This window comes from Adiantum capillus-veneris, chromosome 5, assembly GCF_014529385.1.
Source record: "Adiantum capillus-veneris isolate H3 chromosome 5, ASM1452938v2, whole genome shotgun sequence".
Lineage (NCBI taxonomy): Eukaryota > Viridiplantae > Streptophyta > Polypodiopsida > Polypodiales > Pteridaceae > Adiantum > Adiantum capillus-veneris.
This window is the reverse complement of record NC_140935.1, coordinates 73396341-73540519: the sequence shown is the minus strand read 5'-3', so window position 1 is coordinate 73540519 and position 144179 is coordinate 73396341. Positions and strand designations below refer to the sequence as shown.

At 41.9% G+C, this 144179-nt stretch overlaps 3 protein-coding genes across 13 annotated transcripts; all 3 read left to right on the top strand.

Moving 5' to 3' along the window:
- The first annotated feature begins 50746 nt into the window (after positions 1 to 50746).
- On the top strand, positions 50747 to 107780 carry LOC147457523 (uncharacterized). 11 transcript variants are annotated; one of them, XM_086512382.1, is made up of 14 exons: positions 50747 to 50861; positions 51164 to 51440; positions 51870 to 51997; positions 52918 to 53056; positions 53143 to 53255; positions 53341 to 53424; positions 53517 to 53565; positions 53647 to 53738; positions 65691 to 66356; positions 66443 to 66684; positions 66771 to 66877; positions 66959 to 67141; positions 67216 to 67311; positions 106311 to 106641. In XM_086512382.1, exons 3-14 carry the CDS (start codon positions 51897 to 51899, stop codon positions 106383 to 106385), a joined length of 1947 nt encoding a protein of 648 aa, XP_086368508.1. In that variant the 5' UTR covers positions 50747 to 50861; positions 51164 to 51440; positions 51870 to 51896; the 3' UTR covers positions 106386 to 106641. The 11 variants fall into 11 exon arrangements, with proteins under 11 accessions (XP_086368508.1, XP_086368511.1, XP_086368513.1 ...); XM_086512380.1 differs by having other exon boundaries at positions 50778 to 51007; XM_086512381.1 differs by having other exon boundaries at positions 50778 to 51011.
- LOC147457525 (uncharacterized) lies at positions 70236 to 78265 on the top strand. Its single transcript, XM_086512391.1, has one exon. The coding sequence runs from the start codon at positions 76510 to 76512 to the stop codon at positions 77689 to 77691; it is 1182 nt and encodes a 393-aa protein (XP_086368517.1). The 5' UTR covers positions 70236 to 76509; the 3' UTR covers positions 77692 to 78265.
- Positions 78369 to 87581, top strand: LOC147457524 (uncharacterized). The gene has a single exon (XM_086512392.1). It carries the CDS (start codon positions 78425 to 78427, stop codon positions 78830 to 78832), a length of 408 nt encoding a protein of 135 aa, XP_086368518.1. The 5' UTR covers positions 78369 to 78424; the 3' UTR covers positions 78833 to 87581.
- Positions 107781 to 144179: the final 36399 nt, after the last annotated feature.

Sequence of the window (144179 nt, the reverse complement as noted above, 5' to 3'; positions counted from 1 at the left end):
TCATACAATGACTAAAACTAGCACGATGCATGGTGGAGCTATCTAGGTAATTATGAAACACATGTAGGATATGCATGTAGGTTTTAGTAGCGATACACACATTTGGTGTCGCTAGAGTCGATATGGGTGCACGCGTGTATTTTAAGAGAGCCAATAGACATAGGTTGAGAGTTGATCTTTCCCTATCGTGTTGTATATACTAGTAGCTAGCCAGTAGGTCCACTTATCCTCACACTCACCTTTAAGTAGAAGGTTGTTGTGATAAAGATTGTATGCCTTTCCTAGGCTAGACAAAAACTAAGTGTTTGTGCAACCACTCTAGTGTACATCCCTTATTCTTTATAAACAAAGAAATAAGGAGCTCTCTCTCCCACAATTAGGATAAAAGGCTACTCCACCCACACATTGTGTGTCTCTCCTTCTCTATCTCCTTCCTCACCGCATAGCACATACATGCTCCCCACTCACATGCACTCTTCAAATGTAGTGCAAGCTGTGTAGTGTCGGCTAGCATGTTAGCTTATGTGCCCATATTTGTGCTACCTAAGGTGCTACTTTAAATGCTAAGTGAAGGTCAAAAAATATCAAATTGTTTTGCAATTTTTGGTTGTTCATCTTCCTTATGCTTGTTAAGTATAGAGCATGATTTACCCTTGTAATTTTCTGTGGTAAAAGCGCACATTTGTAAGGCCCCCATTATGAGGAGAAGCCATCGTGCGTGAAGGAAAATCACTCACCGGAAACCAAAATTTTCGCGGACAAGAATCGGGGGCAACTTTAGGGGCCTCCGCCCCTGAGACTTTTTTTCCCTCGCCGGAATATTCCTTTTCGCCGGAATATTATGGCCGGACGGTTGGCCGGTGGCCGATAGTCAATGGCCGGTGGCCGATGGTCGGAAGTCAATGGCCGGTGGCCGGTGGCCGAATTCAAAAGCGGACTTGTCTTCTCAAGGGCGGCCACACATGGGTGGATTGGAGGGTCCGATTTGGACTTATTCGCACAAGGGCGGCTACACATGGCTACCTCTCATAAGAGAGGGCAGCCCTTTTGGCCTATAAAAGGAGGCCATTTCTACACACATTTCATAGTGTGTGAAGTTGATGCAACAAGGTGAGTGTGAGGTGGTGAGAGTGAAGAAAGGCGGGAGCTCCATTAAGGGTATAATCCCTTTGTAAACTACTTCTTGTTTTGAAGTACTAAAGCCATTGAGTGGCTGCTTTCTCGTGGACGTAGCCCACATTGGGTGAACCACGTATATCGTGTGTACTTTCTCTGTCTCTCTCTCTCTCTCTCTACTCTATAATCTCTTGTGTGTGAAATCTATCTCTCTCCATTAAGTAATCTACTCAATTATCTATTTAGCTACGTCTTATTTCTTAACAATGCTTTCTAATGCCAGTGTTTGCCTCGACTAGCCTTCTCTACATGTAGTTGTGCTATGGTAGCCTTCAATTTTTAACATATTTGTAAGAAATTTGAGCTTTTGTCATGTTCTTCAATTGTATTACATATTTTAAAGAACTTTTTAAGCTTGAAATCATCTCTTTTGGAGTTGTGGTTTGGAAGATGGGGTCTATTTCTTGTATTGTACATGATATGGCAACCTACAGGCAATTTGGTGTAGAGAAAGTTATGGAGGCCTACATGTTTTATAAAGTATATATACTTTGAAATTTTAGTCTTAAGGTGAAAATTGATGAAAGGAAAGTCTCTATTTCTTGAGTGCATTGGTTGGTGTGTGCCATAATTCTATACCAAAACAAGTGTTTCCTAGCTTCCATGGTTGTCTTTTGGGTGGGGGCGTTTGCCAATAGATTCCTAGAGAGCCTTTAGTATTTGGTTTTGTGGGTTTTTGAAAGTTAATTTGGTGTCTTCTTCTTATCTTGATGTGTTGAGGACTTTTGGGGAGACAATTCTATAGAAGTTCCTTAGCTTTTGTTTGTCCAATAGTGATTTGATGCCCACCTTCAAGAAGTTGCTTCAAGTTAGCTATAATTTTTATAATTTAAGAGATATGCATTTTAATGTCCTAGATTTTCATGATAAAACCAATAAAAGTGAAAGATAAATTATTGAGCAAATGGAGTTTGTTTGTCTTCTTGCTAACAAGCAAGATCCAGTCTTAGTCCTATGTATTTTTTCTTCTATTTGAAGGGAGATTATAGAGTATGGCTGAAAGACTATGAGAAGGAGATACAATCAGCCCAACCTCCTCAATTTATGAGTCATGATATGGTAAGACATACTTTTCTTACACACTTTCAATAGGTTCAAGATCTACGAGAGGTATGGGAGTCTATGCAAAGCTTGGTACAAGGTCAAGGCCAAAGTGTAAAGGACGTTGTGAAGACATTGTGGAAAAAGTGGTGTATACTTTTGAGCTTGAAATTTAGAGGTGAATCTCATTAGGTTAAGTGTCATTTATGCATCTAGAAGGTTCATACACTACCTTCATCTTAAAGCTTTCATATTTCTCACTAGCTATACTCTTCTACCTCAATTGGTGAGTAGCCTTACTTTATCAAAGAGTCTCATGAAGTGGATTCTTGAGCTACAAGAGTTCTAATTCTCTTTTCTTGTTGAAGGTGGATATACTAAATCATAAAGGAATCCCCCTCATCTTCAAAAAGGATGTCGTGGAAAAGCAACACATGGAAGATCTTAACATAGGCAATGCCTCCATATTGTTTTGATGGTTCATAAAGAAAAATTTATGTGAAGCTTTAGGAGGCATTGTGATTTATGATCCTCAAGGCACTTTGGTAGCCAAAAGGAGTTTTAATCTTATAGCACCAAAGCAACAATGAAGATGAGGATGCTACTTTGGAGAAAGGAATATACCTTTGTCTTGATCTTGGAATTCATCACATGAGGGTAAGAGGAGACAAAGAAGAACGGCTTTCTTAGGGCTCCCGATCTCTCAAAAAAAGGGGAAGAGGAGAAGAACAAGAAGGGCTTCGCACGGGTCCTTGCACTCTCAACAAAGGGGAAGAGGGGGAGAAGAAGACGATTTTATCACAATCTCAATGAGTTTTGTTATTTTTGAAAATAGGGTTTCATAAATTTTGGATTGTGCGGGCTTAATAGGGTTGGATTAGAGCGACTTAAGGATAGGATTTGAAGCTAGTTACCCAATTATTATTGGTTTTTCATTGGGATTGGCAATCAAATCCAAAACCAAATGATATCGAGTTTATGGCCGCTTTGTATTGTTTGGGTGTGTGAAATTGCTTATTGACTTCCCTCTTCATCTATCTCTTTGTAATCTGTATTAAATTACAATTAGCAGTCTATTATCTACATCTATAGTGTTTCCTCTTTGGGTTGCGAGACAAGGATGCATTAGATTTTAGAAAAAATTATAAAAATTAGCACGATCTATTTATTCAAAGAGATACAAAGGTTGAGATTTTGCTAGCTTAATGTAGATGATTGATGCTTTGTCACTAACAAGGAGGTAAAAAAGTCAAAGAAAAAATAATTATGAAGTAGTGGGGGAAGCGCTTGCCCAAAAATATGTTGCAAAGAGTGTTTTTTATGGGAATGATGTAGAAGATTATCTCATATGTTATAGATTTGAGCTGAACCTCAAAAGTGTATTCGGTGATTATATGATCATTGGATTTGAGCAAATGGTAAGTTTAGACCTGATGAGCACATGCAAGGGCTTTTTAAAGCATATGTGGACTATTGGGAAACTTTTGAAGAATGCGTCTTACATGTAAGTGCCCGTTATCTCAATTTGTAAATAGAGCAATCTCTTTTTATAATGGGGGTGCTTTAGAAGAACCAGGTAATTCATTACTTGAGCAAATAATAAGTTATGAAAGTGCTCAAACCAAATGGATACAAAGTGATAGCCTCAGGGGCTCATATATAGTAGAATACACTCCAAACCCTAAACATGAATCCTAGCCTCAAAACTTGAACAAAATTTGGAGGATTCTACAAATATCCAGGGCAATGCAAGAAAATAGGTGTTCAAAGCATGGCACTCAACAAGAGGCATGAGATTTAAACAAGTTTCCAAGTCTCAAAAGCTATCTAAACATGAGCACCTTCACATCTTTAGCTCATTGTGAGGTTGAATAGGGCTTGATACTTGGATGGCCATCATAATCTCAAAGGGGAAAAAAAAAAAGGAACACATTGCATGGCTAATGCACAAAAATGCCATGACATTTGGTAGCTCTCACCAAATTGTGAGAACAACACCTTCAACTCTTATGCTCGGGATTCCAAGCACAAAAATCCTAAATTTTAGTCACTAAACTCTAGTGTGCTTAGTAACATACACTTCAAATTGCAAAACTAAACCTTAACCTCAAAATTAGAACCTCAAAGTGAAAAATCTGGACAACTCCCTTAAATTTTGGATTTCCATCCAAAATCTCCTGATTTCTAAAGTCAATGCTTTTACTATGGTGAACTTTTTTTAGTATCCCCTTGAGATTTCAATGGCCAAGTTGTGGTGATTGGAAAGCCTTTGTTTATCTGCATAAATATGGGGCCTAGACAAGGTGTTCATGAGTTTTTTTTGAAGGGATTTTCAGCATCTTGGCTCACTTTAGAGACTTCCAAGGGCCAACAAAGAGTGGCATCTTGCTTAGAGAAATTTATAAAGGACTTTATATGTCTACATCAAAGGATTCCATTGTAAAGGGTAGAACTTGCTTGTTTGAGGGCATATTTTTCCTTGGTGACGCATTGAACATACTTGGGTATGCATTGATGCATGATTTAATGACTGAAGTTTTTGGTGAGGAATCCTTTCATGCATCAAAAGTTTGCAAATTGCCTTGAAATGATTAAATTTAGCTATTTTATACACTTTTGGGCATGTTATGTATGAGACATTAGAGTTTGTAATCAAAATAGGTCATGTTGCTCAAGGCATGCAACAAAGAGAATGTATTGCTTAGTGCACAATGAAAGATAAGATAGCCCTAGAGTGATTGGCATATATACAATGCACGGGGGGGGGGGGGGGGGGGGGGGGGGGACCTCCTAGCGAGGGAAAAAATGCCCCGACAATCCTAAGTGTGTTCACACACATCACTACCACATATGTATGGTAACAATCCCCCCTGGGTGTGACTTCGTGAACGAGAGCTCACACATAGAGTATAGGGAAATGCCATGCCATGAGGACATGATTAGTCCACAAAGGGAAGTAAGCCCAAAGATTTGCAAAATTCTTTAAACTTCTCATGAGATGTAATGCAAAATATATGTAAGGTTTTCTTGTGTTGGCACATAAGCCAAGTTGATCTAGTGATAATGCACCTGTTTTTTTGTTTTCCTGTGTTGAGAGTCTCTCCCTGACATAGTGATAATGCACCTCAATGTGCTTTGTGCGAGCAAGAAAACTGCATTCCTTGCAACTGCCAATGTTCTCCATTTGTTAGCGTAGATGATGTTCGCAGTGTCTCTCCTGCACCCAAATTCACCCTAAGGCATTTGAGCCATTTGTACTCAATCGTAGCTATGAAGACTGCCATGTACTCAGTCTCACAACCAAAAGTGGCCACAATAGGTTGCTTCTTGCTCAACCATGATATGCATGAACTACCGAGCAAGAAACAAAAACCACTCATGGACACTCGTGTGTCACAACAACTAGCCCAATCTGAGTCCAAAAAAGCATGTAAATCTGGCAAAAATGATCCCCCGTGGGATAAAACAACCCAAGATATAAAGTGCCACTCAAGTAGCGAAAGATTCGCTTAACAATCTGTCAATGCTTAGACCCCAGGCTATGCATAAATTTGATGGCCTATGAGACTACAAACATTGTATTGCATACATAATAAGACATTCAACAACAATTTGGTAAAGAATGGCATCGGTAGGATCACCAACATCATAAAGACTCAACTTCAAACTTGTTTCCATGGGAGTGGCAATAGGCTTGAAGTCCTCAAGTATAAAGTTACATAGCAATGTCTCTATGTACGTGTTTGACACAAGGCAATACCACCATCACACTGCTTAAATTGTATGACAAATCTTTCTTCTTGAAAGTAGCATTCAAATCATCCTTAAATTCAGCAATATGTTTCTCATTCGAACCAGTGATCAACATATCATCCACATATAGAACAACAATGAGAAGTACATCACCCTCACGCTTTACATAAAAAGTGATTTGTGTTGGTGGACTGTTATGAAAGCCTCGTTTGACCAAATGAGTGTCAGCTTTCTCATACCAAGCACGAGGAGACTGCTTCAACCCATACAAAACTTTCTTACATTTGCACAATTTATCCTCTTGTCCTTTCTTGAAAAAACTACGAGGCTGCGTTACATAAACTTCCTCAAATATGTCACCATTCAAGAAAGCAATAACAATGTTTGATTGATGTACATCCCATCCAAAATAAGCTGACAATGCATGGTAGTCATACATACAACAAGTGGGAGAAAAAGTCTCTTCATAATCTATGCCTTTCTAGTGTGCATGACGTTTTGCAACAAGTTGAGCCTTATAGCGATCAATCTCATCATCCGGCTGTTTCAACTTGTAAACCCACTTTGTACCGATGGCCTTTTGGCCAGGAGGCAAATCACATAAAGTCCATGTTTTGTTTTGTAGATAAGTGCATCATATTTTGATTGCATAGCAACCATCCAATTTTTTGAATTCTATGCTTCATCAAAAGACAAAGGTTCCTCAATATCACATAAGCTAGAAACACCAAATCATAATAATTTGATGCATAAGATGCATGGTGAGAACCTGAATGAGTACAACTAGACAAAGGTGCATTCAATTCACTATCACACAAAGTATGCACCATCCATTTTGGCATACCTCTAGCCTGCTCATTCTTAGCCCTTTCCACATCAAGTACATCATGTATATTTGCATCAGTAATAGGTAGATCCATAGCATTTTTTGAAACCCCCATAGGCCTTGTTGGAATCTACATTCATGTTTTCACCACTGAAAAGAGCAAAAAACTATCATAAAGCCTACACCTGATGTGAAAACTGCCCAAAAAGAGGAGAAATCAAGCGGGGCTAACACATGCTATATAGCACAACCCAAAGAAGACTGTAAGGGACCTCTTATGCTAAAAAAATGGCATTGACAAAAATTCTGCACAAAGTGACAAAATTGCATGTGTAATACTGCATGTAGTGGAAATGGATCGGAAATGAGCCCGAATGGAAAATTTAAGCAGACTAAGCTCTTTGAGCTTGCCCAAAGTAGTTGTCAACATGTTGATGCTCACAAAAGCTCCTTGAAATTGGACAAAGTGAGCAAGAGTGTGCTGGTGATGTTGGCGACTATGCCTGTAGAGATGCAACCTACTCTGATACCAATTGTTGGAAATAGGGTTGTGGGGAAAAACACACAACTTGGAGAAAATGAAGAAACTCAAGGCACGCAACAGAGAGTATGTATTTCCTAGTGCACAATGAAAGATAAGATAGCCCTAGAGTGATGGGCATATATACAATGCATGGGGGAAAAAACCTTTTAGTGAGGGAAAAAATGCCCCGGCGATCCTAAGTGTGTTCACACACATCACTACCACATATGTATGGTAATAGCCATGAAAAGTGCATTGATGAGTACTCAGTTAGCTGCTTGAGATGTATGAAATAGTGTCTAGGACACTTCGACTACAAGTCACAAAGGGAAAGCTAGAATTTGATGATCTCTACCCTTCTCTCATTGAGGAGGAATCTGTGTTAACTCAAGGCAAAATTCAAATTTCAGAGATAGGTGGGGAAGCACTTGCTGCTTTGCATTTCACAAAGAGGACCAAGAATTGTTGTTACAAATGTGGAAAGAGTGGTCATTTGGCCAAGGATTGCATCTCCAAAGGCAAGATAGATATTCTACAAAGGACAAAGGTAAAATCAAGCATCAAGAACAAAGCAATGATAGTGCCTCAAGGAAGGACAGCAACAAGGTTGTTTGTATGGTGGTGACTACACAAGCACAGACTCCCACCTTCTAGTCACATGGAGACCAGTGCCACCACCAGCTTCAACCAGAGAGAGGCTTGTGAGTGGCAAAGAGGGGCAAGAAGTGCTCTGTATAATTAATTTGGACCCTTGTGTTGGAGTTCAAGTTATCGGTGTTTGAAATCGTAGGTCGGAGTTCAAGGCACATGCTTCTGGTAGGGAATCAATCAAGTGTATCTAAAACACTATAGATGAGTGCACCAATTTATTGTTGTTGGTCAAATCATGGACAAGATGTGTTCCACAATTCATTATCTTGGAGTATTATATTTTGGACGTGATGTGTTCACAGTTCACAAATGGGAATTCTTGGACGTAGTGTGATCTACATTTCAAATTTTCTAAAAAGGAAACCGATGCTCAAGATGGCATTCTTCTAAGGTACAAAGTGGAGGGTAGAAAAATCGAGGAGTATCCAGTAGTCCAAGGCCTTCTACTGGGATGTCTATGGTAGCTTCTTCATCTACTTGGTCTCACTATTGATGTCCACTATGAGTTGCAAAGAGGGTGTTAGAGTTCTGTAATCTCAAGTGAACTGCCCAATGTGATCACGTTATTTATTTTGGCTTGTAGGTATTTATTTTACTTAATTCTCAAAGTCTGGGTAGGGCAATTTAGTGAGGTTGCTATATATGCAATCCCTTGCCTCCACTGTATTACACACTCAGTTATTCATTGCCAAGGTTGATTAGTTCAAGAGACTCTCTCTCTCTCTCTCTCTCTCTCTCTCTCTCTCTCTCTCGCGCGCGCGGTCTGTACGCTTTTGCATCATCGACTTTGACAAAAAGTACATAAGCTTGAAGCTCAATTAAAAAGGCATATGCAAAGGAGAACTTTGTTTTATTGAGTTATATTAGTTGATTTTTCAAAGGGAGTGCAAGGTCAAAGACAACAAAAGATAGAGATGCAAGACGTAAGAAACTTGTGTTGTTTAGCAAAGCTTTCCTAGCAAATATTCCAAGGAAGTACAAGGGAAAAGTCTTGGAGAGATGACTCTATTACTTTGTGGTTGACACTCATGAAAATTTATTAATTTATTATAATAAAGCCACATTTTTTACTCTTTTTCTAGATCATAGTAGACAAGGTATTTTGCATGTCTAGTTGTAAAGTTACAAACTACAAAGATTTTTCATGGATATGCAAGAATCAATTAGCACCAATGACAAGAAAGAGAATTCTCACATGTCTCCATTACTAACAAGAATCTTCAAGAGCAGAGGTTTCAAGAAGGAGAAGGGTTGGTAATATTTTTACAAGCACTACAAAGGATACTTCTTAAGTCCAAGTGGGAGATCTTCTTCTTCTCAAAGTGACACTAAAACTACCGCCACAAGGAAGGGCTAGTGCTCCATCTTTTGACTTCAAAATCAATCAACTCTTGTTCCTCAAAATGAAAAAGAAGACACCTCCAAGAAAAAATCATCCTCCCTAGAAACCCAAAAGTAATGAGTATAGCATGGTCACTCCTCTCATCCAACCCGTGTCTATGTAGCCTTTCCCTAGAAAGAGTTGTTGTGCATGCCATGCGATTTGTGGGCCTTGTCTTTGGAACCTTGTCCCTCATCTCCTAGCCAATTACTTGTATATGTAGCCAAAGTCATTGAACTCGTGGCCATAGGAACATTTTCCTTACATTACACCCCTCTTAAGGACAATTTTTTTCCTACAAAACAAAAGGGGAAACCAGTGCAATAATGTCTTTCTAAGTGGCACCCTCATTAGGGTTGTCTTTCCAATTGGTGTCTATCTCAAATAGGAGGTTCAATAAAGTCAATAGGAATGTCTTGATCAGAAGTATTTTCATCATGATGTAGCATTTCCTCAACCTACTTACATCAAATATAGGGTAAAATCAAGAGTATGTTAGAAGTTCTAGCATGTAAGCTACCAATCCAAGTCCTTTAGAGATGCAAAACAATCCACAAAATTGAGGTGACGTCTTAAGAATGGGAGCAATCTTCAAATGGTTATGCACCTCATCGCCTTTCACGAAGGTGATTTTCTTGGTGTTTTTTGTTAGCAAAACTTTTTTTATTGATCTTATGCTTATCAAACATTTTGAAGATTAATCTTTGACTTCTCCATGGCATCCTGTAGAGATTGTTGACATGTTGAATGTTGAAGCTTTTTTATTGCCAAACCCACTGTAACAAGTGACCTAGGTTGAAAACCGTACCTAAGAATAAATATACTAAGCTATGTAGTCACACGCTTTGCATGTTTATAAGGAAATTCTCGAAAGGAAAGATAACCCTTCCAATTAGATTGCTTCTTGCTTACATATGTGTGTAGAATATACTCTAGTACTCACTTAGCCATTTCTATCTAACAATCAATCTGTGAAAAAATATGTATACTTAGATTGAGTTGCATGCCCAACCTCTTGAAAATAGTCCATCATAAGTGATTACAATTGTGATCACTCACAATATTACTTGGAAGATCATAAACATGGTCAGCAAATAGCCATGCTAACTTTGGTGTCTTCACCATTGACTTAGTGGGAGTAAACTTGCATAGTTTAGTGAATCAATCCACAATCATTAACACCAAGTCATGACCTCATATGGAAGATGGTAGACTATAATGGAATCCATAGAAATAATTACCCACATCTCACTTTGAAAATCTAATATAGGTAAGTGTCCTCCTACCTTTGCACTTGGCTTTTGTAACTTTAATTTTGACAATGCAAGAGGTAGCCTTGAACATTGTAGTGTAGGCCTTGTGTCTAGGTGCCCTACACTCAAACTACCATGATATTCATAAAAAAATTGACATTGATTGTCCAAGCCTATTGTTGGTACACACTCTCCCCCTTCTTGAGCAAATATTCATCTTAGATGGAAACATATTTCTAGTTTTTCAATTCATCGCTAGATATAAGAGAATTGATTGTGGAGGAACTATTAACACTACTTGCATTGGAGTGAGAAGGATCCCGCATTTGAAACTGGCTCCTCTTCGAGGAGTATGCCTTGCCATGCTCACACTTATCTTGAAATAAATCATTAACCTTAAAGTAAAGACAAGAAAGTGCTCTTAATTTTTGTGAATAAAAGGAAATTGCCGTGGGCCATTTAACACCTTCCTTTGGCCCCATGCCTATTCACTTGGGGCATATTGTATCCACAAGTACATTCTAAGTCTAATTGGGACATAGAATCTCCACCTTGCTCGCATGGTACAATGGCCACAGGGCCATTTGACACCCCTTGTGATAAAAGCATGCATAAGAAGTGGAATGGCCCTAGGGATGATATAAAAAAACTAACTCTTACATGGTATAAATGCCCCTAGTGCCATACTACATTCTCTTTTGCATAGCCTAGCACCATTCTAGAAGAGAGCCATAAAGTCTAATTACTCAACCAAGCTAGTGGAATCGTTCTAGTACACGTTGGTGCAGCCAAAGTTGGTTGAAGCTAGCAGGTAGTCTATGCCAGGCAAAGGCAGTAGTCGAGTGCAGTGTAGAAGGCTAGGGCAGGTGCCAAGGCCCTTATTAGCCAAAGGGTAGCGGGAATGTATGCGTAAAGCTCTTTTTTAGGCCAAAAGTGCTGCGGAATGGTTCAAATGGGATGGAAAATCGAGGTGTCCAAAATGCCAAGTTAGTATCCTAGAATGTAGTGCTCAGTGTGCTCTAGAAGCCGGTCCAGACGGCTCGTCAAACAGAACCCCGATGCTCAAGATATTGCAGTTTAAAGGAAGAGTGTGTAGCAGATCCCCGACACACAGGGCAGCTGGGGACAGGTGGCACGGGCTGATGTCAGTATATACATGTGTACTGCTCGAGTGATGGAGCATGCCTGTCTTCTCGGATTGCGAATCGGACCTCTGGATAGTAAGATATGGTCAGTTGAATTTTTTTCGGGGGCCGAGTCTGAGCTCATTTGACTGCACTGGAAAATGTGCCATCTGGCATTGTTTTGGCCTCACCAAGGTTCTTGGTGGAAGCGTGCATCATGTGAAGTCAGCACGAATGACGGTGCGTCAATCGGATACTCGATCGGTCAGATACAGCGAGATGAAGTTGGGAGCATTTGGCAGTGAAAGGTTTGCAGATGATTTACTTGTTTTTTTGGCGGCCTTGCTGAGCGGGCCTAGGGAAGTCAAGAGACAACTAGGATTGCATGGATCCAAGCCAGCAATACGAGCTTTCGGTCAGGTCTTACGGCTCGAGTATCAGGCTTGGGAGCAGTAAGTTATACTCATTTGAAAGAGGTTTTTTTTTAAAAAAAAGAATTTTCAAAGCTTAGAGATTCAGAGGAGTTCACAGGGGCAAGCCTTGTAGGGCTACCACGTGGCGGACGGGTTTGCCCCACATGCGCTGCCCGCGAGTTGTTACCATATACATGTGGTAGTGATGTGTGTGAACACACTAGGACCGCCGGGGCATTTTTTCCCTCTTTAGGAGGTTTTTTCCCCCGTGCATTGTATATACGCCCATCACTCTAGGGCTAACTATCTTTCCATTGCACACTAAGTAACACACTCTCTATTGTGTGCCTTGAGCTTCCTTCGTCTTCTCCAAGTTGTGTGTGTTTCTCTGCAACCCTAATTCCAACAATTGGTATCAGAGCAGGTCACGTCCTCTCGGGCTTAGTCGCCAGCTGCTCCAGCACACGCCTGCTCACTTTCTCCGATTTCAGTGAGCTTTGGCGAGCGTTCGCAGGTCGACAAATATTTTGGGGGTGTTCAAAGAGCTTTTGGTCTGCTCAGAATTTTGATTTGGGCTCATTTCGGCCTCCGTTTCCACTACGGGCAGTACTGCACAGGCTATTTCGTCATTTTGTGCAGATTTTCTGTGAGTGCCGTTTTCTGCATAACAGGTGCCTTATAGTCTTCTACGGTTAGTGCTATATAGCACAAGTTGTTCCCGCTCCATTTCTCCTATTTTCGGGCAGTTTTCACATCAGGTGCAGCATTTACCATGGCTGACAACAACAACACAGATGTGTTCAAGATGTTTGCTGCTGAGGACAGGTTGGATGGGGACAACTACCCTATGTGGGCTTATATGATGCAACATGTTCTTGTGTCAAAAGGTGTCTGGAACATTGTGCAGGGCATTGATGTACGTCCTGGTTCTGAAGATATAGGCGATGTTGAGGATGTCGCAGGTCTTGCTGCAAGGATTGCAGCTGTTAGAGTTGTTTTGCCTACGGCAGTTGGGATGTTAAGGATGCACAGGCTCATGCATTGATTGCGTTGTCTGTGAAGCGCACCATTATTCCTCACATCCGTTCAGCAAAATCTGCAAAACAGGCTTGGGATATTCTAGCAGGTCTTTATGCAAGCCGCAATGAGGCTAAAATTGCTTTGCTGCGTAAAGAGCTAGAGTCGAAGATTATGCATGAGGAAGATGATATGGACACTTTCCTTGCTAGTGTCAAGGATATCAATGAGCAACTCATTTCTGCAGGTGAAGTCATTTCGGACAGTTCCCTTGTGCAGACTGTTCTTGATGCCTTACCAGATTCCTACCAGACTTTTGCTAGTACTTGGAGACTCATGACCCAAGGAAATCCTGAAGTTGTCAAGTTTGATGCATTATGCACATTGCTGTTGCAAGAGTCACTTTCTAGAAAAAACAGGACTAGGCAGCGTGCAGTTGAACAGGCTTTTATTGCTTCTCAAAGAAAGGGTGGTAACAGTAACGCAGCCACTTCTTATGGTTCTGCTGCGAGTGGCAAAAATTCTGTTCCTAATGCTTCTGCTGGCAGCACTTCGTCTGGCAATTCTGGTGATAAGGGCAAAAAGAGGATGCGTTGCCATTATTGTAAAGCCAATGATCACTTGAGGCCAAAGAGGCTAAGAAGAAAGAGGGTGGTTCCACTGCAAATGCTGGTTCCACTACAAATGCAGCCATTGTTGAGTCTTCTGTGAAAGGAGATTGTGATGCTGATGTTGATGCAGAATGGGCTTTTAGCGCAGAGTGCACTAACAATCCTGCTGTCCATGATGCATGCTTGTCAGTTGCTGCAGATTCACATGTGTGGTATTTCGACAGTGGTGCTACAAAGCACATTACGTCACATCGTGAATTGTTTACCTCTCTCGAGTCTGTCCCTCATGGGAATTCAGTCACTTGTGCCAACAACGCCACTTATCCAGTTCAGGGAGTTGGAAAGATTGTGCTCAATGCTGCTAATGGCAGTTCCTTCACACTTGTTGATGCACTTTATGTACCTGGGAACAAGAAGAATCTCTTGTCTGTATCCGCACTTGCTAGACTTGGACTTGTAGTCAAATTTGTGGATGACAGATGTACAGTTCATGATCTCAGTTTTGGTGATGAAATTGTTTCATCTGGGCTTTTGTGCCGTGGGCTGTATAAGCTCACTTTGTATGACAAGTGTGGACAAAATTTTGCAAATGCTGTTGCAGATTCAAGGGCTATTTCAGATGCAAAACTTTGGCATGCACGTTTTGGTCATCTGAATTTTGCCAGTTTGCTGCGTTTGCAGAAATCTGATATGGTTGCTTCTTTGCCGCCTCTTGAAGCACCTGTCAAACATGTTTGTGAAGGCTGTATTCTGGGTAAAATGCAGCGTTCTAAGTTTCCAAAGGATGGTTCAGTTAGGGCCACATGAAGGTTGCAGCTTGTGCATAGTGATGTTTGTGGGCCCATGCAAACTCCGTCCTTGGGCAATTACCTGTACTTCGTGACTTTCACTGATGATTACTCCAGGCATGCATGGGTATTTCCGCTTAAAGCGAAGTCCGAAGTTTTTATGTGCTTCAAACAATTTTTGGCTATGGCTGAAAATGTCTCAAAATGTACTATGGGCACGCTCCGTTCCGATCGAGGGGGGGAGTATATGTCTTATGAATTTAATGCATTTCTGGCTAGTCGTGGGATAAAACACCAATGTACAGTGCCTTATACACCTCAACAAAATGGTGTTGCTGAGAGGAAAAACAGGTCACTAACGGAAATGGCACGATGTATGGTCAAAAGTCAAGCTTTGCCGCATTCTTTTTGGCTTGAGGCCATCATGTGTGCCACTCATGTACTTAACAGGTGTCCTACGAAAGCTTTGCAGTCTATTACTCCATATGAAGCATAGCATGATAGAAAACCTTCTATTAAGCACATGCGTGTTTTTGGCTGTTTGGCATATGCTTTGGTGCCACAACTGCAGCGCAGAAAATTGGATGATAAGGCTGTCAAATGTATTTTTGTTGGTTATAGTGCTGAAAGCAAAGGTTACAGGTTGTATCATCCGCAAACAAAACGTATTCTGGTTTCACGGGATGTAGTGTTTGTGGAAGACTCTGTTCAGCCCTTGCTGTCATGTACTAGAGACAGTAATGTGAGCTCACAGAACATTTATGACACTTTGTTGCCTCTTTTCAGTGGTGGAAATACGAATGTAAGTTCCAATGAGGCAAATGTACAGCCTATGGGGGTTTCTGAAAATGTCTTAGAACAGCCTATTACTGATGCAGATGTACATGATGTACTTGATGAGGAAAGGGCTGAAAATGAGCAGGCTAGAGGTATGCCAAAATGGCTGGTGCACACTTTGCGTGACAGTAAATTGGATGCACCTTTATCTAGTCGTACTCGTTCAGGCTCTCGCCATGCATCTTATGCATCAGATTGTTATGCTTTGGTTGTGTCTAGTTTACATGATGTTGAGGAGCCTCTGTCTTTTGATGAAGCACAGAATTCAGAAAATTGGATTGCTGCCATGAAATCAGAATATGATGCACTTATAGAGAATGACACATGGACTTTATGTGACTTGCCTCCTGGCAAAAAGGCCATTGGTACAAAGTGGGTTTACAAGTTGAAATGCAAGCCGGATGGTGAGATCGATCGCCATAAGGCTCGACTTGTTGCAAAGGGTTATGCACAACAAAAAGGCATAGATTATGAAGAGACTTTTGCTCCCACTTGTCGTATGACTACTGTGCATTTTCTATGTGCATTGGAAGCTCATTTTGGTTGGGATGTACATCAATCAGACATTGTTACTGCTTTCTTGAATGGTGACATATTTGAGGAAGTTTATGTAACGCAGCCTCGCAGTTTTGTCATAAAAGGACAAGAGGACAAAGTGTGCAAATGTAAGAAGGCTTTGTATGGGTTGAAGCAATCTCCTCGTGCTTGGTATGAGAAAGCTGACACTCATTTGGTTAAACGAGGCTTTCGTAACAGTCCAACGGAAAGCACATTGTATGTAAAGTGTGAGGATGATGTATTTCTCATTGTGGTTCTTTATGTTGATGATTTGCTGATCACTGGAGCAAATGAGAGACATATTGCTGAATTTAAGGCTGATTTGAATGCTACTTTCAAGATGAAAGATTTGGGGCTGTTGCATCATTACTTGGGTATACAGTTTAAGCAGTGTGATGGTGGTATTGCCTTGTGTCAGAAAAGTTACATAGAGACATTGCTATGTAAGTTTGGACTTGTGGATTGCAAACCTATTGCCACTCCCATGGAAACAGGTTTGAAGTTGAGTCTACATGATGCTCGCGATCCTGCTGATGTCACTCTTTACCAAACTGCTATTGGCTGCCTCATTTATGTATGCAACACGAGGCCAGATATTCAGTTTGCAGTCTCGGAGGTCAGCAGATTTATGCATAGCCCAGGGTCTAAGCATTGGCAGGCTGTCAAGAGGATTTTCCGCTACCTTAGTGGCACTTTACATCTTGGCTTGTTTTATCCCAAGGGGGGATCATTGCCGCCAGACTTACATGCTTTTTCGGACTCAGATTGGGCTGGTTGTTTTGACACGCGAGTGTCCACAAGTGGTTTTTGTTTCATGCTTGGCAGTTCATGTATATCATGGTTGAGCAAGAAGCAACCTACTGTGGCCACTTCGAGTTGTGAGGCTGAGTACAGGGCAATCTTCACAGCTACGGTTGAGTGTGTATGGCTCAGACGCCTTATGGATGACTTGGGTGTTGGACAGGACACTGCCAACACTATCTACACTGACAGTCAGAGCGCATTGGCAGTTGTGAGGAACCCAGTTTTTCATGCTCGCACAAAGCACATTGAGGTGCATTACCACTATGTCAGGGAGAGGCTCTCAGCAGGAGAGATCAGCTTGGCTTATGTGCCAACACAGGACAACCTTGCAGATCTTTTCACAAAGGCATTGTCTCGTGAGAAGCTTGAAGCTTTCCGCAAAGCTTTGGGCTTACTCCCCTTTGTGGACTGATCCTGTCCTCAGGGCATGGCACTTCCCTTTACTCATGTGCCAGCTCTCGTTCACCGCATCACTCCAGGGGGGATTTGTTACCATATACATGTGGTAGTGATGTGTGTGAAAACACTAGGACCGCCGGGGCATTTTTTCCCTCTTTAGGAGGTTTTTTCCCCCGTGCATTGTATATACGCCCATCACTCTAGGGCTAACTATCTTTCCATTGCACACTAAGTAACACACTCTCTATTGTGTGCCTTGAGCTTCCTTCGTCTTCTCCAAGCTGTGTGTGTTTCTTTGCAACCCTAATTCCAACACTAGTAGGAACGCGAGGTATAAGGCCTGGAAAGGGGCGCCATTGTGGGTATCCAAGAGGAGCGAGAGCTCTTTGGGGTTTGGCTATGGCGCATGGACGGTGGCCCATAGACGCTGCACACGGCGGAAATGGGCCAGTTTCGGCCGAACGGGGCGGCGGCATGGTGGCGCACACCCGCAGGTGAGGATGTAGAGAGCTCGATGATGATGTGGCGCCTGACTGAGGGTGGTCCCGCGGCCCTTGGGGCCCCAAAATTTTGAAGGAGGGGGGAGGGGCAATAGCGACATGGCTATTGCCTCCCCCCCTCATGTAGGAGGAAGATCCCACAATGGTGGCCAAATGGGAGCATAAGGTGAAGGCAAAGCCGAGCAAGGCCAAATACCCCAAGCCAAGGGCTATCCAAGCAAAACAAAAAGCAAGGCCAAGTATGCCAAGGCCAAAAGGGAGCAAGAGGAGTCGGATAAAGAGAGGGTCAAAGATGGGTCAATGGTGCAGTGCCAAGTAGTCCACCCAAAGGAGTAAAATTGAAGGTGGGGAAAATAAAAATATAAAAAGGTTAGGGGGCAATAGCGACATCGCTAATGCCCCCCCCCCCCCCCCATCAAGTGCAAAGAGTGAAGAAGAGAGAGATAGAGCAAGGCGGTGCCCCCTTTCCAAAAAATGACAATTCAAGGTGCCCGGTGGACCAATTAAATTGTAAATTCTCAAATTAAAGGCCCACCCTATAAAAGTCAAAAATGGATCAAATTGGGGGGCTTTTTTTGGCCTTTGGGAGTGCCATTTGAAGCCTGCAAAGTGGAGTTCTCTAGCAAGCTAGCCCCTTTGTAACTTTTGCTTTAAAATGGCCATGGTGACGGCAGTGCAAGCCCGTGTATATGTTTTTTGAAGTGCAATCGAGCCACAGTTGCCTCCCGCGCTGTTGTTTCTCCTTCCCCCCTTCTCTTTCTCCTGCTTTCATAATCATGTATTCCACAACCCTTTCCATGCCCATAACCTCAATTGGAAGAGATCCAGATTCAAGAAGTAGGAGCATATATGGTGTTTGTGTCTTAACTTGGAGAAAGTTTGTAAGAAAACGCTTTTGGACATTCTCAAACTCTTTCCGAGTAGACTTTGAGATGCTCCCATCCCACACTTCAACTCCATAAAGAAGAACCGGTGTCACCAATGCATCAAAAAGATACTTCTTGAGAACCCAACACTTGATGTTTCCTGCATTACACATGTTCTCAAATGCATAGTATGCTCTCTTTCTCACTTTCAAACGACGCATATCACATTCATGCCACTTGTGATTGGTCGGAACCTCAAGGCCAAGGTACTTAAAGCTCTCACAAACTTCAAGTGTCTCATTGTTGTACACAATGCATGGCTTCTCGTTATGGTTGGTTTTCACAAGCATAACCTTTGTTTTGGACTCATTCACAATATCGATGCATAGACCAAAGAGAGTTGGTGACAATGAACATCCTTGTTCAACCCCAATAGTGCTTACAAAAATTTCTGAAATCTCTCTTCCCATGCTCAATTGACAAATCACCTTCTCATAAATTCGAAAAACCGCAAGCATAAACTCACTTGGCACTTAGAGTTCTTCCATCCTTCTCCACAAATTTTTACATGGAATCATATCAAACGCTTTCTTAAAGTCCACAAAACAACAATACAATTGCTTGCCTTTCAATCGACTTTCCTCCATGAGAACACGAAGAGTGACAAGATGATCAATGGTGCTATGGCATCGATGAAAACTAGTTGTCCCTTTGCACGCTTGTCATTCTCTTCAGCCAAATCACTCATTTCATCTTTATTATGCACCCAAACAACTTTTCCGTAAGAGACCCAATCATTATAATCCGGTAGTTGTTTACATTCTTTACATCCCCTCCTTTATGCAAAGGTTTAACCCAATTAGTACTCCAATCATAAGGTATACCATGTTGAAGTGCAAGGTTGAACATATCACACATCCACTCATGGGTAAAATCTCCCTTCCATTTGATCATTTCCGGCTTGATACCTTAAAGATCTCCCGCTTTGCGAGTGGCCAACTTTTCAAGCCCACCGCCTACATCCTCAATAGTAAAAAAAGAGGGCATACATGGGAGTGAACCATAAAGTGGCATTTTTTCAGCAATTGCTTGCTCATATTATTGCCTACAATGTGTGTACATATCCACAAGACTCAAGTCACCAAAATTTTCAACCCACTTGCCCCTCAAGTTTCTCCAAAATCTTCCACATGCATGTGCCTTTTCTTGGACTTGAAAAAGTTTTTGCTTCACTTCCCATCTTCTTCTCTTCTTTTGAATCAATGCCTTGTATGTATGCAAATGACTTTGATAGTTGTCTTTGTCCATAGTTGCATCAAGCTTTATCAAGGACTTTCGAGCATCTTGACATTCTTTATCACAAACAACCTTTTGCGTGATCTATCTTTGTTGATACCATGGAGATGCTTTATGGCAAAGCATTCTTCGGCACAAGAACAAATAACTTTCTTGAAAGCTTCCCATTTAGTTTCCAATGGTGCATCACATTGAAGCTTTATCATCCATAATTTTTGCTCAACCATTTCAATGTACATTTAGTGCCCGTTTGAAACCCATACATAGTGATAATTTCTCTTTCCTTTGGCTGAGATTATCACGCTTAGTTGCTTCTCCACATGAAAGGTCAATACATAAGGTGCGATGGTCGGATTCCGGGGTCCATTGGCCAAACATAAAACTCTTTATGCGCTACATGATGGCTTCGGAGAGTAGCATATATTCAATCACAAAGTTTGAAATAAGCAATGTCCTCTTCTAGATAAAAAAATGGCTGACCTCTATCCATGCAAGCATAAAAGGGGGAATCATGATAAGGAATGTAGCAACCGGCTACAAAAATGGGTGCTCTTTTTGGTGTCATAATTTTCAACCAAATATAACGTTTGTACTAGTCATCTTTCACAAGTGATACAAATCTTCCAATCCTTTCTTAACCATACATGCTACCCCTCCTTGTCCTCTTTGTTGAGATTCTTTGACCACATCAATGAATGTACATTGTGTAGGAGATGCAACTAGAGTGGATGGTAGCGAGGTGTAGCCATGGTTGTAAGGGAGACGTGCATGGGCTCTTAAGCCAAAGACACCAAGTAACATGCCCAATTGTAAATAAAGTGTAGTGTGAAACTCACAATAAAAAAAAACGAGCTTCTGTAGCAGAGTCGAGCAGTGAATAACAAATAGCGCGATGTCATCTTGATTCTGAGGAGCTTGTAGAGGCCGATTTGGCAGGGATTGTAGTGTAGAGATTTCACCAGCAGGTCCAGGCGAACAACTTCATGATAATTTTGCTCGGCTTGCTACAGGTTCACGAGCCAGCTTCCTTCTGCAGGTAGCGATTCCCGCGCATCGAGTCGAACCAAGGCCGACACCTAGCTCTGATACCAGTTGATGGGGAAAGCTATGGAGGATGCAGCCTTTGGGGAGCCATAGCATGCAGGTGCAACAGGACGAGAGAGAGAGAGAGAGAGAGAGAGAGAGAGAGAGAGAGAGAGAGAGAGAGAGAGAGAGATTCGATACTGCAAGCCAGAAATCAAAACACGCTATATTTTGATTCAAAAAAAAGAGCCTTACATATTGCTGTAGCCATGCAAACTGGAATTTAACTGCATGCTTTAAAGGGATAATTCCCACAGGCTTGAAAACCCAACACATTGTAATCCTCCAACCCATTAATCCTTTGTGCATCATGCTCCCAAGTATCAACAAGAAGTACAACATCGGCTTTGCTTGTTAGTTCATCAATACCAACCCCTGCATTCCATGGGTATCCATTACAATTCCAAAAGCATATTTTCAATTGTAACTCGGTCTCATAGGTCACGCATCCCTATTTGCTCGAGGGACTTGCCTCCTCCTTGGTCACATTTTCTTCATGAGAGATCTCCTTGTTTTTATTATTCTTTTCCTCATATGGCTTGTGACGCATATTTTGTTGCTTAATAGTGCAATCTTCACATACAAAACATTTTGTATCCCTCAAATAGATCCAACTATTATCAAGGATAATCTTTTGCTTGGTCTCATCCGTCATGGTGCATACAATTGGCCGTTCTCTCGAGCGAGGAGCTCCTTGCTTCCCCACTCTATGAGCTCCATAGACCATAACTCCGGACATGCCAAAGTGGGTTTTGAATAAATCTTCGATAATAATGGCAAGAGAAGGAGGTGTCTCTAACTTCTCTTTAGGAATTCCATGAATAACAATGTTCTTGGAATGTCACTCCCGTTCCTTCAACTCCTCCACGTCCACATTCTCAACATTCTTTGTTTGAACCATAGCTTGCATGAGTGAGGAATTAGAAACCACATTGCTACCACATACATCAGCCCAAGACTTGTTTGTGCATACATTTTTCATGTCGCTTACATCCCAGCTCATGGTTTCAAATTTCTCCTCTTTCAATACATGGTCATGCTCTACTTTGCTTATCCGCTCTTTCAAAGCATTCAAATCCACTGGTTTCCGATGTCATTGGTTGGGTGGTTGTGTTGCTATCTCCACACTTAGGAGATTTTTTGATCATTTTCCACAATGGTTGTGGACCTTGTTGAAGAAGAAGAACCCTTGCGAGTGCCAGAAGACATTGTATGTAAAATAAGAGATGAGAGTCAATATTCCTTAACCTGTTTACTTTGGAAACGTTGCTACAGAAACAACTTCCATAACTTTGAAAATTTTTGTATTGACATCAATGCATAAAGATCGGATGATCAAAAGAGTGAAATGTTGTCTACTAGGTCAAAAAACGGTTGCGTTTTTTGTTGGAGAGAGAGAGAGAGAGAGAGAGAGAGAGAGAGAGAGAGAGAGAGAGAGAGAGAGAGAGAGAGGTATAGTTGTATCATTGCCAATTGTTTGAATGGCGCGTGGGGAAGTCTTGAAGAAACTCAAAGATAAGCCACCATGCCATACAACCTCATCCTGAAAGTTACTTTATATACATAGGCTAAAGTAGCACATGATAATCCACAACATCTATTTCAAGTGGACATATCTATTTAGTCATTCACACTAAAAGATATATATGTCTAATGTGCAAGCCAAATCTTAGTTTCTATGGGGTCCTGCAAGAGAAAAGGAAAAAGTGACAGCATGTCCTTCCTTTAGCAAAGCCAAAGAGAGAGCACCCTTACCTGCATCCACAGTAAGAAAACGATCAATATATTAGTTTCCAAACAGCATTACAGGTAACTGGGGTGACTCTAGCTGTCATCCATGTCACCCTAACCTATACTAAAAGAGGAGAATGTTGTAAAGGGTGGAAGAATGTAACAAGGATAAATCTATTAATCCTTTTGCGACAGGTTAATCTTGTAAGGTTTCCTAGATAACTGCATTCATCCCAGCTAAACCATGCATCTAACATGGTACTTATACTAATAGTTACCATGCATAGACCATGCATGCCATTTCCTAAGTTTAGTTACTACTCCATACCTTAGAGAAGAAGTTAAGAATAAACTAATTGTTTTGGTACCTTAGATAGTCTAGTCACTTTGTTCAACACCATGGCAGAGTGGTTTGAAACTTCAAACTTCAAACTTCCACGTTCAGTGCTGGTATATCCTACTTACCCACTCACTTAGAGAAGAAGGAGGTGTAAAGTTAATGATTTACATATTAAGAAATTGCTATTAGAAAACACTAAAATGGGAACTAAGTGAGCTCAAAATAATTAGCTCACCTTTTAGTACTACTTCTCTTGCTCAGAGTATCTTACTCTGTTCTGCATCAAAGGTGCCCTAGATCAAGCCTGTGCACCATGCTACTAAGGTGGATTGCTTTTATGGCCTCACAAATTTTGAAGCATTTGTCATCAATTTCAACTATAGTAAAGATGTTATAATTGTGCCGTCATGCCTATCTTAAGTGCCCAAGTCACCATGCCTACAAAAGAATTATACCTTCAAGTCAATCCAGGGTATAGGCCCTTGGGTTTATTACATCCCAAGTCCCCAACTCAAAAGACATTAAGGCCTAGTTCATTCCATGTTTAGGGTATAGCCTTAGCCTAACCTAGTAGGTTTCCTTTGTGATCTAGTTAGGTTATGAGTTAATTAGGTCTCATCCAGGTAGTCCCAACAAGGTAGTGGTATTTAGCCCACTAACTTAATCAAATATTCAAGTTAGCCTAACTAGCAAAAATAACTTGACAAACAATTAGTTCTAAATTCAATTTTTTGGCCATGTGTCCATACCATAGTGTATTTCTTCAAGAAAAACTAGATTTAAGCATTTATAGGCATGGAGTGTCTATCTTAGTGAATGTGTAGAGAGAGAGAGAGAGAGAGAGAGAGAGAGAGAGAAACTCGAATAGAGAGAGAGAGGTATAGTTGCATCATTGCCAATTATCCGAATTGCACGTGGGGATGTCTTAAAGAAACATAAAAATGCACCATCATGCCATACAGCCACATCCTAAAATTTTATGAAAGTTATGAAAAAGAGAGAGAGAAATGGAGAGGTAGTAGTTATGAGAGTCTTCATTGTGATGGTCTGGAGAGAAAGAGAGAGAGAGAGAGAGACAGAGAGAGAGAGAGAGAGAGGGAGGGAGAGAGGTATAGTTGCATCACTGCCAATTGATTGAATGGCGCATGGGGAAGTCTCAAAGACACTCAAAAATATGCCATCATGCCATACAAACACATCGTGAGAGTTATGAAAGTTATATGAGAGAGAGAGAGAGGTATAGTTGCATCATTGCCAATTGATTGAATGGCGCACAAGGAAGTCCGACTTTATGAGAAGCCGGCCCTATTCCCACCAAGGCCTTTGAAGCTGGCCCCCAAAGTCGATGCATCCCGGTTCATAAGAGCTTGGACCTAATTTCAAATTCTAATTTCACTAAACAACCAAACAGGACAACTAACTTACAAATCTTTTGCGACATTGACATTATCATTCCAAGAGAACTTGGAAGTAGTAGCTTGTGTTCTGACGATTACCCAAGAACAATACCAGTGTCGAGCTCATTGTACAAATTGAATACCACTAATGCTGATGCCCGGTGCTGATGATGTTGAAAAGCTCTCGAAGCGGATAGAAACTATCAAAAGGACTCACAAAGAATCCTACTAGATTTAACACCCAAGTAAATTAATTTAAATTTATTATAGTTTCTTGAATTTTCTTGAAATATGTTTTTAAACAAGTTTTATCAGATGAACTTTGTTTTATTAACTCTTCGTGGAGTTTCCTCTATTTGTAAGTTGCAGAGATGGCACCGAGAAGACAGTGGAAGAATCCACTAAGCACATGTCTGTATTTGAAGCCATTTGGATTGGTTGACCACCAACAGTCAAAATATGTATCTTAATTAAAAGTTTATGTTGACCACCAACAGTCAAAATATGTATCTTAATTAAAAGTTTATGTTGACTTTCTTTCTTTTTCATCAATACCAAGACAAGGACACTTGATGGTCGTGAGTCTAATCACATTCCATGTAGAGTCTATGTCTGTGAATATAATTCGTAAGTTTCTCTCCTTTCTGTTTGTTTACAACAAAAAATTATTGATGGTAATATTCATTTATGGAAAATTTCTGTAACATTTGTAGTTAAGCATTGATGAATCCATGTTACATGTTTTTCAATCTTCATGCCACTTTTAGTTCTAATGCTGACAGATCACCAAGGCCATCACTCTTTATTACAAATTCTCTCAAGAAATTGTGACAGATAAGTATCCAATTTATAATGGTTTGCATTTCTTATGAAAAGGCTAAATACCAAGTTGTTTACTTGCTAGTAAAATACCATCATTATTTTATTTACTACTAGTATACTAACTCCATTTCTACATAGAAACGCATCTGTATCATGAAATACACCACTTTCTCAATGATAATATTTCAATACTTCATTGAAAAATTCAATTCAACAGAGTTGATAGGTATTGTATCTTTCACTTACTTCCATTGCAACATTGGGCTTACTAGGCTATGAAGTACTAAATTTTTGGTGAAGTTTTCTTTTCAGATATTCCCATTTGTGGACACTCTTTGTGCCCCTTCTATGGTTTTGATGCAAGATATGCTAGACATTAGAACTATTAAGATTTTCTCCATTCTCCGCTATCTTAGCTCATGCTTGGATAGTCACTATGTTTTGGGTCATGGTGTAATTCCCCAGTATATTTAAACATAATACCTAACCTTGTAATGACTCTTAATCCTTAATTTTTCTTCTCCCAGGCACATTCACAATGCATTCCACATTAGTCTTTTAAGATCTTTCAGAGGACCCCTACCTACACATCACATTTATGAAGACCCACCTTCACTTGTAGCACAAGAAAGGAAACTCGTCCCTGAAAAAATAGTTGATCACGAGACCACCATTACACGCACTAGTTATAACCGTTACCTTTTGACTTTCAAGGGCCACCCTAGAGAGTATTCCAAATGGATGCCTAAAAAGTTTTATCGCAACTTCCCCGACCTTCTCCACAGTTTCCATCACTCACGGTCCATTTGATTTCTCTATTGAGCAACTAAGGATAGTTGCTATCCATGGTGGGAGGGATGTTACGAGATTGGGCACCCTCCTGTTGTAGTGGTTAGCTGGAGTAATGGTTAATTATGTGTTGTCTATTTATTTTTCTAATTGAGATGATGATGATGATTTTGTAGAGTGGAATGCGGGGAGCTGATGAAGAGGCGCTGGCAATTACTCTTGGCCATTTTATACTCGCACAGTATTTTAGAATCTCATTTCAATAAGCCACTATGGCTCTGTAAATAATTGTAGTGGGAACTCCCCTTATGGGTCATGCAAGAACTAATGAGCTTCACTCATTTACAAAAGTGAAGTGGTTGTAAAAGAGGGGCCTCAATTTTTGGCACCTTAAAACTCACAAATAATATATTAAATACCAACTCCACAAGAGAGGTGTTGTGGAGTTTGGGGCTAGATTTAGGCCTTTCTCTTGCAGATTCTCTTCTCTACTCTCTTATGCTATGCTCTATTTACTGTGTACTCTTTAATCAAGTCTCTATCCCTTACAATTCTCTTACACACTCTTACAATCTTGTCTAAGTCAATTCCATGTTCTGTGTGTGTGTGTGTGTGTGTGTGTGTGTGTGTGTGTGTGTGTGTGTGTGTGTGTGTGATAGTTTAGGTGTGTGTGTGTGTGTGTGCTTGGAAATTGGGAAAAGAGGTGGGCAGGTTGATAGTGATGTTTGTGAGCATGTGTTGAATAAGTTAAGAAACCAATCTCCCCCTCTTCTTTTCAACAAACACCCTCGAAGCAGGACACATCTTCGGCCTTCAAAATGAAGTCAAAAAACATCGCAAGGAGAATGATGAGCTAAAGCAAAGACTCGCTGCCATCCGAGGCCCGGCTTGCTGCAATGGAAAACTGCAAGAAAGAAGAGATGGAAGAGATGGAGGTCAAGCTCAATAAAACAAAAGCGGAAGTGGAGACCATCCTCACAAAGGAGGTCAAATCTCAAGTGCAAGAGGTAATCTTTCGCAAAGTCAAAGACTTGTGGCATCCACGCTACGCGAACAACAACGACAACAACAAGAGGACATCGCCCTTGTCCAAGCAATAACCCACTTGGTACAATAGGATCAAGCAACAATCACCTCTCTTACACATGAGCATCACACCAACCACACAATCTTTACATTCAAGACCAAGGCGGATCAAATCAAACTCCTTCAGCAATCAAGGCTTCTCAAGGATACTAAAATTTGGTTTGCAGAAGATCTCACACCTACCCAACTCAAACAAAAGAAGGCAGAACTCCAGAAGATGCGAGAAGCATGCACATCAAGGAAATGGGCAGTCTATCAAGGAGGTAAATCCATTATTCAGGAGTTTTGAACTCCCAAGCCGGCTCCCTCCTCACCTTCCTCTTTTTAGTTTTGTTCATTTTAGCTTTTCTTTCTTTTTGACACCTCTTTGGACCCTCAGTCCTTAATTGATGTATCTCATGATCCTCTCATTTAGAAGAACCTCTTTGTAATGTTTTGATTTCGGTCCCATGGGTCATGTCTGACTTCCGCAAGCGATAATTCAATCTATCAATCTCTCTACACACATTCACTGAGATAGACACTCCATGCCTATAAATGCTTGAATCTAGGTTTTCTTGAAGAAATACACTATGGTATGGGCACATGGCCCAAAAATTGAACTTAGAACTAATTATTTGTCAAGTTAATTCTTCTAGTTAGGCTAACTTGAATATTTGATTAAAAGTTAGTGGGCTAACTACCACTACATGTCTAAGACTACCTAGATGATACCTAATTAACTCACAGCCTAACTAGATCACAAAGAAAACCTAACTAGGTTAGGCTAAGGCTATACCCTAGACATGGAATGAACTAGGCCTTAATGTCTTTTGACTTGGGGACTTGGGATGTAATAAACCCAAGGGCCTACACCTTGGGCCGACTTGAAGGTAGAATCCTTTTGCATGTGTGGTGACATGGGCAGTTAAGATAGGTCTGACAACGCATTTATAACATCTTTACTATACTTGAAATCGATGACAAACGCCTCAAAATTTGTGACGCCATAGAAGAAGTCCACCTTAGTAGCATGGTGCACAGGCTAGATCTAAAGCACCTTTGATGCAGAACAGAGTAAGATAATCTGAGCAAGAGAAGTAGTACTTAAAGGTGAGCTCATTATTTTGAGCTCACTTCGTTTCCATTTCAGTATTTCCTAATAGCAACTGCTTAATATGTGAGCACAGCAAGGGCTTCCTTTGTGTTAGAGCCTTGCTGATAAAGATATCAAGTAAGAGTAAATCATTAAATCTACATCGGGTAAGTAGGATATACCAGCACTAAACTTGGAAGCATGGAGTTTCAAACCACTCTGCCATGGCGTTGAACAAAGCGACTTGGCCATCTGAGGTACCAAAACAATTAGTTTATGCTTAACTTCTTCTCTAAGGTATGGAGGAGTGACTAAACTCAGGAAATGGGCATGCATGGTCTATGCATGGTAACTATTAGTACAAGGGTACCATGTTAGATGCATGGTTTAGCTAGGATGAATGTAGTTATCAAGGAAATTTGATGAGATTAACTTGTCTCAGAAGTATTAATAGATTTATCCTTGCTAGATTCTTCCACCCTTTACAACATTCTCCTCTTTTAGTATCGGTTAGGGTAACACGGATGACAACTAGAATCACCCCAATTACCTATAATGTTGTTTGGAAACTAAAATATTGATTGTTTTCTTACTATGGATGCAGGTAAGGGTGCTCTCTCTCTAGCTTTGCTAAAGGAAGGACATGCTATCACTTTTCCCTTTTCTCTAACAGGACCCCAGAGAAACTAAGATATGCATGCACATTAAATAGATATATCTTTTAGTGTGAATGACTAAATAGATATGTCTACTTGAAATAGATGTTGTGGAATATCATGTGCTACTTTAGCCTATGTATGTAAAGTAACTTTCAAGATGTGGATGATGGCGTATTCTTTAGTGTCTTTGAGACTTCCTGCGCGCCATTCAGACAATTGGCAATGATAATGATGGAACTATACTTCTCTCTCTATATATATTATATATATATATATATATACCATCACAATGAAGACTTTCATAACTTCTACCCTCTCCATTTCCTTTCTCTCTCTCTCTCTCTCTCCCTCTCCCCTTCATAACCTTTATAAACTTTTTGGATGTGGTTGTATGGTGCGGTGGCGTATTCTTGAGTTTTTGTAAGACTTCCCTGCTCGACATTCAGACAATTGGCAATGATGCAACTATACTTCTCTCTCTCTCTCTCTCTCTCTCTCTCTCTCTCTCTCACACACACACACACACACACACACACACACACACACACTTTTTCCTTTTCTCTAGTAGGACCCCAAAGAAACTAAGATCTAGCATGCACATTAATGTGAATGATTAAATAGATATGTCTACTTGAAATGGATGCTGTGGTCTATGGTTCTCGAATTTTTTATGAAGTGTCTTGTTCTATTTTAACCTATGTATATAAGAAAATCTCTCTCCTACGTACATGGGTCAACAATGGCCCATAGTGCACTTGAACACCAGAACCTGGGCTACAATACTTCTTCCATATATATCTAGTTTATTTAGATATCCTTGGATGGGGGGATGTCGCACAACCATTATGACTCTATTTAGGGTGGTTTAAGGATGGCCTCCCTTCCAAATTTGCTTACCCTATTTAGTTGCTAGCTTTAGATGGCTTTGGTATTTGTTGGACTTGACCTTTCAACCCAGCCTCTCTCACTTGCCTCCCTTCTTGTGATGAAAATGATCTCTAAACCCGAGGTAATACTCCTCTTGAATGATAACTAAAAAATTTCTTGAAAATACCTCACATGACTCTATCTTCAAAAATGGTTTTAACTCTATCTTGGGAAGTGATAGTATGTTGCAGGACATCATTATTGGATGGAAGCATGATCCACTACTGTAAAAATTTGTCTACTCTACTAAGTTCCTCACTTCTGAGTTTACCCCTAAATGTAAGTGCTCTGAATTTAGGCAATTTTGTAAAGACTTTCATCATCTTGGATGGCATGTATGCACTAACAATTTGAATATTGTCTCTGACAAGGAGGTGAAAGAATTGCTAAGTTGTGGGTTGAACCATATCCCACCCAACCGCTGATTCAACACTTGGCTCATGCCGCACTACTTGATTGCTTGGTCGACATAGCCAATGTCCTAACATTGGACAGTCTAACCCTTAACAGATTGTTTGATGGTTTGTTTTCACACTCTCATACGTGTATTGGAAGAACTCCATCAGCTTGTTTGAGTAATGAGACTTCATGGTTCTCACCCTATGTTCACAAATGATTTTTAACTTGAAACAAAATTGGTTTATTCTTAGATTAGACAAAGCACCACACATCCCTACTATCATTTGCAAATAGCTTGCAAAAACTACTGCTCTGGGACAACTTGATGGACAAGAATTTTTTGTGACAGACATGACTGCCAATGAGGTAATTGAAATTCTTCAAGGAGCACAATAACACTTTGGACTAGAGGCATTCAGCTCTTGAACCTCTAACAACTTGGTGTAGGGGTGGGTCACCACTTGGTGGTGGCCTCCCCTAACCAAGTGGTTGACCCTCCCTAGGACATGGTGGGTCTCTCTCTCTCTCTCTCTCTCTCTCTCTCTCTCTCTCTCTCTCTCTCTCTCTCTCTCTCTCTCTCTCTCTCTCTCTCTCTCTCTCTCTCTCATAAATTTCATAAACTTTTAGGATGTGGTTGTATGGCATGATGGCATATTTTTCAGTGTCTTTGAGACTTCCCCACGCGCCATTCAAAAAATTGGCAATGATGCAACTATACTTCTCTCTCTCTCTCTCTCTCTCTCTCTCTCTCTCTCTCTCTCTCTCTCTCTCTCTCTCTTTCTTTCATAAATTTTTAGGATGTGTTTGTATGGTACAATGGCACACTTCTAAGTTTCTTTAAGACTTCCCCGTACACCATGCGAACAATTGGAAATAATGAAACTATACCTCTCTCTCTCTCTCTCTCTCTCTCTCTCTCTCTCTCTCTCTCTCTCTCTCTCTCTCTCTCTCTCGATTCACTGAGATAGACACTCCATGCTTTTACATGCTTGAATGTGGTTTTTCTTGAAGAAATACAGTATGGTATGGGCACATGGCCAATAAATTGAACTTAGAACTAATTGTTTGTCGAGTTAGTTATGCTAGTTTGGCTAACTTGAATATTTGATTAAGTTAGTGGGCAAACTACCACTACCTGGCTGAGATTACCTTGATGAGACCTATTTAACTCGCAGTCAAACTAGATCACAAAGGAAACCTAACTAGGTTAGGCTAAGGCTATAGCCTAAACATGGAATGAACTAGGCCTTAATGTCTTTTGACTTGGGGACTTGGGATGTAATAAACCCAATGGCCTATACCTTGGACCGACTTGATGGTAGAATCCTTTTGCAAGCGTGGTGACATGGGCAGTTAAGAAAGGCCCGGCAGCACAGTTATAACATCTTTATTATATTTAAATCGATGACAAACGCCTCAAAATTTGTGAGGCCATAAAAGAAGTCCACCTTATTAGCATGGTGCACAGGCTAGTTCTAGGGCACTTTTGATGCAGAACAGAGTAAGATACTCTGAACAAGAGAAGCAGTACTTAAAGGTGAGCTCATTATTTTGAGCTCACTTAGTTTCCATTTCAGTATTTCCTAATAACAAATTCTTAATATGTGAGGATAGCAAGGGTTCCTTTGTGTTAGAGCCTTGCTGATTAAGATATCAAGTAAGAGTAAATCATTAACTTTACACCTCCTTCTTCTTTGAACGAGTGGGTAAGTAGGATATACCAGCACTGAACTTGGAAGTTTGAAGTTTCAAACCACTTTGCCATGGCGTTGAACAAAGTGACTGGACCATCTGAGGTACCAAAACAATTAGTTTATGCTTAACATCTCTCTAAGGTATGGAGTAGTGACTAAACTCAGGAAATGGGCATGCATGGTCTATGCATGGTAACTATTAGTACAAGGGTACCATGTTAGATGCATGGTCTAGCTGGGATGAATGTAGTTATCAAGGAAATATGGTGAGACTAACATATTTCAGAAGGAGTAATAGATTTATCCTTGTTAGATTCTTCCACCTTTTACAACATTCTCCTCTTTTTGTATAGGTTAGGTGACACGGGTGACAACTAGAGTCACCCAAGTTATCTGTAATGCTGTTTGGAAACTAATGTATTGATTGTTTTCTTACTGTGGATGTAGGTAAGGGTGCTCTCTTCAAGGGAGCAAAAATATTCCTTCCACATGAGAAAGCCAAAGATAGACATTGTGCAACCAACTAAGTAGCGGTAATACAAATAATATAATCCATGGATTGCTAAAGAAATTGTTTTTTTTAGCATGCCAGTCATGAGAGTCTGCTAAAACTTTGCAAAGAGTTTTGGAGTCAAAAGCTTTGATAAGAGAACTGACTATGTTAATGACACGCTTAGTGTGGCTTGGTGTCGCAATCCATCTAGAAGGATGCATTATGTACTCTCAAAGAAAGATAATGAAATATGTTGTAGAGCTAGGTACGGAATGGATGGAATCTCAAAGAGCTCATGTTATCGCTATAAAGAGATCTTTGAAAATGGTGTGTGTAGATGCATGCATGGTAACATGGGTCTTATCAGGAAAGGCCAGGATCACACAAAATGGGAAGAGTCCTTCTACAAAGGTTTGTGGAGACTTGCTCAGGGAAAATGCCACATAAGAGTAGAACAACGGTGGATAGGACTAGAGAGACTTTGCTTGTAATACCCAATACGTACAAGCAAATTGATATCCTAGATGAGGTAAATGCATCACTCAAGGCACATAACTATCAGCCAATGTCTTCAAGCACCTTCAATAGAATTTGAAATTTAGAGTTCAAGCATGTGACTTTGTCAAAGAGAAATTAATTCTCAAAATGTAGCATTTGTAGTAGAATCAAGGCCCAAATATGCTCTACAATGGACCAAGAGGATCGTGAACACTTGATGGAGGAACGCAGACAACACATGCTACAACAAAAAAGTTGCACGAATGTATACTATACATGGAAAAGTACTCACAATTGCAACCCCCAAGATACATATGTGTCATCCATGATAAGATGGACCAATAGAAGGCAAACGATACCAAGACTTTGAGTCAAGTCAAGGAGTATGATTCTACATACCAACTCCAAGTCTCCATGATAGGAATGATAAAACATGGGCATGGGCAAGGGCATTATGGCCATTTCTCCTTGAATGGTTTGTGGCCCTCACATCCTAATTTTACAAGTGGTTCTCTTGCACTATGTTTTCATGACTTGGAAAGGATAAAGAGACATATATTGGAAGGATATTATCATTGAGCTACAGAGACCAATGAACAAGTGTGTGGGAAAGTATGTAGGATTATGGCCAACGATAGAAGGAACTCATCGTATGCAACATATAGAATATTAGGTGGTGGATGAGTTTGAGGAGTATGAGGAATTTGACAATCATTGTTGTGGTTGTCTAAGACAAAGGCCAAAGGATGTATTCAAGCCACACATTGATGTGAAGAAAGGTAACATCGTGCCTGTTAGGCATGGGGAGCATGAATATCCAATATGGTTGGGAGCAAAATTAGAAGTGGGCATGGATAGATCATCTTCTAACTATAAGAAGATTTTGATCCAATATTGGACATCAAAACATAGAAAAGAAACCCCACCATCATGGAGCTCTATGAAAATTGTTGGGAGAAGCCTTGGTGTTGCAACTTGGTAGAACAAAGTGTTGGGAGTTTGGAGACACCATGGTTTGGTCATAGGTTCCAATTGGGAATAAGATACCTGAGAAGATTAAGATCCCCCAAATTATAGTAGAGAAAGCACAAAAAAGCTTACTAGCATGCATTGAAAACTATTTCTAAATGCTATTGGACATATTTTAAGGTTCTTAACACCTTCTATGTGTTTTCAAATACAATATATATATATATATATATATATATATATATATATATATATATATATATATATATATATATATATACACACACACAATGGTTTCCAAGAAAGAAGTCTTATTATGAAAAGGGTGTTTCTTAACACCACCGTCTCTTATGAGATGATATCATACCAACATTCTCAATTGGCTAGGTCTCAAACTTGATAAAATTTTCCCAAATTTAGAGGGAAATTAAGAAGATAGATTAGCAAATTTGATCCCAAAATATTGCAATTTTACCAAATCTCCTAGAATGGTGTTCCAACCCTTTACTAGTGATTCATGCCTAAAGCTACAAATGTAGCAAGGGCAATGTCCACTAATTTAGGGCAAGCCTCTTACTGATTTCATTGATGTCTAATGGTTTAGGCTTAGCTCTCAAGCCCCTTACTAGCGAGCTCCTTCATCACTTTTCTAATCACCTAGGCTTGCTAGTTGCATTGCTCTCACAAGTTGGAGCTTATCAAGAGCCCAACATGCCATATTACAACACCGCATTGTGGGATTTTACATTCACACTTCTTACACTCAATTAACCGTTCACTTTGATGGTTGTTGTTGGCATATGTGTAGTGTGGGACTATTAAGGACACCAAGCTAGAATTATTGACCAAGAAAATGAAACAATAGAAAATGGATCCAGTAATTGAATGAAATATAGCAGATACAAAGCACACTAAATTGATAAAGGAGTTGGAAGAATGGGCCAAACCTAAACTAGTCCAATCAGCTAAGGGTACCAAAGGAACCAAAGCACCAAAGAAAAACAACAAGCTCGTAGGGGACAAAATGGAAGCTTTTATGTGGAATTTGGAGGGCTTCCAAAAGATCAAAGTTGTTCCTTAGGAGGTTATCTGCTTAATTTTAAGAGGCTTTGAGTAGATTCTTTATCATCTTGGAGATATGGCATGAACAATGCACCTATATGCCTATCATATACGTAAGATGACAAGATTTTGGATACATAATTATCATCCACCCATTCATTCTTGATCATGATTCATGCATCAACACTTTTCTGAATATATTGATACAAATGCATATCTTTTAATCATTTTGGAAGCCTTGAGTCATGGGATGGGTGTAGGCACCCAATTTGATGCCTTACTCTGCATTCTTCGTGAGGAATTCTCTTAATTCGCCATTTTAGTTCTCATAAACACCTCGTGTAAGGTTATGAATTTTTAATTGAGCAATAATATATATAAATTATCATATCATGGGCATAATTCAATCTCTAATGGTCATACACACACAATTTTTTGAGCAACTTGAATCGTTCTTTCAACCTAAACTACAGCGTAATTTACAATCAACGCATCCAATCCTTTCTATTTTTGCATGCCTCAAATTTTAAAGAGTTTGGAGGGGAACAAACATCTAAGAGCGTGCTTATGTTGGTCTAAGCACTCCCACAATGAAGAAGATGATAAAAGAGCTCGGAAGAAGGCAATTGCACATGCCTATGTACCTTTGCACACATGAGCTCTGATAAAGAGAAGCCAATCACCATGAGCACCAAGAGCTGAGGGAGAGAGGTGATGATGAAGGGGAGATCCTAGAGCTGCACCAATCTCTCTCTCTCTCTCTCTCTCTCTCTCTCTCTCTCTCTCTTCCCCCCCCCCCCCCCCCCCCCACCCCCCCAGCTAAAGGTAGCAATCCCTCTTCTTCTCGTTGAGTGTGAATGAGAGGCACATCATGTGTGTGTGTGTGTGTGTGTGTGTGTGTGTGTGTGTGTGTGTGTGTGTGTGTGTGTGTGTGAGAGAGAGAGAGAGAGAGAGAGAGAGAGAGAGAGAGAAAGAGAGAGCACATGAGGTCCATTGTGAGAAAGAGTTATGGGAGTAGCTTCACTTTTTAGGGAGGGATTTAAATTCCTCCTCATATTCCACCTCTTTTAGTTCCTTCACCCAGACTCTGCCTAGGCTTCCTCATGCCTTTCTTAATTCCGCATATCCTCATTCATATGGTAGCCATTGCATGTTCTCAATTTTGCATGCACAATTCTTGATGATCTCTCCTACCGCTCATCTTGTTGTTCTCGTCAACTACCACTATTGTGCCTTAATAGAACTCCTTGAGAATGAGTGCTACTTGGCACTGATGCTCCTCGCCGTAAAACTTCAAAGGTCGTGATCTTATTTTCCTTGAACAAAACTTTAAACTAACATGCTTGCATTAAAAAAATTAACATCTAGACCCCATATAGGATACCATAATATAAAGGAACTTACATCCTCCCACACTTGAAGAAATCAAGGTGCCGTCACCTCAACACAAACTGAGGAAAATTATCATTTGAAACACCATAATATCAAGGAACTTACATCCTCCCACACTTGAAGGAATCAAGGTGTCATAAAAATTAATATCTTTCCAACCCAAATGATTCTCTCATATTAAACTGATCACTTAATGTGGGAGAATACACGGGAACAAGGGTTAAGATATAGACATGTGCTTATAGATCTATCTCAACACGGGGCCAATGGTTAAGGGGCCCAAATGAGAGATGGTCTATCAAAGAGCAAGGCTAACCAATGGAGCATAAGACCTTAGGGTTAGCTTCATTGAAGACCTCCAATAATGTGTGTGAAAGTCCTTTGACCTTAAGCAAGCTAGGGCTGAGCTTGAGGTGGGAACCCGGCCTAAGCTCGAGGTGCTTGTCCTGCTTGAGGTGCTTGTCGTGCTTGAGGTGCTTGACATGCTTGAGGTGCTTGATTAAGATGCTTGAGGTGCTTGACTTGCTATATGATTAAGGTGCTTGAGGTGCCTTGAGATGCTTGCCTGAGATGCTTGTGGGAACACCCCCTAGTTCAAGTGCTTTGTCATGCTTGATGACTAAGGGGCTTGCTCATCCAAAGTCAAAAAGATCCCTACAAGGAGGGGGACAAGCCTACAAGGGGGGGGATGAGAGAGAACACACACACACACACACACACACAAGGGAAACCCCAGCTTGAAGAGGCAGCAAGGACACTTGTCAAGTTCCTCCTCATGTTGCCCTCATGGTGTGCCTGAAGCCTATTGGTTGGCCACCCAAGGGGTCCAATGATAATTTAGGATATTTAATTAATTTATTTTGCATTTATCAAGTCCTCTCTCTCAAAGGGGAAAGGGGGACACTTGTCCCAAGGCTACCCCTGTTGCTTGTAATGGCTCCTACTTGTGATTGGCTAGGCCTGGAGGGGTCCAATGAGCTTCAAGCATGAGCTAGAAGGGGGGGTCGACCCAAGCAAGCTAGGGGGGTGCTTAGGGGGTATACTCACCCACACACACTCACAAACACTCTCATTGTGTACTATGCAAAGTGCAAGAACTCCCTCTCCTTCTCCAAGCAAGTAGAGGTTGAGAGCCTACACCAACACTCTTGGCTATGGAATGCAAATCCAACCAAGAGCCATGCTTCAATGCTTAAGCTTGCCATCTCCTTCTTCTTCATTACTATGCTATTATGTATGCTAGCACAAGAGTTATGATAAGTGAGGAACTAGCTCTTTCTCGTATGAAATGTTTCTTCTTCCTCTTCCCTACCCTCATTCCCTGCTAGCTCTCTCCACCTTCGAAGGTGTTTGAGGTCTTGGGACTGAGGCTTGGTATAGTTAAAGCTTTCTTCAAGTTTAGGTTATGCTATGATGGTGATGCATGAAGCTTTCCATCTTCATTGCTTCACCTAGGTCACAAGGAACACAAAGAATGTATTGTAACAAGTCTCTCTTTATGGGAGAAATCTTAATACAAATGCCTATTGGAGGGGGGACCGGCTCCACATAAATCCGGTCCTCAACTGTTGTCATGTTCTCTAAATTCTCTCTCTTGCAAAAGTATTGTCCATGCCAAGTTAACTAATTGCTATGATTATGTTGCTATCTTCAATTATGTCAACCCGCTATGCTCACAAAATCATTTCTTGAAAGTAATCTCATTAAATTCCGCTACTTTCTACATGCAGTAAGCATGCAACATACCTTCTACGAGTTGATTTTTTTGCTCATTTTGCCCATCCATTTGAGGGTGATAGGTTGTATTGAATGTTAATTCTATATCAATAGATGAGAATGAGGCTTTCCAGAAGTTTTAAGTAATTTTGCATCATGATTGGAATTGATCCTCTGATGTAAACCTCTTTGGATGTGTAGGTAGTTTTCATAAAAAAAGTATTCCATTTTGTAAGCATATCCACAACAGCAAAGATAGAATCATATCCTAAAGATGATGGTAAGTAACTTGTGAGAAAAATCATGGATACCCATTCACGGTTCTAAGGGCATTAACGTGAATATGACCAATGTGAGAGCATGAATCTGATCACAACCTCTGATTGGAGGAAAGTACAGGGGAACTACAATATGTGTTACCATATACATGTGGTAGTGATGTGTATGAACACATTTAGGACCGCTGGGGCATTTTTTTTCCTCTTTAGGAGGTTTTTTACCCCATGCATTGTATATACGCCCATCATTCTAGGGCTATCTATCTTTCCATTTCACACTAAGTAATATACTCTCTCTTGTGTGCCTTGAGCTTCCTTCGTCTTCTCCAAGCTGTGTGTTTTCTTGCAACCCTAATTCCAACAATTGGTATCATAGCAAGTTGCGTCCTCTCGGGCTTAGTCGCCAGCAGCTCAGCACACACCTACTCACTTTCTTCGATTTTAGTGAACTTTGGCGAGCGCTCACAGGTTGACAAGTTTTTTAAGAGAACTCTTGAAGCTTAGTCTGCTCAGATTTTTGATTTGGGCTCATTTCGGCCTCCATTTTCACTACAGGTAGTACTACGTAGGCTATTTTGTCATTTTGTGCAAAATTTTGTAAGTGCCGTTTTTTGCATAACATTTCCCTTGCAGTCTTCTACGGTTTGTGCTATATAGCATGTGTTGTTCCCCGCTTTGTTTCTCCTCGTTTTGGGCAATTTTCACATCAGGTGCATCATTTACCATGGCTGACAACAACATAGATGTGTTCAAGATGTTTGTTGTTGAGGACAAATTAGATGGGGGCGATTATCCTATGTGGGCTTATATGATGCAACATGTTCTTGTGTCAAAGGGCGTCTCGAATATTGTGCAGGGCATTGATGCACATCTTGGTTTTGAGGATGTAGGCGATGTTGAGGATGTTGCAGGTCTTGCAGCTGTTAGAGTTGTTTTGCCTACAGCTGAGCAAGCTCATTGGGATGTAAAAGATGTGCAGGCTCATGCATTGATTGCGTTGTCTGTGAAGCGCACTATTACTCCTCACATTCGTTCAACAAAATCTACAAAACAGGCTTGCGATATTCTCGTTGGTCTTTATGCAAGCCACAATGAGGCAAAAATTGCTTTGCTACATAAAGAGCTGGAATCGAAGATTATGCATGAGGAAGATGATATGGAAACTTTCCTTGCTGATGTCAAGGATATCAATGAGAAACTTATTTCTGCAGGTCAAGTCATTTCAAACAATTCCCTTGTGCAGACTGTTCTTGATGCCTTGCCAGACTCTTATCATACTTTTGCTAGTACTTGGAGACTCATGACCCAAGGAAATCCTAAAGTTGTCAAGTTTGATGCATTGTGCACATTGCTCTTGCAAGAGGCACTTTCCAAAAAAAATAGGACTAGATAGCGTGCAGTCGAACAAGCTTTTATTGTTGCTCAAAGAAAGGGTGGTAATAGCAATGAAGCCACTTCTTATGGTTCTTCTGCGAGTGGAAAATCACATGTTCATAATGCTTTTGCTGGCAGCAATTCGTCTGGAAATTGTGGTGATAAGGGAAAAAGAAGATGCATTGCCATTATTGTAAAGCTAATGATCACTTGATCAAGCAGTGTCCTAAGTTGAAGGCCAAAGAGGCTAAGAAGAAAGAGGGTGGTTCCACTGCAAATGCTGGTTCCACTACGAATGCAGCTATTGTTGAGACTTCTTGAAAGGAGACTGTGATGCTTATGTTGATGCAGAATGGGCTTTTAGTCTAGAGTGTACCTATAATCGTGATGTCCATGATGCATGCATGTCAGTTGTAGTAGATTCACATGTGTGGTATTTTGACAGTGGTGCTACAAAGCTCATTACCTCACATCATGATTTGATCACCTCTCTTGAGTCTGTTCCGCATGGGAATTCAGTTACTTGTGCCAACAATGCCTCTTATCCAGTTCAGGGAGTTGGAAAGATTGTGCTTACTGCTACAAATGGTATTTTTTTCACACTTGTTGAAGCACTTTATGTACCTGGGATCAAGAAAAATCTTTTGTTTGTATCTGTACTTGCTAGACTTGGTTTTGTAGTCAAGTTTGTGGATGAAAGATGTACAATACATGATCTCAGTTCCAGTGATGAAATTGTTGCATCTTGCATTTTATGTTGTGGGCTGTATAAGCTCACTTTGTATGACAAGTGTGGGCAGAATTTTACAAATGCAGTTTTGGATTCAAAGGCTATTTCATATGCAAAACTTTAGCATGCACGTTTTGGTCATCTGAATTTTGCTAGTTTGCTGAGTTTGCAGAAATCTGATATGGTTGCTTCTTTGCCGCCTCTTGAAGCACCTGTCAAACACGTTTGTGAAGGTTGTATTTTGGGTAAGATACAATGTACTTAAGTTTCCAAGGGATGGCTCAGTTAGGGCCACATGCAAGTTGCAGCTTGTGCATAGTGATGTTTGTGGGCCCATGCAAACTTCGTCCTTGGGCAATTACCTTTACTTCGTGACTTTCATTGATGATTACTCTAGGCATGCATGGGTATTTTCACTTAGAGAGAAGTCCAAAGTTTTTATGTGCTTCAAACAATTTCTAGCTATTGCTGAAAATGTCTCAAAATGTATTATGGGCACCCTCTATTTAGATCGAGGGGGGGAGTATATGTCTCATGAATTTAATGCATTTCTCACTAGTCGTGGGATAAAACACCAATGTACAGTGCCTTATACGCCTCAACAAAATAGTGTTGTTGAGAGGAAAAACATGTAGGACAAGGGCAAGGCCAGGGAGTCACGGATTGGGCCAGGGGCAAGGCTAGGCAGTGTGGACAGGGGATCCGTCTAGCGCAAGAGGCTAGGAGCCTGCCTTTATATTGGGAGGTTGGGAGGAGGATCCTAAGGTCTAGTCACCTAAGTTCTTACACTGGTATCAAGAGCCAATTACTTTTTTGGGGGACACAAAGGTGTGGAGATATTTTTGCATGTGCATGGAGGCGTGAAGCCGTGAGGCTCTCTCTTGCCAAGGGGGGAGGACGCCGAAGCTCCAGAGCGTGTGCAAAGCCTCTTGAGGCTGGGAGGGACGTGTAGTCCACCTCACGCAAAGGACGCGCAGTCAGGCTTGGATTGTGCACGCTGGATGGGCCAGCAAAATCCGTCACAGGCACCAACACTCTCGGGCCACAGAGCGCACACTCTTTCTCTTTCTCCCTCTTGCTCGCAGTCGGGGGCCCGCTGTTGCCATCACCACTGCTTGGAAAAATTCGCCTTCCAAGATTTTCGTTGGGTTCTCACGGATAAGCTCTCATTTTCTGTGGGTATCGGCAACTCGACCTTTTCCTCCATGGACTCGTTTTTCCTTAAGTCTTTGGCTTGGGCTCTAGTTATCGCATTGATTTGGATCATGGGATCGATTTTTGATCCGCTGCTTGCACCTGGTATCACCCCCACAATATTCATACTCGCTTTTCCCTTGTTGTCCGGATTTTTTGGGCAATTTGGCAATATGTGATTCACACCACATCCGTCACAAAACCCAAAATTTTTCACTCTTTCGCCTTTGAAAGGACAGTTATGCTCCCAATGATTCGTACTTCCACAGCTATAGCACTAATGTTTGGTGTTTGATTTTGAGGAGGTGGTCCCATTGGTTGTCCTGCTCTCTTAGGATATCCTCTTGGTTTGTAATTCTGGTTCGCAATGAACATTAACGTTCTTTCGTCTACCAAATATTGATCTCTCGAAGGTTGTGCTACATACGTTGGTGGTGCCATACCCTCGCTATTCCCCACGATTGATAGGCTTCATCTGCGTATATTTGTGATTCGGGTTCTGTTGCGTAAGGCTCATTCGGTTCCTCGTAATAAGAAACTTGAAGTGTACTATTTGTTCCTGGTGATGCTTCACAAGGTTGAGCATACCTAATCATGGCCCTATTTTCCTGAGGTTGTTGACCCAATACAGGTTGAGGTATGTCTGCTCCTGCTACCAGATTCATATTTGGTCCAACTTGATACCTTGGAGGAGGTGGTTGGGATGGTCCTGCTGGAGGTCCATACGGTCTTTCCCTCACATAGTTTTTGTTATAAAAACACTCTTCCGTGCTATGATTTGTCCATTTTTGTTCTATGGCGCACCATTTCAGTACTCGTCCATTCGCAGCTGGTGCTTTCGGCGGTTGTGTGCACCACAGCGTGGGATGATCCCCCCCACATATGTCACACTTCCTCGTCTGAGATTGTCTCATAACTAGATTTGATCTCATATGTTGCTGCATTCTCTTCGTTACCTCCTCTATCAATTGATAAGCTGTCGGCATCAAAGATGCCTGGGCATCCTTCTTGGTAGAGGGTTCGCTTTTAATCGACAAAGAGCCACTGGTTACTGAATCAGTATCCTCTAACACTTCCCCATATGCTTTGCAGTTATCGACAAGATATAACGCTTCCCTTGTAACTTGTTGAAACGTGCTACATGCTTTCAAGTGAAGGTCCTTTTTCAAGGTTTCATTCCTAAGTCCTTCAACGAAGAGCACAGACAATCTCTCGTCCTGCGATAATCCTCTCCTCGGGCACCTCTCGATGTATTGCTTGAATCTCAAGGTTGCTTCCTTCACTTTTTCATTCTCCCTTTGTTTAAAAGCGTATATCTGCGATACAGTATTATGCTTTATACCCCGTTTTGAGAATTCTTCAGCGAACTCACGCAATACATGTTCAATATTCAGACAAGTTTCAGGGTTTAAAGGTTGAAACCAGGTTAAGGCCGTCCCTTCCAAGGTCAGCCCGAATCCCTCGTATTGAGTGTGGAAATCAATGATCTGTTCTGCTCTTAAGACTTGCTTAAAGAGCGATACATGGGCATATGGATCCCCCGATCCGCTATACTTCTTTGGCATGCACTTTGCTACTTGGGATGGTCTGATCCGTCTATGGTCTGCGGTCAATCTCATTGCTCCCATGTCTCGACTTAATCGTTCTCGCGCATCAGGGAGGTCGTAGGTTGCTCTCGTTGGCTCCCCCGCCCCAAATCTACTACTAGGAGGCAAATGTGATGGGGTGGCTGCAAATGTCGGACCTACAACCGTATGTGTAGAGATAGGAACCGCACTACCTCGATTAGTAGCCATTGATTCTTTGGAATGCAACGTTCCCATGGGGCTTGGCATCGAATAATGAGGTCGACTGAAAGAATCAGCTACATGAGTCCTCCCTCCGCTTGTGGTCAACGGTTTTGGCACGACAGTTGTAGGGGCTGGTCTTAGTGGGCTTGCAGTGACATAGTACTGGTGAAGTGGTCCCCCAAAGTACGTATATCCTTCCAATTCTTTTTTATCGATGGCTGCATATCGTCTTCCATACTTGTCGTATGCTGCAATTTTCGTTCTCGCTCCCTCTATGTAGGTGAAGACATAAAGTCTTTTCCGCTCAGTCATCTCTCCGACGTAGGGTTCCTCGCATCTATAATAGAGATCTTGCTCTCCGTTATTATACTTGTATAACCCCAAGTAGACATTATCCATGTTGATTCTCAACGTTTCGTTTTCTCGCATTAGGTAAGCTCATTGTTGGTGCCTTTTCCTCATGTTCCTTGTCTATTTTGGCTTTTGTGCCCATCAATCCCCACTTGTCTACAATGTTAGGATTCAGGACTACCAAATACATGATACCCTCGTCATCTACGTACCTGTCTCCACTATAGCTCACAGACACTAAGTCCTTGAACTCACTTGGTCTATCTTCTATTTTCACACAGTAGCGGTCCATACCATCTTTGTATATCTTGGCACCTTGCTTGTTGTCATATTGATACTTGATGAACAATAGCTTTAGTGTGGCCAAGGGGTCCGATGGTCCTGCTGCCATGTTTTCTCTTCCGTTTAGTTTTATTTGTCCCAAGTGTTCTGTGAAATACTCGGAAGGTTTCTCTGAAGAAGTGTCGGAGGTGACTTCTTCAAGGATCGGATCTAACAGTCGCACTATCCCTTGGTTTACACTCTCTTCCGTCGATGCAACACTCGTTTGATCCGCTAAATTTAGGTGTCTGGTGTTGATTTGTTTTCCCGATCTCAAAAACACGAAGAAAGTGGGATTTACTGAGTGAATCCAAACCTCTTACCTGGAGATGGAAAGATCTTCCAATTCCTGCAACTGCATGGACTGTTACTTGACCAGTCTCTGCAAATGAATACACTGGATGGCTATGAGATCACTGTATCATTCCAACTGTCAGCAAATTCAACACTTCAAAATCATCTCAACACAATTTTGCTTGCAGATTATTGACAGTATGTCCAATTTGAGTTTTGAAAACTCCTGGTATCTTGTATAACCTAGGTCTATGAGTAGGTAAAAAATGAGCTGGATTTGGGCCAGAGGTACACCGATCGCGATCGTAGTTCTGAGCCCAAATCAGATGAAACTTCACCAGCTTGTTCACGAAGCTATTTTAAGACTACCTGCCAGACACTTTTGTATGTGGACTCAAAAAGGTCAAGTTTTTACCATTTCTTGGTTGGAAGTACCTGTTTTCCCAATTTTATTGGTTTGACTAGATTTTGATGTTTGATTTGGGATTTGAGAGATACGTGGGGTTGTCCTATGTATAGGCTATCCCTCTGTATGGTTCCTTCCCAGTTTTGATGTGTCTTGGTCTACTGAAAGTCAATTTCTAAGCTAGTTTAGCAATTTTTGACTTGGATCTGTATTCACATGGTTTGACAGGTATTTTGAGGTTTCTAGCTCTAGGTCCTTTATACTTTTATGTTTGTATACACTTGGGAATCCCATAGATGAAATCTTGTCAAAATCTGGCACGTAGGTACACCGATCGCGATCGTACTTCTGAGCCCAAATTATACCAAATTTGGCATGCTTGTAGACACTGATGTTTTAAGGCTATCCGCAAAGTCTTTCTACATTTGGATCACCAAAAGTCAAGATTTTGCAGTTTCTGGGTCTGTCAGGCTAGTTTTACCCAAGTGGTCAGATTTCCTTGATTTTTGATGTTTTTGAGTGTGGTTGCTTTAGACAAAGTTGTTTAGAATCTTATCAGGAAGGCACATGTCAAATATTGTCCAAATCTGACACTGAGGTACACCTATCGCGATCGTAGTACCTGGGCCAAATCTGATGAAATTTTGTCTGCTCCCTCCGACAAGTGTTTCCTAGTGTTTTGTGCTACCACTTTGTGATTTGAATCAATATCAATCCTGTTTGGTCAGATTTTCAGAATTTCAGAGTCTTATGGCTTTTTTTTGGCCAAAGTTATGGTTTTTTGGTTTCTCGGCTCTTACTTTTACCCCAAATCTGACTTGAATGTGATTTACTTATCCTACTCCTAAGTACAAAAATGAAAAAACATAAGAAAATGAATCTTACAAAACAACACGATGGATTTCGGGTGAGATTTCAGTACTCAATCGAATTAGAGAAATTGAAGAGCAAAAATGCTTTAACACACTCACTCACAGCTCCCTAAATCTCCTAAGAGAGGATCTAGCCGGTCCACTGGCTCTAGACTCCACTAAGCTCTAAACCCTTGTCTAGCAGCCTAACTGAGGTGTAAAATGGATTTGTGGATTGATCTTTTTTAAGGAGTCTAATTGTGCACTCGGTCACTCATCACCTAAGGTGCAATCCCCGGCAACGGCGTCAATGTTTGCGGGTCGCCGCGACGGACGTCCATAGCATAGCTCTCAAGCATCAACATATTTATCAATACAGGGGAAGCGACTCGGATGAGGCATGGAAACTCACTAGGGTGTCAATCCTAATGAAGTGAACTCAAAGAGATGCAACTTACTAATTCTACAAGTAAATCAAACGCATTACCGCCAAGTAATCTGCCTATGTCCTCCTACACCGTTCTTCAGTCATCACGCCCGTTTACCATGCAAATCATGTCGGAATAGCACGAAACTTAAAGGGAAGCTACAGGGGGTTATCAGGAATATATCCTATCACTGTCACAGCATTCTGGACAGGTACAACGATCGTTCGTCCCAAAGTCAGCAAAAACAGCGAACATGTGATCCTAATGGGTCGTTTTAGGGTCCCTAAAGCCTCTCCTAGGGTCAAAACAACATAAAACACGCATATAGACACTCAAAACAGCGATTTAAGGCCTCAAACTCGTAGTTGAAAACCTACACCGAAACTTGAATGATTACACTTGAATGAAAGAGCAAGAGGAGAGGAACACAATGCAATAAGAAAATCTGAATTTGGATTACTGTAGCCGCAATGGCGAAGATTACAAGTTTGAACAAGAAGGAGCTTTCAAATGTGCGCTGTCTTCTCAGTTCTCCCTTAAAAAGATTATCCTCCAACTTAAGGAATTGAACTTTATAGATGAGGTAGGTCTTTACAAAATGGCTTGCCCGGCCACAAGCTCCCAAACCTTTAACTGGCTCTCTAATATACAATTGCTCCCATAAGAATAATCATACATCCTTTGACAATTTCTCGGCTTAGAGATGCTTCTTTATAGAATAATTTTACAATGGTTTCTCAGAAAAATATGATCCTCTGGCCACGGCCGCTGGTTGCTTCGTCCGCCAAATAGTGATCCAAACTGCTATTGGATGCCTCATTTATGTATGCAACACTAAGCTGGATATTCAGTTTGCAGTCTCACACATCAGCAGATTTATGCATAGCCCAAGGTCTAAGCATTGGCAGGTTGTGAAGAGGATTTTCCGCTACTTGAGTGGCACTTTACATCTTGGCTTGTTTTAACCCAAGGGGGAATCATTGCTGCTAGACTTACATGCTTTTTTAGACTCAAATTGGGCTGGTTGTTTCGACACGCGAGTGTCCACGAGTGGTTTTTGTTTCATGCTTGGCAGTTCATGTATATCATGGTTGAGCAAGAAGCAACCTACTGTGGACACTTCTAGTTGTGAGGCTGAGTACAGGGTAGTCTTCACAACTGCGCTTGAGTGTTTATGGCTCAGATGCCTTATGGCTGATTTGGGTGTTGCACAAGACACTCCCAACACTATCTACACTGACAATCAGAGCACATTGGCAGTTGCGAGGAACCCAGTTTTTCATGCTCGCACAAAGCACATTGAGGTGCATTATCACTATGCCATGGAGAGGCTCTCAGTAGGAGAGATCATCTTGGCTTACGTGCCAACACAAGACAACCTTGCAGATCTTTTCACAAAGGCATTGCCTCGTGAGAAGTTCGAAGCTTTTTGCAAAGCTTTGGGCTTACTCCCCTTTGTGGAATGATCATGTCCTCAGGGCATGGAACTTCCCTTTACTCTATGTGCCAGCTATCGTCTCGTTCACGCATCACTCTAGGGGGAATTGGTTACCATATACATGTGGTAGTGATGTGTGTGAACACACTTAGGACTGCCGAGGCATTTTTTCCCTCTTTAAGTGGTTTTTTCCCTCTTGCATTATATATACGCCCATCATTCTAGGGCTATCTATCTTTCCATTGCACACTAAGTAATATACTATGTTGTGTGCCTTGAGCTTCCTTTGTCTTCTCCAAGCTGTGTGTGTTTTCTTGCAATCCTAATTCCAACAACATGCTCTTCTCCACCCAACCACTCCCTTTTCTAGAATCCCTTGTCTATCTTTAGAGAACCCCTATACTTAGCATGCCTAGCACGCCATTAGCATTTTTCTAACCTAAACCTACGTTAGGTTGATTAATCCACTTGTTAAATGCCAAACTTGGTACTTAGACATGGAACTATCTACTTATAGCAAAGACTGAACATTGTAAAACTGGACGATTGCAATCAAGGTAACCTCTAAAGAAACTTCTCTTGGGCCAAAAGGGATCTCTGCCTGGATCTGAGACTAAAAGAAGAGCCTAACTCAAGCAACATTCTCTAATTGAGCAAAACTTATTGCTCTTACTAGTGAAGCAATTACATACTGATGTAAATCAGTCAAGTTATTTATTAGCATTTGGGCTTGCCTATGACACAAAACCTAGTTTGGCACCCTGTGCCTAAATCCACTCATACATTTACTCTCCACATGTAGCGCAAATCCCAAATTGGTGTCGCTCTCCATAGAATTAGAAGAGTGTGTTGTGGAGTGCCTTTATAAAAGTAAGCGAGATCCCTAAAACTTCTTAACTCCACACTCTAAAGGATGGTATATTGTGCCAATCATGGCTGCACAATAACTTCTTAGCTTCACAATTTAATGGATGGTATATTGTGCCAATCATGGTTGCACAATAAGTGAACCTACATCCCTTTGCTTAAAACTTTGTGCCCTTACGTGTGAGTGTTTTGAATCAGTAATGTTTATAAGAAAAACTCAAAAGTAGCACCACATATTATAGTGCTCATAGCCATATATACATCCTAGTATTCATTGAGGTGAAAAACTGAACTAGAAACACATGTATTGCACACTCTTAGTGCGAAACAATGATCATAGAGTGTCCCAAAAAGATACATCCAGTAAAAAGTTATCTAATTAAACCCTATAAGAAAATGGTATCTACTATATTTGTGGTTGATTATCTAAGACCGAACTGGTAAAAAATATCCAAACTTGAGAGATATCTTATGACTTTGGAGATTCTAATTGATGAACTGTGCTCCGATTCTCATCCTGCTGTGTTCCTCGTAGCAAGTATGTGAATCTAAAAAGCAACAAAACACAAATTTTCTCTCTTAGCTCGTGCAAAATCAACAACAAATAGAGAACCTATAGAGCTGGTGACCCTCTTGGAAGGTTTGGTATTTGAGATCGATTGGGTCTAGTGCATTTTTTTTCTCATCTGTATCCTAGACCAAAGCTTCTGTAATTGCGTATTCCAATGTCTCTGGATGCAAATGAGTAATTGTAGCCTTGATATTAGGATGCAGAACATAAAGAAAACCTTGAGCCTTGCGAAAATTATTTAACCCATCCAACTTAAGAATAATCTTGCGATACTTGGAGATATAACCGGTTAGAGAACTATTGAGCACGTAGAAATTGTCTCACGTGTTCCAATTGTTCTCTACTTCATACTAGAAAAATTTCTTTTTGAATATGTGCTTAAACTGCACCCATGTCTTAGCTTTTGTGTAGGTGGAATAGCCATTCACCACTTATACGCCTCACCTTAAAACTAAACTAGTCTTTGTTGGACATGCATCATCTAATGTCCAATGGAGATGGTGAACGCTTATCCACTTGAGATCCAATTATGAAAAATGTGTTAATAGCATCGTTATTTCAATTCTGTAGATTGATGGTTTCCAATACTTCATTCATGATGGCTTTTTTGAGTTTGGCCTATCGCAAACCCATCTGTCCCTTAGCTAGTCGTGAGTGAAATATTTGATTGTTCAATGGAAGCTTGAATTATAAATTTATTAATTGGCTCCGTGATTGCATGTGAGGCAAGGGGAATAGCCTCCAGGTTAACCAGCCAACCTTCCTTATATAGCCTAAGATGATCATATAAGGCCCCTTTCCTAGGCCATGGGCTCCTAGCCCCTTGCCTGGCCCTCGCTTGGTCCCTTGTCCTCAGAGTGCAATTAACTTGGTGTTAATCAATGCCAAAGAAAATTCAATTTGATTAGTTTGTTGGAAAGAACATTGAAATTGTGCATGCCAACGAAAGCCATGATCGTTTTGTAAATTTTCGTTCTCGTATGCTTGCACATCTGACATAGCCGCACCCAGCCCCAATGTTGGAGGATTTTCAAAATCATTTAGAACATTGTGTTTTGTGATGACATGTTTGAAAAGTCTTATGCAATCATGCTCCTTGAGAAAATTGTTGAAAACTTGCTTTGTATGAGAAATCTTGGACAAACTTTATTTGTCAATTTTGGAACTTTGGAACCCTTCGCTTTAGAGAGAATTACTGTCCAAGATTGAGAAAATCAAGCCGCGCTTGGAAGAGATCTTTTACTAGCCACCTTTTCCCCAAAATTCATGGCCCTTGTGTTGTGCAAACAAACTTCAGAGTTTTCAGAAATAATTAATTTGGTAGACGCCAAGCCCTCGTTGTTTGACTATTGATGTTACAGTTTCCCCGAAGCTTGATGAGTACCCTCTCCCAAGGGATTTAAATCTTGAATGAGAATCCCCCTTCATGAAGTCGTATGGGCCATGGCTAGCTTGTTTTAAATAGCAAGTACCAAGCCTTGAACTTTACCATTCAAAGAGAGCACCCTCCAAATAATAAGGCACAAATAGGTCTCTACCATACCATTTCAAGAAAATAAAAACTAGTTCAACAGAATAAAATGCCATAGTGAAGGATAGCAATGTAGAAAACTAAAAGCCTAGTGACACTGGAAAGTCAATAGACTTCGTCCTCTCCATATAGAGAGACTGTCTAGGGTGCATGCAATATGATTATACATTCCCTTAGTGTTTCTTCTACTTAGAGTTTCTTTGCACTTTGTTACTGAATAGAATTCTTTGGAAGCTGATAGAGAGTTAGACACGCTCATGCATTATTTGGTTCCTTGTTGAAGTGATCAAAATTTCCACGCTGCACCCACCCACACATACCCATATTCTACCTACGTTGATAATAAGGATACAAAGTCTCCTTTATCAACGTTGGTATAAAGTCCCTTCTCTTTTAATTTTTCGATTTTTTTTCCTCTTCATCCCCGTCCCTTGTGCAGCACCCACTGGGACTGCAGATCTCGCGATTAGGAGTACGTGAGTTATACGGTCTGTCGACTCTACAACCTGCGTTCGCAACTTCGCATTGGAAAGACCACACACACACACACACACACACACACACACACACAGAACCTCCGTGGTAGCAATTATCCAGCGGAGCTCGATTGCACGCGTATATACAGAGGAGAGACGTATGTGCGCTCTCTTTCTCTCTCTCTCTCTCTCTCTCTCACACACACACACACACACACACACACACACACACACACACACAGAGGCGCTGGGTACACTGTCTGGAGCAATCTAGGCAATCTGTTCTCATACCAGTATGCTTCGTCTTTCTTCAGGTAAGATGCATGTAATCAATTCTGGGCACCTGTGTTGAACTGGCAAAATGTCAAGTTGTGTAAGGGACAGACACGATGGAGGAGCTCTACTTCGGCAAGTTGTTCTCGAGAGGCAACTCCTATGCAGTCTTTGCCCTCATGGTTGCTCTGCAGCAGGCAGAAAGTGAAATTTTTAATATATTATCTGCTTATGTGTTCAATGCCATGGAAGCTGATGTAGCCTGCAAGTCTGGAGGAGATGGACCTTGAGGGATTATAGAACCAGATTAACACCAAGGTAGGAAGCAATTCCATATTGATTAGCTGCTTACATAAAATTGTATGTGAACTGTTTGTGAAGTATGTGTATACGAGCTTTAAATTTAGTTCTTGTGATTGAAGGTTTTAGGACGTGGTCTCGTTTCTCAAATACGTGAAATTTTCTCAAAAGGAAAACTGGTATTAAGGTTGTTCAAGGCTACATAGGTGTCTTATGAAAGTAAAGGGATTGCGACAATTAAGTCTGTCTACATCAACCTCATGTTCTGGGGATTTTTGTAGCAAAGAGATGCCATACAAGATAGTTATGAGCAACATGACAGTTCTTTTTATGCAATTCGCTATTCAAGTGCATGCTCTTGTGATTTGTGATATACGACGTATATATTCAATTACTGTTTTAGTCAGTTTGTTGAAAAGAGGCTTTACATTTGCTCATGAGTTGCAGATTTGAATCCGTTACTGTGATCACATAATGGAAATGACACAGAAAAACAGCACAGAAGGGCTGCGTCCTGCTTGCAGGACACCATATGTGAAGGAGGAGATAGTGTCAATTACAGCCCATTCCGACAGGTTTGGCTTCAATTGCATGGGTCTTTGAACTTACTCCTCCTTGCTTTCAAGCTTGCCTGTGCACCAATATACACATTCGTTCTAAAGGTGTGGTCACTGTAAAAGCTTCAGCTTGCAAATCAGGCTGGGCACTCTTATTTGTAAGGCAGCCAGGATTAAGTTCTTAAGATGTCTTATCCTTTTTTGTTTACTTGTTAGCCAAGTAAGCTGCGTCAACTTATTTTGCGCATGCCTTTTCTATAGTTAATAGTTTTGTTTTATCTAGTTTTGTTTCGTAGCAAATAAAGTGATTTAGTTTTTTTCTTTCTTTCTTGTGTCCCTTGCTTTTATAGTTTTATGAATGCTTTATTCCCTCTTATAATTCGTGATTTTAGACTATTCTGAACTTATGAAGGTATATCTGAATAATTTTGTTTTGCCATTGGCTCATGGGGCTTTTTACTGGTCCTGAGTTTTATGGTGTTTTCTAACCTGACCCTATTGCTCGTATAAATAGGCTCTTTAACATTTTTTTGTGACGATCCTTTCTTTGAGCGAATCCTTTGGCTGCATGCTTACTCACTTAGACCAAGCAAGGGGCTCCTAATCAGCAGAATTATTGTAGCATACACATTGCACATGTGCACGCTTATCCTCTCTCTCTCTCTCTCTCTCTCTCTCTCCCCCCCCCCCCCCCCCCCCCCCCCCCCCACTCATGGCTGCATTGTTGGTTTGTTCTGCTGCATATAACAATGTCATCATACAGATGGAGGCTGTGAACTGCATCCTAGAACATTGATATCTTAATCTCATGGTCTCATATAGTCTGCTGTTTGGGTCTGTTGGGAGGCCAGGGGATAGCTACAATTGTTGTGCTGTATTTTGTATGAATCAGTGCTTTGGTAGTTTGTTTAGCTTATATTTTTTCCTTTTTGGAATAGAGTCAATGATGTGATTCCAAATCCTGGTACAATGACGGCGAAGGCTGCAGAAGGAAGGAAGTATCTAAGCAATGCTCGAGTGCTTCAAAGAAATATGGTTTATATTGTCGGGATACCTGCAGCTTTGGCGGATGAAGAGGTAAGGTGTCAGTCATTTATCAAGCTGTTATTTTTCCTATTCAGTCCAGCGCATGCGTACAAATGTTACATTTTTCTTTGTTTCAGATGCTGGAGCAGAAAGAATATTTTGGCCAGTATGGAAAAATCGTAAAGATTTTAGTTTTAAAGGATGAGGGCCATAGCTTTCAGCATTCATCTGCAGGGTGTAGTGTAGTCGTGTAAGTCTTACTCAATTTTGTAATTCTTAGAAAACCAATGTACTTGTTGCTATTGATGCCCGAGGGATTGCAATCAAATGTGCAGGTATGTGACTTATGTGAAGGAGGAAGATGCTTTGCGATGCATTCAGTCTGTAAATGGATATGTCTTGGGTGGCAGTATGCTGAAGTAATTTTTTTGATATTTGCATGTGTCTCTTCTTAAATCAAGGAATGAATCAATTCTTCACACCACTCATATCAAACCAATTTTCCTTGCAGGGCTTGTTTTGGAACAACAAAGGATTCCAATGCCTGTCTACAGCAAATGGTGAGGCTTATTTCTGTCTTCCTAGGCTTAAAATTTTGTGTGTTTTAGTTTTGCTTATCTCATAAATTGTGCTATGTGGAGTCTTGCAACAATCCGGATGGCCTCTATCTGCAGGAGGAGGGCCCACGGGAAGACAAGTATCCTCAAGAGCAGACACTTATAAAGTGTGGAAGGTACAAACGTTTTCAACTACTCATTATTGTTGAACCATGGATGTTTCTTTCACAAACCCTCACACACTAGAGGAGATGCTTAAGTTTGAGAGGATCTGGATGAGGGTAATCTATCGGTTTCATAGATATTGAGATTGGTATTGGGTTTATCTCTGTTCTCTCTCTCTCTCTCTCTCTCTCTCTCTCTCTTTCTCTCTCTCTATATGAGTGGTATATATATATATATATATATATATATATAAATATATATATATAAATATAAATATATATATATATATATATATATATATATATATATATATATATATATATAAAATATATATATAAATATATATATATATATATATATATATTATGCAAGTTGAGCCTCCTTGTAGGGAGTGGTTTCACAGAAGATATTTAGAATACATGCTTTTAAAGACAAAAATTGTCATGGACGAATGTTGGTAGTATTGAATTAGTGCTATGAGAGACTTGGAGAAATGTTATGAAATGAAATGTTATATTAACGTCTTCAAAAGGCCAAAGTGACCTATGAGACCAGGAAGTTACAATGCGGTGTATCTGATACAAAGTCAGATTAACAAAGTTAGAGAGAGAGAGAGAGAGAGAGAGAGAGAGAGAGAGAGAGAGAGAGAGAGAGAGAGAGAGAGAGAGAGAGAGAGAGAGAGAGAGAGAGAGAGAGAGGCGTGAGATTGCATCAAAGTCCAATTTGGCGTGTCTTGAGTTCAAGACTTGATATTCAAGGGATAGAGAGGTTAGCAAGCCAAGCGTGCGATTGAACCATTCGTTGTGCTTGTTCACTTAGTTGCCGACCCAAAACTCCTCGAGATGCTTTTCTAATTAAGAGAGAGTTTATATTTATTGAATGATTCACCTTTTATCCTTATTTCATTAAACGATTTTCCTTTAGAGAAATTGAGAGAGGAAGAGTTTGTTATTCTTCATCGCATGACTAATTGGATAGACTTGGACAATGTCTTTGGGTCGCTAGCTTCCACTTAACTTGATGCTCTGATCCAACCCAAACAAAAAAGCCTCCAACTTGCTCCTCACCTATAATTGCTCACCTAGCTGCAGATTAATTATTTTGCATCAAAGCCCAGAACTCACCCTTCAATCTTTTGGATAAACTGTGTTTGATGAATGACTAAGTTACCATCCTTACGCTCATGAGACAGTGAGGAGGTTTCTTCTCATCCCAAGGCCTAGAAAATGTATAAATTTTACATTCGGCCTCCTCCTTTGTAATCTTACTATGTTTCTATTGGAATCAATTTACGTACACATTTGGCCTTAAGGAAGTGTTTCCCTCTGTATAAAAAATAATCGTGAAGTTAGGAAGCATCCCTCCTACGCACATGCCTATTATCTCGCGCAGTCCGTAAGGGTATCCTTCCGTGCGAGGCAAAGCACCATGTATCCCTCCCATCGATCAAGGAATCCGTGCTCCAAAAGCCCTAAAAGCATTTGTGACATTCGGCTCACAAGCAGCAACAACGTTTCTCTTTCCCTCGGCATCTCGTCACAACACATGTAGATTTCAGGCTAAGACAACCGATTCAGTTTTCAGCCCTCAAGCATCACTAGCGTTTTCAGATTTCAGCCCATTAGTCTCGTCGTCGTTGTCGTCGTCATCGTCATCGTCATCGCAAGCATCTCATCATTTAGGACCATTGTACCAGACTTTGTGCAATCTAAAGCAAATACCCCTCTCTAGCAATAGAGAGGGGGACCCTTGTTGGGACCCCATCTAGTGTCGATCTTCTCTCTCTCTCTCTCTCTCTCTCTCTCTCGATCACTCACAACACTTTTCTCACAGTTTTCCACTCTCTTTTGTTTCAGTCATTGCACAATCTCTCATTTAGGTTAGGGGGCTCTCTCTCCCCTTCAGTAAAAAGGAACCTTGAGCATACGCTGATCACTCATACACCAACATTCTCTTCCGCTGCACATTACATTGGTATCAAAGCTTTTTGGTAGTGTTCAGTATCATCACTCAAGGAAAGAAGCACAAAGAACCACATGATTTTTTTTTTACTTCTTGTGATCGCACGTAACCCAATCCCTAATCTGTGTTTTTGAAGAGTGGCAGGTAACCCAGAAAAGAAGGGCTTGTCCAGCCTCCCCTTGTTCCTCTTTTCCACTCATTGAGAGCGGACCTGCACTTAGCGGTAGGCCAATCGACGTGAGGTGGACAAGCAACCTTGGTGTGAGCACAAGGCCGCCAAGGGGTCCGCATGAAGGAGTTGAGCTTGGTTAAGAGAGAAGCCTTCTGAAACGTAGATTGCAAGCCAAGTACCCAAGAACCCAAGTACCTCAAGTACCCAAGAAACTCAGTGCATGGTCATCACTAGAAGTGGAATGGATGCTTTGCGTGAAGGTGATGAGAGTGGAGTTGGAGGAGACAGTTTCTACACCAAGAGGATTGTTCCCGGATCCTCCCCCATCCCCATCTACGCCACGAATTGCACCAAGTCCTATGGAGACTTTGGTGAAGTCAATGATGGAGATGATGCTACAACAAGAGGCGCAGCGTGCCACCATGGATCGAGACTGTGAAGAACGAAGGGCATCTATGGAGCTTGAGTGTAAGCAAGCACGCGAACCGTCGCGAAACTCAACGCATAGCGGCTGAAGAAAGAAGGGCAACTATGGAGCTCGAGCGTGAGCAAGCACGCTAGGCTTGTAGCTGCCGAAGGATAGCAGGACCAACGTTTGTAGGAGTTGCTCTCTGAGAAGTTGACGTTTAGTAAGTATGATGGTAAGATGGATGCTTCTGTGATTCATTCTTGGTTGCATCAATTTAATGCTTACTTTGGGAAAACCAGCAGCAGTAAAGTTTTGACTGCTGCCATGTATCTAGCGGGTGATGCCATCAATTGGTATCAAGCTTGATAGGAGTCATAGTTGGCTGAGTATCTTGAGCATGCCAAGGATGGCGTACCCCTCTCTCTCAGTTGGGGCGACTTCCAAGACAAGCTCAAGGCTAGTTTTATGCCACCACAGAACCTAGATCGATTAAAAGAAGATCAACACAGCCTTAAGCAAAATGACACTCTTGTTATGTCTTTTTCTAACCGTATTTTGCAGATTGGTGTTCAATTGTGTAAATCGGACAAGGATCGCAAGGAGGCTTTCCTTTTCGGGTTGGATGAGTACATCAAGTTCGATGTACAAGTCTTCAACCCTACGGACTACAATGACGCCGTCATAATCACTCTAGCACAAGAAATGAAGCACAACAAGGGTAAGCCGAAGGAGAGCAAGTCAAGTACCCCTCAGTACCAACAGAATGGTAAGACCAATGGTAAGAACAATGGTAATTCTTCTCCTTCTCAATCTTCCTCTTTCCTAGAGTACCTAACTCTTATAATGATAATACAGGACATGCTAAAACTCAAGAAACCCCTAAGTAGTAGGGGGTTGGTTAAGTCTTGAAGAACGCACCGAGTATGCAAAGAAAGGAAGATGTTTTGAATGTCACATAAAAAGAGTTTGTCTATCACGAAGACGTGGCAACTGCTAACCTTAGTTGTTGGTTTTTTTGCGATGATTTTTATTTAATTTTTGGGACTCTCTTTTTGAAGTCGATGATCTTTTGAGTGTAGCAAGCAGCCTTATTTAAGGACCTCACTGCTTGGCAGTAGCCCTGCTATACAAATGAGGGATGTGGTTAGCACCAATCTAGCCTTAGGATCTTTAGCCTTGAGGCGGGCGTTGATCTGAAACACTGACCTTACTACAAAAATGAAAAACACTTTTACTTCTTCTTCAGCTTCAACCAGCAATGTTGATGACTCTCAGGTACGTCTTTTCGACCTTTCTTTCTTTTCAATAGCTAGAAGTAGCCATAATCTGTATCAAGAAAGATTTAAGTTTTTAGCTAAGTCTAATTTGAAGAATTTGCATGTTTTTGGTGATGGTCCTATTCGTTGGGCTTCTTTCAAGAATGTCTTAGTTAGTACTCATTACACAAGTTCTTTCATAACAGCCCTCAATCGTTTGAGGCGTTAAAGGAAAAAACATCTTGTAGTAGATCGTCAAGCAGTGAAGTTGAGATCACATATTGTCAAGTTTGGTTCTTTGCTCTTCGTAGGTTTGTAGTAGTATTCATTTTTCGATTTCATATTTAGCTTACCTGAGGACTTAAGAATGTGTTCCGTTATAAGTTGTGTGAAGTTTGATTTCTAGGATTAAGTTTTTAAGATGTCTTATCCTTTTTTTGTGCTTAAAGTTGAGTACTTGTTTTAAGCCAAGTAAGTTGCGTCAACTTATTTTACACATGCCTTTTCTAAAAACATTTTTAAGTTAATAATGTTTTGTTTTATCTAGTTTTGTTTCGTAGCAAACAAAGTGATTTAGTTAGTTAGTTTGTTTGTTTTTGTTTTTCTTTTCTTTTCGTGTGTCCCTTGCTTTTATAGTTTTATGAGTGCTTTATTCCCTCTTATAATTTGTGAGTTCAAACTATTCTGAACTTATGAAGGTATATCTTGTAGTAGATCGTCCTCTAAGTCCGGTTCATACCTCTCAAGTTATTTATGTTATTTATAGTATTCACGACAGTTCTATGATGTATGTTGGCCAAACCTTTCCAACAGCTTTTGTCCGTTTTCAGGAACACGTAAGAGAAGCGAGAAAAGTTCAAAATAAGAGCATCTTACGTGAAAGTGTGAAACATTTGTATGCGGCAATAGCAAAACATGGCTTTGAGTCTTTCCGTTGTTTTCTCATTGAGCACATAGAGAGTAATTTTAGAAACTCTAAATAGTTCTATAAATCAGTGTGGCCTCGAGAGTTGTTTTGGATGAGAACTTTGCATACTTTTTTCCCTAAAGGTTTCAAGTTGGAAGGAAGTCTTCTTTATGTAAAAATAAGACAATTTACCATAAGAAACCTATGCTTTGGCGAAGGCATCCCAAACCCGAGTTAGTTCTCCTTCAAGTCAGTTTAAAAGAACTTGGATTCCTAAAGGTTCTTGTTCAGATCCACCTTCTATCCCTGAAATCAATCGAGTTGTCTTGCACAACACTATTTCTAGTAGAGTACAAAGTCTCCCTAGGGCTTCAATCTCTAGAATTGAGAGTTAAGACCCTTCTAACCATAGAATTTTTGCTTATAGAGATTTCAAACGTAGATTGATTTACCTATCTAGAGCCATGGAATTGGGTTCTTTTTCTTATAAATTATTTGAAAGGTATAATATAAAGATCCTATTTAAGCTCTTGTATAGCCTTGAGAACTACTCTTATGAAGATTTGGAGCTAAGAGAGTCTCGTAGCACTCAACTTCGAGTACTGTTAGGCAAATTTCTGAAGTTCAAGTGGCCTAGTCTGAAAAATCCCTTGGTTGGAAATAAAGATTTGTTGATAACTATCTTTACCTCCCTTGACTTAAACAAGATTGGATTAAGCTCTATTTTGAGATCTAAAGAAGCTTTGGATGCTCTCCCTCCTTGTGTGAGAAAGGTATGGAACCATCCCGTTGTAGCTTTTAAATATGTGAAAACTTTAGGACAAAAAGCTTTCAACTATAGTGATATAGGACGTAATCTAAAAAAGCAAGAAAGGCTAGCAATCTCAAGTGTTGATTGTCCTTGTAGTAATACTGCCTTTTCTTCTTACGTAAATGGAGCTTTGGGTCATGTAGTTACTGCCGATTGTTCTATCCTTCCTTCGGATTCCTTGAAAGACCTTTTGTCAAGAGGTACTAAATATAGGCTCCCTTGCCTTCTCAAAGCCATAGAAAAAGGAATTTCTAGTTTCGTAGTAAAGTTTGAGAAGTCTTTAGGAGTTCAAGGTATTTTTACCCATTGGAAGTCTGTAGTCCTCAAGAAAGCTTCTTTGAAATTAGCATCTTGCTCTCGGAACGTTTCTTCAGGAAGGGATAGCTTATCTTCTTGTGATCGTGATGCTCTTAGGAAATTTCATCGTGATTTTGTAATCTCTTATGTAGATAAGTGTTCTAATAACTTTGTTGTTACGTGCAAAAAGTTCTATTTAGAATCTTTGTTAGATGAAGTAAACTCTCAGACTTACAATGATTGTGATCTTTCAATTCAAGAGGTTATCTTGAAACATCAAAGACTTTTGTAAGTCTTTTGGTTTCAAGTGCCAGCCTAAATTACCTTTTTTATATACCGTTTGGAAGTTCCACAAGAACCCTATAAAGCCTAGATTTATAGTTGCGTCTTGTAACACCTCTTTGACCGAGGTTTCCAAATGGCTTAGTTATTGTTTCAAAGCTATTTTACCTAGCGTAAATGAATTGTGGAAAAATATGCTAAAGGAAGCAAACGTACCTACCGATTCAAGTTGGATTTTAAATAATTGAGTAGGTGTGATTCGTGTTTTAAAGTTTTTGAACTCTTCAAGAAGCCTTAAGGAGAAATCTTCTCCTTTTTGTCTCCAAACTTTTGACTTTACTACGCTATACACGAAGCTAAATTTGAAGGACCTTAAATTTAGAGTCAAGTCTCTTATTTTAAAAGTTTTTGCGTACAAGCTTGAGAAGGATAGGTACAAGGCATTGCTAGTAGAAAAGTCAGCTTTGAACTTTGACTTCTTATGGTTGAAAAGTAAGAATGTAGATGTAGACAAAGGAAGAAAGAGATTCACTAGGATTGTAGATGACATTGACATCATATCTTGGTTAGATTTTCTTTTGGACAATTTATATATAACCATCGGCGACTCTCTTTTCAAGCAAACAATTGGTATCCCTATGGCCACCAATTGTGCTGTTTTTCTTGTTAATTTCTATCTTTTTACTTATGAGTTTGATTTTATGGAGTGTCTTGTCCTTGCTGACACTTGCCCAATATTTTTGCACAAGTTATGCAATGTAAGACGCTTTGTAGATGATCTTTTTGTTCCTGACGTTCCTTCTTTTCAAGATTTTATGTACTTGAATTTGAGTTCTGCAGGCGGAGGAATTTATTCCAAGGAGTTTTGTGAACTCAACTGTACCACAAATAGTGATTGTTGTGCCTTTTTAGACCTTAAGATTTTTCAGACTCCCTTGGGATTAGAAGTAGATATCTATGATAAGCGCCTTGAACTAGAATATGCAAATCTAAATATCATCCGTATGCCTCACATTTCTTCGAACATTTCTGTTTTAGCTAAGTACGGTGTCATTTGCTCTCAACTATTTATATTTTCTCGTCTTTGTTCCAGTAAATCTGCTTTTGTTGTTCAATCTTGCCATCTTATTTCTTTACTAGTTGAAAAAGGATACTCATTCAAAAGAATCATGAAAAACGTTCGTTCATTTTTGTATTGTAGTAAGTTTATTTTTAATGTTTTTTCCTTTGGAATGTTCAAGATAATCAGTAGTAAATTCAATAGAAGTGGGGAGCTAAAAAGCCCACTTATTGTTTGACTTAATAACACCTTATGTTGTTCTTTTGATCTTTAGCGCTTCTAGTACTTTTACTATAGCTTGATAAATGTTAACCTTTATCATGGCTGAGTATGCCCATCACCTTCGGAGGGTGATAGAAACTCAGCTCGTTGGTTTTGTAGAGTACGTTCTAAGCATGAATGACCTCTATATAAACCTGCACCTACTCTTGGGCACTGGCGACGTGAGTAGGGATGTCATAGCTGTTGTCCAAGCTATGCATGATAAAGGTGATAATCTTATTCTTCCTGTTTGGACAGGCAACGAAGTTGAGATCACATATTGTCAAGTTTGGTTCTTTGCTCTTCGTAGGTTTGTAGTAGTATTCATTTTTCGATTTTCGTATTAGCTTACCTGAGGACTTAAGAATGTGTTCCGTTAGAAGTTGTTGCGTGAAGTTTGATTTCTAGGATTAAGTTTTTAAGATGTTTATTCTTTTTTGCTTAAAGTTGAGTACTTGTTTTAAGCCAAGTAAGTTGCGTCAACTTATTTTACACATGTCTTGATCTCCCCAACTCTATAGCTCGATCAATGAGAGTACCACTGGTGTTTGTATGGGTGGGAATCGAGCTCTATGGTGGTGGTGGTGGTGGTGGCCCCTCTGCCTCTGTGGTACTCGGACTGAAGAAATGTGAGATGCGTCTCTGGGACTGTCTCTGTCGATGCCCTCTCAATAGAGAGTCTCTATGTCTCTGTATCTCAAGTAGAAATAATCCGAGACATCTCTAATCCTGATATCTCATGACTCTATCTAACGAGTCAAAACCATCTCTGAAGAAGCAGTGAAAGCGTCCCCGTATCTCATAGTAGACTGTGCAGTGACATATGTAGTGAAGCTCTGTCTCTGGCTCTGCATGGCATAACTGACATATCCTATTGTCTGATGGTATGCCTCTGAATCTACCTGTCTCGATCCCAAGCTGGTGTGAAGATGTGCGTATCTGGCCTATGGCACATCGTAACCCATGAGATAGATGTGTGTCCATGTAGTTGGGCCGTGTGACAAATCCGTCTGTCGTGAGTTGGAGAAGATGCTCTCTATAGAAAGCCCTCTTCGTACCCAACTCCCGTGATGGCTCTATCCATGTCCTCTTGGTATCAAGCTGGATAAGATCATGCCGAATGAGTCTAGTAATCTCCATCCGTGTAAGAGCCAAAGATGGTGCATCAAGAGAATACTGGAAAGGGGGCAGCCTGTCCATGCTGAAACCATGCCTTTGAAACCATGAGCTCATCTGTGCATACCAACATGATGTATCTCCCTGTAATGCCAGCTGTCTGGATGACTCAAGAGCAAGCCTAGCATATCTGTCCCTGGTGGTGTCCCATAAGCTGTGTACAAATGATACTGATGTGGTAATTGCCTCAATCTCCGTAGGTGAGGCAGCCAACTCTGCTCGTATGATGTCATGTGGAACTGAGGCCTTGGCTCTAATCAACCTTGAAATCATAGATACCAAGGGCCTCTCCATATTACTCCATCCAGCATTGTCAACAGATGGTCCCCAAACCTGAACCCCGTAGGGCATAACTGAAGCGACCAAAGTGTCAAAGAGCCTGAGCTTTGTTCGAGGTTCCTGGAACTGAACCTGCGAACAAATTCTCTCTAAACCGCCTAGGGCTGCATAGGCACGAGTCAATCTAGTGTCTGCTTGCCACTCTCAGTGTGGACCTCGGTCCACTAAACACCAAGAGAGAGAGAGAGAGAGAGAGAGAGAGAGAGAGAGAGAGAGAGAGAGAGAGAGATGAAATGAAATGTTATATTAACGTCTTCAAAAGGCCATAGTGACCGATGAGACCAGAAAGTTACAAGGTGGTGGATCTGATACAAAGTCAGAGTAACAAAATAACATAACAACAGTACAAAACAAAGATATATACTATGGGATCCTAGATTGGTCGATGTGAACAAAGCAAAAAACTAAGCAAAAACTAAGCAAAAACTAAGCAAAAATGGGCGGCTTGTTGGGATAGCTGAATCACAAGAGATCTAGCATCGGTCGTTGGCGAATCTCATCAATTTCCTCCATGGTTAGTAGTGTGATTGGGCGTCGTGCATGCCTGGCCAGCGTGCTCCGAATCTTCTGACGTAGCCTCTGTCGATGCTGTGTAGTCCTCCGGAGTCTTGGGCGCCCGGATTTCCCCAGTTCAATCGCTCGGTCGATCAGTGTGCCTCTGGTGTGAGACGAGGGGGAGCTGTGCTGTGGGAGTGGCTCTTGCGGCTGTCCCGTGTTTGCTCTGAAGAAGTCTATGATCCGTCTTTGGGACTGGCTAGCCTCGCCATTCATCAGGCTATCTATGTGTCTGCGCAGCTCGAGCAAGAACAAGCCCAGGCATCTCTGATCTTCGTATCCCATGACTCTTGAGAGTGGTCCAAAACTCTCTCTGAACAAGCAATGGAAGCGGCCTCGTATCTCGTAGTAGACGGGGCAGCGGCATGTATAATGCAGCTCTGTCTCAGGTTCCATGTCACACAAGGGGCATGTCCTCGCCTCTGCTGGTACTCCGCTGTATCTCCTAGTCTCAATCCGCAGCTGGTGAGAAGATGTGCGTAACTGGCCAATAGCACATCGTATCCCATGAGACAAGTGGGTATCCATGTATCTGGGTCTCGTCACAAAACCATCTTCCGTAAGCTGGAGAGGGTGGTCTCTGTAGAAAGCCATCTTCGTGCCCAATTCCTGTGCTGGTTGTATCCATGTCCTCTTGGTGTCTAGCTGGGTCAGGTCTTGGCGGATGAGCTTGGTGATCTCTGACTGTGTAAGAGTGAGAGATGGTGCATCCAATGAGTACTGGAATGGTGGCAGCCTGTCTATGCTGAACCCATGCGCCTGAAACCATGATGTCATCTCCCCATACCAGCATGTTGTATCTCCTTGTATGGCTAACTGTCGAGAGGACTCAAGTGCTATGCGAGCATATCTGTCTCTAGGAAGTTCCCATGTGCGGTTTATGAAGGAGACTGATCTGGTGAGCGCCTCCACTACTAGTGGGGGGGCTGCTAGCTCTGCTCGGATAATGGCCCGTGGTACTGATGCCTTGGCTCTAATGAGCCGCGAGATCATAGAGACGAGAGGTTTCTCCATGTTCCCCCATCCGTCTGTGCGATCCGGCCTCCCGCGGTGATCCAATGAAGGTCCCCATATCTCAGCTCCATAGAGCAATGCTGAAGCCACCAAAGTGTCAAAGAGCCAGAGCTTTGTCCGGGGCTCCTGAAACTGAACCTGCGAACACATCTTCTCCAATCTACCCAATGCTGGGTGGGCTCTAGTCAGTCTGGTCTCTGCTGCTCTTCTGAGTGAGAATGCAGGTCCGCTAAAAACCACTCCAAGGTAAGTGTAAGCGTCTGTGTATTCCACAGTCTCCTGGCCGTATGTGAATGTAGGTGCTGACCTCCTGATCCACTGTGGGGTGGTATTAAACACCATAACCTTGGTTTTACCAAGGTTGACAGACAAACCACTTTCGTGGGCAAATGTATGCAAAGCATCCGATTGACGTTGCATTCCCTCTGGGGATTTGGAGATCAACACTATCATCAACATATAACAAAAGTGGAATCCATGTCCCTGCCAACTGTGCACCTTTATCCCCATCGCTGTCAATGTAGTCAGAAACCTCTTCCACATACATACCGAAAAGAGTAGGAGAGAGCGGGCAGCTTTGCTTCACCCCAATAGTGGAGTGAACCGGTGTAGAAAGTCCCTCCGGGGTGCGTACATGCCCTACTACTGATCTGTACAATGCCATGATCCCCCAAATGAGCTCTGTGGGTACTCCCATTTCCTGTAATCTGCGCATCAATCTAGCTCTGGGTACTGTGTCAAAAGCTTTGCGGAAGTCCACAAAGCTACAATAGATCCGTCTCCCATGAGATCTGCCTTCCTCGATGATGGCCCCGAGTGTCATGATATGGTCAAGAGTAGAGAAGCCTCTCCTGAACCCTGCCTGCCCAGTTGCATGCATTCCTTCCCTCTCTGCCCATCTACTCAGCTGTTGCTCAAGAATGGATGCATACAACCGTGCCAGTGTGTGCCCAATCATAATAGTGCGATAGTTCCCATGCTCCATGGGGTCTCCTGACGAGAGAGAGAGAGAGAGAGAGAGAGAGAGAGAGAGAGAGAGAGAGAGAGAGAGAGAGAGAGAGAGAGAGAGAGAGAGAGAGAGAGAGAGAGAGAAAATGAAAATGAAATGTTATATTAACGTCTTCAAAAGGCCAAAATGACCTATGAGACCAATCAGTTACAAAATAGTGAATCTAAGAGAGAGAGAGAGAGAGAGAGAGAGAGAGAGAGAGAGAGAGAGAGAGTAAGTAAACAAGTCCTGAGGCAAACTTAGCAACGAGAGGAATGATGATTATATAACGGTCCTCAACCTGCATAATTCAGGGAGTGTGGAGCAAGCATAGGCAAATATTGCCACTGGAAATGGTTTAATTGTGACCCATGGAGATTATATTTAAAAAAATTCTAATAATTGTTGCACTTGCATGAGGTAGAGCTGTCATGTTGTTGTATCTTGTGGTCATAATATCTAAGTGTATGAAAGGATTTTTTTCAGAAAAAGAATTTCTGAAGCTGATTGGGACAACGGGAGGGTTGAAAGTTGTGGAAGTGGGGACAACTTTTCATCCAACAGTAGTGGAAGCCAACACGCATGCTCTTGGGTCCAAAACAGGAAGGCAGGCTCTGAAAGTTGTAAACGCTGTAAGTTTGATGCAGTAAAGATTAAAGATGAAGTCTCTGTTTTTCCTGAGACAGAAACATCTTCAGTAGAATCGACATCAGGCTTAACAGTTGGTGGGGAGGCATTTACTCATACAGAATCATCAGTTGACATGACTTCGCAAGACTTTGCATTTCTAGGTGATAAGATTATCAAACTGGGTACAGAAGACCATGAGTTTAGGATGGTCCAAGAAAAGTTTTATACTGGCCTTGGTATGCTTGCCTCATTTGCAACCATCAAGGGTATCTTTAAAGACTGCCATAGGAGTACTTCTGGACAGGCAAGACTACTTGCTTTCAGAAGACAGGTGGAAATCACAAGGGCTGCTCGAGGTGATTCAAATGTGAGGTACGCTTGGCATGGCACCTCCAAACCAGGGATTTCGGTTATAGTCCTTCATGGGTTTGGGCAGCCAAGGATTCCGAAGAATGGTGCAATGTACGGCGTTGGGGTTTATCTTGCTCCTGAAGATTATTCCCATGTCAGGTATGCAGCTCTTACCACTATGGTTCCATCAGTTAGTTTTGTAAGTGCTGTGCCAACTAAACTCTTATTACTCTTGTGGTTACTAGTGCCGTATACTCAGATGTTGACGAAAATGGTGAACAACACATGGTGTTGTGCCGTGTAATAATGGGGAACATGGAGCAGGTCGAACAAGGTTCGGAGCAGTTTCACCCCACCAGTGAGGACTATGATACAGGTGTTGACGACATCTGCAACCCAAGGCGTTACGTTGTATGGACTACGCACATGAATACACACATTCTTCTGGAGTATATTGTCAGTTTTAAGCTTGCACCGCCATGGAATGGTGGGTTTTTTAACACTTCCTGGTTTCGGTAGACATTTTGCTATAGATAGAGCCTAAAAGTTTGTTGTAGGGGGGCCTTTTGTCAGACATTATCGCAACATTAAGGGGAAAGCATTTAGTTGGAAAATCAAGTTCAAATGGAAAAGGGTTGCAGCATGTTGACCAATTGGCGGAATGCAAAACTCCTCCAAAGGTTGTCAGCCACCTATCACAGTGCTGCATGTTTTTTTACATGGAGACTGTTCTGCTTTTCTGAGGTTTTATTTGCATACAGACAAGCTGTGCCACTTGCATCCCTTTGCCAGAGTCATTCGCTAAGCAAGGTGAGGAGCCCAAAAATTCTTCTAGGGCTCCTCGATCCCCATGGATGTCATTTCCAATGCTGTTTTTAGTCATGAAAGCAAAGCTTTCGGAAGCACAAATGTGTGAATTGCAACAGCATTACCTTCAGTTCAAGGTGAGGTATATATGCTGTATACACTGATTGCTATCTTTATTGTTGTGCATTGAAAAATTGTTTTTTGGATGTAGGTTGGAAGAATGCCAAGAGAAGAACTGATAAAGGTTGTAAGAAGTATTGCAGGTGATCGTCTCCTAGCTGATTCCATAAGGAGTATGCAAGCCCAGGTATTTATGCCTATATTATTGCATTATCATGCTCCTTGTGGAATTTCAGATTGGGTTGTTTGAACTATTTTGAAATGAATTTATCACTTGAGACTGGTCTCCTACCCAATTAACAGAGACAGCAATCAGAGGACCATGTTGTCGCCGATGGGAAGTCGTGATGTGTGTGTGTGTGTGTGTGTGTGGTACCCACCTTGGGACTATTGGAAGACTTGAATCACTTCAAAACAACCGAACAAGCTGAATGGAGCAAGTTGCAAGAGAGTGCAGGGAGACGGTGAAGATAGTGGACCAGGATGCTATTGCACAAGGGAGTCGATGGCAGTGACTCACCACTATAGCTCCTTATATTTGTTTATTGATTGAGTTTGAGTACAGTGGACAACAAGAATTTGCAAGTCCTTTTTGTGTGGAGTCTTCAACCTTCACGCAGGAAGGAGCAACTTCTACATGTCTTAAGTGTCTACGCTAATAACTCTCATATAGGCTCTACAACCGTAAAAGCAGCTGCTTTCTGTTTAATGAGCGCCAGTGCGCGCGCGCACGCACACACACACACACACATCTACCTAGTACTAGCTACTGCTTACAACACTAAAGTTTCTTATTTAAACTGGAACTTACATGTAATGGAATTTGCCTATTCAATTTGAGAATAGCGGAATTTAATGAGAGTACTTTCAAGAAATGATTTTGTGAGCATAGCGGGTAGACATAATTGAAGATAGCAACATAATCATAGCAATTAGTTAACTTGGCATAGACAATACTTTTGCAAGAGAGAGAGTTTAGAGAACATGACAACAATTGAGGACCGGATTTATGTGGAGCCGGTCCCCCCTCCAATAGGCATTTGTATTATGATTTCTCCCATAAAGAGAGACTTGTTACAATACAGTCTTTGTGTTCCTTGTGACCTAGGTGATGCCATGAAGATGGAAGGCTTCATGCACCACAAACATAACATAAACTTGAAGAAAGCTTGAACTATCCCAAGCCTCAGTCCCAAGACCTCAAACACCTTCGAAGGTGGAGAGAGCTAGCAGGGAATGAGGGTAGGGAAGAGGAAGAAGAAACATTTCGTAGGAGAAAGAATTAGTTCCTCACTTATCATACTCTTGTTGCTAGCATACATAATAGCATAGTAATGAAGAAGAAGGATATGGCAAGCTTAAGCATTGAAGCATGGCTCTTGGTTGGATTTGCACTCCATAGCCAAGAGTGTTGGTGTAGGCTCTCAACCTCTACTTGCTTGGAGAGGGAGCTCTTGCACTTTGCATATCACACAATGAGAGTGCTTGTGAGTGTGTGTGGGTGAGTATACCCCCTAGGCACCCCCCTAGCTTGCTTGGGTCGACCCCCCCTTGTAGCTCATGCCTGAAGCTCATTGGACCCCTCCAGGCCTAGCCAATCACAAGCAAGAGCCATTACAAGCAACATGGGTAGCCTTGGGACAAGTGTCCCCCTTTCCCCTTTGAGAGAGAGGACTTGATAAATGCTAAAACAATTAGATAATTCATGTAATTTATCATTGGACCCCTTTGAAGCCTAGCCAATAGGCTTCAAGCAACACATGAAGGTAACATGGGTAGGGGCCTGACATGTGTCCTTGCTGCCTCTTCAAGTTGGGCTTCCCTTGTGTGTGTGAGTGGGTGTTCTCTCTCTAGCCCCTAGGAAAAGGGCTCGCCCCCCCTCTTGTAGGAATGCTTTTGACTTTTAGGTGATCAAGCACCTTACTCACCAAGCATGACAAAGCACTTGAACTAGGGGGTGTTCCCACAAGCATCTCAGGCAAGCTTCTCAAGGCACCTCAAGTACTTTAATCATGCAGCAAGTCAAGCACCTCAAGCATGGAGCCAGTCAAGCACCTCAAGCATCTTAATCAAGCACCTCAAGCATGAAAAACACCTCAAGCATGACAAGCACCTCGAGCTTGGGTCGGGTTCCCACCTCAAGCTCAGCCCTAGCTTACTTAAGGTCAAAGGACTTTTACACACATTTATTGGAGGTCTTCAATGAAGCTAACCCTAAGGTCTTATGCTCCATTGGTTAGCCTTGCTCTTTGATAGACCATCTCCCTTTTGGGCCCCTTTACCATTGGCCCCGTGTTGAGATAGATCTATAAGCACATACCTATATCTTAACACTTGTTCCCGTTTATTCTCCCACATTAAGTGATTAATTTAATATGAGAAAATCATTTGGGTTAGTTAGATATTAGATTTTATGACATACACATCAAAATATCCCACTTTAAAGTTATGTATGACCTCTCGCCAAATTTCAGAGCCCTAACTGGTAATGGGAATGTTAGTCACAAACATTGAAACCCCCCCCCCCCCCTTCTCCTCCCCCCTTTTTTTTCCCCACTCAAAAACTTGCACCTTGTGGGAATAATTGGATGAGTGCTTTTACAATACACTACCCGACCTGATTGCTTTGTTACATGTACTAATACCTCTTTAACATTCTTTCTCCTATGGGCACAAACCCTATAGCCCTTGTAAAAAATTGAGTGGGAGTTTTTTTTAACCTTGACCTTAATAGGTACTTGGCTTTTAATATTTATAGAATAGACTCCCCCCAATCTGTCGTGGTAATTATTTTCTTGAATTCTCCATCTGTGTCTGCTACTACGGGGGAAGGTGAAGAGTGTCGTTCTCCTCCTTAAACGACTCACGGCTAGCGAGTCGACGATGGACCGAAGGAGGTGACACCTGCGAAAAACCAGAAAAGGGGGGGAGGGGTGGGTGCAAGGCGAGCAGGGTTGGGTGGGGCAAGGGGGGATGCAATGAATGGCTGCGGGCTGGGGGTAGGGTGCACGGGATGGATAGCGAGCAGGGGACGGGCAGAGGGCAGCGCGCTGTGAGCAGGGGGCGGGCATTGGCCAGCGTGGTGTGAGCAGCACGCAGGGGGCGGGCAGCGTGCAGGAGGCACGGTTTGGTTGGGGGGGGGGATGGGGAAGCTTGGCGATGGCGAGGGGGTTGCGGGCAGCAACAGCACGGTTATTTCGAAGCAATATTATATTCAACATGCGAGAACTCATTTAGAAGTACATTGAGAGAATAAGGCTTTGAGAGTTTTCGTCAAGCACGATAGGTGAACCATCTTGAGTTTCACAACAATACATTTTGAAAAAATAAGCTTGCAGAAGAATCAAATGCAAAATGGTAATGTGACCCAAAAATGTCAAGTGAGTTGACTATGTAGTGGCTCCTTGATGATGCTGTAGCTCCTCTAGAGAGCTCCAAATGCATGAAGACTTTGAACATAGGCGAAATTTGAAGAGATACCACGTTGAGTGCTTGTTGGAATTTCTGTTGATTGTGTAAAGCTTTACCTTGAAGAGGTTGAAAGCATTTGCTTGGAAACTCAATTGCCTTGAGATTCAAGTCAAAGGAAGGCCAAACTTGTTTGCTTGAATTACAAAGGTCTCCATGCCCAAAAGAAGGGCTCTCTAGAGTCTGCAGACAAAGGATAGCCCGTCAGAGATGAGGTCGGTGCTCTCAATGTGTTAACCCCAAACTCCCTCAGTTTGAGGAAGGTGTAAGAGTCCTTATGGGCGTGTTCACAACCGGGAGGGGTGTAGGGTACAATAGCTTCTGCACAAGTCACCTAGCTCTAAACAAGTCGTCTTCTTCTGATAGTTGGCTGCACGAGCTGATTCAACCTCTACACGATGGTAATCTGGATCATTTCACTTTCTACCCAAGATATAGGAGTGAAAGAGGTGGCTCAAGTTAAGGTATTATTATGAATTCTACTATATAGTCGAAATGGACCTGATAATAAAGCTTCAGAGAATTCATCACCACCAACTTGTTCTTGCAGTACAATTGGATTGTGGTTTGTGGTTCTTCTTTCCTTATCATTTAATGATTTTATAACAAAATTCCAATCCGCAGGTTGTACACCTCCTCTCTGAGAGTCTTGCACTTCCTTGAGTGCCCCTGTCCTTACTTTGATCTTTCCAGTTCAAACTGTCTCGGTTGTCCAATTCTTCCAAGATGGATTTTCCAATCTTAGTCTTTGCCCTAGTAACCACCATGACATCAATACATCCATTGGGTTCTGGAATACCCTCAATTAGGATACAAGCCGTGCAGTCACAATCATAATGCCTAGGTGTTTCCTAAGTCAGGTTGCTATCTTGCACCTGCTGATCAGTTTGCTGTCTCTCTTTGGGAAAGTCTGCCTTTTTCTCAATCCATTCTTCCTCAGTCCATGTTTCTTCAGTCCACTCTTCCAAAATCACTAAATTAGCTTGACCTGGAGGTCTTTGCTGCTGTTGTGGTGGAAGTGGTTGATTCTGTTCTGGAGGTCGATTATTATTGTTATTGTTGTACCTGATAATAGGGATTCCCCTATCATTTCGATGTCTACACCAAAGTTCACAATCAGGTCCTTGCCTGTGTCCCATAACCCCACAATAATTGCATGGTGACTGTTGCATATTATTTTGATTCCTATTTTGATATCCCCAATTATTAGGATTTTGGTGCAGGTTCCTGATATCTCCTGTTAGCACCCTTAGGAGCTACCACATTTGCAACTGCCTCCCTCATTTTTTGAATAATATATACAGGTCTTCTTCTTGTAAAATCTCGATTATAGTAACAGTTTTCATATTCATGACCAAATCTTTGACAAACCTGGCAATATGGTTTTCCTGACATTCCAATTGATTCATTCCAATTGTCTGCAATTTTGCGTGAATGATTTTGTTAACTGCATCTGCAGTTACTGCTTCCTTTCCTTGCTTCCTTTCATTCTTATGCTTACCCTTATATTTCTTCTGCTTCTTCTTTTCCTGCTTCTTCTTTTTCTTCTTCTTTTCTGACCAATCTTCCTCCTCATCACTATCAGTGTCAACTTCAGTATCCTGATCTGAATCATCAGTTTCTGACTCTGACTCTGACTCTTCTGACTTTGAGTCTGACCCTCAGTCTTTTTCTTCTTCTTCTCCTTGAGTTTGCCTTACCTCCATATCTTCTTTCAGCTCTTGCAACTCCTTCCACCAAATCAATAAAATCTTGTGCATTTGCTAATGGGAGTCTCCCTGCTACTGCACTTCTGAACTCATTTTTGAGTCCGTTACAAAAATAATCTCCCAATTGCTCCATAGAAGGTTGTTTGTGTTGCTTCCAATCTATTATTTAAGTTTCTGAACTCCTGTGTATAATCTTCAACTAACAAATCTTTCTGCTTCAATTTCCTTAACTTCTTTAAAATATCTTCAGGTGTTTTATCCTCCTTGAACCTCAATAGAAATCTCTACCTCAAATCATTATAATCAGCAAAAGCTGCCATGCCATACTGCAAGAACCAATCCATGGCCTTACCCTGCAGTGTTGCTGCAAAATGCTCTTCTTTCACTACATCTGGATGTAACACCTCATAACCACTTGCAGACCATCTTGTTTGAAACTGACCAACATGGCTATCAGCATCTTGAGACTTCTTCCCACTGAACTTTGCCTCTCCCACTTTGGGATTTGGTGCAACCATTGGAGGTATTGGAAGTGTTTTGAGTATTCTTATCGTGAATGGATTAAAAGATAAAGTACCTGTTCCTGCTGGTACAAATTGCAATTGTCTTCTTGCCCTTAAGATTGTCTGAGTGAGCAGTACATTAACCAATTGTCCCAAAAGTGGTTCTGCTGTGGGAGGAGTTGTTTGTTTGCCTCCTTGGTTTGTAGGTGTCTTGAAGTTTAGTCCCCGCCCCAACAATTTCTTCTCTTGCAGCAAGTCCCCTTAAAGGTTCTTCCTGGTCATCTGTACTCGACTCTTCTTCCTGTCTTCCCCTTGCAGCAAACTCTTTCCTCAGTCTAAACCTTGTGCCTTATGAGTGTTGTGGTAAATTGGACCCTCGCCCTAACCCACTCATACATGGTTTCTTCTTTTCTGTCTTAAATACTGTACGAACACCTTCTTTTCATACAGATTGTAACATGAAGGTAAATTGCATGCCCCATAAGGTAAAAATGAAGTAACTACCTTGTCAGCTATCGCAATTTTGACTTCCCTTGGCAGATTCGGGAAGAACTCCTCCAAGAATTTGGTTGCATACTCCTCAGACTCTTCCTGTGGGGTTATCCAATTTGAGAATTCCCTCAGGTGGTCTATGTCTACTTGCATCTTAGTTTCCTGCCTTATTCCTGACTGCCATATGGTTCAGGTTGAACTCGAACCGAAAGCAGGATCGCCAAAGTGCTAGGGGCTAACCGCCCTAACTGTATTTCAGTGCAGGTACCCATTAAAACTCATCTTACACTACACTACTGCATAAGAAAATACTGAAGAACACAATAAATAGAGAAGAGAAGGCACTGCATTACTCAATGTTCATCAACAAAGGTACCCATTAAAACTCATCTTACACTACACTACTGCATAAGAAAATACTGAAGAACACAATAAATAGAGAAGAGAAGGCACTGCATTACTCAATGTTCATCAACACACAAATGCTTACAAACAGTATTGAGAATAGTACGACTGCATAAGGAAAAAGACTAACTGTCGAATTGCAAGACAGCCCCAAGAACTTAACTGCTCGTGTTGCTAAATTGGCTTTATCAAACAGGAAAATAATTCAAAATGAATTATTGGATTTATAAGTGAGAAGGGTTTTCTCACTTGGAACACTAAGAAAAATAATTCTAAATGAATTATTGGAATTTTAAGTGAGAGGGTTTTTCTCACTAGAGACATCCGAGTACAGGAGTATTCCTAGTGCGTCATTCAAAGTAATGACGGGAGCACTGTGAACGGGAATATTTGTAAGGCCACTAGGAACAGGTACTTCTGATGCGTCACATCGGATGGGTGACAGGGAGCATCGGGAAGAAGTATCCGACCATCCAGGAACGGACATCTCTAATGCGTCATAGGATGGGTGACATAGAGCATCGTGAAGGGGATTGTACCATAAGTTCGGTAGGAAAGGACTAGGTGATGGGTATTCCTGATGCGTCACAAGGTGGGTGACGGGTGCATCGGTAAGGGGATATCCATAGTCGAGAGGAAATCCGAACTGGAAAAGAGGAATATGCGTAAAGATGCAAGCGCAAGAATAAAGATGGGTTCTGAGAAGCTTTTCTTAAAAAGCGGAATGTTTTAACGAGTTTTTCGGGAAGAGCAGACGCTTTCCCGCGAGGAATCTATGTTTGCATTGCATTCGTGCATGTGGTTGCATCCAAGGACGCCTGGGAAGTGCTGTGAAAGCATTGTTTTTAACTTTTAAGGTTTTATTGAGTTTTTAGGCAGGTTCTGACCAATTTTAAAAATATGCCGGCCGTCCACTTAATAAGTGGGCAGCCACTTAGAAAAATAAAGCAACAAAACCAACCAGCGAATTCTCTCTCCCTATTTCGGGTAGAACAGAAAAAAAAAAAAAAAAACGGCCGCGATCTCTCCGCGAGCAGCTATTCGTGCCGTGGTGAAGGAGCTATAAAAGCACCACATGCCCTCGCCGAAGAGAGGGTTGCCAGCGCCAGCAAGAGAAGACTCTGCCGCCAGAAGACGCGAGAGATCGCGAGACTACGAAGCACGGAAGTCGCTTTTCCCGCACAAGAGCGACAGGTATCTATTGTGGATTCGCCATACGAATTGTTGTCGCGTGTTTGCGTGTGTGCTTACAAGTACTTCATCGCGAAGGGGAAGCGAGAAGGCTTCGGCCTACGCTTCGGAATTCCAGAAACGGAATTCGGAAATTGTCTGCGGAGTCTCAACTCCGAGTACAGATGGAAAAAGGATTGAGAGCTTGTCTCTCGGATTTCCCTTACGGGAAGGAACGACCATCGAGCCAGAGATTTAGAACGGAGGGGTTTTCTCCGGTTCTTGTGCTTGTAAAAAGATTCTCCCTAATAAAGAATACTCTTTAAGGGGGGGGACCAACCCATCTTCTTGTCCCCAGTACTGTGTCGATCTTCTCTCTCTCTCTCTCTCTATTTATTTCTCTCTGTATCCTTTGGCTTCAGTATTAAGTGATAAATTCTATTTATCCGAGTATATTTTATATTGTTATGCGCTCCCGTTTGTGATAATGGTATCAGAGCATGGTCTCCTCTCTTTCTCTGTAAAGGAGGACGACTCTGGGAAGATACGGGAAGAAGCCATGACAAGCCAAGAGAGAAGTAAGCAGGCGGAACCCTAAGTCCTGCAAGGAAATGCTCGCAGAGTTGGAATTTTTTTTTTCTCTCTGCAAGAAGTCGACATAAGACTTGGGATTCTCTGAGAAGGCGACAAGAGCATGATGCTCAAGAACCTAGAGAATCCAAGGAGCGGAATGCTCGAGATCCTTCAGAATCCAGAAAATATCCATGAACGTCAATCCAGAACTATAGCCATGAAATCCCGCCATTTTGGGAAGGATACGAAGAAGGTCTTTAGACCTCAGAACACTCCGGTCAAGTTTGATACTTTTGACGGATGGGAAGATGTCCCAAAAGCTAACGCTTTCATTCGACAGTTTGAAGTTGCCTTTGCAAGCGGCAATTTCTAAAAAAAGCGTCGAAGAGCAAGGTAGTACCGTACGTACATACGGATGACATCCGTACGGTACGTCCGTACAGTACGGATCTGTACCGTACGGATTGCATCCGTACGTTGCAGTATTTTTAAAAAAAAAATTTGGCCAGCGCGTGTGGCGTCCGTTGCAGCGATAGGGTAGCGTTTTATTTTTTCAGTAAAGCTCTTTACAGAGAGCGTGCGCTTCTGTAAAAGTTGCAGAGCAGGTGCAGAGCAAGTGCAGAGCAGGTCTGTGAGCGCCTTTCTTGCGAAGAAAACACCATGCCTCGCGAAGCCAACCCCCTCTGGAACATTCACACTAATGTCATTGAGATTGTGAAGACTCTAGGGCAATCCGGATCAGGTACACGACGTTGGCAATGCAAGTATTGTGGGATGCAGAAGACCAGTACGGTCACTCGTGTCGTCAGGCACTTGACGGCAATAGGATGTATAGCCAATTGTGGAGCATGCAAGAAGGTGCCGCCTGCTGTAAAAGATCAACTGATTGCAGAAAAATTTCCAGCAATGGCAGGAGTAAACAAAGGTAGGGGAAAACAATCTACACAAGATGCTCTTCAGGATGCCCTTCTCGGAGACCTTGGGGAGACGGACACTCAAGATCAAACGGTGGGAAGTAGTGAACCTAGTGCATAGGCTCAGTCTAACAGGAAGAGGGCTCGTGTCATGCAAGATGTTGAGGATGTGTTTTCTGAGGATGTTAATGATACGGAGGATGTCACAGGGCCTAGGCAGACCACCTTGCCCTCGCGTGTGCATACTCAATCTTGGATCAAGGAGCGACAAAAGGTGGCGGAGATGGAGATTGCTCGCACTCTTATTGAGTGCAACATCTCCTTCAATGTATTGAGGACTGACCAATGGAAAAGGATGGTGAAGGCTATTGCTCAGGTTGGTCCCACAGATACATGGACTGGCTTAGAGTACAAGAAAATGCGCACGACAATGCTTGATGAGCAAAAGGCTTTGATTGACAGGGCTTTGGTTCCAGTGAAGGTAGGATGGAAACAATTTGGGTGCACAATCATTTCAGATGGTTGGAGTGACATACGTCGACGACACATCATCAACATTCTTGTGTCATCTTGCCTTGGCACATATTTTTTGCGAGCTGTGGATGCAGGGAAGGCAGGGGAACATATCACAGGTCAGTTCATTTACACGCACGTTCGGCAGGCCATTAAAGACGTTGGCGCAGAGAATGTGGTACAGGTTGTCACTGATAATGCATCAAATTGCAAAGCAATGGGTGACTTGATTTCAACAGAGTTTCCATCCATAGTTTGGACCCCCTGTGCTGCACATTGCCTTGATTTACTCATGGAGGGGATAGGGAAACTCCCTTGGGTGCTGCCTATTGTGTCTGATGCAACAAAGATCACCACTTTCGTCCGCAAGAAGCACCAAGCACTTGCCATCTTTAGGAGCCACAGCCAGTTGGATATGGTACGGCCTTCAAAAACCAGGTTTTCCTATATGTATTTGGTGCTCCATAGGCTCTTCAAGCTAAGGGATTCCCTGATGCAAACAGTGGTGGATCCCAAATGGAGAGACATGCACAATTCCCAGCAGGAGAACACTAAGTACATCCAGAGGCGTGTTCTTGATGAGAGCTTTTGGACAGAGGTGCAGTCTCTCACAGTGGCTTTGCAGCTTGTTCACGTGTTGCTGCGTGTCACGGATATGGAGGGGTCCACACTAGGGCTGGTTTACCATCTATTCTTGCAGATGAAGAGCCACATTAGAGAGTGTCCTTCTTTGTCTCAGCAGCGGTATGTTTCCTTGATTGCATCATTGACAATTGTTGGCAATTGTTTTTTTTTAGATAGCTCGGACCTGCTACACTGAGATGCTTCTTTTTTGATGGATGTGTGCAGACGAGATGACATACTGGCTATTGTGGAGAGTCGGTGGACGTTCATGAGCCGTCCTATACATGGAATGGCTGCATGTCTCCATCCTCTCTACAAAAAGCCAGAACTATTCCATGATAGAGATTTGCTTGCAATACGCGATTCATACATCTCGTTGAGGTATGACGAGGACACACAACTGGAGATTGATGCTGAGATGACGAGCTTCATCAACAGCTTAGGTCCTTCCTTTGTGCGGCCTGTGGCACTGAGACAGGAGGCCACCAAGTTTCCTTTGACTTGGTGGCAGAGCTATGGGAGACAGGGTCTTCCCAAGCTTACGGATCTTGCATTACGCCTACTTTCGCAGGTAAATACGAAACCTAAACCATTGCCACTTTTGCATGTAAATACTAAACCCTAAATCATTGTAATTTCCCAATTGAAGGATTGCTCTGCGGGTGCTTGTGAGCGCAACTGGAGTGCCTACTCATTGATCCACACCAAAATACGCAATAGGCTAAGCACTGCGCAACTAGAGAGGTTGGTTTACTGTAGAGCCAACATGAAGCTTGTGCGAGCCTACCATGCTTTGGGGACACCAAAGCAGGTAATATTAAATATGTGGTTTTGTTGACTCGTCGATTTTACTTATGATGATATGATCGAACTCTTTGTAACGTACGTTCGGTTTTTTCTATGAGCAGGTAGATCCCACGGATGTTAAGATGGTGCCTGATTCCACTATAGAGAACATTGAGCAGCAGACGAGAGATGAGCAGGAGGAGATTCTTCGACTACTTCATAGAGAGTTGGAGAGTGTGGATCGACGAGTGACCAGATCGCGAGCACGGGCATACAACATTCCACTCCTAGAGCGAGCTCCAGATCCAGATATTGCACGACGTGAGAGCATTCGCAAAGGAAAGCTTCTTGTCCGCAAAGCACAAGTACGTGCAAATGAGGCGGTTCGTCTCATTCACGCCACAGAGGAGGAGGATCTTGAGGATGTTGCAGAGCAGCCACAGGTGTCTATGGTTGTGGAGCCAGAGTACGACGACGAGGGCAATGTCTTGTCACATGGAGACATTCTCTCCTCTGCAGAGAGCTCATCTTCATTCGATGATGAGTTCTAAGCTAGTTGTCTTGGGAGAGAGAGACTTGAGTCTCTTGATTGAGGACTCCATTGGGTTTTTTCTAGTATTATTCATGCTATGTATTAGTTTTAACTTTTGGCATTTGCACCTTGCTAGTTTATGAGCTTTTGTAGTTGGCATCAGACATTGGTCATGATTGCTATGTCATTCTCATTGGTCATGATTGATATGCCATTTTCATACCGGGATGATTGTAGTGTTGAGTTTTGTATTTGCAGTTTTTTAATCATCATTAGTCAATCTTTGGATCTTCACCCTTGTATGATCATTGATGTACATTGTCTCTTACCTTACAATGCTATGTTTCTTTTTAGATTATGGTATCGAGTCTGTCATACTATTACTGAAATCGGGTATTGTGTCCCATGTTCGTATATGGACCATGGTAGGTCACTTGATTGATGTTTAATGCAGGTAGGCCTTTTCATTTAGCCATATAGATTGATAGTTTATATATTTGTGGGCTTCTTTTGTGAAATTTCAAATGTTTTTCCTAATTTTTAAGGGTTTTTTACCAATAGTGCGTATTTTTACGTACCTTAAACCTCAATCCATACAGGACTGCGTACCTTACATACCGAATACGTACAATATTTTACGTTTGGTTCCACCTTGTCGAAGATGAGGCACGTGATTAAACACCTCAAGGGGATTGCAAGTACTTGGTGGTATACCAAAGCTCTGCAAGGAACTTACAACAAGACTTGGATTCAATTCAAGGCTGAGTTTTTCAACAAATTTTTTTCCTCTACGCTTTGAGGAAGGCATCCAAGAAGATTAGGGTCGGTTTGCCCAATAGGAACACGAGTTATTCCAAGCAAGTAGTGGTTCACTCTTGCCAAGGTACCTCCACTCTCGACACTCTTCGAGGAAGGAAAGATGAAGAAATTCAACGAAGGACTTTTGCCCGAATTTTGTAAACCCATTTGCAAAATACTTTGTAGCAGATGGTAGATGGTAGAGTCAGCAATAAAAGCTGAAAGTGTACACCTTAGTGTACATAGAATCCAATCCCCGTAGTGGGACGGGAACCATTGAACACAGAAACAATGAATTTTTGTTACCTCTCCTCGAAGGATACGTTGCTATCCGGAGAAAGTTTGGAGTAAGGGAATTCAATCTAACTCCTAAGTTTTTGAATAGAAGACCCTCAAACTTTAAGTGAGAGGGTAGGTCTTTGATCAAAGTTAAATCTTTGAGGAACTCATAAACTGCGTATTGCTTTTATGCACGAGTCTAATTAGGACAATCACTCTCGAGTGTTTATGAGAGTAAGGGTGAGTTAGAACATTGTTTTATACGATGAACTGCTTTGCTTAACCATCCAGAAGGTCCATGATTGATCTGGTATCCGGTAGTTCTCCAACAGATTACTTGCTGGTAGGAAATTATGAAGGAACCATTCTGAGCTTTCAAGCAAAGAAAAGCTTTCATGAAGCTTGAGTACTCTTTAAGCCCACACCCCCTACCCGGTAAGGGAAGATATGGTAGTGCTTTTCGCACAAGTGAAGGAATACTCTCTTTACGAGGGAAGGAACAAGTGACGACTACTGCCGTGCTCGAGGAATCCAGGGATTGAAATCCTAGTTTATTTGATGAGCGGGTTTTGCTCTAAGATTGAGCCAAGGGATCCTTAGGTTAAGAGTCTTCGCTCTAAGGATCTTACGAAGGGAAGTAAATTCCCAGGCTCACTGAAACTTATGTACACCTTTGGGTACATGGATAACACACGAAGATGCAGACCTATGCCTAGGAACTGGACGAGAGTTTGTTATACTCTCTTGAGCGCCTTTTTGTGCACCAGGATACTCCGACACGAGAATCTCTATTTGAGATGTGTTCGGTAGAAGGAATTTGAGTTTCTCTAGGAAGAAGAGGTTTTCTGATGGTCGTTGATCATTGAGTATGCTATGTGCTTTTACCATTATAGTAGCAACTTTTGGTTGCGGTATATGTTTCTCCATGAGCATGTCAAGTAGCATTTACACGCTGCTGGAATAAATTCGAACTATTCTGTTCGTAAGAATATAATTCGCCAACCGTTTCAAAATGGTAAGAATTACATATGGGAGAACATCCTTGAGAATCAAAGAGGGTTCGCTCTATTGTGAACTAGGTTTGAACGTACGTTCAGAAAATGCTATGGCTAGAATCCTACCTGCCTGAGATTTTGCAAGGCGTCATTGATGCTTGCAAGGAGGAAAGATTGGAAGGAAGTGCGCCGTGCACAAGGAATCTTCGGACTGGAACCGTCCGCCTACGTTGAGCGACAGCCTGGAATAAGAACCTTCTTTAAGGTGATTGCAAATTGTGGAAGAAAGACATCGAACTTTCTATGACTTGGGCATTCCCTATGTGGGAGGACACAAGAGGTTTAATACCCTCTGGACTAACAACGTAGGATTATGCGCAAGGACAAATACCTAGATTGATTTCTAGGAAGATTATTCTTCTCGAATTTGAGAAGACAGAATCAAGTTAACAGAGTCTTAGATAAGGAAACTTTGGATCAGAACAATTGGCCTACCCAAAGCAAAGGCCCGGAATAAGAACTTACTTTGGTAAGATGACACACTTGTTCTGCCATAGGAAGATTCACATGAGCTTAATGCTCTCGACATGCCCTATGCGGGAGGACACAAGAGGTTTAATATCCTCGGGACTAATAGCGCAAGGTTATGCGCAAGGACATAGACCTAGATTGATTTCTAGGAGGTTTATTCTTCTCGAAATTGAGAAGGTGGAATTGAGTTAACAGATTCTCGGATGAGGAAACTTCCAATCTGTTGGAAAGATGCGAATGACGAGTTCTTACATGGCTCGTAACTTTAATGAAAGGTGAAGGATATCCTCGAGGTCCTAGAGGAAAGACATGAACCGGTAAGGTAAGTATTGAATTATTGAATTTTTGTTTAATTAAATTTTTAAGTTCTCTTTTTTAGAAAGGACTAGCTCAACTCACCATTGAGCAAGATTTGGAATCTTTCCAGTTTCTCCCAGGCAGTTCAGTTGTACCTCTACAGTTGAGGACAACTGTTTATAAGTGAGAGGGATGTTGCTAAATTGGCTTTATCAAACAGGAAAATAATTCAAAATGAATTATTGGATTTATAAGTGAGAAGGGTTTTCTCACTTGGAACACTATGAAAAATAATTCTAAATGAATTATTGGAATTTTAAGTGAGAGGGTTTTTCTCACTAGAGACATCCGAGTACAGAAGTATTTCTAGTGCGTCATTCAAAGTAATGACGGGAGCACTGTGAACGGGAATATGTGTAAGGCCACCAGGAACGGGTACTTCTGATGCGTCACATCGGATGGGTGACAGGGAGCATCGGGAAGAAGTATCCGACCATCCGGGAACGGACATTTTTGATGTGTCGTAGGATGGGTGACATAGAGCATCGTGAAGGGGATTGTACCGTAAGTTCGGTAGGAAAGGACTAGGTGATGGGTATTCCTGATGCGTCACAAGGTGGGTGACGGGTGCATCGGAAAGGGGATATCCATAGTCGAGAGGAAATCCGAATTGGAAAAGAGGAATACGCGTAAAGATGCAAGCACAAGAATAAAGATGGGTTCTGAGAAGCTTTTCTTAAAAAGCGGAATATTTTAATGAGTTTTTCGAGAAGAGCAGACGCTTTCCCGCGAGGAATCTATGTTTGCATTGCATTCGTGCATGTGGTTGTATCCAGGGACGCCTGGGAAGTGCTGTGAAAGCATTTGTTTTAACTTTTAAGGTTTTATTGAGTTTTTAGGCAGTTTCAGACCAATTTTAAAAATATGCCGGCCGTCCACTTAATAAGTGGGCAGCCACTTAGAAAAATAAAGCAACAAAACCAGCCAACGAATTCTCTCTCCCTATTTCGGGAAAAAAAAGAAAAAAAGAAAAAAAAAAAACGGCCGCGATCTCTCCGCGAGCAGCTATTCGTGCCGTGGTGAAGGAGCTATAAAAGCACCACATGCCCTCACCGAAGAGAGGGTTGCCAGCACCAGTAAGAGAAGACTCTGCCGCCAAAAGACTCGAGAGATCGCGAGACTACGAAGCACGGAAGTCGCTTTTCCCGCACAAGAGCGACAGGTATCTATTGTGGATTCGCCATACGAATTGTTGTCGCGTGTTTGCGTGTGTGCTTGCAGGTACTTCATCGCGAAGGAGATGCGAGAAGGCTTCAGCCTACGCTTGGGAATTCCGGAAACGGAATTCGGAAATTGTCTGCGGAGTCTCGACTCTCAACTCCGAGTAGAGACGGAAAAAGGATTGAGAGCTTGTCTCTCGGATTTCCCTTACGGGAAGGAACGACCATCGAGTCAGAGATTTAGAACGGAGGGGTTTTCTTCGGTTCTTGTGCTTGTAAAAAGATTCTCCCTAATAAAGAATACTCTCTAAGGGGGGGGACCAGCCCATCTTCTGGTCCCCAGTACTGTGTCGATCTTCTCTCTCTCTCTCTCTCTCTATTCTCTCTATATCCTTTGGCTTCAGTATTAAGTGATAAATTCTATTTATCCGAGTATATTTATGCTCCCGTTTGTGACAGCTCGCCTACAACTAATCCCCTTCAATCATCAACCATTGGCTTAAGGCTCAAAGGTTCCAACCTTAGTTACAAACAAAAGTAAATAGACTAACACTGATGTATAGGGCGGTAACAATGCTCTTTGGAGCCAACCTCAATTATGACATGCTTTAGGTGTTAATGAACTCCGCGGACTTGTACTCGCCCGATGTGTCCACAGATTTCAAAAACACATTGCCATGAATAAAGCATGCAAAAAAATTGATGACAGGTCTCTTTCTTGTGCCATACCAATTATCACAAACTATGATGCATCCGCATCTCTTCTACTTATCCACACCTCCATGAGCTCATGTTCAATACATTTGACTTCATTTTTCCAACTCTTTGGTACACAATGCATAGTAAGTTGGAGGCGCATACGGACCTGCATGTCCAATTGCCTTCACCATATTCACATAAAAATGACTCCTCACCCTTCAACAAGGGACGTCCTTTGCATAAAAGGAGCAACACAATGCAATGTTTGCTTGCCCCATGCATTTGCAAACCCCCCCCCTTTGGCCCTCTTTCTCATGTGAGCTTGACTTGATGATCCCACATTTCCACTTGCATGTGCACGCACTTGTCTGATTCCACACCTTGAGATACATTTTAATCTAGATCATCGACCATAGCCTCTTGGCCTTGTGCTATGCTAGACGCATCCGCATGCAACCTCCTGTCACAAGGTGGGCACCACGTGCCAATAGAAAAGAACAGACTGAACACACTTTTAGGACTTCAATAACAACTGAACTGAAAGAGAGAGAGACGACATGCGACACCGAGTGGCTGAAATTCCACCCCAGAGAGTATTGGCCCCAAACCTTGGCGCCCCTTTCGGTATTTCTTTATATTACTGCCGATTCACAAAGTACAACAGCCAAGGAGCACCTGCTCTGCAATCTGCGCGCTAAAAAGTGCCAGAGAGGGTCCCCAAGGCTCATATTTAAAGGCCCAAAGCCTAAAAGCATCAAATATGAAAAGCTGACCCCAAAAAAATCACTTTCCTAAAATTTCGGGATTTCCCTAAAAATCCGCCGCGAATTCCGGGACGTCCGTACAGGTGCCACGATCATATTTTGATGTGCAAAGTCTTTTGAGTGTGTTTTGCTTTATTTTTAATGCCTTTATGTCACTTGGGTCCCCATCGGACGGGGTCCCCATAAGTTGGTAGGACTTCTTCTTCTGTTGCTTATTCTTCTTAGGGTTTCTAGAATTAGGGTTTGCAGGTTTTAGGGTTAGGGTTTCCAGAATTAGGACTTGCAGGTTTTAGGGTTAGGGTTTCCATAATTAGGGTTTCAACAGTTAGGGTTTTTGGCAGAAATTAGGGTTAGGGTTTCTGCTCTCGGGCAACCACATCATCTTGGCTCCATTTTTTAGGCTTTGACACGTAAGCACCTCCTACATATATCTTTTATATTCTCTGAACATTGGTCACATTTTCAACACCAAAGCCACTCAAACCGAGCATATGTGTAATGTGTTGAGGGTCTCCATCCCAATGGTGTGGGCAAAACTTGCATTGACATGTGTATTGCCTTATCTCAAGGGACTTCACCACAAGGTTGTTTCAAGACGTACGTATGGATCTTATCAATACCGTATGATCCGTACAAGCCTTTTTTTTGTTGTTTTTGTTTAATTTTGTTTTTGTGGAAGATAAGGCCACCAAATTGTAGCGTGACGGTTTTTGAACCATTCCGTACACTTTTAGACACACAATCGGAGAGCAAATTGGTGTTTTTAGTATTGGTGTGTTATTTCAGATCTCATTTGAGCTTTGATATGCTTGTTCAATCATCAATGTCAAATGAAGTCTCTTGCAGTAGTTACATAGTATGTAGATGTCTTGCAAAACATATCTTTAAACGTCTCTAGTAGCTGTTGCCTTTTCTCTTGTCTTTTATTTGAAATGTCCTAGAAACTCTAGTAAATTGAGGTTTTTTTACAAGAGCACGTATTTTTATGTACATAAAAATATTTTATGTATGGAACAACGTACAGTACGTACAAATCCGCCACGTATAGTACGTTTGGAACTACCTGTGAAGTAGTCACATACTGCCACTCTAAATGCTTCCTGCGGCCCATCTCTCACAAATTGGCCTACTTGGGAGTTGGAGCTCACGAGTCATGACTCACATTGCATGGTGCAAGCAAGAGGCTTTTGCCCAAAACCATGGTCCTCGGGAGGTTGTGTCACCTTTTGTGGCTCGAAGCCTCAAGAGCTTGCACAGATTGTAGGTTTCTAGAAGCACAATCAACGCTTGCAATTTTCCAAGTCAAGAAGAAGCCTGCAGCTTGCGATCGCTGAAAATGCCCAAATTTTACCCCCACTTAGAGCATCGTATGGTATTCCGTATCGTATGCATTTGTAGCGGACATATGGAACGGTATGGTATAGATATAAACACATGGAAGTTCCCCCCTGAGTTCCCCTCCGCCCCTCCCCCTCCGCCTCCTTCCTCCTCTTCCCCTCCTCGCCCTTCTTCCTCTACCGCTCCCCGACTCCCCACTCCTTCTCCAGCTACCCCCCCTGCTTCCACCTCTCCTCCCGCTTCTACCCCGCAGTCGTCCTAGGGGGTAGGACCATCCTCGTTTGCTAGGAGATCTCTTGGTAGCGCCTTTGCCATGAGTCGCTTGGCGAGAGACGGACAACCTTTCTTGCGAAACCCCCTTCTGGTGTCGACGTCTCTCTTCGCAGTAGTTGCTCGTGGGCTGATGAGTTTTGACATCCGTCGTCGGTGGGACTTTTTTGCCTGCAACTTCACACGTTTTCTCGGCGACCCTTCACCAGACTTTGAGGCAGCCTGCGTCAGAGTTCATGTACTGTTCCTTGCAGCTAGGGGGATAGAGGCCTTGGACTCAGCAGTTAATTTCTCTTTTCCCCTGTGTGGCAGGGACCAGCCTGAGTGGACTTTGGACTCAATGTTGGAGTGGCTGCAAGCACAGGCCCTTGAGTTCTCTCACCGCATGGGAGACTTAGGGGTTATAGACTTGGTTCAGACTTTGTGGCCGTTGGCCAAGTTCTCAGTGACACCTCCAGACTCGGTAGGATGTAGACACATTGTGGTTCACTTCTTTGCTGACATGTAGAGCCCGCCTTGCTATGTACACATACATGAGGACTCCTGGACAAAGGAGGTTGCCTTGCGCATGGACCATTCTTCTTGGGCTTGGGCTAGACACTCTTGGCAGTCACACCTATCTCGGGGGCGCTCGGATGCGGATTATTCCCCATTTAAGCTAGCGTCGAAGATAGCACGGTTAGCTGCTGCTGTTGCAGCATCAGTTCTCTCTCGCTCTCCATGACGATCGTCTCATGGAACGTGCAGGGATTAGGTGGGCCCCAGTTTTAGCGCCAGAGGGGCCGACTACGTCAAGAGCTTCAGCGATGCCTTGTGGGAGGAGGGATTGGCCTTCTTATGCTACATGAGCATCATCTGTGTGAGAGCCGCATTAGACAATGTGGTCAGCTTTTGCGTGGACGGTATGAGACATTCTGGTTAGCTGCATTTGGACGTGGTGGCATCCAGGGAGGGGTATGTATGACTATTGTAGACTCGTGGCAGCAGGCCATTGTGGACGGAGGTATACTATGCAAGTTCAGGGTTGCCTCTTGGGCTTCCCGAACATTTATGCGCCCAATGTGGCGAGTACATGTGCTGAGTTTTTGTAACAGACTTGGACACTCCAAGTCAAGAATCTACCGCGACAGCACCAAATAACCACTTCAAAACGGTTCACAGTTCACAATTGATTCACACTGGCCCGGCGGAGTTCCGTGCCTAGAGCTATTGGCGCCAAAGACTGGTGCCCCTTTCGGTATTTCTTTTTGTATTAATCCGAGTTCAAAGTACAAGAGTGCGGGCAGGCGCTCACACTCAGACTCTGCGTCCAGATGCTTTGAGTTGTGAGTGGCCTACCCACTTATTTAAAGAGTACAAGGGTTGCCAAAAGCATAGCCCCAAAAGCTGAAAATCAAAAGCTTCAAGTAAAAGCTTTGAAAATAAAGCAAAAGTTCTTCCTCTCTCTTTCTTTTAATAAATAAAGCAAAGAGGCTTTCTCTTTCTCTCTCTTGCTAAAGTAAAGCAAAGAGGGTTCTCTCTCTCTCTCTCTCTCTCTCTCTCTCTCTCTCTCTCTCTCTCTCTCTCTCTCTCTCTCTTTCTCAGCAATTTGCGTAGAAAAAGCAACGCCAAAAAGCTGCCCAGCTTTCCGTAAATCATGTTGATGTCCAGCAAATTAGGGTTAGGGTTAGGACAGAATTAGGGTTTTTGGTTTTAGGGTTAGGGTTTCAACAGAATTAGGGTTTTTGGTTTTAGGGTTAGGGTTTCTGGCAGGCACGTCATCACTTTGTGACATGCCCCTCTCTTGAAAGCATTGTAATCGCACTCAATTACGCCTGCAAAACAGACAGAGGCCATAAACCGTCTTACCAGACACTGACTGTTAGTACCTACGTACTAGGAACACACATCTAGCACATGTACCAATCGATAGTCACATCACAGGACATCACTAGACATCACAGGACATCATAGGACATCACATGACATTCAACATTCATTCGGATCTTAGACCATGATTTATCGGCAATGTAGGTAGCAATCGCATCTAGATCTAGTCGGGACCTCATAGATGCCCGATTGACTAACCCCTATTGCAACCATGTCTATTCGAGATCATTTAGACCGAAATGCTGCAGTTATTTCGTCTATCAGTTCCTGCACTTAAAAACAAGTCAAGCACAAATCAGTTTGATATTCAGGAATTCCATTTCATAAAGTCATCCAGCAGAATACTGTCAGCCAAAGAGACATCAGTGACTCTAGTATTCAGAAATCGAGGCATCTGTTGACAAAGGAGTGGAGTAACTCCCCTCTTGTGCAAACCCATTGCACCAGACCTTCGCCCAAGCTGAATTCTGGGTTCCATTTGGAATAGACTATGCTAAACCAAAAGCTTCAAGGTAAAGATTCACATTCTGAGGAATATCTGCTAGGTCTTTCTCCTCCATTTGCTTCGCATCCAATGCGAAGTAGGTCTTGAATTTAACCAGAAACCGTCAGTTCGCTTTACCTTCTTACTTTATTTATGTGCCAATGTCTGTTCTGGAACGAGTATCTGCTCGTTTTCGTCCATTTCGGGTTGTTCATCATCAGGCACATCGCCTTGGAAAGGCTTCAAGAGACTCACATGAAAAACATTGTGAATCCTCCAAGTATTGGCAGCTTTAGTCCAACGGAGATGTCATTCATCTTTTCGGAAAACTTGGAAAGGTCCACACTATGTCATGCTAAGCTTTCAAAGAAGCCGCTCCTTTCCCCTTTGTTTTCTTTCTCGGTCGTGCCTTCCCATAATGTAAGAGCACCCAATCCTTCTCCTTCAATTTCAAATCGCGACAATGGCGATTTGCGGCCTTTTTTTGTCTTTCCTGAAATTTCTGCAAAGCCTTCCGGACCAAGTCCCTCGTGAACTGGTCGGCTTCAAAGAAAAATCTTATCTTTCGCTAAGGAAGGGTAGAACCTTCGTAGCAAATTCAAAAATCTCAAATGGTATCTTCCCTATCAAAGAGTCAAACGTGTTTCTGTAAGCATATTCCACCAAAGGTAAAAAAACCTTTCCCAAGTAGTCTTCTGATCCAACCAAGAAGACTTCAACAAAGCCAGTACCACTGAATTAGCAATCTCTGATTGCCCGTTAGTCTGCGGGTGGAACGAGAACTGCAACCGCGTGCCTATGTTCTCCCAAATAGCCGTCCAAAACAAACTCATGAACCTGGGGTCCTGTCGGAGACAATCGTCTCAGGCATGCCACGTAATCTGAAGACCTGGGCAATAAACAATCGTGCCCACGCTGTGTTCTTGGGAGATGAAATCCATTGCAGTACTTTTCCAGGGTGGGTGGTATGGGTAAAAGGCTGTAACAATCCCTGTGCTTTATGCCTGTCAAACTTGACCTTCGGGCATACCAAGCAACTGTGCACATACTCGTCCACATCCTTCTTGAGCCTCGGCCAAAAAAAAAAAAGTATCTCTCTACCTCTTTCAAGGTGGTAGCAATGCATCGGCGACCCGTAAAAGGCGGACAATGGCATTCGGTTAGAGCCTTTTCCCTTCAACGGCTGTGTAACGCACAACATGGTTTTATTCATCAAGTAGCCATCCCGAATGGAATAATCCGCTGCTATCTCCCCTTTCTGTATTCAACTGAATACATGTGCAAAATCTGTTCTGTGGTGTGTACTGACCGACCATATCCTTGAAGCTCCTATGATGTATCGCGGAAATAGCCAGAACCAATGGCTTCCGAGACAAAGCATCTGCCACCACATTCTTCTGTCCCTGAACATGGACAATCTGAAAGTGAAACTGTCAAAAGATGTTCGCCCACATCATCTGCTTTTCCGACAGTTGCTTCTATGACAAGAAGTAGCGTAAACTCTGATGGTCTGTAAAGACAGTAAAATCCGCTCCGATTAGGTAGTGCCGCCACTGAATAAGAGCATGGATAATTGCCAAAAGCTCTTTCTCATAAATCTGTGCTGTCTTTTGGCCTTGAGAACAATCAGCTCTCGTAAGCAATGACATGGCCTTCTTGCATTAAGACCGCACCGAGACTACGACCACAGCATCACAATATACTTCAAATGACTTCTGCAAGTCCGGGAAAGTCAAAACTGGTCCCGTAGTCAATTTCTCTTTCAATATCTGAAAGGCAGTCACCTCTGTGGGTCCCCACGAGAAAGGGACTCCTTTCTGTGTCAAGATATGCAAAGGGGAAGCAACCTTTGCAAACTTTCGAATGAACCGCCTGTAGTACGAACACAGTCCCAAGAAGCTTCTAACTTCATGGACATTCTTCAAATTGGGCCAAGCATGGATAGTCTCTATCTTGGCCGGATCCATTTGCACTCCTGCTGCTGACACAATGTGTCCCAAAAAGTGTATCTCTGGTAGGAAAACTTCACTTTTCTTTGCATTAATCTCTAACTTGAGATCTCGTGATGCCTGAAAGACCTGAAGCAGAGGATCTCTATGTTTTGCCTCATTCTTGGAGAAAACAATGATATCGTCAAAGAAAGTGCCAGCAAATAGCTTGTACTCTCGAAAAAACCTGTCCATCATCCAGTTAAATGTCGCAGGAGCATTGGTTAAGCCAAAAGGCATCACCAAAAACTCAAATAACCCAAAAGTCGTCTGAAATGCTGTCTTGTAGACGTCTCCCGGCGCAATTCTGACTTGATGATATCCACTCTTCAAATCAATCCTGCTAAAGCACAAGGGTCCCTGTAATCTGTCGAGTATATCATCGATCCTAGGAATCGAAAATCTATTCTTGATGGTGATTTTGTTGAGAGCTCTATAATCGATGCACATTCTCCAAGATCCGTCTTTCTTCAAAGCCAACAACACTGGAGAGCAATACGGTGAAGTACTAGGTTGGACAAGACCCTTTTCCAAGAGGTCTTTCACTTGGTTTATAATCTCTTCATTTTGTGCTCGGCTCACACGGTAAGGTGGCCGGTTCGGTGATGTGCTTCCAGGTATCAGATCAATGGTATGATCTTCAGGACGAGCAAGTGGTAACTCGCCTGGCAGGCCCTTTGAGAAGCAATCAGGATTTGGCGTTCTTTATCAAGCTCATACATATTTGTCTTATCTTCATCACTCAACTCTTTCATAAAGATCGAGTAAACAAACAAACTGGATTTCATTAATTTTGAAATGGCCGAAGCCGATACAATAGGGACAGACTCGCCCTTCAGTTTAATGTCAAGTACAATGGTTGTGCCCTTCTCTGTAGTCAATGTCGCTTTCCTCGCCCGATAGTCGACCACGGCGTTGTTCTTGTGGTACCAGGGAACTCCCAAGAGAACATCACAACCTTCCAAAGGCATTATGTAAAAGTCCTCATGCCCCAAATACCCTTGACAATGCAACCGAAGTTTGCCAATGACAGGTGTAATGGCTACGTCCCTGCCGGGTGCCGCTAGAACTGCCTCCGCAAGTGGTCCCATTCGATCGGGAGTGATGTCGAGCTGTGCCGCCAATTCCGGTGAAATGAAGTTGGCCTTAGCTCCTCCATCAAAGAAGATCAGGGCCTCTTGGTCTTTCACTTTGCCCCAAGCTCGGCAAAGTTCTGTACTCTCGTTCATCGTGCTAGGATCGGTACCCACGCAATCTAGAACCAATCCTGTTTTCATCTTGGCTTTTCTTCCACGTCCCTCAGCTGCTCTCGAACTCTCAGGCCTTTCGTCGTCTTGTTCTTTCTGTGCCTTTTTAGGGCACTTCGCAGAGATATGTCCAAGTTCCCCGCATCCAAAGCACTTCCCCTCCCTGATGAAGCAAGCTCTCTCCTGAGGAGTAAGCTTGGGTCGTGTATCTTTCTTTTCTGAGTTGCTCTTTCTCTTTCTACTTTCATTTGTAGAAGTTTGTTCAGCTCTTTGTGTCATGACCTCATCAGTGGGGTAGGTCAGACTGCCAGAGTGAATGGCAAGACCCCGTTTCGCATGACTCATCAACTCCTGAATAGAAGCTGACTTCTGTTCCAAGTAGTGATCTCGGATCTTTGTAGGTAGACCCGAGGTAAACCGCTCAATCTGTTCTTTGAACGAGATCTTCTTGAATAAAGAGGCGGGTAGAAAAGAGCTCCAAAATCTCTCGCAATAAGCGTCCATTGTATCTGTCTTGGTCATCTGAAGATGGTTCCAAGTAGCTCGTATATCGCGTTCATACTCTTGAGTTAGCCAAGAAGAAATAAAAGCTTCTTAAATGTCAGCCATTTAACTGGCGCAGTCTTGTTTAAAAGAAGCGTGGACCACCAAGTTCGAGCATTCCCCTTAAAGTAAGAGGCAGCTCTCCGAATCTTAGAGTGCTCTGAGTAGCGTCCTCCCGCGAAAGCGATGTCAAACTGAGGTACAAAAGATAAAGCCTTCGAAGCTTCTCCATATCCCGAAAACGTGTCAAATTTAATTGACTGTCCACCTTCCTTAAACTCTCGGACCTTCTTGCTTTTATCTTCCAAAAAGTCATATTGGTTGGCTTTATAAAAAATTCTTCTTCTTTGCATAAAAGTTATTGTCGTCAGAGTCTGAACTGTCTGTAGACGAGTCCTCTGTAGAAACTGTCACTCACTGGGCGAGATTTAGACTTCTTTGCCTTTTTCTTGCACTTTCTGAAGCGTTGTTTCTTGCTTCGCTTTTTGCCTTTGCGGTCTTCTTTGCTCGAGTTAGGTGAGCTAGAAGAACTGTCAGAAGAAGAAGAAGAAGAAGAAGAACTGGGTACTTCTTCAAATCGAACACGCTTCTTCTGTTTCTTTGCCTTTTCAAATGTCGACTGACGACCCAAATAACCCGGGAAGTCAGTGCCTTTCTTCTGCTTTTTGCTGTGCTTTTTAGCTTTATTTTACGCATCAAAAAGCTGAGCAATCTGCGTATCAACCACCTCTTCTAATTCCTTCTGAATATTTCTTGTGAGCAAAAGGTTTCTTGAGAGTGGGTTTTGGGGGTGGTGTTGTGGTTTTCTGGCGCGCATGCACTTCCTGAAAAGAAGTCTCGCTCATATATTTTGCAAATTTTGGGTCCTTCGCAAAATTGAGCATCATCTTTGTTGCATCGCCGATCAATTGACGACGCTCCATCTCTTGACGCTCCGCCTGAGTAGGCCGAGGCGGCGGGCCATACTCGTTGCCGGAATCTTCGTTGTGATCCCTTGCCGCATCTCCGGATGCAGAGGGAGTTGACTGATCCTTGTGTGAAGCCATAGGTGCCGCGGAATTTTTTTTTTGGGACCGGATTTCCCGTAGAAGAGAAATGGGCCGTGCTCTGATTCCACTGTAACAGACTTGGACACTCCAAGTCAAGCATCTACCGCGACAACACCAAATAACCACTTCAAAACAATTCACAGTTCACAATTTATTCACACTGGCCCGGCGGAGTTCCGTGCCTAGAGATATTGGCCCCAAAGACTGGCGCCCCTTTCGGTATTTCTTTTTGTATTAATCTGAGTTCAAAGTAAACGAGTGCGGGCAGGCGCTCACACTCAGACTCAGGAGTCTGTGCCAGATGTTCCGAGTTGTGAGTGGCCTACCCACTTATTTAAAGAGTACAAGGGTTGCCAAAAGCAGAGCCCCAAAAGCTGAAAATCAAAAGCTTCAAGTAAAAGCTTTGAAAATAAAGCAAAAGTTCTTCCTCTCTCTTTCTTTTAATAAATAAAGCAAAGAGGCTTTCTCTTTCTCTCTCTTGCTAAAATAAAGCAAAGAGCGTTCTCTCTTTCTTTCTCAGCAATTTGCGTAGAAAAAGCAATGCCAAAAAGCTGCCCAGCTTTCCGTAAATCACGTTGATGTCCAACAAATCAAGGTTAGGGTTAGGACAGAATTAGGATTTCTGATTTTAGGGTTAGGGTTTTAGCAGATTTAGTGTTTCTGGGAGCCACGTCATCACTTTGTGACAGTTTTGGTCTCACATTGTAGAGGCTCTGCCTCATGCAGAGCAACGGTGTATTGGGGGTGACTTCAACATGTTGGAGGACCCCTCTGATAGGATTGGAGGTAGCCATACTACTGTGCATGCAGTTGAGTTGGTAGCTTGGGAGAGGCTATGTATGACTTTGCGGGTTTCAGATGTGTGGCAGCACTCTGGCTTTGTGAGACCCCCAGATAGCCTGGCCTTCTCTCGTTCGGACCGCAGAGTGGGAGGAATGAATCGATCTCGGATAGATCGCTTCTACACTAGTGACCACTTTTGTGACTTGGGTGGGACAGTTTGTATTCTGGCCGGGACATCTTTTTCGTACCATGCACTAGTGATCCTCATAGTGACAGATAGATAGAGGAGGGGGAGCACGATGTTGCGTATCCCTGAGAGGGTCTTGCTGGACTCTGAGCTCAGAGAGAGAGAGAGTGGTGGCTCTTTGGACAGAGGGCTTGGACACGCAAGACTCTCCTGCTGACAGAGTGGCCTCTGGACTTGCTCAACTTAGTCGGCTCTTTCTTCAGGAGTCTACGGCCCGCCTGGCTGCGGCGAGAGAGGAGCAGCAGCATCTTCGACGGGGCGTTGCTTCCTTGTAGAGGATACAGAAGCAGCACGCAGACAGTCCTTGGTTGGAGGAGCAGTTGCAGCAGGCTCGCCAGGAGCCTGCTGCTAGCATGGAGGAGAGGCGTCATGAGTTTGCTTTCCATTGACATGCATCTCAATGGACCCAAGTGGGTGATAGAGTGACATGGGCGTTTTTTGAGACAGTGGGACCCCGACATTCAGCTAGTTGAGGAGGCTCGATGGGTCAGTTGCTTCAGAGCCAGAGGACATGTGTGCAGTTGCTATTGACTTTTACCGTGGCCTGTTGTCAGCAGAGCCTCAGTTAGAGTGTCAGGATGCTTGCAGAGAGCAGGTTTGCGTAGAGATGCCTTATCTTGTGACTGAGGAGATGCTCCAGAGGCTTGAGCTGCCACTTCAGCTCGAGGAGCTCCACACGGCCCTCAGAGCACTTCCCCGTGATAGTTGTCCTGGTGAGGGGTTTGACTCCCAATTCTTTCTTAGAGTATTAGGACTTGCTTGGCTCAGATCTCTGCAACGCTTTTCGGTACATCCTTCACAAAGAAGAGATGTCTAAAGGTATGAGTGAGGGCTTGATCTACCTCATTCCCAAGGAGGGTGGCTCCTTGGATGAGATTAAGTAGTGGCGGCCCATCACCATCCTCAACTCAGCCTACAAAATTTTTGCCAAGACTCTGAGTTTGAGAATTCAGCCACTTCTAGAGAGCATTATTGTCACGTGACACATCCAAGCCTATGTGTCCGTGGCATAGTTACCCGGAACGGGAACAGGGAACGAGAACGGGAGGGTTCGGAACGGGACGGGAACGAGGAGGAGGGGGGATCGGAACGGGAACAGGGCCGGAACGGTCAACTAAAGTAAGGCTTGAATTACCTCCATTCAACTTAGTCCCAAATAAACTCCTAAACAACCCCAAAAATCCCCCCCAAATCTGTTCTTTAACCTGCCCTCAAACTGCATCAAATATGCTCCCCATACAGTCCCAAATCTGCCCCCAAAAGCCCACTTTTTTGCCCCCAAATGTCTACTTTTGCCACTCTCGCCATCAAGAGTGGAGCCCTTGGAGGAGAGTTTGACAACTTTCCGATGTCGTATTCTCTTCTCTCTCTATCTCTCATTCTCGATACCCTTCATTCACAGTGTCATTCACTTTGTTTGTGTCCATTGCACTCTCTCACGGAAGGCTCTCCCTTCCGTAAGTAAAAGGAACCCTTGAGCACAGTTCGGAGCACTCATCTTGAGCAAAGTTCAACATTCATTCTGCTGCACCTTACGTTGGTATTAGAGCTTTGACAATGTTCTGTATCACTCAAGGAAAGAACAACATAATTTTTTGTGCTTGTTGCACGTAACCCAAGTTCACTTGGGCGTGTCGATTTCTAATTGTGTTTTTGAAGAGTGACAGCAATCCCAGGAAAGAAGGGCTTGTCCAACCTCCCCTTGTGCCTCTTTTCACTCATTGCGAGCGGACCGTGCACTTAGCAGCCGGCCAATCGACGTGAGCAACCTTGGTGTGAGCGCAAGGTCGCCAAGGGGTGCGCCCGCGGAAAAGAGCAGAACTCGATACTTCTCTAACACAGATTGCAAGCTAAAGAAGAACCTCAAGAACCTCAAGACCCGCAAGAACCTCAAGAACTCAAGAACCCAAGAACCAAGACCCCTAAGAACCCAAGTTCCTTGTGAACTTAAGAACCCAAGACCACAAGACCCCAAGACTTCAGTGGATGGTCATCACTCGAAGCGGAATGGATACTTCGCTTGGAAATGATGAGCATGAGAGAGGCGAAGAAGAATTTTCCCCACCAAGAGGTTTTTCCGACCCTTTCTCTTTCCCATCTACGCAAAGGATTGCACTAACTCCTATGGAGGCTTTCGACATGATGATGATGGACATGAAGTTAGAACGCGAAGCAAGAAGAGCAGAAAGAATGGCAGAATTTGATCGTGAATGCGCAGAAAGAAAAGCAGAAATGGATCGCAAGAACAAAGCAAGAAAAGCCATGAACGACCGATACATGAAAGAGAACTCTTTTCTCAAGTGCAGGCACAGATGCAAGAGATTCGGGAAAAGGAGACTCTCTCAGTCTCTTCTTCTCCAAAGCATGACACACAGGATTTGCATGATGATAAGCATGAAGAATTGCATGACATGACAAGCATGATGATTTGGATGACAATGACAAGCATGATGATTTACGTGATCAAGATCTGATTTCTCACAAGCATGATGATTTGCATGAAGATGATGTGATTGTTCACAAGGATGATGTGTTAGTTGGTAGTTTTTCTATTGAAGCTAACCTCATTGCAGATTCGATCAATCACGAAGAACTGATCTTGGCTCTCGAGTTGATGTCCACAGAACCCCCACAGGAAGATTCGATCAAACACGAAGAACTGATCTTGGCTCTCGAGCCTAGGTCCAAAGAACCCCCACAGGAAGTACTATGTGTTCGCATGATTAGTCAGCACGCATTGTTCGAGTGTTTCATTCGTGATCATTTCCTGTATTTTAATCAGCGTCTTTATGGGATCCCTTTTCCTAGGCATGACATATTGCACGTTGAGCACGTTTCACTCAAGAATGAGCACGGATGTATGCGGATTGTTCATGAAAAGCTGAAAAGTATGCATTCAAGGAAGTCACATTCTATGTCTCTTCCTTGGCACGACACAGTCGTAGAAAGAGCACAAGCAAGTATGAGCACCAAGCATGGGCATTTCCATTGTGTTTTGCCACAGTTGATTGATTTAGATCAGCACGACAAGATTCGATCTCATTGTTTGCGTCTGTGTGGTGAACGGTTTGGCACTCCGTCTCTTTGTTCATCTATATTGCATGCACAGTCTTTGAGGAAGACAAGATTTTTTCCAATCACTTTACATGGGATAGGTATGTTCATGTTTTTGTGTTGGAAGTGGTTTTAGGAATTTTCAGCCATGGAGATTCTTGAAGAAGAAAGAAGCATGACTCTAGAAGAAGTTGAAGCATCGAAGGAGCCATAAAAGACTTTGTGTCGCTTTTGGCGCGGCCCAAAGAAGCAAGCGTTGCAGACCTTTATGAAGTTCAAGTACCGCATGACCCACGTATCGGAGTGGGCCGACGAAGAGTCCTTTCCAGGATTCCGGATGTTGTTGGTGATCTCCCTCGACGCCATACGGTTCGGTACCAGTACCTCACTTTGAAAAGGAGCCCTATGTGTCCGTGGATAAGCTACAGCATGACCAGGGTTCAGTTCAATCTAGTTAGTCTAGAAAAGGAAGTGATCTCGCACTTTTGTGAGTTTGTTCGCAGACCGTGCATGTCCAGACACTTAGATTAGATGCATATCCTCCGGTTGCACACAACATGATCATCAGATTACAGTCAGAACCCATCAGATTCCATCAGGAGCATTTTTACAGTGCATAGGCCTATTTTCCCTATTTTTGACATTTTCACTTATTATTTTTAAGTGACTTTTGTTGGAAAGTAGGTATGGCAAATTTACTAAGTTTGTATAAGTAGAAACCTAGCGCTAGCACTTTCTGGTAGAAGAGGGAGCAGGAGCAGTCGCTCAACATGCAACTTCTCAGCAGAACCCCCAGATGCCCTAGCGTTTTTGCATCCCAGCAGAAGGCTAGCGTTTTTGGGCCAGATCAGCCAACGTTTTTGTTTTGACAACAACCTGGCGACAACAAGAAGCAGTAGACTTTCTAGTGTTAGCAGATTTCCATTGCAAGGACAAAGATCAACCCTAGCATTTTTGCATCTGCAAGGCACTTCAGCGTTTTTGCAGATCTTCGCAATGGAATCTCCACAAGCATCAGCATTTTCAGTTTTCAGCATTTAGTACCCGCAGTAGAAACCCCGAACCTCGGAGATCTCACCTTTCCGTAGCAAATTCTCGCCGCACGGTCAGATCGAGCAAAGTTCGCAGTGTCAGCCCGGAAAACGCAGATTTCAGCATCTGCGTTTTCAGCGCGTCGTAGTCGCATCGTCGCCATCGACATAGAGTCAGAATTCAGCAGATAAAGATTTGCATCATCTCGTCGTCGTGTTCATTGTCATCGACATCGTCGGCAAGTCCAAGCATTGTAGAGATTTGTGCAATCAATAGTAGATCACTCTCGCCATCAAGAGTGGGGGCCCTTGAAGGAGGGTTTGACAACTTCTCGGTGTCGTATTCTCTTCTCTCACTATCTCTCATTCTCAGTACCTTCATTCACAATGTCATTCACTTTGTTTGTGTCCATTGCACTCTCTCACGGAAGGCTCTCCCTTCCGTAAGTAAAAGGAACCCTTGAGCACAATTCGGAGCACTCATTTTGAGCAAAGTTCAACATTCACTTCCGCTGCACCTAACAATTATACATGGGACCCAGAGATGTTTTGTCAAGGAGCGCAGTATCCTTGACAAGATCTTTACTTTTTGGGAGGCATCTACCCTTGTGCGCCTCGGTGGTGAGGTTCTGGTGATACTTCTTCTCGATTTTGGGAAGGCCTACAATAGGTTGACTGGGACTTTTTGGAGGTCACTCTACGCAGGATGGGCTTCTTGGATGCCTAGATCAGAGGTGTGTGAGCTATTTACAGACGTGCACACAGTCAGGTGCTGTTGGCAGGAGGTAGAGGAGAGCGTTTCATGCTCACGTTTGGTCAAATAGGGCTGTCCTATTGCCTCGTTCCTCTTTCTTTTCAATGCTGAGGCGATGAGCAAATTTTTGGTTTCACAGCAGGTTGGTTTACGTGGCTTAGCGCTCCTTATTCGGGGCGATGAGCTACTAGATGTTGAGTTTGCAGACGACTCAGCTTGTACTTGGAGGGCCAGGAGGCCAACCTACGTAGGTGTGAGCAAGCTCTTGAGACTTTTTGTTGTGCATCAGGCGCACTGAGAACTGGAGGAAGAAAGTGGCTTTCTTGGTTGACAGTGCTACTATGCCTGATTGGCTGCCAGGTGAGGGTTTCAGATGGATTCCCCAGGGTACTGCAGTTCGACACTTGGGTTGTGAGATTGGCTTGGACTTGTCTCCTAAGCAGCAAATTGCCCCCCTCCTCTTGTCCATCACGAGGAAGCTGTCACATTGGAGCTCGACACGGCTTTCTTTGGCAAGCAGAGTTGTAGTGGCCAACCAGGTGTTGTTGGCTACTATGTGGTACATTACATCTTGTTGGATCTTTTCGAGTTCCTGCATCGACCAGGTAGAGAGGCTGATCAAGAATTTCCTGTGGTCAAGGCGCGACACTCAAATAGCTCGGGCCAAAGTGGCCTGGCATCACTCTACCTTGTTCTCAGGGATCATAGACCCAACGTTGCAGAGCAAAGACCTTCCAGAGGACTGCTTCCAGGGGATTGCTTCCAGGGGAGGAGTCCTAGAAAGAGTTTTGCTGCAGCGGCTTAGAGCTAGAGTGTCTCAGGCTAGAGGCCCCTTGGAGACCTTCGATCAGATGGATTTTCACAGAGATGCGCAGACCGTTTTGCTATGAGTGCTTCGCTCCTGGGAGCAGCTGCGGAGAGGCTTGGAGCAGCACCAGCCTACTTGCACGTAGGAGCGCTTGAGACAGCCCCTTGTTTGGAACCCCATGGTCAACACTCAAAGAGGCCACCTGATTGGTAGTAGGCCTCATGTTTCTTGGGGTCCCATGGCAGAGTTTCACAAACTAGTGACGTGTCAAAGCCTTGAAGAATGGAGCCAACTTATAGATGCCGACTGAGGGGCCTAAACCCTAAGAAGAACAAGTAACAGAAGAAGAAGTATTACCAACTTATGGGGACCCCATCCAATGGGGCCCCAAGTGACATAAAGGATTAAAATAAAGCAGGACCCGCAGTTGATGATGTGGCAGTTTTCGAAAACCACACTGACAGTGATGACATGGCAGGCTGTGCGGATTTCCGCGTTTTGCGCTGACTGTTGACATGGCAGCTGTACCGATTTCCGTAAATTACACTGGCAGCTTTTTGGCATTGCTTTTGGACCAGAAGCTTTTGAGTTTGAAGGCTTTTCATGTAAATTGCTTTTTATAGGCCAAGGGCCTTAAAATATGTGCTAAGGGCTCATTCTCTGGCATGCTTCCAGGAGAAGGTGCAGAGTCTGGAGTACCGGCTTGTACTGTGTTGATGCAATATAAAGAAACACCGAAAGGGGCGCCAAGGTTTGGGGCCAATACTCTCTGGGGTGGAATTCTGCCACTCTCTCTCTCTCTCTCTCTCTCTCTCTCAATTTAGTTGTTATTGAAGTGCTAAAAGTTTGTTCAGTCTGGTCTTTTCTATTGGCTCATGGTGCCCGTCTTGTGACATTGGTATCAGAGCATCATGCGTCTGCTTTTCTGAAAGCATACCGGTCTCACCAAAGAGCAGACAGAGCAGGATCTCACTTCCAAAGTTCATTGGAATTTTTAGCTTTGTGCTCCGACCCCGCACTTATTAGCCACTCCCACCCTTACTTCATCGCGCATCGGGCACGGTCCCGTCTTCACCGCTCATGTCTTACAGGGCATAAGCCATAAAGATCACTTGCAAGAGAAGGATTCAAGATTTGTTTCGAGTCACTGTTTTTCTCAAAAGCAGCGCCATGCAGATGTTGATATCTATAGCTACCAAGCAACACACTCCAAGGACTTGCAGGGCATAAGCCATAAAGATCACTTGCAAGAGAAGGATTCAAGATTTGTTTCGAGTCACTGTTTTTCTCAAAAGCAGCGCCATGCAGATGTTGATATCTATAGCTACCAAGCAGCACACTCCAAGGACTTGGCAAGCTTTCAAGAAAATTTTTGCCCAAAGTTGTATGGTTTCTGACATCTTCCTTCGGAGTGTAACTTCTGGCAGAGTGGGGTATCTTGAAATGCTTGCCATGGAAACCCTAGCAGATTATAACTTGAAAATTCTCGACATCTCTCAGTAGATGTCTCTTCACGAGCAGATGACCTTGGAGGTCCAGTGCGATTGCTATCTTGGAACTACCATCGCCGCGCTGTTTGTCCAAGAGCTGATGGACCATGCTGCTCGGCTACGACCTTATGGAATGAACCTAACCCTAATTTTTTTGGTACAGGTTTCAAGATGGAAATTCAGTCGACTTTTCGAGCTCGACTGATTTCGGGATTGCTTTTTAAGTTTGAAATCTGTTTGAGAACTTGTTTGGTGATCCTGTTTGGAATTTGTTTGAAATGGATGGTATCTGTTTTGAACCTGTCTTCGTGCCGATATAAATTGTTTGACTCTGGTTTTAATACTAGTTTCAATGATTGGTGATTTTACTTTGGGTGGAGTAGTGAGAAATTATGTTTGAGAATGCTTGTTCATACTCATGGCCCGGACCCTTGTGGTTATTTGCGGGGGGAGTATTGAATGATTGAAAAGTGTTGTTTTTACTCATGGCTTGGACCCTTTGGTTATTTACGGGGAGAGTATTATTGTTGTGACTCTTGACCTGGACCTGGATGGTTATGCGAGAGAGTATTAAGAAGTCTGAGTGGTGGCTACTCTCAGCACCTCCAAATGACACAGGCTGCGGTATGGGGGGGTGTTTGGTTGTAAAAGGCCTCTATATCTCATGGCCCGGACCTTTTTAGGTTATTTGCGGGAGGAGCGATGAGGGAGTAGTTGAACAGCCATGGTCGGGACTTGGATGGTTATTTGTGGGGGGAGTGTTCATCGGCGGCTTTATGTTTCTATGTCTTGTAACATGCATATGTGAGCATTTGTGTTGCATTGTGATGTGCCAACCACTTAATATTTCTAATTGGATGAGATTGCTTGGGTGTGTAATTTTAGTGCATCAAGACACTCGTGGAAGATCAGTGTGGTTTGGGTGTGATGGCTAATTTTACTACGCCGGAATATCAAGAGTTCCGATCTGGACGAGAGGGGAAGCCAACTCCTTGATCAAAAGAGCCGAAAGGAGAAGCTAACTCTTTAACAAAAAGAGCAAACTGATTGTCCCTCGGAAATTTTTGAGCTAACTTGAGTTGTTTTGCAGATGCTGTAATCATGGACGATTACTCTCTTTCAAGAAGGGGAAATGTCACAAACTACCAACGTGTCAAAGCCCTGAAGAATGGAACCAACTTACAGATGCCAGTCGAGGGGCAAGTAACAGAAGAAGAAGTCCTACCAACTTATAGGGACCCCGTGCGATGGGCCCCCAAGTGACATAAAGGATTAAAATAAAGCAGGTGCTGCAGCTGATGATGTGGTAGTTTCGGAAATCACGCTGACAGTGATAACGTGGTAGGCTGTACGGATTTCCGCGTTTTGTGTTGATTGCTTACGTGGTAGCTGTACGGATTTTCGTAAATTATACTGACAACTTTTTGGCATTGCTTTTGGACCATAAGCTTTTGAGTTTGAAGGCTTTTCATGTAAACTGCATTTCATAGGCCAAGGGCCTTTAAATATGTGCTAAGGGCTCATTCTTTGGCATGCTTCTTGGAGAAGGTGCAGAGTCTGGAGTACCGACTTGTACGGTGTTGATGCAATATAAAGAAATACCGAAAGGGGCGCTAGGTTTGGGGCCAATACTCTCTGGGGTGGAATTCCAACACTTTATGTCGCGTGTCGTCTCTCTCTCTCTCTCTCTCTCTCTCTCTCTCTCTCTCTCTCTCTCTCTCTCTCAAGGTTGCATCCGTACGTACGTATTGATCCGTACAGTACGGTACATCCGTACGGTACGGTTCCGTACGTACGGATAGAAAGTGTACGCGGATTTTTTTTTTCCCCCTTTCACAATTTTTGTTTTTTGTTTTTCTAGGGGCATCTTGCCATTGGGCAATGGACTAAAGTTTATTGTATCATATAGTGTATTCTCATTTTTCTGTCTTTTTGATGGTAGAGTTAAGTACGGATAACATTTGAAGCAGATAAATCTTTTTGTGGATAACATTTGAAGCAAAAAGACGGATAACATTTTTCTGTCTTTCTCTAAGAGTTAAGTACGGATAACATTTGAAGCAGTATCTAATGGACATTGAAGCTGTATCTAATGGATGTTTGAAGTAGTATCTATGTCTAGACTCTATGTAGTTCCTAGTATGTATAGGCTGAAAAAGGCTAAAGTCACTATTCTTTTTGTTGTTACAAATGTTACGTACTAGTCACGTACCTTAAAGGTCGAAGTACGTACCTTACGTACTGATTACGTACCGTACACTGCGTACCTTTCCACCTTGCTCTCTCTCTCTCTCTCTCTCTCTCTCTCTCTCTCTCTCTCTCTCTCTCTCTCTCTCTCTCAATTCAGTTGTTATTGAAGTGCTAAAAGTCTGTTCAGTCCATTCTTTTCTATTGGCACGTGGTGCCCGTCTTGTGACAGTGGTATCAGAGCATCAGGCGTGTGCTTTTTTGAAAGCATACCGATCCACCACCAAAGAGCAGATAGAGCAAGATCGCACTTCCATAGTTCATTGGAAATTTTAGCTTGGTGCTTCGACCCTGCACTTATTAGCCACTTACTTCATCGGGCATCGGGGCGGTCCCGTCTTCACCGCTCATGTCTTACAGGGCATAAGCCATAAAGATCACTTGCAAGAGAAGGATCCAATATTTGTTTCGAGTCACTGTTTTTCTCAAAAGCAATGCCATGCAGATGTTGATGTCTATAGCTACCAAGCGGCATACTCCAAGGACTTGGCAAGCTTTCAAGAAAATTTTTGCCCGAAGTTATATGGTTTCTGACATCTTCCTTCGGAGTGCAACTTCTGGCAGAGTGGGGTATCTTGAAATGCTTGCCATGGAAACCCTAGCAGATTATAACATGAAATTTCTCGACATCTCTCAGTAGATGTCTCTTCACGAGCAGATGACCTTGGAGGTCCAGTCGCCGCGCTGTTTGTCCAAGAGGTGATGGACCATGCTGTGGTCATCATCACCTTATGGAATGAACCTAACCCTAATTTTTTGGGGTGTAGGTTTCAACATAAGGATCCGAAGCCAAACCTGCTGTGCCATAGGGCAGTCCCAAAGACAGTGACGTAGGATGTCTAAAGGATGGTCACATGCTGCACATGCTGCCGAGAGACTACTGTGTACAAGCCAACTCCCACTGCTGTAGCTCTATGTTCAACCAGCCACTGGAACAACATGACTCGCTGCGGCTGTCTGGCGTCCCACAACCTTGCCCAAAAAGCGGACAAGAACTCAGCTATGAGACCCTCCTCCGGCCAATGAGGTGCTGCAGCAGGACGAGTCACTCTCCGTGTTGCTAGTATGTGGCGTCCCAGTCGAACAGTGTACTGAAAGAAGGGGACACCTTGATGGTCGGCTGAGGAGGAAGGGTCCCTCCAAAACCACTCTCCAAGATCCCACTCAATTCCAAGCCCACTTTAAATCATTCAATACTCCCCCCGCAAATAACCACAAGGGTCCGGGCCATGAGTATGAACAAGCATTCTCAAACATCATTTCTCTCTACTCCACCCGGAGTAAAATCACCACTCATTCAAAGGAGTATTAAAACCAGTGTCAAACAATTCAAATGGCATTAAGACAGGTTCAAAGCAGATATCATCCATTTCAAACAAATTCCAAACAGGATCACCAAACAAGCTCTCAAAGAGATTTCAAACTTAAGAAGCAATCTCGACATCAATCGAGCACAAACTACATGGCAGTACACTTGGGGGGCAGCTGCTTGGTCCACTCTCACGGGCTCGGCATTACAGTTTGAGCTATCCTCTGCCAGCAGGATGATAGTGATACAGGGGGGTTGTCCCACACTCCAGCCTGCTACAGAGCTTACCTCACACGAGTGGTGCAGTGAGAGAGAGGTGTGTTCACTGTTGGGAGCTCGTCTGTGGCCTAACACTTTGGTTCAGCTGGCGGGCCGGTTGCTTCTGCATCTTCGAAGCTCGCCTTGTGCCACCAGCACTACTGTCCACCTGTGTGGCTTTTCCCTCCTCCCATCTCCTGATTTAGCCTCATTGTACATATGCTGTTTTTTCATTGGGAGAGTCTCCCCTTATGATTGTTGTAGCCCTCTCTAGTAGAGCAGTTTCATTAACTCATAGAAGGATCTTTTTCTCGGAAAAAAAAAAAACTGTGCCTGGAATAGGCTCACAAAATTGCCAGAACTAAACCTTTTAGACTCTGTAGCCTGCCTCTTCCAAAGTTTCCTTGCTTGTATCTGCGACAGATTCATTGACTCAGTGAGACATTGTAAGGAGCAGGGTACCACGACATAAGAGGGCAAGCAGAGAGGTAGATGGCAGGTTTATTTCAACCTTCTACAGGCTGGCCTCCCACAGGGGATACGAATTGCGATATACGCTGGCCAACAAAGTTATATGGTTATGTTGATTGAGATGCCTGAAGATAAAAGGGATACCAATTCGCAGGCGCTGCATCAGCGGCAGATTCAGGTGCAAGAGATCCCACCTGGCCTAATTGATTTTTCACTATGTAGGTGTTTGACACTGTACTGCAGAACCCATGCAGCAGTATCAAACAACTGTTGCTTGCTGTATGTAAGGACTTGATTTGTAGTTGTGAGTTTGCGACGTCCGTTGTAACTTGCGGCAAATGAAGCGCTGGAATTTTCACTGAGAAACTTGGCAAGGGTGACCTAAAGGCCGCCAGGTCGTACCCTTCTTACTCTACATGATATTGATTGGACAAGAAAGAATGATTTCTTAAAGCCTCAGAGTCTGCTATACATGATCAACTTGATGGTATACTCTTAAATTGCTGCTGGAAAGTTTTATCAGCTTGTGGCGATGTACTTATCCGCATTGGTGTGGTTTTTCTGAGGCAGCCTTGTACATTTCCTCATTTGGCTTTCAGGTTACTGTTGTTCATTATTTGGCTTTGAATTGATTTCAAGAGATTGCTGGAATCTGCTTATGCTTTCTGCTACAGGAAAGAGCAAATAAGAGCGGGTTAGCATTCAATGGAAATGGGGCTGGAGAACGACGAGATGCGTGCCACAAATGATGGTAATGCCTAAGGAGTCCGTTGGTAAATTGTGAGGACAGTTCATATTTCTTTCTAGTGATTAAGCGAGTTAGCGATATTAAATCTCTAGCTAAGCTTCTTTTCATGTGAAGCCTACTGGCTCCCAATTTGTCGACGATCACGAGCCCTGATAAGGGGTGTGTTTAGAGACTGCTTGCCTGAAGTACAACATTAACTGCTTGTTTTTGGAAAGATGTATACCCGTGTTAAAAAATCTTCATGCTCTATTTCGTTCTGCGAGCCTGGATTTTTGGTGTTAATCACTGGTGAGTCTACATACGATTAGCTTGTTGGTTTTGATGCTATATGACCGCAAGGATCTGTCTTGTTTTCTTTGGGATATTAGACGATGTAGGCCAAGCATGTGCAAGCCAATGTGTTGCCTTTCAAAGGCTTCAAACTTGAGATAAATGTAACCATATGTTCATTCATACATACAGACAAACATATACATTCTCACATACATACATCCATCATTCCATAAAAGCTCACATATAGGTTTGTGGTTTCAAACTGCACGGTGGAGGAGGTGTAGTTTTCACATGATGGGTAGTTGCGTGATATCCCTTGAGTTAGCCAAATGCTCTTCCGAAGGATCCTAGGACACTCCTTGTCTAGCAAGTACCACATTGGTGATTTCTTCAAACTCACTTGTACTGATTGAGGGAGTCCATGTGAGGTCGGTATGGCAGGGTGTCGTGCTCATTACCAATAGGGCTAGCGGCTTGTCTCTTGTGTTTCTTTCTGTTGATTCTAGGAGGTTTAGCATCCCTTTTTGAAGGAACTCGGGACTAATGGTGCTTTTTACTTTGTGCGAATCTCTCTTCCAATGACTAAACATATCGAAGAGGCTGGAACGTGGCAAAATGAGCTCTTAGAAGTGGAGTCCTAGATCCAGTTGGAGCCTAGCTTCATTAAACCTATCTCTTGAGCTCTGCCTAAAGCAAGGAAAGTTGCTAGATTAATGAAGAGGCCTTGATCACAATTCGACAGTAGAGATATGTTTGTGCTCAAGGGAGAAGGACAAGTGCTTATATCTGTAGTCTGCTAGGTTCTACATTGCCACGAATGATGAGACTCCACTTTGGGTGGAGCTTTGCGTGCAAGGGCTTAACTTGCAATCAGCTCATGGATTGGCACTAACAAATAACCAAGCCCACGGACTTGAAGTTAACCTGATGAAGTGTACCTTTCTGGTGCTATGCTGTAGATATGATAAACAGTGTGTTCAAGAGTGTAATGACTGGTATATATTTGTATGTCTATGCCAAGTATCTTCCTATGATATGTCTCTGTATTGTTGTTCTGCCAAAGTGTGAGTATGTTGCAGAGCAAGTACACGAGCTACTGAGTGATTGAGAGGAAGGACTTGAAATGAAGTAACTTAATGGAAAGCTCAATGTAATGATCGGAACAATGAAGGCATGCTCCCATTGGCAAGTTTCCAAGCAAGGATGACACGGACACTAAGCACAACATTGAAGAGATTGTACCCAATAGTGGAAGAAAGGCTTTGTTGATCCTATGTTAAGGAAGAAGGAGAAACTCATTGCTGATGCCAAGCTTTATGTCATTACAAAATGGATGCACGCCAAAGACATACCTGATAAAATATCAACAGCTGTCCACATTCAACAACAATTGGGAAGTGGGCACAAACACAATGGAGAGTATGTGGCACTACCTATCGCCCCGACATAATTTTGACCTGCTAGAGACCATCAGGAAAGCGTAAGCTAGATGACACGGAGAATGGTATCTCGAATACCTTAGATGGACATGCATGTATTATGCTTCACTCCAAATTGGGAGGAGAACGTGTTGTAACATGAATTCAATCACCAATACTCTAGATTATGGGAATTTGTTGTAATAACCAATAGACTAAGAAACATGGGCAGGTGGGTTTGGTTTCTACAGAAGCAAAACATATTTGCTTGCATCTCGATCCACTCGGTTCATGACGGTATGGAGACAAAATCAAGCTTATGGTCCTTGGCATTAAATATCAAGCCGATACATATGAAAATAAACAACTAGAGTGTCTTACCAACAATCACACAATAATTTAGGCAGTGATCTTGCATAGATATGGGAGCTTGGGTGAGGGGAAGGATATAGAGGTTGCATGTAGGAGATGCTCAATGGCCTATCATTGTGAGTATGTACAAGAAGGGATAACAATAGGAGTGCAATGCAAGTATCAGTATGAGGAATGCAAAATGAACTATTAGAGAGGAGTATAATGTCATGGGATGTGACAATGGTCTTGGTTGAAAAGAGTTGAGATCTCGTCCATGTGTGAAGAAAGGAGCATGGACGACTCTCCTACGCCTTGAAAGAGTTGGCTAAACTATCGCATTGGTTGCAAAGAGTATGTAACAGCTCAATACAAATGGTAGGCAAAGTGGTGGATGTAGGGGAAGATTGTGAACCCGTAATGGGAGTGCAATGTGTCTACCACATGGACCAAAGTGATGCTCTAGACAATGCATCCTGTTGGTATAGGGTCAATTGACGTGTATCTAGAATCATGTGTGTAGAGTGTTGGGTCTATAATCTAATGAAGCTATCATGGAGATCGGATTTGTTGGCAAGCCCTAAAAATAGGTGCTAGCCTCAGAAACTGCAAATGCCGACGAACCCATTGTGAAAGCCCATTTTGATCAATAGACAACAAACTGCCTTCCTCATATATGGGCAAGCCTAGAAGTAGTGCCTCAAAGACTCAAGTTGCAAAGTAAATCTTTGACTAGTCACATCTAGACCAGAGATTGCAACCCAACTCTTATTGGGTAAGCTTGCATGCTTTTTCGTTCATATAAATTAGCATATCTTGCGGCTGAACTTATGGGTCCAGATGCATGATGCCTAGAGCTGTCGTTAAAAAGCAAGGGAGATGCGCTCATCTTGCGATACCTCTGACTGTGACATGGCGAATGAGGTGGGTTCCGTGCCTATAGAACAAGTCTCTGTCTTCTCGTGGGAGAGATTGTGTACTAAATAAAGGACAAAGGGGCCTCATGGAATTTCAAAGGCGGCCACCATTGCCACTCATGAGGATCAAAATCTAATTCGATTAGTGGTATTCCGGGTCGGATTCATAGTTTGTAAAGTGGTGCCCCAAATCTAGCGAAAATAGGGTCAACATAAGAGCGTCTCTTGAAAGAGCCCACCACTCAACACACTACGAGTGAGCTCCTGCACGCCCAAACTGAAGAGAGGCACATGCCAAAGCATAATATAGAAATTGTTTCCAAGGCTTGGCGCGAGAAAATAATCCACGGACTGTGAGCTTGGAAGCTACGCCTCGCTCGACCTCTCTGGATCAATTAGCCTCTCTCTTCTTTAGTAAATATAACTTTGTCCCAATGAACTTGGGGTCGTGTGTCAATGGAGCCATCTAAACCATTCCACAGAAAGTTGCACACAAGGTGCTATGAACGTGCTATGACTCCTGAGTGAAGAGTCATGCATTATGTAGTGAACCAAGCCATAGCAAGAAGTACTTGATATTCCAAGGGTCTACTATCCAAAGAGTAACGCAAGGAAGACTAGTGGCAAAGCTTCCTCCCTATAAGACCGAAAGATTGACTCAAACTGGTGCTAATAGACACATCAATTCCAACATGAAAACCCAAATGTCTACAAGTTTGTCCTCTAGGTAGCCATGTGAAATTGTCTTGCACACCTCACTGACAATCCTGATTAACACCTACAAGAAATAAAAAATGAAAGTGCCAGTTGATGCGTGCACCATTGGCCAAGCAAAAATGAAAGTGCCAATTGATGCGTGCACCATTGGCCAAACAAAAAGTAGCAAAAGCATCATGTAGACTATTCAAAGAGAGAGTACAAAGAGCATAGTGTCATCTACGTACTCTTTATCCATCCAAAGGCATAGCAAGATGCTGATGCCACAACTGTGGTCCTACAAACATTGGAAGTGAATATGGCAACACTTTTGATCCAGTGAAAGGGGAAACCCATCCTCTGTGTTGTGCCCTCCAAAAAACCTCAATTAACTCTACAGTAAGCCTTCTCAAGATCAGGAAGCAGGATAGCTGCTGGTTGTCGTGATTGGCGTGCCTACTCAACAACATACTAGATTGTGAAGATGTCCAAAATGCACCGGTCTTGCACAAAACTTGTTTGAGAAGCACGCGTGGGATCGGGTGGGAATGCTCTCAAACACATACTAATCATGCACACAAGAATCTTATACATGGAAGACATGAGATGATCGACATCCATTGTTGGAGGGACGAAGCATTTTCGCATTTTGATATAAGAGAAACAAGGCCAGAAGACATCTCAAAAATGTTACACAACATTTGAAAACTGTGAGAAAAGAACAAAATGCATCGTCAAGACTGGCCCATCTCTTGCAAAGTAAAAGGTGACATAGTCTCTGTAACCATTGTTGTATGCCTAGAAGCATAACGGGACTGAGAACATCAAAAAATTGTTGAGTCAATCGATCCTCTCCAGGACAAGATGCACTGTCAAAACCATCCACTGCATCTCTCATCTCTTGCAAAGTAAAAGGGGACACATAGTCTATGTAACCATTAGCTGAATATGAGACCAAAACTTCTTTCTGGCATTTCAAACATCGTTAGTTTTACAAAATATCAATTAAGTTATTTTGATCAAAAGAAAAAACCGAGCGAAGTCCATTGAAGAAAACAATGGGATTGCATGACATTGTCTTTGAAAAAGTCATAATTTATGATAGTGGTCAATATAAAATTGCAAACATTTTAATCATAATGTGGTTGAAATACACTTTTAACAGAGTTATGGATCTTTTTTGAGCTTTGATGTTGTTGGGATTTTTGGATGGAGTACCAAGCAAAGGCAAGTGCATATTGCTTGCATGCCTCTTTGACATCATTCTAATTAGAGTGCTCAACATGCTATGACAACCAAGTCCTCTTTGAGAGTAATTATTCCGATGTACTTACATCTCACACAGAAATCTCCTAGTTCCTACCCAACACATCGTTTTCAAACCTCCTAAATGAATGTCACTAGATAACATTGCATATTGTGTCGAGAGCCTCTTGTGCAATGTTTGTGGCATACCAATCAATGTTGAGTGATAGAATTATAGCTTGTTGCTAGAATCTCCTTTTTTTTGTTGCAATATGATGCTTTTATAGGATTGTGCCCATCTCTCCACACCCGCATGTTGCATAAGTTGAACCATAGCAGGCCAACTCCCCTCAACATTTCTTGCTAGAACATGTTGTGCAACGTTGATGGCGTACCCCCACAATGCTTGGCCCTCATAAGCCTTGTGAAAGCGTCTACATCTTCCAAAAAATCAAGGCTTTCAGTGTTTACATATCGTTGTTTGTAGTGTAAATATCATGATTGAAAATGAAAAATCCCGGTTGTAATTTCATTGGGCCTTGATTTGCAATGTCAAAATTTTGGCATTTGAGTAAAAAATCTTGAAAAATACCTTAGTTTTTGGCATAGGCCCCAATTCTTGTTGGGTTGTCCTTGGAATAGAAGGCCAAAAAAATGTTTTAAAAAAATTTAACAATGGTATGTTTGAGTGCACAACTACTTCACACCCTATCAAGCACTATATCTAGTCCTTTGATTATGTTCTGTTGCTGCCTTCAATGTTGCTAGCAGCCTTCAATTATGTTACTATGCCTTCAAATCTCACCTTCTTGGTTTTTGAGGATTTTACTTGATTCATTCTTTTATGTGTTTGCGTGTCTAAAACCTAATATTGGTAAACCATAACCTAGACACTCTAAGTCACATCTAGACTGAGAAATCCAAATCTGTTCATCATGCTTTCGTATCCACATGTATATCCAACGGATATGATCAATAAGGAGATCTTTGCACATGTTATGGAGTCTCAATGGGATTTCTAATAGGGCCTTGCATGCTTTTGCAGACAAGTTGCACATAGATCTTCATGACGTCACCTTAAATTTCAACAATGAGACATGGGGGTTTGGTGAATTTTCTCTACAACTCATGCTCATTCCATGGCCCAAATCATGATCTTTACCCATGGTGCAAACAAACTTAATACCAACCTAATACGAATGGCCAAGCTACGATTGCTATTGGCAAAGCTGCGTATCAAGTACCATGAAACTCGTTCACATTCAATGTCTTGCACTCTACATATTGCCGCTATGTTCTTTGGTGTGAACGTGGTGCTCATCTAAAAACTCATCTCTTGAAAATTGTTCGAGTTGTTTGTGTATGCATCCCAACCCCTCACCTCTCTGCAGCCGACTGTCTACAAGCTTGAGAAGATGCGGTGATGCATGTAGCCAGATGGATCGCTTAATTTGTAGAATTATTGAGTGACCAAACATTGTAAATCATTTGAGACAATGAAACATCTTGTAAGATCAAGCCAGGGATGCGGGATTCTTGTTTAGGCATATGTTGTTCCTTGGCTAAAGCCATGGAAGGAGAGCTAAATGAAGTGCATTCTCGTCCTGTGGTAGAGGTCCAAGGAGTTGTTCGGGAGGAGAGTGAGTAGTTGTGAACTAGGAGGTGTGGCAGTTTGAAGAGCATCGCAATGCACTAACCATTGCATCTTTCGACCATTCTTGCACAGTGTGAGGGGTCGGTATAGTATGGTCCATATATAGAACTAGTGGCAAACAATAACTGTTCTTTGTACATAGCCATTGTATGGTTTCCATACTCTGTGGAAGGCTGTCAATGACAATATAGGATGGAATGCAGGTTGCCCAAGTCTGTAGAGAACCTGTAGTATAGACTACTTAATTATGAAAACCAAATGTGACCATATATGCCCTATTGCAAATCACTATGTGATTGTCAAATGAGAAGACCAAGGAAAAACAAGAGGACAAACATGATTTGGAGAGGGAAATTTGATGTTAGCTTGTTATTTTCAAAATATGATATTTTTGAGACAAACTTTTTGAGTCTATGTATTAGCATATGATAGGAACTCCCATTTTATTGTTTCCTAGCTCAAACAAAGGATCTTGAGCAAGTGTTTCTATTTTGGGTCACCAGTTACCAATTATATCACTACCTATCACATTTCATGATCATAAGCTTGCTACTAATTAGTAGCCACCATTTACAAAATAGGTAGTTAGTGTACCACTTATTTATGCTTCTACCATAATACGTCCTAGGGTTCTCATTTAACGATGATGTCAAAATCTTATAAAACAAATCTTTCCATATTATGGTGACTCAACATTGATTTTTCTTGAACCTTAGACAAAAAATGCTTTGGAGGTAAAATTCATATGGATATGGAGGAACATGCGCGCGCGCGCGCGCACACACACACACACACACACACACACACACACACACACACACACACACACACACAGAGAGAGAGAGAGAGAGAGAGAGAGAGAGAGAGGGTCCGACACTTTGGTAATTCTCACACATCGAGCAGAATGGTGATGGCATATGTCCTTCATTGGTGTGCTTGTGAACTTTGTGGTGTGCACAGAAAGCGCTCCTTGAGCAGAGTCCCATGATCTCTTGATTGCTAACTTTTATTAGCACAAAGACTTGGATAGTGGCTTTCATTATGAAGTTTGTTCTTTCACATACTTTGCAGGCTATACAAACTTGAGCAAGGTGTATTCCATCATCGACAGCCTTGCACAGAGGATGGAGACCATACAGTGGCTATGTACAAAGAATGATTAGTGTTTTCCATACTATACTGATCCCTCATACGAGTATGGTTAGAAGCTGAAGTTGATAGCACACTGCAATGCTCTTCAAACCGCTATACCTCCTTCGACCTCTACCACATGATGATGATGCACTTCCTTTAGCTCTTGTTCCAGGGCTTTGGTGAGGGAACAAGATATGAAAATAAACAAGGTACAAGTCTAATAGTACAAGTGCTCTTATCATACTTTGAAAAAAAAAAAAGGCTAACATTAAACTACCCTTTCCAAATCACTCTACGGTAATAGTGTAGGGAAAAAAAAAAGAAGGTAATGACATCATTTGAAAAATCATTTTTGCCCTCTTGCTTTTCCTTGGTTTTCTCATTTGACAATCACATTGTGATTTGCGATAGTTCATATATGGTCACATTTGGCTTACATAGTTATGCACTCTGTTGTTTATAGCACCTATCCTTCCATACATGCTACCTATTTGTTCTACAAAGTTAGAGTAGGTGTTTGAAGTGGTGAAAAGGTAAGGAACCTAGAGGGTGCTAGATAATCTACTGATACTATGCAAACCCAAGTGTAGGACTGCTAAGCGCTAAAAGACATTTAATCATTTTAAGAGGTAGATCTAGAATACACCTAAATGTACAAGAAGATTTTCACGAGTGTAAGAGAAACTAGCACTTCAAGAGAGAGCTAGGAAGACACCCTACAAAACATCGTGAGGAAGGTGTCGAAACATTGTGGCGAGTAGACTTGAACATGGGAAGAAGTAATCTTGATTATGAAACTAAGTCTAAAAACCTATTGTGGACAATACATTCTCAAGAGAAAGAAAGGTGGGAAACAATAATGCAATGAGGAGCCACAGAGCTAGTGGTTACCCCTCTCATGTGAACCAACATGTTATAATGAAAACTAGAAAGGATGAGTTTTGGATATGGTGGATTGGAAATGAGGTAGCCATTTGACATTGCAAAATTGTAATGATCAACATTTCTCACTGATTCTTTGACTGTATCCATTTCGTCTTGTTAGAATCAGGGTTGCAAAAAACACACACAGCTTGGAGAAGACGAAAGAAGCTCAAGGCACACAAAAGAGAGTGTATTACTTGGTGTGCTATGGAAAGATAAGATAGCTCTAGAGTGATGGACATATATACAATGCACGAGGATGGACGTGTATACAATTCACGAGGGAAAAAACCTCTTGGTTAGGGAACAAATGCCACGGCGGTCCAAAAGGTGTTCACACACATGACTACATGATCAGTCCACAAAGGGGAGTAAGCCTAAAGCTTTGCGGAAAGCTTAGAACTTCTCACGAGACCATGCCTTTGTGAAAAGATTTGCAAGGTTTTCTTGTGTTGGCATATACGCCAAGGTGATCTCTATTGCTGAGAGCCTCTCCCTGACATAGTGGTAATGCACCTCAATGTGCTTTGTGCGAGCATGAAAAACTGGGTTCCTCGCAATTGCCAATGCGCTCTGAATGTTAATGTAGATAGTGCTGGTAGTTTCTTGACACGCAAATCAGTCATAAGGCGCCATACACACTCAATCGTAGCCGTGAAGATTGCCCTGTACTCGGCCTCCCAACTGGAAGTGGCCACAGTAGTTTGCTTCTTGCTCAACCATGAGATACATGAACTGCCGAGCATGAAACGAAAACCACTTGTGGACACTCGCGTGTCAAAACAATCTGAGTCTGAAATAGCATGTAAGTCTGGTGGCAATGATCCCCCTAGGGATAAAACAAGCTAAGATGTAAAGTGCCACTCCAATAGCGAAAAATCCTATTCACAGCCTATCAATGGTTAGACCCTGGGCTATGCATGAATCCGTTGACTTGTGAGACTACAAACGGAATATCCGGCCTCGTGTTGCATACATAAATAAGGTAGCCAACGACATTTTTGTAAAGAGTGACATCAACAAGATCACCAGCATCATGAAGACTCAATTTCAAACCCGTTTCCATGGGAGTGGTAATAGGTTTGCAATCCTCAATTTTAAACTTACATAGCAATGTCTTTATGTCACTTGTTTGACACAAGGAAATACCACCATCACACTGCTTGAACTGTATACCCAAGTAATGATGCAATAGTCCCAAATCTTTTATCTTGAAAGTAGCATTCAAATCAGTATTAAATTCATCAATATGTCTCTCATTTCGTCAACTCATCGGCAAATCATCCACATAGAGAACGACAATGAGAAGTACAACACCCTCATGCTTTACATACAATGCGCTTTCTGCTGGACTGTTACGAAAGCCTCTTTTGACCAAATGAGTGTCAGCCTTCTCATGCCAAGCATGACGAGATTGCTTCAACCCATACAAAGCTTTCTTACATTTGTACACTTTATCGTCTCGCACTTTAATGACAAAACCGCGAGGTTGTATTACATAAACTTCCTCAAATATGTCACCATTCAAGAAAGCAGTAACAATGTCTGACTGATATACATCCCAATAAAATGAGCTGCCAATGCACATATAAAACACACATTAGTCATACGACAAGTGGGAGCAAAATTTTCTTCATAATCTATGCCTTTATGCTGTTCATAACCCTTTGCAACAAGTTGAGCCTTATAGCGATTAATCCCACCATCCGGCTTGCGTTTCAACTTGGAAACCCACTTTGTATCAATGGCCTTTTTGCGAGGAGGCAAATCACATAAAGTTTATGTGTCGTTTTCTATAAGTGCATCATATTTTGCTTGCATGGCGGCCATCCAATTTTTGGAATTTTGTGCTTCATCAAAAGACAAAGGTTCCTCAACATCACATAACCTAGACACATCCAAAGTATAACAATCTGATGCATAAGATGCATGGCAAGAACCTGAACGAGTAGCACTAGACAAAGGTGCATCCAATTTACTGTCACGCAAAGTATGCACTAGCCATTTTGGCATACCTCTAGCTTTCTCATTCTTAGCCCTTTCCTCATCAAGTACATCATGTACATCTACATCAGTACAATAGGCTGATTTGTAACATTTTCTGAAACTCCCATGGGTTGTACATTTACCTCATTTGAATTTACATTGGAACTTCCACCACTAAAAAGAGGCAAACAAAGTGTCATAAATGTGCTGTGAGCTTACATTACTGTCTCTAGTACATGACAACAAGGGCAAAACAAAATCTTCCACAAACACAACATCCCGTGAGACCAAGATACGCTTTGTTTACGGATGATACAACCTGTAACCTTTGCTTTCAATACTATAACCAACAAAAATACATTTGACAGCCTTAGCATCTAATTTTCTGCGCTGTGTTTGTGGCACCAAAGCATATGTGGAACAATAAAAAACACACATGTGCTCAATAGAAGGCTTAAAAAAGTCATAGGCTGCAAAGCTTTTGTAGGACACCTGTTAAGTACGTAAGTGGCATACATAATAGCCTCAAGCAAAAAAGAATTTGGTAATGCTTGTCTTTTGACCATACATCTTGCCATTCCGGTAAGACACTTGTTTTTCCTCTCATCAACACTATTTTTTTGAGGTGTGTACGGAACTGTTCATTGATGTTTTATCCCACGACTAGCTAGAAATGCATTAAATTCATGAGATATATACTCTCCTCCTCGATCGGAACGGAGGGTGCTCATACTACATTTCGAGACATTTTCAGTCATAGCGAGAATTTGTTTGAAGGACATAAACACTTCGCACTTAGCTTTAAGCAGATATACCTATGCATGCCTCGAGTAATCATCAATGAAGGTCACGAAGTACAGGTAATTGCCTAAGGACGGAGTTTGCATAGGCCCACAAACATCACTATGCACAAGCTGCAACCTGCATGTGGCCCTACCTGAACCATCCTTTGGGAACTTAGAACGTTGCATTTTACCCAAAATACAACCTTCAGAAACATGTTTGACAGGTGCTTCAAGAGGCGGCAAAGAAGCAACCATATCGGATTTCTGCAAACGTAGGAAATTGGCAAAATTTAGATGCCCAAAATGTGCTTGCCAAATATTTTCCCACACTTCTCGTAGAAAGTGAGCTTATACAACCCAGGACATAAAATGCTAGATGCAACAATTTCATCACCAAAACGAAGATCATGTACATTTGTCATCCACAAATTTGACTGCAAGACAAAGTCTAGCAAGTGCATATATAAACAAAATATTCTTCTTGATCCCAGGTACATACAATGCATCAAGAAGTATGAAAGAATTTCCATTTGCAGCAGTAAGCACAATCTTTCCAACTCCCTGAACCAAATAAGAGGCATTGTTGGCACAAGTGACTGAATTCTCATGAAAGACAAAGTCGAGAGGTAAACAAATCACAATGTGAGTAATGTGATTTGTAGCACCATTGTCAAAATATCACACATGTGAATGTGCGGCAACTGACATGCATGCATCATGGACAGAAGGATCATAAGTGCACTCTACACTAAAAGCCCATTCTACATCAACATCAGCATCACAATCTGCTTTCACAGAAGACTCAATAATAGCTGCATTTATAGTAGAACCGGCCTCTTTCTTCTTAGCCTCTAATGCCTTCAACTTGGGACACTGCTTGATCAAGTGATCATTAGCTGTACAATAATGGAAACACATCTTCTTTTTGCCCTTATCACCATAATTCCTAAACGAATTGCTACTAGCAGCAGAAGCATTAGGAACATATGATTTACCACTAGCAGAAGAACCATGAGAAGTGGTTGAGCAGCAGTAAAGGCATGTTCAACTGCACGTTGTTTAGCTCTGTTTTTCTGAAAAGTGACTCTTGCAACAACAATGTGCATAATGCATCAAATTTGACAACTTCACGATTTCCTTGGTTTATAGTACTAGCAAAAGTATGATAAGAATTTGATAAGGCATCAAGAACAGTTTGCACAAGGAAACTGTTAGAAATGACTTCGCCTGTAGAAATAATTTGCTCATTGATATCCTTGACACCAGCAAGGAACGTGTCCATCTCATCTTCCTCATGCAAAATCTTCGACTCCAGCTCTTTACATAGCAATGCAATTTTTGCCTCATTGCGACTTGCATAAAGATGAGCCAGAATATCCCAAGCTTGTTTTACAAATTTTGTTGAACGAATGTGAGGAGTAATAGTGTGCTTCACAGACAATGCAATCAATGCATGAGCCTTTACATCTTTTACATCCCAACGAGCTTGCTTAGATGTAGGCAAAACAACTCTAGTAGCAACAATCCTGCCACCAAAACCTGCAACATCCTTAAGATCGCCTACATCCTCAGAAACAAGATATACATCAATGCCCTTCACAATATTCTAGATACCCTTTGACACAAGGACATGTTGCATCATATAAGCTCACATAGGGTAATTATCCCCATCCAATCTATCCTCAGTAGCATATATTTTGAACACATCTGTGTTGTTGTCAGCCATGGCAAATGCTGCACCTAATGTGAAAACTGCTAGAAAAGAGGAGAAACGAAGTAGGAGCAACACGTGCTATATAACACAAACCGTGGTTGTAGAAAACACACACATCTTGGAGAAGACGAAGGAAGCTCAAAGCACACAACAGAGAGTGTATTACTTAGTGTGTTATGGAAAGATAAGATAGCCTGAGAGTGATGCGCGTATATACAATGCACTGGGAAAAAAACCTCCTAGTGAGGGAAAAATGCGCCGACGGTCTAAAGTGTGTTCACACACATCACTACCACCTGTATATGGTAACATGTCTTTGAGTAATTAGTTGAATTTCCATTGAGAACGTGGAACTCCTTTTTTGCAAGCTTAAGAGTTCTTCACAAGAACAAGCCCTTGGTTAAGAGACTTCCCTCATGGTGACATTAGGTGTTCATATAGCACATTGATAAGCATATAATAGAGTTAATAGGTCAAAGTAGAGAGGTATTGCATATATGTGCATCACAATTGCAAGCTAAGTAAGTAACACATACATGTCAGAGTTTCTACCACTAAACTTTTTATGCAAAAAGTATGTGCTTGTAGCCATATTGAAATGCAGGTTGTAGCCATACAAAATAGGCTAAATAGCCATATAAAAATTCTAATGTATAACCTCGATCACATAATATAATATTGTGATATAAATGCATTAAAACCTTGGATCCACTTTGTTGTATTTTTATTATACATAATAATCCCTGACAAAGGGTTGTCATCCAAAAAAGCTTGGATGATGTTGTGTAAATTTAAGGTATAGTATAAGAGAAAATGGTTTATTTCTTCAAGTCAATCATTGTAAAGCTTTCAAGATGTGAATCCAAGGTATTTATTCTAATGAGCATTTTGGGTTTTGGTAAGACTCATATATGAATCTTCTTAGCCTAATACTAATTGTAAAGAGGTCACAATAATGAAGAATGAAGTCAAAGTTAAACTTGAGACTAATTACATATCATTGTTTAGTGTAAATCCTACAATAGCAACATTCATGCATCAATTTCAATAGCCTCAATCACAAACATTCCAATGTGAGAGTTGCAGCTTTTGAGGTTTCACTTCCAATCTCCTTCAAAAAAAGTTTCAAGCCCAAAAGAGTATAGATAGAAATTTTGGGAGGTATTTTTGCTCCATCAAAGGTCATTAGTTGTAGCTCACTGCTCTATTTCAAGAGAGAGTGACTTGCTTCGAGAAATTGGTGAAAATGCAGTTGAGTTTTGGGACTTGTGCTAAGACAGCTTAGGAAAATTGTGCTTGCACAAGGAGACTAAAGTCAACGCACAACTACCAGTCACATATGTTCTTTAAAAAGTTTGTCTCTAGAGTTTGTAGTTTCATCTCCACCAGTTTATGAAACCGAGAAATGATGAATAACTCATGAAATTCAAGGTTTGAAGCCTTCCTTGTGTTCGGTTGTTTTTTTACAATGGAAAAATGTACTTATCAAGAAAATTATCTTTAATGATGGCGAAGGGACTTTGGATGCACACCTTTACCAAATCACTTAATGAAAATGTGAGAGAATCTAGTATTTTTTGTGAGTACGTGTGTGCACAGATGCATGCATGCGTGCGCGGTGCGGTGCGCGCGGGTAAGGAAAGAAGCAAGAGAATATGTAGGTGGAGCAACCTTTGGAAGTGACTCAAGTGTATGAGTGAGGTGCTCGGCCGGACACTGGATGTCCGACCCGAACAAAGACACATCCCCTTTACCCCAACAAACTCCCACTTAAAGGTGATGCGCCGATAAGTGAGACCTACCAGCTAAACTACTAGTACATGTACAAAAAAACTTGGTGAGAGACTCTTTCAACCTATGTCCACTAGCTCACTCTGTCGATCTACACGCAGTTGTATCGGCTTTTGTGGTAACCGAGCGTGCCTACCCACGCTAGAGTCTGCATGTAAATCTCGCAGATTACTTTGTATAGTATGCAAAGCTCCACGAAGTATCATGCTAGTGTCAGTCACTGTACGACTGACTATCCCTACTGCAATGCTCCCATTGTAGCTGCTAGATCGAGCTTCCACACTAACAAGTCGAACATGAGACCCCCGAACTCTGACGAAATCTGCGCAAGCCTGACTGTACTCGTCTCCCCTGCGCTATCTGCCATCACTGTATCATCAAGACTACTTATCGTGTATGGATGTGTCACTGTCGACAGGGAAACCTACGTCACTCTCACCCATAGAAAAACTGTGCGTCCAGGCTGGCGCTAACTTATCAGCCTCTAACATGAGCATATGAAAAAACTCCATATCTGTCAGCTCTTTCTGTGTCTCTAGGAAGCATACCTACTCTATCTCTGCTTGCACAAAGTCTGACAACACTTGCTATATCTCACTAGAGCATTGCCGCTCTATCTTTGTCTCTACAGAGTCTATTGGCACGTCCTACACATCTAAATGCTCTGTCTCATGAGCATGGTGGAGCTTACCTGCGAAAGAGACATGTCTCGTCTCTCGCTCAAAGCATGTCAGCAAAAAAATTGAGACTATGTCGTCTCAAACCTCAGACACATGCATAGTGTATATTAGGCCTCTGCGGGCTCCTTTGGAAATCACTAATGAACCGCAATGCGTCTGGAAAGACTGCTCTCTAAGCAGTATCTGACAACCAAAGAATGCTAACTGTCTCACTGAAATCAAGCTCTGTCTCAGCTGAGGAACGTAGCGCACATGCCGTAGCGTGTATGATGCATCATTGGACAAAGACAAACAAATATCTCCTACACCTTCTATGTCAAACACCGAATCATCAGCCAAGTGCACACAGCCAAGTCTCCCACTAGAAAATGTACTGAACCACTCATGACATGGTATGACGTGGAAAGTAGCGTCGCTATCTAGTAACCACTGTGGAGAAAGTGTGCTACCCATAGGCATATCTGCAAGAGGTACAATCGAAGCAAACATGACATCACTGTCACTGGCATAGATTGCCATTGGAACTACCTCTCTAACCTGTGTCAAAGACGTATCTGCATCACGCATACATCTCCGTTGCTGTCTCATGCGTCTGGAACAACGACGCCTAATTTGCCATGTGTGACCATAATCCCAACATCGCACGTATCGGCAAGAACGAGATCGCCATCTCTCAAAAGTCACCGTAGTGGACTCTACACTGTCACACATATTTGCAACCATAAGTGAATGGATAAGAACTAGAGTATGGCGAGAAAACTGGGAAAAATCTAGCAGAATCTCCCATGTAAACTGAGCAAAATCTCAAGTACAATCTCAACCATAAACATGCCAAAAATTGGCAACAAAGTGGGAGATAACTCGACCACTACACAATGCTCAAAAGCATGATCAAACGCATCAAAACTGACGCTCACATATGCATAAAACCAACTCCACAATTTGCAAACTCTGCAAGCATAAACTGGGACAAACTGCTCAACTGAACGTAAAGCGCATAACCATATACGCAAGTAGAGAGCAAACTAGCTCAAAACGCTTTTCACAAGAGAAACTGTTTGCAAAAATTTGCAAAAAATGTGTGAAACATGTGACTGTTTATATCTGTAGCCTCATAAGTATACACAATCCTCAATTCTGCGAGAGTGGGTACAAGAACACTAAACCGTGTCCAAACTGACAAAACATGTCAAAATATGTCAAAGTGAGAGTAAACACTCGACCATTATCAAAGTGGGAATATACAGACCACTATACCATCAAAGAACAGACATAGTGTCTTAGTAAACAGATCCACAAAATGGTCCACATGTAATGCCAAAAGTATGGCAAGCCGGTTCTCTCCTGATCGAGTGGCTCTATGGACGTGTACCTGTCCAAAAACACTGCAAACTTGTAAATCTGCTACCTGCTAACTCAAATTGTATCTGCAAAATGCATATATAGCATGAAACTGCACAAGATCGTGCAAAAAATCTGCTCTCTAGTGCTCCACACAAGCTGCACTGCAGCCTGTGAGCAAAACCACTAGAAAATTGGCAACTACTATCTCATCGATCGGTAAACACGTTGATCGGAAAAACCTACCAAGAGCTGAGTGCGCTCTAGGAAAAACCCGCTCCACAATGGGCCGTCAGAGCCGAAAATGTCGGTATGTGCCGTTGAAGCTGGAGAACTTGAGAATGTCAAAGTTGAAAAGGCAGGGATGGCCGCCGAAGGTGTCTTTCACCATCGGGCGAAAGCACCAATGCTATGGCTGCTGTGCTCGAAGTTGAGAAAATGCTCGATTTCGGCTTTCGCCACCGAGCGGAAGCGCACTAGTAATAAAGGATGCGCCAAGCCGTCAATGCTCAAAGCCGGTGCTGAGCCGTCGATGCTGAGTCATAGAGGAAAATTGGCGAAATGCCGAGAAAACGTCGAAATCGATGCCGAGTCGCCGAAAACTGTAGCCGAGGAGAAATCGATGTCGGGCCGATGCTGCGGGATGTCTGGGCTTACTCGTTGAGGCTTGAAAACGCTGCAAACACCTATGTGTGTGTGCGTGAACGCACGCCAAAAGAGAGGGCTCTCTCTTTATCTCTCACTCGCTTGCTATCTCTCTCTCTCATGCTCACTCGCTCTCAATCTCATTCTCAGCTGTTGAGTTTTAGTCGGAGAGTCGGGGTTTGGGGGAGTGGGGCGGAGCTCGAGGGAACCGTAGGTCGAAAGGATCGTTGTAGCTCATGTGAATGAGCCCTTTGGCTGCGAGTCGGGGGGGGGGGGGGTGGTTCACCCACCCTCGCTCACAAGGTGTGTGGCAAGTCAATTTTTTTAATAAAAATAAACTTTACTGCTCGAATGTTGACTGCAGAGGAGAGGTACTGTGATTGTGTGTGCTTGCCTGCTGCTCGGCTGCACGCTCTCTGCCCGATTGACTTCCTTACAAGCCTTCAATGGCTCTCTACACACATTGCGTGTGTGTTTTGCGTGGCAATGGCTTCAATTTCCCTTGCTCCTTGGTTACACACGGTGTGTGTGTTTAACACCACCACAAGCTTCACATCTCCAATCCCCTTCTAGATGCAGTGCTGCCCCTGCCGACCTGCCTGAATCACACACACAAACTCGACATGCACCCCTTTCACTCGTTTCAGCTACCGATGGCCTCGAATTCAACTTCCCCCAACTGGATGCCCTGCTTAGTTCAATGCCAACCTGCTTGCCTTGATTTTTCAAGCTTGCATTTCTCCTTTTGCACACAAGCTTCAAGATGACCTCTTATTGTCGAGCTACTATCCAAGCTTCAAGCTTATTTGCTTCAAGAAGGCACCTATGCTCCTATCACAAGCTCGAATGCTGCCCCTGCCGAGAACCTGCTGCCCCTGCTCTCATTGCCCGACTCAAGCCTTAGTGTGACAAGTCCTCCATGCTCTACTAAGATCTGTACTCAATTTCCCCTCTTGCTCCAAAGCCTTCAAGGCTTACAAGACTCAGTGATGCCGACCCAATGCTTCAATTCCCTACAGAGCTTCAAGCTCTACATTTCTTGCTCTGATTCCTCACAGAATCCTCAAGATCTCCCTTTTTCAAGGGGAGGCTACACGAGATTGGACTCCGGGATCCCACGATCTACTCTGATCCGTGCCGGATCCGCTTCGAATCAACCAGATCTGATGTTGTGAAGCACCGAGCTGTGTCACTGCTAAGAGGTTGCCGCTGCCGCCAAACCAAAGCTCTGATACCACTTGTGAGTGTGCGTGTGCATGGATGCGTCCGTGCGGATAAGGGGAGAAGCAAGAGACTGTGTAGGTGAAGCAACCTCTGGAAGTGACTCAAGTGTATGAGTGAGGTGCTCCTTATTCTTATGTATAGAAAGAATCAGGAAGTGTGTATACACAACGGACGACCCGACCTTGGCCATCCGGCTCAGGCAAAGGTGTAGAGCCTTTACCTTTCAATCACAGGGAAAATAAATCATGAAATGTGATTTTCCCTTAATGGATTCTGTAGAGGAGACCTAGAAATTGTGTGGGGTTCATTCCATAGCATCATTTATACACATTAGAACATTAAATCATACACATAATTTGAAGTGAATAACACAATTGAAATTGATAACTTACATCATGCTCATGAAAGGAGTGGCACTCAGAGCTGTTTTGTGGGAAACCCTATAATCCTAAAGAGATGAATGGAGATTCATCTCTCAGCTTTCCAGAGCTTACAATTATTGTAAGCACAAATCTAAGGATTTTATTCGTGTGCTCTGCTTGACCACTTGAGGATGATAAGGCGTGGATCTGTTATGGATAACTATAAACTTGTTAAATAAATTCTCGATCACTTCATGGAGGAATTGTGTTCCACAATCACGTACAAGCTCAATAGGAACATTTTATGAATATACATTCATACAAGTATACAACTGTAGTTCATGCATTGTTCTTCCTAGTGGTTGTCGCTCCATCACACTTGGTCAAATAATCTATGGCTGCAATGGTATATTGTGTGTGAATATTATAAGCTGGTGGTTGTATAGGACCAACAATGTCAATACTCCACTCAAGAAATGATTTTACTCCCATCATTGGTCACAATGGCATGCTATTCATTCTAGCTAGCATTCTAGCTCTTTGAAAAGGGTCACATCTTTTTACAAATTCTTTAGCATTAGAAAATAGAGTTGGCCACCATATGCCAGTCATCAGAAGTGCTCTAACTGTGGTCTCATGAGAGAAATAATCTCTTGCTAGACCTACATGTGTCTGTTTGAAAATAGAAATATATTTATTTTCATTGGCACATAGTCTTAAGTGTTGGTCCTTTCCTTGTCGATATAGCTATTGGTGGATCATTTGATGTTGATTCTCCTCTACTTCATGCAACAATAGTTTTTCTCTTATATGCTCCTTTTTTGAGTCAAATTCCTCTACTGTAAGAGTTCTTTTCTCCAATTCATCCGTAGCATCATAATAATGATTAGAGAAAGCTTGTTAATTTTCCAATGGTACAATATTTACCATTTGGATTGGAATAATATCATAGACTTCTTCGTCACAAAATAAGGCTAGTGTAGACTCATTGATAAATGTCCTTGGTAGCCAATATTTGAGTCCACTCAAATGGCTCGAACAAGTGTTCAAGAAAGAGTTAGGTATGTAATCAACCAATAATTGTGTCCACTCAAATGGCTTGAACAAGTGTTCAAGAAAGGGTTAGGTGTGTAATTGACATCGTTCACTTTCCAATCTAAAATACAATCCTCTCTCTCTTACTACCACTTTTTGAAGCTCCACACATCCAAATAAGATTGTCTTTGCTTAACCATGACGGTAATTTTGTTTTAGTTGATGTCTTCAAATCGAAGTTTTGGGTAGGTGTTTTCGGGCATCTTTGTAAAAATGATCTTTCATGTTTTCTCTTGTAATTGATCCTACTTGTTTCAGATATAGTTAGTTGTCCTTCCAATCTTGGATCAATTGAATCTATCTCATGAAAAGTCGTCCCAAAATTATCTTATAGCCCACTTTCTTCCTAGAATCTACAACGAAAAATGTATGTTAGTGGTCAATTTTGTATGAGCTAACTATCACATTTTTGAGTAGTCACATTGGCGATGTGTCCAACTACCAGTTGCAGTTTCATCTTCATTTGTTTGATTGCTGGTCTTCCCCAGGCTTCCTAGACTGCTTTGTTGGCTATGGCAATGTCCACCCCATAGTCCAACACTGCTATGGTTTTTATATTTATATTCTAGAGGAAGAGTTGTGTTTTCTTAATTTTCCTTGTAATAATCTCCTACTTTGTTTGTAGGAGCAAATTTGACAAATTACTTTTGAGATTCATCTAATCACAACTCTTTAGCTTTTCTCTTCATTAATCCTGTGATTTCCACTTTTTATAAGGTGTTCTAAATATCTTTTCAAAGATGTCGTCTGGAGTCTTCAACAGTTTCCCCAATGTTATGGTGCATTTGAATGGATGTGGACATGATCAACTAAAGGCTGTCAACATCTAAAGTCTGCTTTTCTCGACTCATTGTTGTGGTCTTACATACCAATAATTTTTCTTTGTTTTCTTCCAAATATTAGGGTAGGGTTCTAAGTGTTTGGGCTTTTAAAAAGCTTGACTATTCTGATCTCCAATCTCCATATAGAGACTGTCCATCTAATTCCATGGGTGGATGGTTTAACCAAATTTCCTTGATTGAAGCTGATTTCAAAGTCAAGCTTTCATCATTTGCCTCTCTTTTTTCCACAGGCGATGATGCCAATTTTAATCCATTAAGGGGATTCCTTCTAGCACGTCTTCACTGTCTGGTACCGTGACTTTGGGTTCCTCATTTTCAACTAAAGAATCCCTCAAGTATTTAGTGTCCTTTATCTCGACTGGTTTTAGTTTTGTTTGGTCTTGTGATGGATTCCCAATTGTCCCCTTTTTTTATTTCTGTGTCTTAACCATCACTTGATAGCACTCATTAGTCTCATGGTTTGCCCAAAATTTCCTTGATAGTACACCATTTAGATAGCCTCATTGTTCCCATGGTTTGCCATTGTAGTGGACCTTGTCCTAGTCTCCTTCTCATTTTCATCCTTTGCGTGTTGCTCATCATGTCATTCATATGGTTGAGAATTTCCTCTATGGCATTCATTGGAGCTGCTACAATGGGTCCTACTTGTGTTGGCACAATAGATGTAGTTTGCTCACTTTGTGTATCTTTTGTAGTGCTCTCTTCACTAAAAATCTTGCAATTATCCCCCAAGTCTATTACATCCAATCTGCATTCTTCCAAGGTAGTGTATTTCTTGCTATAAAGTATGGCATGCAACTCCTTATTGGGTAGACCTTTAAGGAACAATGAGACAACCCCCTTCTCGGTTGGAATTTCCAACTATGAACATCTGTCAATGTATTGCTTCATTTTACTCACACAATCTCTCATAGACTCTCCTTGTTTTTCTTTAAAGCTATATATTTGTGCTACCATACTATGCTCAACTCTCATTTTCCAATAAGCAGCAATAAATCTTTTAGCCAATGTTGGTAAGTCTGTAATGGATCAAGGAGGTACAACTTGAAACTAAGTCAAAGCATTATCTTCTAGGGTCATTTCAAATCCTTCGAATTGAGTATAGAATTAAAAAATACTCTCTTCTCTTAGCACTTGCTCGAAGCTCACTAATTGTTAATATGGATCTCTGATCCACTTATTTCTTGATCCATTTTTGAAAATCAGCTAGTCTGACTCTTTGATTATGGTTGGCCCTGCTCTCCTAACCTGTGGTCCTCCATCTAGGCATTCAAACCAATTTATTGGTAGTGGTAACTTGTTCAACCCCATTTTGGCTCTAATGTCACCCAATCTTCCTTTATTTGTGTTCTCACCCAATTCTTATCATTGAGGTGGGTTCCTTGGGCTACATCGTTCCTGTGATTACCAAAGGATTTTTTTGTAGGTCCAAGTTTTTGATCCATATTAGGTTCTATTCCCAGGATCATATCTCTGATCAAAGAGCCCTAATATTTTGTCTGTTTAACCTCTTTCAGGGCCATAATATCAAAGTTATTGTCAAAAAAATTCCTAAAAATGTGTACAGGAATGTTGGTTGCACCTTTCTCCTTGATCTTGAAAATATACATAATCTTTAAGGGTGTTAAATGTTTTGGCTTTGCATGAGCTATTCATAGCAAGTCTTTCACATTATTGTCCTTTCAACAATAGAATCCCGGTCTTGAGTTATAAATAGATATACACTTTAGAGATTTGTGACATTTATATGATCATAACCTTCTAACTCTAATACAAGTGGTCCCTCTTTGGTGATCATATATGAAAACAATGTATTGACTTCCAATTCCCATGTGTCCATAGTGTCAAGATGTACAATATTTAAGTATTGTACTCCGATTTGGTTCATGTAGAAGGCTTCCTGCTTGTTGGCTCTAACCTCCTCCTCAAACTCAACAGTATGGACATCGACTCTGACCACATATTGCTCATTAGGATCCTGATTAACTGAGCCCCATGCTTGTTGGTCTTATAAAAGATCAATATATGCTTAAATCTGAGTAAGGTCCCAACACCCAAATGAGTGATGAAGGAAGACATCTCTGAAGTAAAGTCAGAGTAACACTCTCTTGAACAGACACTCTGCTCTCAATTTTTTTATTATAATCCTGATTTTCTGGTACTCGAGTTTGTCTAAGGTGCATAAAGGCCAATAATTCTCAATGGAACTAGATACCCAGCCTTTAGTTTCAATACCAACCCATGCCAATTATTGCAATTCCTAATTGGGTCTTAGCTCAAGCTTAATCTCTACTAGTTCTGTAAATTAAACAGTCCACAAGTCAATCGATTACAATGACTCCTGGTAAGAAATTTCAGTCTCACTTTTGCAAAAAAAATCCAAACCTTTAATTTCTGAAAAGAATGTCAAAGTGGCTCCAAATTTCTTAGGCAATTTGCGTGATAGAACGCCTACCTTTGGCAACCAAAAAGTTTCAAAGATGACCTCTCTAACTAGTAGGAGATAATAAGCGTGATTATTATCTACTAGCATAGAAAAACATCATTTTGTACTTTTGATGATTCTTACTAGTTAAGGATGTGTTCAAAGAGCGCTGAATCAATTTTTACAACTTTTGGTCAAATTTTACTCAATTTCTCAGCAGTTGCAGTGTTCGGTAGATTTTGATGCAATTCAAGTAGCTAATTTAGTCAAACCTTTTCCAAATCACTTGAGATTTGATACATGCACTCTATTACTACCCTAGGTCAAATCCCCTTCAAGAAAATTACAAAAACCTGAACTTCTAAGGCAAGAAATAATAAGTGCGCTTATTATCTCTCAACTAGAAATGATGCATTTTTTTCTTTTCGTGGACTTAGACTAGATGTACACACTATAAGCAAGTCACTTGGCAAGTTTTATGAATTCTGGATCAATTTTCAAATCTTGAAGCCCAATTTTGCATCTACCATTGGACTTTAGTGAAAACTAGGTCTAACTGACACTTTACAAATCCAAATGGCTTCAAAGTTGACTCAGTGGCTCAATATTCAAGGGATGGAGCAGAGAAAATTCAACTACGTTGGTTTATCACGTCTTGAGAAGGATTGAAAAGAAATTTATATGCCAAGAAGTGTCAGAAGGGATTGATTTCAAGCTAAAGCCTACTTCTTAGTTAGAGCCCTACACTATTGACATTGTTTTTGGGAGTTTGTATCAATTGCTACCTACAACTGTCATTTTGTACAACCTAATCTAATATCAATGACAATTACTTGTTTGGTGCAAATATCTCATCTTATTGGTTTCCATTTTGAAAGTCTTTAAAGTTCTAGCTTGTGGTATCTCTAGATGATGAAAATTTTGCATTTTTAGGTTAGAAGATAATAAGCCCCTTATTATCTTGGGGTCTAGATTTGGAAGTTTTCAACTTTTGGTGATTCACACAATTAGTACAAAGTGTTTTAAAATGTGTCAAGAGGTTTCACACAATTTGAAGAGTTTTGGGTTTAGTTACCTTCACTTACCTATACCTATTGATCAATGGTGTAAGTAGATCCGGTTCAAAATTTACACTTGAACGAGTTCGACACTCCTAGAGCCTTCACAGAAGTGTTTATACTTCACCTTGATGAGCTATTCCTGAGCTTTAGGTTCAATTTTCAACCTTTAAAAAAAGCGATTATTATCTACATGCTTAGAATTGCACGTTTTTGAAATTATGATGCCATTCAGGTCTTATGTAGTAAGATTGGAATTACTTTTTCTCAAAAGCTTGTTTTGACTTACTACCGAGTTTCCATAGCTTTTCACAGAACTATCATTGACCACAAATGCTACTTGGTGGTTTTTTGAGATTATCTAAGAAGTTTGGAACCTAAAAAATCTCAAATTTTAGAGAATAACTTAGTGATGAGACAATTCAAATGGTTAGGTAGGTCAAAAATCATTCTTAATATCTACTTCACCTACTAGTCAAATAAGTAAGAAGGTAGTGAAAAGTGTCCACAAACATCAGTATTTCTTGTTTTTGGGTATGAAATGAGTGTCAACATTTAGACTTTGACACTCCCTAGCTCATCAATGACTCAAGAACAACTTTATCTATGCCTTAAAGGTCCTTGGTAAGTACGATTACTCCCAAGACACCTCTATAGAGCTGGACAACAATTCTCAATTATGGGGTTTCTAAAAGATGGAGATTTTTTCTAATCGAACCTAGAGGGAGTGTTGAAAAATGATATCCAAACAATGAGATTTTTCCTAGTTTAGGTCACATCATCCTTATCAATGGCATCAAATGTAAGTTTGGGGGTTTCCAAGCCTCACTCTATCTTTCTATAGAGATAGTGAGAATTATGTACATATATGTCATATCGTGGGACGGACTCGATTCGAATGTGCATGGAGGCTACAAGAGGTTTTCAATCTCTTGGAAAACATACTCAATCCTTATCTACTCAATGCAACACTCATTTGTATGTTTGACAACAAAGGTTAATCATAACATCCACAAGCAAACCTTGACAATTCACCAAGCATATGAAGTTCAATTGTCACCAAACTTATAGGTTGGGTAGGCATAGCATAAATGTCCATGCCTATGGTCTTAAATCCACGTTTTAACCACTTGCCAAAAAGATGCATGTTATCAACAGTGCTATCATTCGAAAGAGAATGGGGTGTAGGAGGGCCTCTTTATTTGCCACGAGCTTAAAAATGAGATTACGGAATGAGAAAATGGGAAACTACCATGTAATTGAAATGGTGGGTATGGTAGATCTTAAAAGTGAGTGGTCAAACTTATAGGCCCAGAGGTGGGGGATTCTTTTCTTTATTAGTTTGAGAAAATAAAAAATTTGAACCTTTTTTCATAAATATGGGGTAAAAAACCACTCTTTTTCTCTCTAGAGGATGTTGAATCCTCCTTCCCCCCCAAAGGAGGTCTTTCCAAAAATGTGTTGACATTCTCTCTCTCCTCTTTACTCTTTCCAAGGCTGCTACATTTATCCTCTCTCCCCTCCAGCTATGAAATTGCATCTCGTTCCTTCAAGTCCGGTTTTTCCTCCAAATACCTCTTGCAACAGAGGTTTAAAAACTCACTTGTCTATTGATCACTCAACCTCACGTTCATACCTCTTTATAGAGCTGTAGATCCATAGCACTAGCTGCTTCTAAAGTATCTTATCAACATCTTCCTTGGTCCTCTTCCTCATTTATGTGTGAAGGTGAGGTTGATCACTCAACGTCACCTTCACACCTCTATAAAAAGCTGTAGCTGTCATAAAATATAATATCTAACCAATCCAAATGATTTTCTCATATTAAATTGATCATTGAATGTGGGAGAATAAACGAGAACAAGGGTTATGATATAGAAATGTGCTTATAGATCTATCTCAACATGGGGCCAATGGGAATGGAACCCAAATGAGAGATGGTCTATCAAAGAGCAATTCTAACCAATGGAGCATAAAGACCTTAGGGTTAGCTTAATTGAAGACCTCCAATAGTTAGCGTAAAATTTCTTTGACCTTAGGTAAGCTAGGTCTGAGCTTGAGGTGGGAACTCGGCCCAAGCTTAAGGTGCTTGACGTGCTTGATGACTAAGGTGCTTGAGGTGCTTGTCATGCTTGAGATGCTAGGTTTGTACTTGAGGTAGGAACACGGCCCAAGCTTGAGGGACTTAAGGGCAAGCTTGTGGTGGGAACCGGGTCCAACATTGAGTGGCTTGAGGTGTACAAAAGTCAACACTAATCCCTACAAGGAGGGGGCGAGAGGGGGGATGAGAGAGAACACCCACACACTCACTCAAGGCAATCTTGGTACAAAGAAAGCAAAAGGGACACTTGTCAAGTTCCTCCTCATGTTGCCCTCATGGTGTTCTTAAAACCTATTGGTTGGCCACCCAACGGGTCCAATGATAATCTAGAGGATTTAATTAATTGTTTTTACATTTATCAAGTCCTCTCTCTCGAAGGGGAAAGGGGGACACTTATCCCAAGGCTACCCTTGTTACTTGATTTACCTCCCACTTGTGATTGGCTAGGCCCGGACGGGTCCAATGAGCTTCAAGCATGATCTACAAGGGGGGGTCAACCAAAGCAAGTAGGGGGCCAACTTAGGGGGTATACTCTCCCACACACACTCACACACACTCTCATTGTGTGAAGTGCAAAGTGCAAGAGCTCCCTCTCCTTCTCCAATCATGTAGAGAGGCTGAGAGCCTACACCAACACTCTTGGCTATGGAATGCAAATCCAACCAAGAGCCATGTTTCAATGCTTAAGATTACCATCTTCTCCATCTTCATTACTATGCTATTTTTAATGCTAGAAAGAAGAGTGATGATAAGTGAGAAACTAGTTCTTTCTCCTATGAAATGTTTCTTCTTCCTCTTCCCTACCCTCATTCCCTACTAGCTCTCTCCACCTTCAAAGGTGTTTGAAGTCTTGGGACTGAGGCTTGGGATAGTTAATGCTTTCCACAAAGTTTAAGTTATGCTCGTGATGCATGAAGCTTTCCATCATCATTGCATCACCTAGGCCACAAGGAACACAAAGATTGTATTGTAACAAGTCTCTCTTGATGAAAGAAATCATAATACAAATGCCTATTGGAGGGGGGGCCGGCTTCACATAAATCCAGTCCTCAATTGTTGTCATGTTCTCTAAACTCTCTTTCTTGCAAAATTACTGTTCATGACCAAGTTAACTAAATGCTATGTTTATGTTGCTACTATCAATTATGTTCACCCGCTATGCTCACAAAGTAATTTCTCAAAAGTACTCTCTCTAATTTCTGCTACTTTGAAGTTAATAGGCCAATTCCATTACATTGGTATCAGAGCATTTGGTTTCTCTTTTCTTGCTTAAGAAGAGAGGTCCTTAAGTAGCCCATAAATGGTTTATTTTGCTAATTATATTAGGGTAAGTGGGATTGGGATCTATTATCGGTTTTGTTGAGCCCACTATGTGGGATATGGTGCAAACCTTGGGAGCTTTGGACTTAATAATGGAGTCTTTTTAGACTTACCTATGGCTTTACCATTATTGAGCCATAAGAAGTCTGAAAGCTGGTAAGCACAATCAAGTGGCTAATGCACTTTCACGACAACCAAAAGTTAATGCTGTGTCTATAGCTACTCGCAATGATCTATCTTCTATGATAGATGAGTATGCTACTGACCGTGATTTTAGAGACATAATGTCAACTCTTGCTTTGGGGAAGAAAGAGGAACCATTCACCTTGTAGGATGGTTATCTTCTCCACGGAAATAGGCTATGTGTTACCCATTCCCTTTGTGAGAAAGTTATTTCTATTGGCCTACCATGAAAGTGGATATACAAAAGTATGTTTCAAAATGTGTAGTATACCAAAAGACCAAATATGATAGAGGGAAGCAACCTGGATCAGTCCAGCCATTGCCTATCCCAAATTCATCATGGGAGAGTATATCCATGGATTTCATCTTTGATTACCCAAGTCTATCCATGGGAATACGGGAATATGGACAATAGCCGACAAGTTTAGCAAGCAAGCACACTTTATTCCTGTGAAAAAGACTATTAAGGTATGACAACTCTCTTCATATCACAAATTTTCAAACACCATAGATTACCAACATCCATCGTGTCAGATAGAGATCTTAAAATGACCAGTAATTTTTGGAAAGGTCTCTTTGAAAATCTAGGAATAAGATTGAATTTCTCTTCGGTCTATCACCCACAAACAGATGGAAAAAGTGAGGTAGCCAATCTTACGATACTCGATCTACTAAAAACTTAGGTTATAGAAGTAAATCAACGCTCACAATGGAAAAAGTACTTACCTCTTGTAGAGTATGCCTACAATAATACTGTACATACTTCTATGGGAAAAGCACTTTTTGAGATCATTGAGGGAAGACCTAAAAGTCCCTTGCTACTCAAAGTACATGGAAAGATCTTTGTTGTCGATGAGTATAGCCGTGACCTACAAGAATCTTTTCAAAAGATTAAGGAGGCTATATTCATTTCTCAACAAAGGCAAAAAGCTACTGCTGACAAGCGCACAAGGGCCTTAATATTCAAAGAATTTGATTGGGTCTTACTTAAGTTTCCTAAGGCTCGATTGAGGCAAACAACGACCAAAAATCCTACGGGCCATCAAAACTATTATGCTAAGCTAGCAAAAAGATACTATGGTCCTTTCCAAATGTTGAAGCCTATCAATGAGACGGCTTATCAACTCATGTTGCTCAACCATTGGCTCATACACAATGCTTTTCATGTGAGCCTACTAAAACCCTACAAAGGAGATGCACCAAGTGAACCAATTATTGAAGACCCTCCCGAAGTTGAAGACCAAGTAGAGGTGCTACAACCCAAAGCTATTCTTTGGCATGAAGACAAGGTACTACAACATGGTAAGATTATATGGCGATATCTTATTAAGTTAAGAAATTATCCTTTTGAAGATGCTAGATGGATGCAAGGAATACAACTTAAGGATAGTATGAACCTTGTCAATGCTTACAATGCTACATTAGAGTAAGACAATGTACAAATTTCTAAATTTCTTTTAAATGACCAACGTTTTTGTCTTATAAGACTAGTTCTCTTTTTATTGTGCGCAAATTTAAATAGTATGCATGCTTACAATCATGTTTGTGACGACGACGTCTCTCAAACACTGAGTAGAATTTATCACTCTACTTAGGAACATGAAATGGACTAAAGAGCAAACATGTTTGCGACAGCTATGTCTCCCAAGCACCAAATGGATTAGTCATCCATCTTGGAAAGATGTCATAGGGGCAAAAGGGATCCTCTACCCGCTAAGTAAGATTGACTAATGACTAAGGCTTTATCTCTTCTACCTCATAGTCGAGGACCACTATGATTTCAAGAGAGAGGTAATGTCATAAAATCTAATATCTAACCAACCCAAATGATTTTCTCATATTAAACTGATCATTTCATGTGGGAGAAGAAATGGGAACTATCTCAACACGGGGCCAATGGTAATGGGGCCCAAATGAGATATGGCCTATCAAGAGAAAGGCTAACCAATGGAGCATAAAGACCTTAGGGTTAGCTTCATTGAAGACATCCAATAGTTAGTGTAAAATTCCTTTGACCTTAGGTATGCTAGGACTGAGCTTGAGATGGGAACCCGGCCCAGGCTTAAGGTGCTTGAGATGCTTGACGTGCTTGATGACTAAGATGCTTGAGGTGCTTGTCATGCTAGGTTTGTACTTGAGGTAGGAACCCGGTCCAAGATTGAGGGGCTTAAGGACCAAGATTCTGGTGGGAACCACGTCCAAATTTGAGTGGCTTGAGGTGTGCAAACTTCAACACTAATCCCTACAAGGAGGGGGTGAGAGAGGGGATGAGAGAGAACGCCCACACACTCACTCAAGGCAATATTGGTACAAAGAAAGCAAAAGGGACACTTGTTAAGTTCCTCCTCATGTTGCCCTCATGGTGTGCCTAAAGCCTATTGGTTGGCCACCCAAGGGGTCCAATGATAATTTAGAAGATTTAATTAATTGTTTTTACATTTATCAAGTCCTCTCTCTCAAAGGGGAAAGGGGGACACTTGTCCCAAGGCTACCCTTGTTACTTGATTTACCTCTTGCTTGGTTGTGATTGGCTAGGCTTAGCTTCAAGCATGAGCTACAAGGGGGGGGGGGGGGGGAGGGGGGGTCGACCAAAGCAAGTAGAGGGCCTGATTAGGGGGTACTCTCTCTCTCTCTCTCTCTCTCTCTCTCTCTCTCTCTCTCTCTCTCTCTCTCTCTCCCCTTCGCCCACACACTCTCATTGTGTGAAGTGCAAAGTGCAAGAGCTCCCTCTCCTTCTCCAAGCAAGTAGAGAGGTTGAGAGCCTACACCAACACTCTTGCCTACGGAATGCAAATCCAACCAAGATCCATGCTTCGATGCTTAATCTTACCATATTCTCCATCTTCATTACTATGCTATTATTATGCTAGCAAGAAGAGTGATGATAAGTGAGGAACTAGTTCTTTCTCCTATGAAATGTTTCTTCTTCCTCTTCCCTACCCTCATTCCCTGCTAGCTCTCTCCACCTTCAAAGGTGTTTGAGGTCTTGGGACTGACGCTTGGGATAGTTAATGCTTTCCACAAAGTTTATGTTATGCTCATAATGCATGGAGATTTCCATCTTCATTGCATCACCTAGGTCACAAGGAACACAAAAAATGTATTGTAACAAGTCTCTCTTGATGGGAGACATCATAATACAAATGCCTATTGGAGGGGGGATCGGCTGCATATAAATCCGGTCCTCAACTGTTGTCATGTTATCTAAACTCTCCCTCTTGCAAAAGTATTTTTCATGCCAAGTTAACTAAATGCTATGTTTATGTGGATACTATCAATTATGTTCGCTTGCTATGCTGACAAAGTAATTTCTCAAAAGTACTTTCTCTAATTTCCGCTACTCTAAAGTTAATAGGCCAACTCCATTACAATAGATATGAAGCACTCGATGCTTCTAGAATATCTTGATCAATATATTCCTCGATCCTTCTTCCTTATCTAGATCCAAAGTGGTCTCCCCTTACACATCCACATCATTTCGGCGATTCGACATACGAGCATTGTTTGGTAAGATCATATGGCTTCTTTTAGCATATGTGTTGGTAAGAACATTAAGCTTTCTTCCATTTCCAAATTTCTAGTAGCTTTTCTCACTCACCATGTTAGTTTTCGTTTCCATCTTGCATGTAGAGACTTTTATCGGTGCCATTGTCTGTCTTTGTATGCATCTTAGGATTTGTGGTTATGCCGCACTAAGAATAACCATGTCTTTGAACTAATCTTGATTTTTTTCAAAGGGTGTTTTGCATTCCTTTTATGCTTTCAAAATCATTTTTTCATTCCCAAAAAATGATCTCTCATTCTCTATTACCGAATCCCATTAGTAAATTGAGTATACACCTTAACTACAAATTCTACAAGATAATACTACCCACACTTACCTGAACTTTGATCTACCTTAATATGCCTTCAACTTTAGATCCATCAACCTTTTTGCCCTTGAAATTCTTGGCTTTCTGTTGAAAACTACAAATGATTTATGTGGGTGACAATGCATCCAAGTTCACGAGGTCTACACAAGGTGTCAAGGGGACATATGGCTTCTCAGACACATCATTGGAAGGGAAAAATCATGCATTCAAGAAAAATCAAGATGGCGAGCGTCTCTAGCAAAGGTACAACATGTGTATCTAGCTTCCCAATTGAAGCTTGACACATCCTTGCCTCAACCTAGGTTTCTTGCAAACTATACATGTTCTACTTCTATTTAAATGTTTTGGATTGTCCCGTTTATGCTTTTACCTCTTAAGTTTCTTCAAAAGATTGCAAAATTTGGTATGTTTTTCTTTCATATATTTTCCATCTAACTTTGTAGAGTGGGAGCCAATGTAATCTTTACAAGCCACTTTGATGCTATCCTCTCTCACATAATATACTCTTCTATAGCCATGCTTATGTCACATTGAGTGCTCTTTTATTGGTGAAAATTTGGTATGCAGATACCATATTGCAAGTAAGGCATGTCAACAAAATTCCCATACAAAAGATGGAAGCAAACGATGGATGTATGAGATGTGAAAAAAATGTGGGAAGTGTGTATGGATCTTTGTGCCAAGATATATGAGAGAGGAGAACCAATGTGTAATCAAATGTATGAGAGAGACAATGGTATAATGAGAGGAATAACTCTACTCACAAGAAACCCACTTTGGATACAATGTTGGTACTCTCGAGTACCAAAATTCAAGTACCATAGACCACCAAAATTGGTACTCGAGAGTACCAAAATGGTACTCTCGAGTATCAAAACTAGTACTACACACCACCAAAATTGGTACTGTAACAGACTCTGAACAATACCAATAGTAGAGAGCTAATAGTACCAAAAAGATAATTTGGTATTCTAGAAGTACCAAAGTCTGGTAATGTAGGTACCAAAGCAAGTGTTGTTGCCACCCAAATACATAGTACTAGTACTGAGAGAGAGACTGATGGATTGATCCCTAAACCCAATGATAAGGCTATAGAAACAAGTACAATCAACGTGTTTCTGAGTTATAACACTTTTTACAAGATGTTCTAATGCCTCACAATGTCTCTCAGCTATCTACTCTCTGTACTCTCTCACTACCTCTTTGCAACTAGGTTAGCTTGGTACATATTTATATAGATGTATCTCTGCATCGTCATCATAACTCATTGATTCCTTTGGTAGGTAGCTTCTCGATAATTTGGCAATTTCTTTTTCACATTTTATAAAGAGATCATGGCTGTATCTCTTGGTAGGTAGTTCCCAAGTTGGTATGATGGCCCTTCTTTGTAATTTGCTAGTCTGCAAGCATCCTTGAACTTGGCACCTTCACCAGAAAGGGTGGGAATGGACTTACCTTGACCCGCCCCTTTGATCGAGATAAGTAAACAACAATATCCTTGCTCTTTTATAGACTTCTTGCCTTTGGTCCCAAGCCTTTGACCTAACTAAGTCTACAAGCACTTTAATCAATTCCTCTTATTCTCTTTTATTTTTCCCAACTTAAGTGGTTAAATTAAAATGGAATATACTTTACAAGGTTAAACATTAATATTCATGATAGAAAACCTCTCTATAACACTTCCTATCACCACATAGAAGAGGACGATGAAAATATTTCACTCAAAAGGAGTTTAGCAGATCTCCTCTTACCAATTTCTCAACATGTGGCACAAATCACCCTATAGAAAAGAGAGGGAAAAATCTTGAATTCTAAAATCCATGGGCTTTCATCTTTTTTGCGTCTCTTCACGTACCTTTGATAGGTATCCATAAATGTTCACAAGAATGTACCAAAAAAAAAATTAATAGGAACCCCTTGGAGGAAGACAATCACAAGCCCACTTTACTTGAGATAAAGAACCGAAGAGCAAAGTCGAGAAAATTAAGAACAAAAGATTTGGAAACCTCTAGACTTCAAGAAATATAACCAGTGACTCCCATATGCAAACTCTAGATATGCAAGTGCACAAGAGCACTGCATCCACCATAGGTGCAAAAATGCACGATACACACTCGATACACATGTGATCCGTCAAATACACGGTAGGCACTTGTGCTCCCCAACTCCTCCATTGCCCTTTGCAACACTAATAGCTATTTGTGTTGCTCGAATTTTTCCTCAAAAATCCCATGTAGTCCATGAACAAAATCTAGTAAAATTTTCTTCAGGTTTTAGAGACACTTGGTGTAAATTTATTTAGATGCCATGTGACAGGTGTAGTGGATATGCTGGTGGATGAATGCAAATGATGTTGTATGTGAAAATCTTAGTGAACATGGGACATCGAAGGTGGAGTTTTTTTTTGTCTCATCTTATATTTAGGACATGTTGTGATTTTGGGGGTGATGTAGTATTTTATTTCAAAGACCACAAAGTGAGGATGGGAAATGTATTGTAATTTCCTATGCTAGCCCCATCTCTACTCCAATTTGTGATTTTACATTTTTTAAAGTTTTATCTAGAGTTAGAATGAATGTTTGACCAAAAAATGAACATAGACACACCAGTTATGGATATTGGTTTTGAGTTTTTTTACTAATCTCCAACCTCGGCTCTCATTTTCTTGGTAAGAAGCTTAAGGTTCTAGCTTTGATGCTTGGGTTGTGACATGTCCAAGCTTAAGGTTCCAGCTTGGATGCTTGGGTTGTGACATGCTTAAGCAGCAGAGAGTTTTGCTTTCTCTCTGTTGACATGTATTCGGTATTGAATGCTATCATTCTGTCTTTTGCTACATGTATGAGTTTGTGTCAGGTTGACATGTTTCTATGGATGTGTATAGAGAGATGATCTCTTCTTTGTAAGTATGTGGGATCTCTTGAGTTCATGCATCAACTTACTGATAAGTTACATGCTTGCTTGATGAGTGTGTGTGCATTGTTTGTCTCTTTTAGGTCATGGATTAAGTTTTTGATTAGATATGAAGGATTTCATGCTTCCCATAAAAGCACTATATGAGAGCTTGTAGAAAGGTAGAGTTAGATTGAGCATATGTGCCATCATATGTATAAGTGGCCCAATTTCTATTCTCTCTTGGAGGCTTCAAATTACAAGGATTATGGTAGCAATTGTAAGGGTGCGGGTGCAATAATAGAATTTTGATAAAGACATTTCAGACTATAATTTTTTTGAAAGAGCAAGGTGGATTATGACTAGAAGTGGAAGCCATCATTAGCTAGTATTTTCTTGTGCATAAGAGTTTTCTTATGCATGTGAGTGATGTGCTATCTTTTCTCTTGCTATGTGATCTCCTTTCTCTCACTTCTTTATGTGGCACTACCTTTCTCTCTACCTTCTAATTATTCATAGATTTAGTTGTTTCTTGCCTCATTCATTTCTTATATTGAGCCACCACCTAGACATAGCCCATGGCATAAAGGAAGACAATTGTTTGCAATGACCCCACAACATCCCAAACAAGGTATTGAGTGTAGACAACACACGTGGAGCACCTGTGTTCACTTAGATAATTCTTAATCATGTGATTTAATCTACTATCGATTGGCGCATGTGGTGTGTCTGTTGCGAGGAAAAAGGAAATAGATGCACTCAGTAACCCACGTTTCCCACCCAAAGGATGTGGGTAAGTCATTCAAGGCACTTCCCACTAGGAAGGAGGATTTCCACATGGAGCACATGTAGAGCATTGAAAGAAAGGATGTCAAGAAGTTGACGGATGTACATATGTGTGCTTTAGATTGTTTTGAAAAAACAATGATCCCAAAATAATAAAGGTAGAGCACTATGCCATAATCTATCAAATTTATAATAGGTGGATTGGGGTGAACGGCCAAGCGATTAAATGGAAGTGTAGCTTTCACATAGGTATGCATGTTCCACACTAAGATTTGGTAACTGGGCAAAGTTTGGATCCAAGGGCTGTTAAAATTGTGACCATTTAAAGTCAATTGGAGCAAAAGATAGAGCATGTAACATTTAATGGCCTAGTAACTTGTGTGTAGCGGAAAAACATAGTGAGCATTTCATTAGAATAGATTCTGAATGAGCATAACAAGAGTGCTTGGGTGGAGAGAGCAACAAAAAGCATAACACCTAGTTAGATAGCATGAACAATACTTCAAAAGAGAGAGAAATTAAGCTATTGACAACAGTTGAGGACCGGATTTACATGGAGCCAGTCCCCCCTCCAAAAGGCTTTGTATTATAGGTTTCTCCCATCAAGAGAGACATTTTACACTACAATTCTTCGTGTTCCTTCAATACTAGCTAGTGCAATGAAGATGGAAACTTCAAGCACTAAGCAAAACACTTATAAAACACAACATCAATTCCCTCACGGTCTCAGACCCAAGACCTCACACACCTTCTAAGATGGTGAGAGCTAGCGGAGTATGAGAGTAGATTGAGAGGAAGGAGTAGTCTTACGAGAAAGATGTACATCTCCTCACATAATTACTCATATTAGCATAGCATAACATAGTAATCAGCATGGTAGAGGAGATGAGCATGCATTGAAGCTTGGCTCTTGGTTGGATTTGCATCACAAAGCCAAGAGTTGTTGGTGTAGGCCTCCCTTCTCACAAGCTTGGAGTAGGTGATAAGCTTGAGAAGGATAGAGAGAGTCTTCTTGCTTCACACATGAGATTTTGTGAGTGTGTGAATTATAACATCTTGACAAATTCAGCCCCCTCTCTCTCTCTTGGTCGACCCCTCTTGCATTTTACTCATGCGACACCCCATTGGACCTCTCCGAGCTTAGCCAATGAAATTTTAGCAACATAAGTGATATCCTTCTGACATGTGTCCCCCTTTCCCCTTTTGTGAGAGCTTTAGGTAATTAATTAATGCAACTAAACTCTCATTGGACCCCTTTGTCTCCAGGCCAATAGGAATCAGGCAAACCATTGGGCTACTGAATGCTCATTGGACCCCTTTGGGGACTGTCAAATAGTCTTCTAGAGAGCTTAATTCTTTTTGGTTCTTTTATTAAGTGTTTTTAAATGGATTAAATTAGATTTACTCTAGCCTGATTCTCATTGGTCCACCTCCATGGCCCTCCAATAGGATTTGAGTGCACCTCGTGGGCATCTGGGCTAGGGAGCTGACATGTGTCCCTCATTCCCTTTGTGTAAAGAAAGCTTGTGTGTGTGTGTGTGTGTGTGTGTGTGTGTTTGTCTCTCATCCCCTACTTCCAGGGCTCACCCCTCCTATGTAGGAACACCTGAAGACTTTTTGTACACACACAAAGCATCCAATCTAACTAAGCTTTGACCATTGGACACAACCTTTGAATTTTGGAACCTTAGCATTTTGGAAGTCTTAATGGGCTGAACCTTAGGGTCTTTAAAGCCCATTGTTTCACATTGCTCTTTTGCAGATGGCCCCCCCTTTGGATCCCTACTATGGCCGGTCTGCCAACTTAACCAATATTCTAGCTTATTCTCCCCTGGCACTTTCCCATATTAAATGATCAGTTTAACATGAGAAAATCATTTAAGAGAATTAGATATTAGCTATTATGACAGAGCACCTCAACTCCTCCTGCCATCTTGCAAGTACAAAGTACAAATGATGATAGAACTTCACCTATGTATAAGTAACACCCATATTTAAGAGGGGGAGGCAATGGGATCAAAGGCCGGGAAGATCGCAGCCACAAATATGAAATCAAGAACTAAACCTGGACAGCCTGGGCAATG

What these genes read in the sequence shown, in the direction of transcription:
- LOC147457524 (XM_086512392.1), top strand. Translation starts at nt 78,425, where the DNA reads ATGGTGCCTGATTCCACTATAGAGAACATTGAGCAGCAGACGAGAGAT.
- LOC147457523 (XM_086512382.1), top strand. Translation starts at nt 51,897, where the DNA reads ATGGAAATGACACAGAAAAACAGCACAGAAGGGCTGCGTCCTGCTTGC. An exon ending in GCAGGGTGTAGTGTAGTCGT is followed by an intron (nt 53,256 to 53,340) that starts GTAAGTCTTACT and finishes TCAAATGTGCAG; the next exon opens with GTATGTGACTTATGTGAAGG. An exon ending in GAAGATTATTCCCATGTCAG is followed by an intron (nt 66,357 to 66,442) that starts GTATGCAGCTCT and finishes TGTGGTTACTAG; the next exon opens with TGCCGTATACTCAGATGTTG.
- LOC147457525 (XM_086512391.1), top strand. Translation starts at nt 76,510, where the DNA reads ATGCAAGATGTTGAGGATGTGTTTTCTGAGGATGTTAATGATACGGAG.